The following is a 144,179-nucleotide window of genomic DNA, read 5'->3' as shown; positions in this document are numbered from 1 at the left end:
TATTTCCCTCCCAATAAAATGGGTGCCTAAAATATGAGAGGTTGACCCCTTGAAGAAATTTATTTTCCAAATTTAAACAGCCCAAAATTGGGCACCACAAGGAGGGAGGTAGACCACATCAATAGTTTTTTTTTAACAAATTTTAAACTCCTCCAATGGGTGGTAGTCATGGGTTGGCTCATGTAGGAATAAGTTATAAAGTGTTTGTTCTTTAAATGAAAATTAAGACTTCCAAACTTAGCACCAAAACTAATCTAATTTCTGCATAAAACTCCATGGAATATTTGAGTGATATCACCTTGGTTTGACCTTTGACATCAATGACAATAATTTTCCAACAATATCCCTCTTTTTAATTGATGACAACCTCTCATAGAAAATATTGGAATACAATAAAACAACCTTTTCCCCCTGGTTGGAATGCCTTTTCCTTGAAATTGGAATATTCACTCTTGTTATATGAGAGGAAGTTAAGGTAGTAGAACAAATTCCTACACTAACCTTGAGAGGTGGGTTATGCAAACTTTTAATATCTTTATAACAATTCCAAAAACTTAACAAAAAAAAAATTAAATAGCATGCATACCATAACACAATGATCTACAAGGGGAAAACCCTTTCAAGAGAAAAGCCCCACACTCCAAAACTCGTCTAATATATAATTTAGAATTCAACAACAGACTAAAGTATACTTGTAGTGTAAGCTTCTCACAAGAGTATCACCAATGAAGATCCAGAGGCAACTCAACAACTATCAGACTCTCAGAATACATCACAATACTCAACCATAATACAATGCCCTCATAAAATACGGTTGCCTTCTAGAACAAACAAATCACACAAAATATCCACTGTTAGATCTATGACATATTGATAAATGAACAATATTTACAATGGTAAATATTACATGAAATGTGAATTTCCCCCTTGCAACCCCTCACACTCATCTATCAACAGTAACCTTATATAATTGCAAGGTTGAGATACCATTTTCTTAACATTCTACTCCTCCCCCTTTGATGTCAATGGCAAAGTATTTTTGGGGTCAAAAGATGACACAATGAATAGCTCGCCCTAAACACATGCTTATTGTAGATAACTTAGTAACTAGATGGGAGTGATACCACTCCCAATTTCTCTATCGAGTACTCAAAAGTCTCTTTTGGAAGAACCTTTGTGAACATGTCCCCAATTTTTTCATTTGTAGCAATATATTCCAACTTTGCTTGGTGATCGACCACTCATTCCCTTAAGAAGTGGTGTTTGATGGTTATATGCTTTGTTTTGGAGTGCATGATTGAAATCTTTGTTTTGTACATTACACTCATATTATCACAAAATATAGATATAGGATGGTCATATTCTACTTTTACATATGTCAATGTTTGCTTCATCCATAAAACCTGAGTGCAATAAGATACTGCTACAATGTACTCCACCTTTGCAATGGATACAGAAATTGACACTTATCTCTTACTCAACCAAGAGACAATAATATCTCATAGAAAGAAAGCACTGCCTCTTGTATTCTTTCTATCATCAACACTAGTGGACCAATCTATATCTATATATGTTGTTAAGGTGAAATCTCCAACTTATGGATACCATAATAAAAAATCTAGTGTACCTTTCATATATTTGAATATCCTTTTATTGCTTGCACATGAGTTTCTTTAGGTCCAACCTAAAACCTTACTACAATACCATCTGCCTACATAATGTTAGGTCTTGAAGTTGTCACATACAATAGGCTTCAAACCATTGACCTATATCTAGTGTCTAATTTGTCTTGGGTGATTCATCATCCCCACTTCGTTTATATGTTGTTACCACGGGTGTGCTAGCGAGATTGCAATCCTCCATTCCAAACTTCTTTAATATTTCCTTAATATGCTTGGTTTCTTTTTGTATCTCTATAACAAAGTCTTGGCACATATCGTGACTGCTTCTCCCAAAAATAATATCATCCATGTACACTACAACTATCAATTTAAATTCACATATCATTTTGACATAAAGGTTGTTATCTGTAACTCCCTTCTTGAATGCTTATTGTTGTAGGTATTTATCTAGCCTTGCATATGATGCTTCAAGAGCTTGTTTTTGTCCGCATAGTACTTTCTTCAATGTGCACATGTAATTGTTATCTTCTAACAACAAGAAACCTTATAGTTATTCCATGTAACCTCTCCCTCTATAATTTCATCAAGGAAGCCAAACTTCACATCCATTTGTTAAAATTTAAAATCCTTGAAGCTAGGTAGAGCTAAAAAAATCATTATTACCTCCATATGAGAAATGGAGGAAAATATTTCTTTGATATCAATTCCTTCAACTTGAGCATACCCCTTGCAAAATAATCTAGTCTTCTTTCTCACAATTTGTTCATTGTCATTTAACTTATTCTTGAAAAACCACTTGGTTCTAATCACATTCTTATCCTTGGGTCTTGGGACAAGTTCCTAAGTTTCATTCTCCTCAATTTGATCGGATTCCTCTTCCACGGATTTTATGTAATGCTTGTCCTTGCTTGCTTTTTCAAATTTCTTTGGTTTTATTTTGGAGAGCGAGAACAAATTAACATGTTTTGTTGCGTTGGTAAATCTCCTTCTTATCTGAATCTTGGTATCTTTGTCCCCAATAATCAAATATTTTAGATGATTCTTTTGTACAAATATAGATGGATTTTGGAATGGTGCTCTTGATGGTGTCTTTTGGTCCATTTTCTCAACTGTCTTTCTCCGTTTCTTCCTCTGTTTTCTCTTCTTTGCAAAATTCTTCATTTTGAGGAACATCTTCTTATACTTATTCTTCAAAACATCTTCCCGCATATATTTCCACATTTTAACTTTCAATAACCTTGTGCAACCTCTTATTATAGCACTTGTACACATTACTTTTTATGGAGTAGCCTAACAATATTCCTTGATCAACTCTAGAATCAAACTTTCCTAGATCTTCTTCATCTCTCCTTATATAGCATGTACTTCCAATTTTTTTTAAATACCTCACTATTGCGGGCCTTTTTTTTCCATAACTCATGTGATATTTTTTTATTGTTTACTTTCATTTGTCCATAATTCATAGTATATAAAATTGTATGAACCACATTTCTCCAAAAGGTCTAAGATAACTTTGACTCCTTTAATGCATTGGCTCTAGCCATTTCTTGGACTATTCTATTCTTCTTACCGCAACTCCATTTTGTTGTGGATTCCTTGTAATTGGAAATTTTCTTCTTATCCCATGTGTTTCACAAAATTTCTTCAATTTCATTTAAGTAAAGTCTCCACCTCTATCTAATCTAGGACAATTTATCTTTGAGCCCAATTCATTCTCCATTGAGACTTTGAATACCTTAATCTTGTCAAGAGCTTTAGTTCTTTCTTTCAAAAAATGTGACGAAAGTCGTTCTACAATAGTCATCAATTAATAACATGAAATACCTTTCTCCTTACATGCTTCTTGTTTTTTTTGGACCATGAAGAATTGTATTTATAAGCTCCAAGAATTTTGATGTAGTTTTGATGTAGAATGTTCATTTGGTTTGAAACTTACTCTAGCCCACTTCCCAAGCTAACATTGCCTATAGGTAATATTTGTGGGCTTTGAAATATTTGGTATGTCTCTCACAAATTTCTTATGGCTAATCATGATAAGATTGTCAAAGTTTAGGTGCCCCATTCTCCTATGCCATAACTAGCTTTCATATTCTTGACTCATACTTGACATTTTTCATTTATTTTTTTCATGAAGGATGTAGATATTATTCATTGTTTAATATGGATCTACTATCAACTTCCCATCCTTCTTGATTTCACATCTTTTTGAATGAAATGCGAGAGTGTGCCATTCATTAAATATTATTCATTGTTTAATATGGATCTTCCATCACTTCCCATCCTTCTTGATTTCACATCCTTTAGAATGAAATATGAGAGTGTGCCATTGATGACACAATTGACTCACACTTAAGATATTTTGCTTCAACCCTTAAACACAGAAAACATTCTCAATTTTTTCTTTTCCCTTATCCAGACTAAGAGTATCTTTTCCATCTATATTTGTCTTAGTATTTTCCTTCGAATTTCATTATCCTTTCATATAATTATTTAAAATTAAAAAAATTACTCATACCACCTATCATATGCCTTCAACAACCACTATCAACATACCATTGATATCATTTATTTCATGCATTTAATATTTTTTGAATGTACATGGATCTTTCTTTGTTTTCTTGCTCTTGCTTCTTCTCCCAAATCTTGGTTGATTCATCCTTCTTTCTATCATTAACACCCTCCTTGTTTTGTATTAGGGACTCAACAAAAGTACTGCTACAAAATCATGCTCTATGTCCAAAATTGTTCCACTTGTAGCATATAATGTTATAATCCATTAGAGGAGAAAAATAAATTATAGTTCCTTTTGGAGAGTCTAGTATTATTCTTTGTACAAATTTTGCAATCTACTACCTTGTGACCAAAATGATTGCATGAAAACAATAGCCATAAAAGCAATGATGGAACCTGATTACACATGGTTGTCTTTGATAAAATGATTTTTTGAGGTCATGCTTATTTACCTTTGGAAATGGGTTGTTCTTTTGTTGGACTTTGTTCTCCTCCTTCTCGTTGCCTTCTTTTTCGGTGGAACTCTTGAGAGCCTCAATGTAGCTTTTTGGCTTTTCCTCACTCACCTTTGTGGTAGATCCATAGCATTAGAACTTGTAGCCTCGTTTGTCTTCTTTTGATTTTCATCAAAACCAAGACCAATTTTAATAAACGACGACCTTTGTGAATTGAAGATATCATCCAATATTTTGGTACTTTTGTCAAGCCTCAAGCTTCAATTTTCTCTTCAATAGAATTCTCCAACTCATTTCATAAAGAAATGATTTCAAGCTCTACTTTTTCACAATCAAATTCCTTTGCCTTAATTTGATCTCTTATAACCTTCTCGATCTCTTTTGCCTCTTCTATTTACAATTTCATATCTATAATCATTTTATTTGATTTTTCAAGACTTGATTTTTGTTTTTCTTAAGCTTCAATGTCCTCTTCATTTCATGGTTTTTATTTTAAAATTATTTTCTCAAGCTTCTCGTTCTCTCAGTAAGAATAATGGAGTTCTTCCTCAAGATATAATTCCTCTTCGTCTTCATTGTGCACCTCCTTTAAATCTTTTTATTCTTTCTTTTTGTCTCTATCATCCTTTGTCTTGTTTCTATTTTTGTTATGAGTATTTCTTCTCTATCATTTCTCCCCTTCAATTAGATATAATATTTTATTGAATAAAGACTTTTTTGTATTTGTGAAGATTCTTCTTTCTTGATCTTATGTACTCTTTTAGATCTTATTTCAAGTGGTTAGGTTATATCCAAAGGAATCCAATCTGATACTAATTGAAAAGCACTTGGTTATACTGAGAGGGGGAGGGGGGGGTTGAATCAATATAATAACATTTTTTTTTTTAAACTTAATTAATCGCAATAGCAATACTTAAAAACTTAATCATCCACAACAGTAACACATATGCAAGATGTAGCTATTAGGAATACTTAAATGTTTTATGTTGAAATTCTTGCAAGACAAAACCATGCAAAACATTACTTGTATTAGAAACTTCTTACAATCTTTATGGGCACCGACCAACTGAAGACACCAATCCCCAAAATTGAGCACTAACTCAACAAGAGACACCAATCTCCTTGAATTCAAGTCACCAACCTCCAAAAGAGTAATATGATAATTATTTGACCTTCTTCTTTATAAATCAGCTAAATACTTCACCAATTTTTTCCTTGAGATATGCTTAATATATCTCTTAGATTTGCCCCAAGAACTTTATAAATTTTCTTTAAAATGCTTCTCAGAATCTTCTTGTGATCTTCAACAACTTTTCCTCATAAATTAGCTATAATATCTCTCATTAATGTGGTCTAATAACTCTCACGAATTTGCTCAAATACAGTTTCATATTTTCTCTTTTTTATTAATGATATTAAATGAATACTTGTTTGAAATATCTCATAGCATCTTCTATTTATATTTAGTAATGCACCCATTCATCAAATGATGTAACCCACCAAATGAGGTCAGCTTGTGTAGCAAAATTTATTTTATTTTTCTCCCAATAAAATGGGCATCTAAACTAGGAGAGGTTGGCTCCTTTAAGAAATTTAATTTCAAATTTTAAATTGCCCAAAATTGGGCATCATGAGGAGGGAGGTCGATCACATTAATAGAAAATAATATGAAAAATTTGAACTCCAACAAGTGTCAACTCATGTAGGAATAAATAAAAAATATTTATGTAGTTTAAATACAAATTAAGACTTTTAAACCAAGTACTGAAACTGATTTGATTTTTGTAGAAAACTCCATTGAATATATGAGTGATATTGCCTTGGTTTGACTTTGTCATTGAAAAATGGGCTTACTCAAGCTTTGGGACCAATATGCCACCTTGGGCATTCGGTGGATAGTTTGGTGTTGTCTTCCAATCACGAGAAAAAATAAATGCATGGTATATTTAATTAATATGTTGAAGGTAAACTATATTTTCTCTTTGATTTCTTGAAAAAATTAATAGAATAGGCCTCCTCGTTCATCTTTTCAACATAGAAATGGTTAACTATCCACTTGTAAATTTTATTATTGAGTTGTTTTTCTTAAATCGAGCATGTCTTAATGTTTTCTATAATGCAATAAAGTATTAGGTTTCATCCCAAGGTCTATGAGAGTATCTTCGATATTTATAGCATCTTCTACAATGTGTCTTGATGCTAGGTGATTATTTTTCATGTTTTTAGACTTTGTTAGATAATATTATTATTAGTTTGATTTATCTTTTATTCCACTTCTTTCCTAATGTTCAATATCTCTTTTCTCTCATATCCGATCACTCACCATTCTATTTAATTATCACCTATATTTATTTTGTCTATCTTTTTCTATCTTCCACTTTCTTCTTCCCTCCTTTCGAGCTATCAAAACTCATTTAGGTTTTAGTTTCATCCCCTTTTTATATATGTGCTTTCTATTTTTTATTTTAGGCCTCTTTAAACTAACATCAATTTATTTTATATATGTTTTGTTGGTGTAAATAAATATTCATCTTGGATATTATTACACTTACTTAAGTTTACTTAGGAAATGCATTTTCATAGTAGTTTGGGTATGAGACACTTGGGTGTTTGTGCCACATTGGGATAGTGTGTGTAGGAGAAATTCCACCTTTTATGGTGTTGATCTTGTTGTTACACTCCACTCTTGATGTTACACTCCACATTCAGTGGGTGATCCACCTCATGTGGACTATTATATTATTTCTCCTACCTACCCACACCTATTTCCTACCTACCCTTATTTCTTATTGAGCCACATGTCATGTTTGTGTGCTCACATATCCCTAGCCTTGCCTATATAAGCAGGCTCATCTACATTGTATGTAACTATGTAATTATGTTATTGATCATTTTCTATTGATGAGAATACAGTTTATTCTTGTCCTATATTGTGTCTCTATTTTGTACATTTCATTGAGCTCTTGATCTTGGCAAAATCTCACATGTTTCTTGTCTATTGTCCACTTCCTCTTTCTCCCTCAAAACCCTAGTTAGCATTGTTCACATTTTCCTTTTATTTTCCCCCAAACCCAAAATAATTATTCCCCAAACCAAAATTTTATCCTTCCCATTTTATTCATCTTTCCATCTATTCCATCCATCTCAAGTCTTGTATCCATTCACATAGTTTTTCTATCTCCCAACTTGATCTTTGACCAAATTTCCTTGTTTACATTTTCCACAACACACAATTTTCTTTAATTTAACATTGAATTAATTAGATATATTACATAGTTTTAAATTTTAATATTTACCATTTATATTTCCTTGGTAGATTTGTGCTTAAAATCCCATGAGGGGATTGACTGGGGCAACTTCCCCATTAACTATTTTGTTTTGCATGGTTTCTCTTAGCAATAGAATTAAAAAGTGATATACAATAATATGAATACAAAATTAAAATATAAAAGTACAACAAAAAATAAAGACACATATATACATGGTTCACCTGATATGAGTTATTTCCACAAAAAATAAAAAATAAAATAAACAATCATTCCCTTTTATTTATCCATCAAAAGAAGGGGATACCATCTACACACATTCACTGCAACTTCTTCTTCTCTCTATTGTAGTCTCCACACACCATACAATAAAATATGCAACCATAATACCATGCCATCATAAAAGAGGGTTGTCTTATATGACAAGAAATTCCAACATAATCTCTACTATATATTTTGTGACCTAATGATGAACAGTCTCGATTTACGATGTAAAAATAACATTTTAAGATTTAAAAATGTATCTAAAATTTGACTTTGGGGCATTTTCCCCAAACCCCCATATGAGGGTAAACCCCCCTTCACTTCTCTTAAAGTGAAATGGGATCCAAATGTGACTATGAAAACACCCAAAAATTAGATATTTAATAAGATCAGGCACAATTACCAACAATCTCCCACTTAGATATTGTTTAGGAAGATACTTTAGCTCCATATTAATGATCTCTGACTTGGAGACTAATTATAGCAACTACACCTACTCGAGCATGCTCCAACTTTAGACTTGGAAGTTTCAAATTTGCATCATCATCTTTGAAGGCCAACTAAAAATTGAGTAAGAAATCATTTTATCTCGATTCACTGTCTTTATCAACACATATCTTTTGTGGATTTAACTATCCTTCTTCCAAATTTGATCTTATAAAATAGTACTTCACACACACACACACACACATATAGTCTTAGAACGAAGAGTTGGGTTCTTTACAAGATGAATAACACTCCAACTATCACTATACAACTTGTTATTCTCATGCTTCTTTCCCAACTCCCCCATAAAAATCTAAATCAACCTACTTCAATCTTAGTAAAAAGTTCCTTAATTGAAGAATCATCATCCCCTTTTCACTCATGTGTCCAAACCTACGGTACCACGATGTTATATTTACTCTTGTGGAATCCAAGGCAATAGAAAAATTTAAATTATGAGTACATAAATATAATGTATCAACCTTTTCTCTTTTTGCTATTATCAATGATCCTTTAGTGTTCTTCCATGAATTCTTTGTTAATGTAACTATAAACCTTCACTTCCCAATTGTCCTACTAAAATTATATTTATTCTCAGATCAAGAACATGCCTCACCTCTTTCAGCAACCATTAGTTTTCATTTTGTAATTTTATTTGTATCTTACTATTTCCAACAACTTTACATGGTTCATCATTACCCAAATGAACCTCTTCAAAATCACCTTGAACATAGTAGATATAAAATATTTCCTACTGGGTGTGGCATGAAATGAAGCCCTCGAGTCTAACATCCAAGAATTAGTAATATTATCTAATGAAGGGATTAAATCATCTTGCAACACATCACTTGCTACATTTTCTTCCTTATTATTTTCTTGTTGTCCATCTCCTTGTCTTCCTTTTCAAGTGTCCCTTCTTCCCACAATGCCCAAGTTTACGCTTACATAACTTAACTAACTGACAATTGTGTTAGCTCATTTAAATTATTAGCAACATAACTACCTTTTGACATATTCATATTAAATAAATATTTCATAAGAAACACCTCATTGGAAGTTCATGTTTTTTCATATAGTTTAGTCAATTCCTTCTTTAGATCCATTATTGTTGTTTCTTTGGATATATTGAAAGCCACGAATGCTTCCAAGCACAACTGTATTGTTCCTAGTGCCTTGCTATAAAAAATCTCCAATTCTTCATTTGTCGTGTTCTAAAACTTCTTTGATTTTTCACCCAATGATAAGAAAAGATCCTTTTGGTATTAATAGTCCTCCATTTGCATCTTCAAGGGCTAGTAATTTTGGCTATTAAACTTCTTGACCCTAAATTTGCCTTCTTTCGTCCTTACTCTCACTTGAACTAGGAACCTTCCTTTTGAGTTTACCAACCAAATAACTGTACAACCATGGTACTATTTGTTAAGAATAGAATCTCAAAGTAATATATGCAACAATATGAATGCAAAATTAAAACAAAAAAACACAAAACATAGAGTCACAAATATACACAATTCACCTAATATGGGCTACATCCATTAAGAAACAACCAATCCTTTTTATTTATCCAGTAAAATAAAGGGATACAGCCTATAACACACATGTTGCAACTTCCTCTTCTTTCTATCATAGTCTCCACAAACCATACAATACAATACACAATTATAATATAATGTCTTCGTAACATAGAGTTATCTTCTAGGGTAAGATAATCCAACATAACCTCTATTGTAAGATATATGTCTTGATAATGAATGGTGCAAATTTATCACATAAAAATAACATTTAAAATTTTAAAAATTGTATAAACCCCTTCACTCCCCTCATAATGAGATGGGCTCCAAATGTGGATATGAAAACACTTAAAAATATGCCTTTAACAAGATCAAAATCCTTTACCAATAATCTCACACTTGGAGATTGATCAAGAAGATAATCAAGCTTCATACAAATGATTTCCTCTTTGAACTTGGTGTTTGTAGGTGAAATATAGAGAAACATAGATGAAATATCTTGGAGTACCAAGAGGGAAGTATGATAGAAATGTCAATGAAAATATATTTATAAAATTTTATCCATTATTTACATATTAATCTGGGTCGCTCTAAGACCAAGCTATAGTCTAGGGTGTATGATAAGGGATAGACTATAGTTTTGGGCATATGAAGAGGACCATGTTGTAGTCCAAGGCATATCAAGAGGATAGGGCTGTAATCTTCAGCGTTGACCTACCAAATAGCTTGATCTTTGCATATCTTTTAGCCATAATTTGAATGAAAACTTCCTAATAGTCTATATAATTCATATTTGTGGTGAACAACACTTTGTATTAGATATATTCTTCTTAATTTTTATTTTAATTCGCCTTCAACTATATATATATATATATATTTTTTTTTTTATTTATTTTTTTTATTGGTAAGTGCTATCAATAGAGGATAACTCCCTTACATTCGATTCAACAAAATACATAGACAACATAAGTAAACTAGCCATTATTCAACTACTTATTCCAAATAGTGGAAAATCACAGACAATCTCTCTCCAATGTCCACCACTTGCACCGCAGCAGCTGCATTGAGACAGTTATCTAGAGAGTGCAGAAGTCTCTTGAAAGGCCCCCAGTCATGGTTCCTGACACCCACTCGGAACACCTCCCATGCTTCTGCTATGAAATCCTTCTTCCTCTCCCGCTTGGCCCTTGCTTCCTTGGCTTCCTCATCCTCAGAGTCTGAACTCTCATCCTGCGATTCCAAAATATATTGGTCAAGGTTGAAATAGCAATCAAGGATGCTTGTCCATCCACCCAAGTCCAATCCAAAATGGCACTAACAACCGCCTACCCATCAACCAATCTCACAAAACCATCGATCATTTGGATGCAAACTTCCTTAGGGTCCAGGATATCTACAATTGGACACAGTACCACCTCATATATAAACCCATCACGCCATCCAAAATGCCCCTCACCAATCTCTATATTCCATCCCATGTTCGCTCGTCCGAATGGAAGAGCCTCTGACACTGCTGCTAAAACGACTCATCCTCGCACAAGCAACTCAATCTGAAATGATGCACCATTCTCTCAGCCACACCCCACAACATGTAACAAAGCCCAATCTAGCAAGATATTTATAATCTAACCTTATGAGACTAAACCGATTATGGCAAGAATCCCGAAGAAGACTCCAAAATCTTGCAATTTCCAGTTTGCAGGATTCTCATATTTGTCGAATAGAGAGTTTTGTCTAGAAAAAAGATAAAAAATCTACTTCCCCATGCAGATGTGCAGGGCTATCTACAACCCAAAGCCAACCTCGGTTTCCAAGCAAACCTAATCTTTTGCCACAGTTTCTCATTTGTCACTGCTTTTCTCGTTTGATGATGCCTATTTTGTCCTCCTATTAATCTACCAAGGCCAGACTGGATTCAAATCAAGATTTGAAATCCAGACAAGTACATTCGCTCTATCAGGCTCTATTCGATACCTTTTTTCTTTTTTTTGCATGAGCCATCGTAATCGTCCTTTAGAATCTGTTTTAGATCTTCTTTTGGGATTGCTCTAAAAATCTGCTCGTCTTTGTCCCTTATTTAGATATTCCCATATTTTCCATGTGATCAGCCTTATTTGCCTCTTGATATATATGGCTAACCTTGTAATTAGGAATCTTTTCTAGAAAATTCAAAATATCCTTCTAGATCCTTTGTCTCTTCCAGTTGGGTGTAGATTCATTTTTGATAGCATTAATTAGTATCTGGGAATTTCCTTCTATCAATACCAAATTTAACACCATATCAGAGCATTGTTTTAGTCCCCTTACAAGTTCCATAGCCTCCGCTTCGTTGTTGGTAGCAACTCCTAGATGTCCACACATACAAAATATCATCTTACCCGATTCATATCTAACAATACATCCATATCCAGCAATGCTCGGATTTTCTTTTGCGGCCCTGTCGAAGTTTAGCTTGAGCCATCCCTCCCTTGGAGCCTTCCATGCAACCCGAGATCTTTTTACCTCCTTGTAAATGATATTTATATTAGGAAGTTTCAGAGTTCCCCAATCTTTTTATATTTTCTTGTCCCATTCCGAAAGGTATTCTATTTTCTTGCCATATGCCTTTGTATTGGCTACTTCACTTATTCCCATCTTAATTTTATCAATAATCTTTTCTACGGGTAGCTCTTTTTCTTCAAAAATTCTTTGATTATGTTCTTTCCAAATTTGCTAAATTAGCATGGATGGGGCAATCCTCCACAAAGACCCCCACATTGACTTCTTATAAAGCCTCGACCATCTTTTGAAATAATTTTCTAGACAATCATCCATTACGGAGGACCATTCCAAACTTTGACATAGCTAGTTCCAACATTTTTTTTGCAAAAGGACAATCATATAGCAAATGGCTCTTAGTTTCCTCGTTTTGTTTGCAAAGTACACATACCAATGGCCCACAAATGTCGTAAGTGTTCAACCTCTCACCTATTAGAATTCTTCCATGTAGTACAATCCATAAGAAGGCTCCTGCCCTAGGGGCAACCATCTTATCCCAACAAAGATGAGTTGGCCATTCTTTATCCTCACCTTCCAAACATTGAATATGATATCCCAATTTGACCGAATATTCACCAGATTGTGCAACACACCATACAATTTTATTTGGCACCTGTCGCATGATGATTCTTCTACTCCTTAAAATTTCTTCCAATCTCCTCCGATCATCACTTGCTATATTCACCCACTGAATCAGGATCCACTCATAGATGCCACTGCCTGGGTAAGATTCCTTGACATAATCTGCTACAAACTCTCTGCATACTGCCCATGCCTCCATCATCCAATCAGACTGACTAAATATACTACTTAAACTTTCATGTCCATCCCAGGAATCGAACCAAAATTTTGCATGTTTCCCATCTCCTATTTTCCAAGTTAAGTGATCCACGATAATATATATTTGCATTCCCTCATAAACTTCCATACCACATATCCACCATAAAAGTTGTTACTTGTGAGAATTTTGTTGGGATCGTCATTGTCCAAATACATTTTTTGCCTAATTTTACACCAAATTTTATTGGGGGATCTATACATCTTCCATATGAGTTTCGCCCCCATAGCTAGGTTCTTCCTTTCCATACATCTCAACCTCGCCCCCCTGATTGATTTTGCTTTGCACACCAAATCCCAGTTGCAAAGCAAAATTTTCTTTATTTGTTTGGCTCCTTCCCATAGAAATTTCTCGAAGAAGCTTTCCAAATCCTGTAATGCCTTGCTGGATAGTTTGAATACTGACATGGCATATATGGGCATTTCCACCAAAACATATTTGATAAGTTGTATTCTTCCAGGTAACAAGAGCCATTTGTGTTTCCACAGTTCCATTTTTTGCCTACATCTTGAAATTAGATCTTCCCATAATTCTGTTCTAGCAGCACTAGAGAATAAAGGGACCCCGCGATATTTAGCCGACAACTTACCAACCTGTCACCCCAACAATTTTGATATTCTCCTCCGAGTCACCATCTTTGTATTAGAAAGAATGGTAATGTCCTCTTCTCGTTAATGTATTGCCCAACTGATGATGCATACAGATCTAGCACTTCCTTAATAACCAATGTCTCCCTGACGGTGGCCTCACCGAACAACATCATATCATTTGTGAACTGGGAGTGTGTAACAGGTTTCAACTGATCGTGAACTAATATCCCTTTTCATATTGCCTCCTCTCTTAGTTTAGCTATATGTCTGCTCAAGGATTTGACCATGAGAACAAACAGGAAAGTTAATATTGGATCATCCTGAAAAACCCATATAGTGCACCATTAATTGGTATAGAAAAATGAGGGGAGCATATCCATAGTTCAATCATTCTAATATAGTTATTCTCAAAACCCATTCTTTCCAATATGCCAAACAAAAAATCCCACCGCACCTTGTCATATGCTTTAGAAATATCAAGCTTTACAATCATTTCCTTTTTCCTATCCATGACAATGGAGTGAATGGTTTCAGATGCAAGTATAATGCTATTTGCTATCTCTCTCCTTGGAATGAAGCCATTTTGCTTTGGCGAAATTAGCTTCGACAATATTTTCTTTAATCTATTAGCAATGGCCTTGGTTATTATCTTCTATACCATGTTGCATAAAGCTATGGGTCTGAAATCTTCAAAGGACTTTGAGATATCCTTCTTAGGTATGATAGTTATTACAGTGTTATTTATTTCCTTGACAAATTTCCCCTTTGTTCTTACCTGCTCAATAATTTTGCATAGATCTGATTTGATGAATTCCCAACAGTTTTGATAAAATCTTGCTGGGAAGCCATTCAACCCTGGTGCTTTATCCAGATTGAGGCCAAACACCATAGTCCTAACCTCATCCTCCATAAAGGGTGCCATTAACATCAGATTATCTTCTTGTGTGATCAACCTGGGGATATCTTCCAACATCTGCTCTCTGAGATCTTCGTCAATCCTATCAATCGAATTCAATATTTTCTCAAAGTATGTCGCAACTGCCTGTCCAATGGTTTCTCTGTCTTCTAAACAAGTACCTTGTCTAGCATCAATTTCACCGATAAGATTTTGTGCCCTCCTTGCTTTAACTGTGGCATGAAAAAATTTCGTATTTTTGTCTCCTTCAGTGATCCACAACTCTCTGGCCTTATCTCTCCAATAGATCTCTTCTCTGGCTAATACTTCTGACAATATTTCTTTTAGCTCCTTCTCCTTACTAAAGTCTTCCGTGTTCATGCCTCAACAAAATTTTTTATGTTTAGGGCCTCCAATTTTGCTTCTATTAATTCTTTTTCCAAAAAAATGTTCTTAAAGACTACCTTGTTCCACACTCAAGTTGATCCTTAATGAAAGAAATCTTTTTTAAAAAACAGTAACTAGGCGTACCTCTAACATTGCTGCATTGATTCCACCATTCTTCTAATCGCTCCTTTAACGGATTGTCTCTCCACCACATGTTCTGGAACTTGAAATAACCACTCCAACGATGGATTAATCCACCTATGTCCAACTATACCGGGTAATGATTTGGGATACTAAAAGATAGTGTTTTCGATGTGATCTGGATCCCTTCCTGCATCCAGTAGTTTCCAATCAAGAATCTATCCAATCAGTCCAAAATGCTAGAGAATCCTTTCCTTCTATTGGTCTAGGTGAACCATCCTTCTGATGGTTTGCAGTCAATTGCCTCTATTTTCTGCACAAAATCCCTGAAATCTAACATGTCTTCTGTAATTTTGTTTGCTCCACCATTCTGAGATCAAGTATTGCATTGAAATCACCACCCTTTTTTTTTATTGCCTCTTACTAACAATTCTTTATATATCTCTTCCCATGCGGTCCTTTTTTCCTGGGATTGAGTGGGCCTTCAACTATATTTAAACTCAATATAAATATATTTTATTTTTTTACTCTAGCTTATGCTCTTCACCTTGATAGGTGTCCATATAGAAAAATGAAAAGAATACCACTCTAAACATCTCCTAACTTTTATTTGTCTTTATAATACATAGGACTAGGCTATAACCCTGGGACCTAATCATACTTTTCGATATATTATTAGGTTATATAGAGGTCCTTCGATCAATATTTGTTGAAATTTGGCATAGAGCCCCCCTTCATTGTTTTGAGTCCATTTCCAATTCTAACCACTCTTTATAAGGGTGTCTCAACCATTTTTTAGTTATTTCCATTTCCTAGGTAACTACGCGTTTATTAATTTTTGTTATCTTATTTATTTTGTCTCTTATCTATAGGTAGTCTTGGCTCTAAATGTGTCTAAATAGGTTCAAATGTGATGATCCGATGCATATTTCAATGTCCTTTATCTGATCTTAATTACCCATATACTTATGAAAGATAATATTACTTCTTATCTTCCACTTTCATTTATGCACAAGACTTCATTCTAGAGTGTTAAAATTGAATCTATATTTGAATGTTGATCAAAGAGCAATAATTTCTCAACATTAACTAGAGATATTTTTCCAACAAACATCTATACTATCATAGATCTAATTGCACATGGTGAGAATTAAAATATGGATTGAATAGAGATAAGCACGATTTTTTTCATGAATTTAAACACTTACTAATAACATGACTCACCTTTAGTAACTGTTCACATTGAACTTCATCCTTAAATGAATTGACTACATGTGGAGGATGACACCATTTATTGATGTATACATTCCCACATTGATTTAGCTGACTAAGTTTTTATGTTTGAGGGTGATTTGTTAGCTTCAACGTAATGTCAATATTCTCTAAAGTCACACTCTTTTGATTGCAACTGTCCAAAATGATATGCTCCATTGTTCTCTTCCTCATAGCTATGAATATAAGATGTACGCAACTTCTTTTATAGGAGGAAGGTGGGGCTGGGAGGAGGATGTGTGGGTGAAAAAGGGGAGATAGTTTATATTGCAATGATGATGGACTAGGGATCAACCTCCATATTTTATTTCTCGTTATCCATCAAAGGAGGTGTGGTTACTGTTAACATTGGGTTCTAACTTAACCAATAATGCTTATTTAAGGTGGCATACTTCATTTGAGTGTCACCTACCCTTATAGATGTAACTTGTGAATGAGAATGATAAATCAAATTCCAATTTTTGTGATGTATATTCTGGTTTTTATTCCCAACATTGATAAAAAAACTGTAACATCAACAAGGCAACTATTTAAAGGGGTGTGAGTGTCTTAAGGAGATTTTTTTAATGAATTATTTAGCTACCATTCATGTGGATCTTCAATTTATAATTCACTAGACAACAAATTGAATTGTTGGAATTAGACATCTTAGACAAAAAATAGTTACTTCAAGAATTCTAGCATTTAGGCGATTCTAGAATTGAAAGTAAGCAAAACATTAAACAACAGAGATAAATTATACACAATCTAGAGAACAATGTTTGAATAATTTAACCAAACATCTTGATGATTTAACATATACATAAATTTGTCTCTAAGAAGTGATGTAAGTTCTGACACTCTTAATATTATAATAATTAGCAAATTCTTTAGAAGAGAGAAGAAGCTATCGCAACTTGCTCTCTATTCCATACTATGTAGATTTCAATGTATGCTTGGGTGAAGAGAAGACGGAAAACATTTCTATGTAGAATTGAAAGTCAATATAGAAGAATACCTAACTTATCTCAAGAATCTTAAAAGCTACATGAGAAGTGTCTCTTTTCATGAAGTGGAGAGGATTACTTTAAGAAGAATACCTAACTCATCTCAAGAATCTTAAAAGCTACATGGGAAGTGTCTCTTTTCAAGAAGTGCAGAGGATTCTTTACAAAGTGTAACTCATTAAAGCATAGTAGTTTTTTTTTCACTTTTTTGTATTGAGAATTAATTTTATTATTTTATACACATGAATTCTTTTGTAACATTTCTTTAGAAATTATTACAACTTACATAAAGAAATATAGTGCATCTTACACAACGACTCTATTTATTTATTGAAAATTGATTGTTTTTTATTAAACCAATAAATATAATATATCTTATGCAACAACTCTATCTAGTTGTTGAAATTTGAATAAAAACCTTGATTATTGAACCAAAGTCTTGTTTCAACTAACTATACATTTTACTAGGCTATACCGAGTGAAGAAATTGAGAAATACAACTTCAGAGATCCCAAGAACACCTGCAAGCAAAATACTTGTCGCAAGAGTGTTGGCATATGGACACTCTAATGAGACATTGTATGTGATTGAAGGTTTTGTCATTGATGGCAACCTTGCAATCCTATGGCACCAGCAAGACATCATACCGACAAAGCATTACACAGGCAAGACCATGCACCGACATCAACATATCACTCTACACCGGCACTAGCACCGACACAAAAGAAAACATGTATATCGACATAGAGGGCGACAGGATTTTTGTTATGTAATATTTTGTTTATTATTGTAAGTCAACTTGGCAAATTGTAAAATGACTCTTGTATATAAAGGAGATCATTGTAGACATTCAAGGAAGTAATGTAGCGAGCTTAAAGAAAATTATTAGGCAGACCTAATGTGTGAACTATAGGTCAAGGGTATATGTAAAGAACATAGCAAGAACCGGTACTGAATCTGGCATTGGAGATGCTATTGTAAAGCAGTACAAGTCATTGGATTAGTATAATCCTTATTGTAAGTCAGTGTGACTTCCCATTGAGCAGTGAGCTCTAGGCAGTTGGCCTTCCTGCATGTGCAGGCCCCTATTGTAAGTAATATTCTCTTATTGGCCAGTGAGTGAATATTGTGGGTCACAAATCCCACCGAGGTTTTTCCCACACCAGGTTTCCTCGTTAAACATCTTGTGTTATGGTGTGCTTTTCATGTGGATATTTCAGATTCTGTTTATTGCATTAATTTTTGCATACTAGTACATTGTTATTTTATGCTCTGCATGTTTTAACTTAAGAAATTCTTATTACTAGTTAGATACTGATTCACCCCCCTCTCAGTATCTGTGGCAATTCTAACAATTGGTATTAGAGATTGGTCCTCTATTTTCAGAAGCCTAACAACTTGAGGAAGATCTTGACACTGGTAAAGATGGAAAATCTGATGAAACAACTTGAAGGAGCTCTTACAGACTATGATGCAGAGAAGTTGAAAAATATCAAATTAGAAGATGATTTAAGAGTAGCTTAGGATATCATTCAGGTACTTCAAGAAAATCTTACTGTTGTAAGAAATAAGAGAAGAGAACTTTGTGAAAAATTGCAAAATGAGAATGATGAAAAGGAATCACTTAATGATATGATAAGCAAGCTGAAACAAGAGAACATGACAACAAAAAATGAAATGGAGGATATGACTATGAGATTTTACAAAGAGATTGAGGATAGGAAGAAGAATGAAGAAGAATTGACCAGAAGATTAAGTGATGTAGCAAATGAGAACACAAGACTTAGCTATGAAAATGACATGTTGAAGATAGATCTGATGCATACTCAGAATGACTCAAATGAATTGATGAGACAAAAAGAAATCTTGGAAAGGGAACTGGAAACTACAAATCAACATAAAGAAAAATTCAAGAAAAGCTCAGAGGAACTTGGTACCTTATTGAAGAATCAAAAACCTAAAGGTGACACTTCTGGAATTGGCTTTGAAGTTGGTGAAAGCTCTGGTACTGCAAATACTCAGGATCACAACAAACCGGTAAGACAACCTAATACTTATAAATTCAATGGAAAATGCTTTAACTGTAATAAGTATGGTCATAGGGCAAATGAATGTAGATCTAGGAATTATCAGAATATCAATATACCCACTGGTCAATGTTCAAAATGCAACAAAGTTGGTCATAACTCTGAAAACTGCAGAATGAATGTGAGATGTTATGTTTGTGGAAGATTTGGACATTTATCTAATCAATGCAAAACACAAACCGACATAGGTTATGGGAAAGCTATTCAGAAAAATAATGTAACTTGTTATGCATGTAACAAGATTGGGCATATTGCTAAATTCTGTAGAAGTAAAAGTACACCGGTAGACAACAAAAGTGCTAGTTTGAAAGGTAGAGAAAAAGTTGAAGAGGTTAAGCAAGAATTATCAAAGCAATGGATTAGAAAAGCTGATCTAAATATTGGGAATACTCCTCCACCGGTAGAACCAAAAAATGCTTCACCGGCAGGACAAAGCAGTGCTCCACCAGCAGGAAGTTCTTCATCTAATTGAAGAAAATTTCCTTGAGGGTTTGGCAATCTAATGACACATGTGCTATTATTCCCTCGGTTAGAGATAAGAAGTTGAAAATTACTTATTACCGGCAGACAATGTTAAGTGAATACTTAACCAACATGCAATTAATGTGGTAGATGGCAAAAAGACATTATAAAAATAAGGTTTTGGCTCCATTTCATTTCACCGTGATTTCAAATTTTCAGAGAGCGCGAAAATTCTGAGCTAAGGTATTCCGAGCAAGAAGAAAGCACACCCCAAGAAATCATCCATCCAAGACAAAAAAAGGTATTTAATCATGGCATCCACCTCTGCAATTGAATACATAGCAAACCCTACTGTTGTGGAAGTAATTAAAAGACCTAGGCCCGTATTTCAGTTAGTCCCCGAAATAGCAAAGAAGGATGATACCTTAGGTGCATTTTCTCAAATCCCTAAAGGTGTTGTATATGCTGAAGACCCTAGAATGTACATCCACTGCAACATTGAAGAGTTAGGAGATGAAGAAATCAAAACCATGTATAAAACCGAGATATGTGATGATACCGACAATGTTAAAGCTGAACACAAGGTTATTGAAACCCTAGGATTCACAGAAATCCTTAGCATTCCTGAATTTCCAAAGGATGTGATTAGGATAGTGTTAAGCAGAGTTCATGGAGAATTTTTCTAGTTAGATGCAATCCATAAGATCACTAAGGAAGCTGTAAAAGCTGTCACAGGGTTACCGACCACCAGTAAGAGACCAGATAAAAACAAGAAAGTTTCCAATGACCTAGTTATAGACCCAACAGGTGCAACATTCGATAAGAGATCTCTAAGGGTTAATGACGTAAAAGATATCAATGTGAGATTCATAAGTATGATATTAGGTTACAAAGCCACTCATGCTAATAGACTTAACTCAGTTTCAAGTTTATGCATCAAGAGTGCTTATGATATGGTAACAGACAATGCAAAAATTGACATCTGTGAATGGCTAAAAGATGAACTAATAGACAACCTTGGAAAGATAAAGAAGGATAAGAAAGGAACCTTCAGATTTGGAAATCTGTTAGTATGCCTAATGCTTCACATAACAAAATAGGTTCTCGGTATAGGATATAAAGAACTAGGATATGACATACCGGTAGGAAAACAATTGACAGAATTGTTCAATACCATGGGTGAGAACAAGGAGAACAATATTCATGACTTTTTCCAAGCATTGAAAACCAAAATGAAGAAAAGAATAAGGTTATCTCAGAAAATAGTAGACAAATACAAAGATGATATATGCTTTGTTATTAAGAAAGATGAAATCTAGATGGAAGCAGTCATCCCAAGGACAATTTGGGTAACCGAAATGGGCTATGAGACAGATGATCACATAGTTGAAACTTATGCTAAAACACTTCTAGAAGCCCCCAAAGGACCTAAGGAAGAAGTATTTGGTAGTGCTGAGACCATAGAAAGCCAAATACAATCTAAGAAAAGAGTAAAGAAGGTTGAGGCATTTGTGAGGAAAGGATCCAGACAAGCAAAGACCATTAAGGAAGATGTACTAAAGAAAACCGACATAACAGAAGATGAGTTGGCAGCTCCACAACCTAAAGCTCATCTATCACCAGTAGGTACTTCTTCTGAAGGTGACATGCCAACAACTTTTAAAAGAGTTGTTAGGAAAAGAGATCCCTCACCAGCAACCACTCCTTCACCTAGAAGGACAAGGCAGAAGCAACAAGCAGTGAGATCTTCGGTTAGAAAGGTCACACCGAAGAAGAAGCTAACACCAAAGAAAAAGAAATGGACAAAAACTGACTTGGCACCTTTAGACATATTGTTAAATGAAATCACAGAGGAAGGAAAATTGAAAAACATAGAGAAAATTTATGACACTCTATCTGCTGATGAGAAAGGGCAAGTTGAGGAAAGTGTAATACTGCATATGGACATGTACAAGAAGTTTTTGATGGAAGTAGTCAATGAAATTCCTAATGATTTGTACAAAAGACTTGAGGCCAGAAGGCAAGCAGTGATTGAATTAGATAAGAAAATAAAAATAGAAAAACTACTTGTTGTATATCCGGTAAACTCTCCCAAGGAAATTGATGATTTGATTGCTTAGGCAAACCGATTAGTATTCTCTACTGCACACCGACATATTTCACTGATGGCAGGAAGAGTTACTGAAGTAACAGAGGAAATAGAAGATGGTTGGGATATATTCCTAGTTGACAAGGAAAAACAGGAAGAATACAGGAACCCTAAGCCTATAAAGGTATATCAGAAGGACAGGGACAAGGGGAAAGGCAAAGTTGGTGGACCACCGAGCATAAAGGTTAAAGACAACCTACCCCCACCTGTGAAAATTACAACCACTGAAGACCAACTAGCAACAGAAAGTATGGATGTAGAGGATAGCAATCCTAATTCTGAAGTCCTATACATTGTAAATGTTGATACCCAAAAGATCAACATAATAGTTGATAAAGATAAAACTGACAAGTCAGATATGGCTAATGAGCCTCCGATAACAGGAGAAATAGAGAAACCGGCTGAGGATACAAAGAAAAAGGTAGAATCCGAGGCACAGACAGAGACAACACAACATACAGAGAAACCAACAGAGCTAAAGGCTCCGGAACAGGTTCACAAGGAAACAGTGCCACCGGTAAGTAGTGAAGCAGGAAAACCAGTGCTAAAAGAAATGTAGACACAAACTGACCTGCCAGAGGTCAATACAAGCATGGTTACTTCCACCGGCACTCAAATTGTTGGATCATCATCAACATTCAAGTCAACAAATGTGACTAAGGTATTATTAGATTCCATAAAGAAAATAACTAACTGCAGTTCATAGGCTTATAAAACAATAGATGATTCAATACCAATTTTGAAGATAGTTGCTCCTAACTGTAACATAGATAATATAGATTCTTTAGGACAATTGGACACGTTATGTAAATATATTTCTGGAAATATTGAGAAAATAAAGGAAGAATCAGTAAAGGACAAGGAAGAAAATGAGAAACAAAAATTCTTTAATGAAGAAATAAAGAAGTGTAACAGAGACTTTGACACACTTCTACCGGAACTATGTAGTTTGTTAAAAGAATATAAAAATCTGTATAAAGATACATGTAAAACAAACTTTTTGACTGTAGATATTGACAAGAAAATAAGCAGGATGAGATAAATAAGCTTGCAGACAATTTTGTCAACTCACCGGATTCATTATTAGTTTTTGAAGAGAAGATAGCAAATTTTGAGGAAGAATTGCTCAAATTGGAAAGAGAAAAAGAAAGAATAATAAACAAGGCAAAACACTTGAGATCTAAACTGAGTCTAAGATTGGACTATTTAGCATCTCTGCGGAAGGAAATCTCAGAGGCATTAGCACAGGGAAGCAAAACACCGGCAGAACATTTGCTGTACTGTGAAGAGGACTGAAACAACAATAAAAGATAGTAAAAAGTTTATGGATAGTATAAACTTAATTTTGGGAGATCTTTTTCAGATAATAACTAACCAGCTACAGGGTTGAGGATATGGATAGATATAACTACAAACTCTACTAACATCTTGACAACTTTTGTCATTGATGCCAAAGGGGGAGTAGTAGGATGAGAAAGTTCAAAGACAGGAATCATATGCTCAGGGGGAGCCCTCATATTTTTGGTAAACTTTTTGGTCTACACGTTTTGGACACTTTTTGAAATTTCTCATGAGTGTTGCCATTAATGCCAAAGGGGGAGATTGTTGGCATATGGACACTCCAATGAGACATTGTATGTGATTGAAGGTTTTGTCATTGATGGCAACCTTGCAATCCTATGACACCGACAAGACATCATACCGGCAAAGCATTACATAGGCAAGACCGTGCACCGACATCAACAGATCACTCTAAACCGGCACCGACACAGAAGAAAACATGTATACCGGCATAGAGGCCGACAAGATTTTTGTTATGTAATATTTTGTTTATTATTGTAAGCCGACTTGGCAAATTGTAAAATGACTCTTGTATATAAAGGAGATCATTGTAGACATTCAAAGAAGTAATGTAGCGAGCTTAAAGAAAATTATTAGGCAGACCTAATGTGCGAATTATAGGTCGAGGGTATATGTAAAGAACAGAGCAAGAACCAGTACTGAATCTGGCATTGAAGATGCTATTGTAAAGCAGTACAAGTCATTAGATTAGTATAATCCTTATTGTAAGTCAGTGTGACTTCCCATTGAGTAGTGAGCTCTAGGCAGTTGGCCTTCCTGCATGTGCAGGCCCCTATTGTAAGTAATATTCTCTTATTGGCCAGTGAGTGAATATTGTGGGTCACAAATCCCACAGAGGTTTTTCCCACACCGGGTTTCCTCGTTAAACATCTTGTGTTATGGTGTGCTTTTCATGTGGATATTTTGGATTTTGTTTATTGCATTAATTCTTGTATACCGGTACACTGTTATTTTATGCTTTGCATGTTTTAACTTAAGAAATTCTTATTACCGGTTAGATACTGATTCACCCCCCCTCTTAGTATTTGTGGGAATCTTAACAAAGAGAAGAATGAAGGCAAAAAAACAATAATGGTTTTGAAGAAAAAGATTATCATTTAGAGAGGGAATTAAAAAGGAAATACAATACAATCCTTATAAAAGGAAATTAGCAACCCTAAAGGTGTGCAACCCTAAAGAAACCCTAAAGGGATAATGTGTATTTAATAATCATAATAATTATTAAATACCTACAATATTATTAAATGCCCAAGTTTAGCTTAAGCGTATAGGATAATAGACTAATAGTTAAATAATTAATTATTAACTAATGCATGATAACTCTAACACCCCCGCTTAATATGAACTTAGGGAGCATCTAAAAAACTAAATGCATGAAGCAAAAATGCAACTACACGATGAAGGCAAATTTGGGTCTCGACAACAAAGCTTGATGAGGTACCCAAGTACAAAAGATCTCTGTAAAGCGGAGAAATAGAGAAAACCTCATGGGAAAAAACTCTACTCCAAAAATAGATGAAAGCTAGTGAAGGACTGAAGAAGCCTCCAAACTAGAGAATGTTCGAGAAAATAAGAACAAAGGATGAATATGAAGGATACCATTGAAGCATGAAGATGCAAACACTGTTGAAGAATAATTGTTGATCTGAAGAACCTCCACTGAAATAGAAGATGATCAGGTAGAGAAGACTGTAATCTGCATGAATGCCCTCAAATAACACTACTCGAATCAAATGGCAAACAAAGACAAACAAAGACAAACAACTGAACTCGAAGATGCAGATGGCAAAAACACCAAAGTCTGAAGAGCTAATCAATCGAAGATGGAAGGTTGCCTTCAAAAATAAGAATGAAAGAATGTCCATATGGTAAATGACCCATCTCATCGAAATGCATAGGGAACCAGCCACTGCATCCGCCTAGTACATAGGAACAAATACTGAATACATAGCTCACTCCAACGAACCATGGAAGCATTAGAACCAACAACCAACAAGAGAACCCCCCCATAATGATGACAAGGGAGAGATGACAGGTACACTGAAACTAAATGCCAAGAAAAAACTGCATGACGAAGAACTAGGAACATTGAGAATGCAACAGAAAGTACAAACACATATAAAGGCTAGTGTTGTGGAAGGAACACTCACTTGACACACATCATGAGGCTAATATCGTGGAAGGAACACTCACATGACAAAGGTAGATGACAAACAAAGGCAAACATCAACCCCCCCATGACACTTTATAATGGAGTGCGAGTACAATAAGACACAAGATGTGCAAGATCCCAAGCATGCAAGACATAGTGACACTTTATCTCAATGCGTTTGCAAAAAAAAGAAATGTTTACAAAATGATGTATACAATGCTCAAAAAAGACAAAAGGCTGGAAATACAGAAATAATAACCAAAGATGAGTCATCCCACACAAAGAAAAGGATCCTAAGAGCTGAAACATCCAAGATATTCACCAAAGTGCATAAATACAAAACACTGAATAAAATGAACCTGAAGCAGAATTTGGAAAGAAGACCCATACCACTGGAAAGTGCACAAAACTAGATTTTCAACGATATATCGTGTGCCAAAAACGAAGTCCAGATGCTCAAGATATGCCTCCCAGAGTGTAAAAAAGAACGTTTGGCTTTGACATCAAAAAAATACATCAAAACAACAAAAACAAAAGATCAAACCTCCAGATCTGAAGAGAGCTTGGAAAGAGATTTTTGATGCCTATTCATTTTCCAAAATCCGACTCCATTTGCCCAAGTTATGACAAAAAAATGACCCCTAGGTCAAATAGGCCTTTAAGAAAAAAAAAACCCCTCCATGCTGGTGGCAAGGAGATGGTGACAGGGCTGAGTGGCGACAGAGTGGTGGCCGGGCGACGCAGTTTTCCAGGTGGTGGATTTTTCCGGGTGACGGAGCGGCGGGGCCGCTGTGGAGGCTGGCGGTTTACAGACCATCGGGTGTTTACAGACCTCGACGGTAACCGCCAAGGCTCTCTGTGGCAGTCTTGGAGACTGCCAGCGGCTCCAAGGCCGTTGCGGTTAGAGAATTGGCCTGGACAAGCTGTTAAACTGCCCTAACACATTTTTAAAATATTTTTTTGATTTTTTTTCTCGAAAATTGTGTCCAATAAGGGTAATGGGGTTTTTTGGGTGTTTTGAGCTCAACGGTGAAGTCCATTTGAGCCCAAAATGCCCAAAAACAAAGAAGCAATCCATATCCAAATAAAAACTTTGAAAAAACTTAAAACCCTGGCCTCCAAAAAATCTTCTGAAAAATTAGGAACAAGTAGTAGCAGATGTAGGCTCTGATACCATAAAGAAGTTGAGAAATACAACTTCAAAGATCCCAAGAGCACATGCAAACAAAATACTCGTCACAAGAGAAGAATAGAGACAGAAAAACAATCACGACTCTGAAGAAAAAGATTATCATTCAGAGAGGGAATTAAAAATGAAATACAATACAATCTTTATAAAAGGAAATTAACAACCCTAAAGGTGCAACCTTAAAGAAATCCTAAAGGGATAATGTGTATTTAATAATCAGAATAATTATTAAATACCTAAATATTATTAAATGCCTAAATTTAGCTTAAACGTAGAGGATAATAGACTAATAATTAAATAAATAATTATAAATTAATGCATGATAACTCTAACACTGAGTAATATAGATAAATAGTCACTACAACAACATATCCATACTCAAAATCCATAAGATGAAAAGCTCCAAATTTTTTTATAAGAATGCCGTAAATTCAAAAAAGGCAAAACATGTCGACTTCACCTTAAATCCATAATGTTTTCGGAATCAATACTCCTCACCCACCTCAAAAAAAAAACCTAAAAAATTTGAAAAATTCCTTTCATCCTTGATATTTTATGTATTTATTTTGTTCTCTCCTTCTCCTTCTCCTCCTCAACCAGAGAAAAAAAACAATTAGTTCATTTCCAAGGTCTCTTTCTCCCCGAAGCAAATTAAGAGTAAGCTTATAACCCTCAAATAGTGTCCATGAACGAGCTTTTAAGGACCAGCCTTTAAATGTTAATTTTACACTAATCCCTTTTCGCCATTTTTCTCTGCATTTTAATTAATATTTACAAGGGAGGTTTCCTCTGCTGTTTGGCGGGTAGGGGGCTCAATTTACGCGGTGGACCGCTGAAGTCCACCTGCTGCTGCTAACAGCATATCAACCATTTACTTGGGTAAGAGCAGGTTCCGAGTTCGAATCTCAGGGAGAAACGCGCGTTTTTCCCATTCCAATGGCCAAGAGTGATGACTCTTCCGATGACTCCAAGAGCAAAGAGGCAAGAAATCCCTTCTCTTCATTTTTTTCATTCCCGCTCATGTTTATTTTGCTACAAGGCTACTGATCTTATTGATTTGGGTTCTCCATTAGGGTTAATTTAATTAATTTTTTAAAATCCAAAGCTTTTGGAGAATTCGCAGCTTAGTTAATACGCTTATTTTGTCTCGAAAGTCCAAATTGTCGCGAGAACTAGTAAATCAGTATATATGTTTTTGCTTCAGTTCAGGTTTGAGTTAGTCGAGCTATTAAATCATAATGCTTTTTACTGGAGTAGAGTGTACTTCTTGCTCTTTTCTTTTTTATGGTTTTTTAATTTTTGTTTATATAATGTGGCACATGTTATGTTCCATTGAGGCAAAGCTATGCAATCTTGGTTTCTCCCTCTCCATGAGATTACTCGTTTCAAATTCTACACTTCAGTACACGCAAGTTTTCTACGTGGGCTGGGGTTTGAAAATGTTTGAAGCCATGCTCTTGTTTTCTTTATTAATTGCTTTGTTGAGCATGAAAAATACTCTTGTTAATTTGTATTCACCAAGGCAGAGTTAGGAAACCTTGATTTTCTCTTTCCCGAAGATCCCTGTGGCGAATTGCCGAGCTTAACACGCTCACTCACTCAAGGGTTCTATGACTTAGCTTGTTCAAAATTGAGCCTTATGCATTGTAAGACCTCATCATCACTATTAGATCACAGTCACTATTAGATCACAGCCATGTTCAGATTTTCGTTTTTCTTGTTAAATGCTTTACATTCTGAATATTTTTGTTTTGTTCCCTCTTTACTCGCCTTTTGAAAAAAATTGTAGGGTACTCATTGGGTTCCCAAACGTAAGCATCAACTGGCACAAACATCAGAATCCTCATGACAACAAAAATCAAAGGTGGTAACACAACTTTTGCGAACTAATTCACTTACATCCATCATGGCACATAATAAAGAAACAAGAGGAAGAAAATATTGATAATAAAAAAATAAAATAGGAATCACATCAGAAACCAAGAAGAGACCCAAAGAAGCGAATAAACAGGAAATCAAAGATCCAAAAATATTTAAACCATGGTGTATTAAGTACGAGATTACTCAATAAAGTCGCAGGACAATTTGAGAAAATTGAAATTGTGGCAGCATGAGGGGACAATTATTATGTTCTATACATGTTTGTTGAATGGTATGTGTTATATTTAATGAGGAAATAATGAAGAGCTGCATATAAAAAGATTTAAAGATGCCTTTGGTGACTAGTTTTATATGATGTTCAAACTTTGCATGCAATTTATCATCATTTATGTTTGCAATTCTTACTGTCAAATGTTTATTGCCATGTAATATGTATAATTGAGTTGTTCTGTTCGTAATAATCGTCTCATTGTTGTAAAAGAACACATTCAGCTCCTATGCATGTCATCACCACCCACTTCGCATTCAGTTGTCTGTCACCTTGATTTTCTTCTCATATTCCCATATCATGGCTATTGATTTAGATATGTAAGTTGCCATACCCATGGATATAAAATATTTGGAAGGAAAATTATTGTACCAACATTTTGTGCCCATATATAGTTGCAAAACTCTAGAGTCAGTCAGTTTTTAGAAATAATCTTGTTTATCTATCTTTATATAGAAAATCCCATAAATTTACAATTTATAGTTTTCATTTAGACTCTAAGGGAATCATTTATTGTGTAAATGAAGTTTGCCACTTGATAGATGTTCTTAGACCAATATATCAACTAAAGACATGATTTTTCCACGGTCCATATCAATTAAAGACATGATTTTAACACGGTCCATGTAATGTATTAAAGATCTTCTGGAAAAAAAACTGTGTATAATTTTTTTTCATGACATTTCTGATCACACTTTGTGATCCAGCCTCAGGAAGAGGATAAAAATAATACAAAATTGCAGAACCAGCTCCTTATAAAGAGAGCTAGAGGCTTGACATTGGAAAAACAAGAAATATGGATAAAGTATGAAAATATAATACAACAAAAGAATAACAAAATAAAATAAGTAGATAAATATTTAAAAATAATGTGGGAGGTGATTTAAGGAAAAATAGTAAGAAAAACCAATAACAAAAAATAGATAATATTGAAATAAAAAATCAAGATTAAGACGATGTGATTGTTATTTGATTTTATTACTTTTTTATTTTAATATTATTCTATTTTTTGTTATTGTTTTTTCCTTACCATTATTTCTTAAATCACCTCCCGCATTATTTTTATTTATTTATTTGCTGATTTTCTCCTGTTATTCTTTTGTTGTATTATATTTTCAGACTTTATCTTCACTGTTTTTTGGTCTGAATTGTTTCTCAATACTGCTCCTTTTTTTTTTTTCCATTTCAAGTTCTTATCTCTTGTTTTAAGGAGCTGGTTCTGCCATTTTATATCATTTTTATCTTCTTCTTGATGATGGATCATGGAGTGTGATTAGAAATGTTGATACAAAAAAACTATACACAGATTTTATTAATAAGATTTTTAATCCATCATATTCAGTTTTCGTTAGGTCTAGAAGTTAATTGCAAGTGGCACATAAACTAAAATGTAGATGTCCATCTCTTGCCTCTATTCTTACATAGATTGGTTACTTAGCAATTTACTTGTTATATCCCTTTTTGGGATTTACCTGAATTTAGTTCTGACAAAGTAATTCCAACTTAAGGTGAGAATCATATCATCTTACCAATATAACTTTATAATAAAATTACATAACTTTATAATAAAATTACATAACTTTATAATAAAATTACCGATTATAATGCCCTTTATGAGATATTCCTGGTTTAGGGCCTGCAAATAATATTAATCACTAGAAACTGACATTAGAAACATTAAGTATCAAGAATCCATGATAGCAGCTAAATCCATTTAAGCATTATTCATATCTAAATCAATACACCCTAATATCATTACTATTTGTTTCAAGGCATATTCCTTATAGTCAACCATATTAGGAATTAATTGGAAATGCTTGGAAACAGCAATCTCAAGAATGGTTGTTCTTGTATTGTGAGAGCACGGAAGGATTTCTGGTCCATCCCATCCCTTAGTCCATCTTGGAGGCTGGCCATCCTCCTCGACCAACTACATGAGCACGAAATGGATTTATGGTCCGTTCCATCTCTTGGCACACGAGCATGGTATGATTTTTTGTCCATCCATCTCGGGGTGGTGTACTTGATAAGATGCATGAAGGATTTCTGGTCCTTCAACTCTTGTAAATTTGGAAGGCTGGCCATCCTTCGTATTTGTAAGGCATAGATTGCTGAAGGAATTTGCTAGATTATTCTTAATTAAATAATAGATTTTTCATCAAAAGGCTGCAATACTTAATTTCTGAAATGTATACATATACATATACATACATATACATATGTATATATAGATATATGTAGTTATGTACATACATACATATGTATATATCTATATATGTGCATACATGAATATGTATATACATATGTATGTACATATACATATATATACATATGTATGTACATATACATATGTATGTACATATATATATATATATACATGAATATGTATATACATATGTATGTACATATATGTACATACATAAATATGTATATAATATATGTACATACATAAATATGTATATACATATGTATGTACGTATATATATTTAGGCAAACACACACATATATATTTAGGCAAACACACACACGTGCACATATAAATCACTACGTAAAGGATAGCTCCCTTCCATTGATCACCAAAAACATTACATAGTTCAGTTACCAAGAGTATGCAACAGAATATGAATGGCTTCAATAACTTCTTGAAGCCTTTCGATCTGATTCGGAGAAAATACGTCCTTATTGAAGTGCACTACATAAGCATATGTTTACGTTTTATTGTTTTCCAGAGCTGCCTGCATTATATTAACTATTTCATTGAATTCATCACTTTCATCCAGTGCCTCGATGCAGATTGCATCTCTTTCCTTGTTCGGATTGTTTCACGTCACTTGGTTGTAGTGGAGGTGTTCGTATCTAGCAAGTTGCCATCCAGTTCACTCAACCCATCCCATGCTGTTTTGACATTTGAAATTATGGATTGGCAGTTCTGATCTATGGCATGGTTTGAGAGATAGTTCGCCTCCTTATTTGCCTCTAGATATATATCATATATGCCTTATCGGGACATCCATTCCTTCCAGTTTCTCGTGTATCCCATTCAGCCACGTCTGATTTCCAACTCGGAGCTTGATTAGATATAACTGCTCTAATCACATTGAGAGAGTCACCTTCGATGTCAATATTCAGAAGCTTCTTCTCCTTGCATAGTTTCATACCACATAGAAGAGCCACAAACTCTGCATCATTGTTGGTGCCATGGGGTAATTTGACTGATCCCCCCAAATTAATTCTCCTCTGTCATTTCTGATGATAAAACCAACACCCGATTGTCCAAGGTTGCCCTTGGATGCACCATCGAAATTCAATTTCAATCTGCCTTTTGGCGAAAGTGTCCCCTTAGCCTCTAACCGTGCATTATTGTTCTGGATGTTATCCCATTTTGGAGGTATCAAATGGGGCCATGACTTTGCTAACTGATCATCCTAGGAAGTGCATTTATTATGTTTCCTTTCTGCCACTTTAACATTGATATGCTCACATATCGCTACTTCAATTTTATTTAAGATTGTGAGCAGAGATGATTCTTTATCATTGAAAATGCGTTTGTTCCTCTCTCTCCATATATGCCATATTATCATTGCAGGGTTGGCTATCCACAAGCCCCCCCCAAACCGATTCCTTATGTATCAACAGCCAGCTTGAAAAAATATCAAATAGCTTCAAACTCGCACTGAACAAACAAATGATCTACATTCTCCTCCTTCCTGCGGCACAGTGAGTACTTGAAAGGCCCCATGAATCCCAACCTCTGCAATCTCTCCCTTGTTAAAATTTTATTTTGTACTGCCAACCAGGCAGAAGCACCGGCCTTTGGAAGAGTGTACGAATTCCAACATAGCTCTTGCTGCCTCGAGCATTTGTCCATGTCCTGTATTGAAAGTTCATACCCAAGTTTTGGAGAGTAATTGCCAGACTTGGCCGTGCATCAAATGATTTGGTCTTCATCCCTTCCAACTACGATGTGATGTTTCTCCAATTCACTCATCAAGATCTTTTTGCTTGAGTGGTCAATTATCCGGAAATCTTTCCATCTAAACTCCATCCCTTTATCATTTTGATCGATCACCATAAAATCAGAAATCAATTCCCCATACTCCTGGGTATTTGTTTCCCTTGCTCTAGCCGATTCCGGAATCTCTGACAGAGGTTTATAACCATTCCATGAATCCGTCCAAAAGGCCGCCTTCCTTCCATTACTGATTTCCTCGAAATGTGGTCTGTTATCAGATCTCTGCATTTTCAATTTGCTCTTTGTTGTTTGGAAACACCTTTCTTGGTCAAATGAGCAGCTCTGTTAGTGTTAAAGTTTTTTCTGAAGTCAACAAAGCAAGTGAAGGGATCTTCTTTGTCATCACGCTAAGCATAGGATAAAATAATTACACAATATGATGGTGTCTTATTGTGATGTAACGTTAATATGAGTCTTGTGTTTGTGATGCATTCAATTGTTTGAGTTGGAGTTGTAACACAAATTTAGGCTATTCTGTACGTTAAGATATGAGACTATTGTGACACTTTGGGAGTTTGCAAATCAATTGTGAGAAAGCGTTCATGTATGGTTCCCATTGTGAGCAACAACTCTGTCTCTATGCAGAAATGTGAAAGAAAGCATCATAAGAGACATCAGTTGCTGCAATAGAACTGTAATAAACCATAGTCTTTTTTTGAGTCCTATTCTGAAAATCACTTCCCCTAAAAAAAAAATGTCACGCGATGTAGAATTTTCTTTCTCATGTCGTGTCTTGCTATCATGCTTTGCATGTCGATTCTCGTGACAAACCAAAATAACATTTTTTATTTGGATATATGCCAGGATGTGATTGTTTGGACTTTGTATGTGTTTGTGATGTTTGACATATTTGAAGGGACATATTTAAGCAGGTGACTGTTTGTATTTCTATTACAATCAATAGGCAACAATAAAATGAAAACTGCAATACTTCTTTTGTTTATAAATTTGTAATTAATGTCTTAGGGTTGGGCCAAAATTTATTTTAAATGACGATGATGTAGTGTTTGATTATGTAAATTTTCTTGTTTGCAAGATTTAAGCAATCCATATTGTTGTTACTCTGTATAAAACATGCCTAATCCATGCCTAATCTTTTTTCAGTAATTGTTAATTAAGTTTGGTATATTAATGTTGTTTGATACATTGTGGTCTCTCTGGTAGTAGTTCATACACCTGTTTGAAGAATTCGACAATCTTTTCAAACATTAGGGTTATTTACAAAAAATAAGATGTTGAAAATTATTATATAATCTACCATGTGTATAGAGCTAGTATGTCTTATCCTTTCGAAACTTGCATTTGTCAAGCAGTCCTATTCAAAGAGATATTGGACCAATACATATTTCAATATTACACGCTTTTACTTAATCCACTACATCTAGCATGGCAATAAAAACTTTGATGAAAAGAACAATACTTGGCATATTGTATTTTAATAATAAATGTGTATGCAAGAGGAATTTCCAACAAAAAGTGCTACTTATCGCTATCATTGTGAATAAGGAAGGATTGAACAAGCTTCTTGGGTTTGAAAATGAAGATATTATCTTCCTCTCGCCATCAAATTTTCAAGACTGAGTGTTTCTCCATCATAAATTTGAATTTGCAAAATTTATATATTGAGAAGATGTGACTAGTATAATGCTTTACTTGACTAGGTTCTGGTGATATGAAAATGTGGGCTCTCTAATTGTGGCCTTAGGCCATGAGATGATATGTGGATAATTAATCTACAACCAAGGTTTTATGGGTGCACAATTGTGAGGGTGTACAAGGTAAGGGTACGGAACTCTCAGAGTGGAGTTCCAAAACTTGGGTAAGCATGTTCAAGGGCACAGCTATTTAAGAAAAATAATAATTTTTTAAGTGCATTAAAATTATATGAAGTTTAACTTTGGTAATTAACACTTAATGCACAAAAATATGTAATATATATTTAAACATAATAACACATTTAGCATTATTAAACTATAGATTTATCTATCCTAACTCAAATTTACATACATCATATATAAAAAGTCAGATTACATGTAAGCTGCAACATGACTTTGTTAGGGTTTATAAGCCCTTATATAATACTTGATTTTACTTTTTAGACTCCATTTTAAACGGTTTTTATACCTAGGGCATGGTGAGTTGGAAATACACCTTGGATTTGGGTCTGGTATATGATTAGGTGTGTCTCAGGAGATTACATGTATTTATGTGGTGCATACGGGGTGTGGCTGAAATTTAACTTCATTCATGCACAACGTAGCTTTGTCTATGACTATTGCAAATAATGCTGCTGTTCAAGAAGGGAAATAATGCTTGGAGAGTACACAATTGGGACTTTTTAAGGTCTCTGACTTTCTATGCATTGAAGATTTGAGCTTTGTAGCAATAGTTTGACTTGATAAGATGATTGAACAAAAGGATCAGATTGATCTAATTTCCTTGTTCTCCTGTTAGAGGTTTTCCAGAATCCAGGACACTGTCTTATTTAACTATTTGGGCAAGGCAAAATAGGTCAACAACCTAGTGTATTTCACGGTTTAATTTCACCAGCAATACAATATGTTACTTCCCTATCTTGAATCTGGTTTTCACTGTTTGATGTAAAATATATTCTGTTTAAGTCATAAGCTTGATTTTGCTCATTTGATGGACATCCATGGCATGATTTACACATATTTAAAGAACATTTTTAAAGTTTTTAGATTCTATTTGTTTTATAGACATAATGCTCAACTTTTTTAAAAAGAAAATTCAAAACCATCTTATATATATTTGATTTCCAGGAAGTCAATTGCATGGCAGAGAGACTAAGAATTAGGTCAGGAAAGAAGCCATCTTACAATGAAGCAGATGAAATGGAAGATGATGCAGATTGGAAAGAACAAGAAGAAGCAATGGGACACGATACAAAGCAGCCCACAAAAATAATTAGATCGGATGCTGTAATCATTTTTTCATCTAATTTCTGTTTAATTTGATGCCCGTAATTAGTACTTATATGTCTGATGTGCATTGTTTGTCTTTTACGCAGAGTGATGATTCTTGCTATGCCTGTGGAGGCAGTGGAAAGCTTCTCTGCTGTGATACATGCACTGCTGTGTACCATCTTAAGTGTTTGACTCCACCTCTGAAACTTGTGCCTCGTGGAAATTGGAGCTGCCCTCAGTGTGTAAGTTTCCAATCTTCGGTATCTATTCTCTTTTTTTTGATACAAATTAGAAATCCTATTCACATTTGAATATCTTTGACACTTAATTTTGTAATTTTAACAGGTCAATCCCCTTCAGGAACTTGATAAAATATTAGATTGTCAAATGAGACCTGTAAATGATGGCAATGATGAAGGGGAGTCTTCAACTAAAAAATTAGTCAAGCAATATTTAGTAAAGTGGAAGTCAATGTCTTATCTTCACTGCTCATGGTAATATGGCACAATTATTGATTTATATTTTATCCTAAATTACAAGTTGCACATTCATGCTGAGTACAGGAAGTCCAGTACATACTCGTTACAAAAAGATACTTATATACAATTTCTGGTTTTATGTAATTCTTCTTCCTGTTCTGTTTATATATGATCCTCATTTTGTGTTACGCTAACATGATCACTTTATCTCTCCGTCTGTGTCAACTTTCATTTTTGTGTTATTAGTGTGGGATGAGGTTAAGACCTCTAATATGTTTCTGATTTTTAATTTGTTACCATGAAAACGTTCAAGGTTTCTTAACAATCATGCATGTGACTTGGTCATCTGCAGGGTTCCCTATGAGGAGTTTCAGAAATCTTTCAAGGAAATTCCACGCATCAAGACAAGGATGAATAATTTTAATCGGCAAATGGATTCTATGAAATTTTCAGAAGATGATTGGGTTCCAATTCGGCCTGAGTGGACAACTGTGGATAGAATCATTAGTAGCAGGTGATTCCTGTCTTATTGCATATTGAAATGGCTATCATAAAAGCTCACAGCAAACAAAGGTCATTAGTTGGGTTTTCTTGTTTACATCAAATTTTAACCTCTTGGAGCATATTTTAGTTGAGTGTTTGATTGTTAACCTGGTGAGTTGTTGATATTAGATATTATATTTTCCAATGTTACTTAAGCAAATGCAATTTTTTGATTTGTTTAATCTGTCTTAACCATGAAATATGCTCAACCCATGTGAAATTTAATATGATCTAATGAACGCTTATAATATCGCATTTGCATTCTGTCAAAGATTATGAATGATTTTGCATGGCATGTTTCCTTAATATTGGTGTTATGGTACATGTTTTGTAATATCAGGCTTGTTTCCTTAATAGTGGTGTTATGGTACATGTTTTGTAATATCAGGCTTGTTTCCTTAATCTTGGTGTTATGGTACATGTTTTGTAATATTAGACAGTTGTTTGTGAGGATTTATTTTGGTGGTAGAAATTTCTGAACATAAAGATGGTCATCCATATAACTCAAAATATCTTAGATGCAGATAGATTTGGGCAACTTGTTATTGCCTGTTAACTAATCATGGAGTGAAACACTAAGTGCTTTCTGCTATTAAATTTTTTCTCAGACTTACTGGTGAATTGCGGGAATATTTGGTCAAATGGAAAGAGCTTCAATATGATGAATGTACATGGGAAGTTGAGGAAGATATTTCTGCTTTTCGTGCTGAAATTGAAAGGTTCAATTCAATAAAGGCTAGAGGACAAGTCAAAATGGCTCGAAAACGGAAGGGTTCAGCTTCAGATGGAAAAGAAGCAAAGCGTCGTCGAAAAGATTTCGAACAGTATGATCAAACTCCAGATTTTCTCACAGGAGGTATTTGAAGGATATTTACTGTAAGTGTCTTTATTTTTGAAATTTTGTGTTGTGCATAAATTTTTATTGGAAATATATATTGGCAGGTACATTACACCCATATCAGCTTGAGGGATTAAATTTTTTACGGTTTGCATGGCTCAAGGAGACACATGTTATTCTTGCAGATGAAATGGGACTTGGTATTATTTTTGTGAAGTAATTCCTTTAATCTGATTGCAAATCGCATTTGAGATAGTTTATATTGATTGCTGAAATGATTTGGTGGTGGCAGGCAAAACTGTACAGAGCATCTCGTTTTTGGCATCTCTCATTGAAGAGGATGTGACTTATCCTCATTTGGTTGTGGCACCTCTTTCTACATTGCGAAACTGGGAGCGTGAATTTGCAACCTGGGCTCCACAAATGAATGTTGTATGTTGGACAACTACCTGGTTAATTCTTTAGCTGTAATTTTTCTTTATTAGAGTACACAAGTGCAGTGATGCTTATGCCTGTACAAGTGTTATAATTATACGTTGACAGCTATTTACTTTCACAGGTGATGTATGTGGGGTCTGCTCCAGCTCGTAGTATGATCAGACAGTATGAATTTTATCATTCTAAGAAAGGCAAACTGTCAAAGAAGCATAAGGGAAGAAAGAAGTCAGCTTCTACTTCAAATCAATCTAAACAAGAAAGGATAAAATTTGATGTTCTTTTGACATCATATGAAATGATAAACTTTGATACTGCAGTTTTAAAACCGATCAAATGGGAGTGCATGGTAAATATTTAATTCCTATAAATGTGACTTTTTGATTGGTTGATTTCAGTTTCATGAATTTTTTTGTGTAACAAAGGTTTCCTCTTAATGTTAATTTATGTGATCTTAGGCACACTGTCCTTGTCAAGAAAATATATGCTTTCTTAAGGGTGGGTTTTAAAGGCAAGTTGAATTGCAGATAGTTGATGAAGGTCACAGGCTTAAGAACAAAGATTCAAAGCTTTTTCAGACATTGACACAGTATTCTGCGAAGCATAGGGTTTTGTTAACAGGCACTCCACTTCAGGTTGGCAGAATCTTCAAAGTCCATCTTTCTAATTTTAAAACAATGTTATAGCCGGGAAAGGTCCTATGATTAATGGTTTGGGTATGAAATGTTTACTAGACCAAGCAACCTTTTTAAATTTTTACAGAATTTGGACTGCTTAAACTCTCTTTTCAATATAAAACTCCAGAAATTTAATAATGGAATCAATAAATGAACTTAGTTGAAAGCATAGTCATTGATGAAGGTTGTGATCTCTTTTTGCTATTTCAGAAGTTTCTCAATCTGGACTCAGTTCTCATTTTATGAAATTGTTTCTTCTTTTAGTGATTTTGTCTGCATCAAATAGATGTTGAGGTTCCATCTTACAATAGCAAGTGCTATGAAAAAATTCTGTTTGATAGTAATAACTGCTATGGCTACTGGTAGTTATTCCCTAAGTCACCGCATTCGGCGAATTTGATCCATGAGATTCGAAATTCAACGAACTTTAAAAAACCCCTAAAAAATTCGTTTAAGTTTGTCTTAAATTCGTACGGTAGATGGGTTAGGTTTTTTAATAAAAAATGTATTTTAAAAACCGTAAGCTTCCTTCATGGGTCTATTTATTCACAAATGTCCAACACGACCAAGCAACGTCTTGCAAATCTGAACGGAGGTGACACCCTGCAAGTTCGATGCTAAAAACCCAATGCCCTACAATTCCGACGCGAATAACCCGACGTCCTTCAAGTTTGGTGTGACCCAGCAAGTTTGATGTCGTCACAAGTCGCGTGAATAGAATTTCATTGTTTAAGTTTTTATTTAGGTTTTTATGTTCATTTAAAGTACTTTTTCCTTTACGTTTTTCTTCTGTTATTTTAATTCTATTAACATTTAAAAGATATGTTCTCACAACTTCTATTTTTAATTTAAAAAGACTTAGATGTCAATAATATTATTTATGTTAAATTTTTATAAAAAATTAATATTTAACTATAATAAATTTAAATTTAGCATCTTTCTTCTTTAAAAAATAATAGTTAAACTAATTTAATGGTTTATTGGATATATTATTTATATAAGCCGAATTTAATTTGAATTTTATACATTTCGAATTTTTCCCTTGTTGAACTTCATTCGAATTTCAAAGCTGTTGAACTTCGAATTCAAATTCGAACCTGGTGACTTAGGTTATTCCCAACGAACATTAAGCATATGCGTTCTTTACAGCTATGTAAGGAAGTAAAGTTACAATATTATGACATTGGTAAATATCAACAATGGTTTCAAACAGCTATGAATGCAAATAACAGCAAGAGAATGACATGGCTACATGATTACACAATTTGAAATTGGTTCACCTAAAAGGCTAAATATGTGCTCTTCACAGCTATGCAAGGAAGTAAAGTTACAATATTATGACATTGGTAAGTAGCAGCAATGATCAAACAGCTATGAATGCAAATAACAGCGATAGAATGACGTGGCTACATGATTACACAACTTGAAATTGGTTCATCTAAATTTGAGTATAAGGTTTCTCTCAAAGGTGCAACGTCTGATGAGAACTTCTAAAAATAATGGCTAAACTTTATTAGAATAAATGCAACAGCATTATTCTAACCTAGTTTATTTGGTGCTCAACCATATACTAAATGCAACCATGAATTTCTTATGTTGCCATTAGCATCATGTTCTATTCCATCAATGTCATGTGCATTATAAAAGTCATCTGAGATGTCCTTTGAAGCTTAAACTTGAAAATGCATTAATAATTTTAATTCTCAACTGTTTCCCTATTTGATTTTTATCAATCTTTCTGGGCGGCATTTTTTCATTTGGTGATTCCTGTTTCTCCAGTTTTTTATCTTTACTCTCCAATCATGTTCATTGATTGACATGTGTTGGATGTGACCTTTTGTTGGTGTCTGTTGGTTGTGTTACACTGTTTCACATTGTGTCTATTTGTAGGCAATATACCTTGTATCATCTTTGTTTTATTTTTGTCTTTTTTTTGATCAATGGTTTCTCAATTTCAATACAATGGACTAAGTATGCAAGTTCCAGCATTTCATATGCTCCGTTTGCCAATGTAATAGGGTTTGTTTGCTACATCTAGTGTCTTCAGAGTATTCATCCACATATAAGATAACCCTCTTCAATCATATTCATTTTCTGAGTCAAGTCCACCATTGGAACTAGACTGATTGTCACTGATAATTTTATCTTTCAGTTTGTCCATGGTCACCCTGCTGTTCCAATTTTTATTGCTATGGTTTTGTGCTCCCACTCATTAATGGATTTTACTTAATTCTGTGGATGCCCCTACCCTTGCACATACCATACCCAACTTATTCTAATCTTGATACAGCAGGAGACATAAGGGCACAATCCTTTCTCAGTTCTGCTAATTTTAATCTGGAATATGTGGTTAGTAATGGTGGTCTTCCCAACTTTTTCTATACTTTTTCAGGATTAATATTTGCTCCACAGTCAAAGAATTGGACAGAAACATGTTTAGAATTTTTATAGCTCTACTTTTGGAACATCTTTTTCCAACAGCAGCATGTCCCAACATTCTGTTGGGTGTAATATTTCCTTTGGTGGTTCATTTGTATGTATCTATGCTGATTGTCGTGAGCAATCTGCTAAAAGTTTACCATTACTTGACCATAGTGCCATTGATCAAAGATACTAATTGATGTATTGAACTCATTTCTTCCTTTATTCCTTGTTTTTATTGTTACTTTCTATTGTGTGGTTGTCCTGTCCTACATTTTGTTGGTGGTGTGGTGTCCTTATTGTTACTTTCTATTCAACTTTGTGCACATTGAATTGGTCCAAGTGCTCTTTGTGTTTTTATGTTTCCTTCCATTGACTATCGTTTCCAAATTTTTCTTGGCAATTAATGTCTCTTCTATGTGTTGCTTTAGCTTGATCTGTGGAGGTAACATAATGATCTTTGATTCTAAAACAAGAATTTGACAGATGTTAATATCTATGTGGCAGTTTTTTTCCACAACTAAGAAAATTTCCTTGTCTCTCTTACTTCTGCTTAGTTGTTTTACTCTTCAGTGTACTATGATACTATCACATCTCAAACTTGAAACTAATCTCCACAAACAGGGACTTAAGCTAACCTTGTACTGCTATTTTGGGCTTATCAATGATGACATTTATTCAGCCTAAGTGTTCATTACAGCTATGCAGAGAAGTTACAACAATATGAAAGCTGTAAATAGTAAAAATGATCATTATCAAATAATTGTGAATGCAAATAATACTAAATAGCAATAGAATGATATAGCTTTATGATTGCATAACTTGAAATGAGTTCATCCTAAATATGAGCATAAAGTTATCTTATAAGGTGCAATATTTGATGATACATTCTGAAAATATTATCCTAAGCTTAATTAGAAAGTGTGCAGCAGCACAATCATATTTAGCCAACTTGGAGTTAAACTATTATGTGAAATGCGCCTAAAAGATGCACCCAAGCACCTCTTATGCTTCCTACACTAATCTATGTGAGAGTTCCATTTTTTGAAATATAGGCTGCAATCATAATCCCTATATCATAGATTTGGGTGACAAGTAGTGAAAATAATATTTGTAAGGGTCGTAGAGCTATATGATTACAAAAAATAACATAACCTTACTGCTTAAAAATAGATTTGATTGGTTGACAATTAGGATTGTCAGAGTGGTGAGTGCTGTAAATGATGTTCAATTTACATTCAATATGCAAGTTATATTCTTTTAACTAATTTTAATATTGCCTTAATGTATATATCTGACTATCTTCTTGTTTGTGGCAGGTGAGAGGAGCATTTAATATTTTCTATGTCCTATCTCATGAATGCCACTCAATGCAAGTATGTAACAAATGGGGCACGGTCAAGCAATGGCTTAATTGGTCATGACCGATCAAGACATTACTTGATCGTGCCTCTTTGTTTATACTAAACAAATGCATGTTCAATGTTAATGCCAATCGGTGTGGGAGTAGTATTACAACCGATGTCTATCGGTGTTGGCTTAATGCTAACAGCCGATAGTTATCGGTGTGTTAGCCTTAACAACCGATAACTATCGGTGTAGACTAACACACCGATAACTATCGGTGACCTTCGTTATATTGCCACCCGATATATCATATGCAACCCGATATATTATATTCAGCTCGATATATATTAATTGGTGTTTTCATTAATCATTTATTTATCATTATTTATGTTAATCGATATACATCTAAATACAAGATTTATTAGATCGATGAACATAACCAAAATACATAGTATGATTATCAATAGGTTGTTTATATGCAAATGTAGAATGGCTATCAAAGAGGAATTAATTGCTTGAAGGTTTTATCATAGTTTTCGATATGATAAATGATTGAATGAGAGACATCATTTTATCTCTCATTCAATCATTTATCTTACCGAAGCTATCATGCGTTAACACTCCCTCTTAGCTAGGTAAGATGAATGTAGACAATATATTCAAGCATCACAATTCAATTGATAGTAATCATTTTAGACATTCATGGGAAATCATACCACCTAATCATATGGTATGAAGTATCACCTAAACACGTGATACTAAAGTTCATCACATCAATCTTGTGATTTACAGGATATCACCTAAGCATGTGATATCAGTATTGCCTACACACGCAATACTTAAGGATAATCATATGAGAAAGATTAATTTCTCACCTTATCCAAGTTGTGATATGTGCACTAACACTTTATACAAATGTTTTATCACAACACAATCATGGCACATCCATGACACACCAGAGATCCAACATGATAACTGGTTTGGACATTACAAGATCGTCACCTTATAATGTCCCCATACAAGTGTTCACTATCTTGAGAGATCGTCACCTCTTAGATGTGAACCCAGGGGATAGAATCCAAAAATTGTCCTAACATGACAAAGAGGTTTACACATTAAACATCTTATAGGTATGCAAAGATAGATTACAAAGCAAATTACCTTTCTATCATACCTAAGCCTTTTCTAAAGTGATCAACCTTTACTCTGGAAAGGGGTTTGGTCAGAATGTCTGCAGTTTGATCTCCTGTACAAACATATTCCAGTTGGATTGCATTCCTTTCTACCATATCTCGCACATAGTGGTATGGAATCTCAATATGCTTGGATCTGTCATGAAATCTTGGGTTTACTGAAAGTTTTATGCAGCTCTGGTTGTCACAGTGTATAACAATGGGTTTCATAGGTTCTCCAAACAACCCCACAAGCAACTTCCTAAGCCATACTGCCTCTCGGGCAGCCATAGAAGCTGCAATGTATTCTGCCTCGGTGGAACTTTGAGCTACAGAAGACTGCTTCCTGCTGATCCAAGATATCATAGTTGAATCTAGACTGAAGCAACACCCTGAAGTGTTTTTCCTGTCTGTCACACTTCCAGCTCAATCTGAATCTGTAAATCCATGTAGGTCTATATCAACCTTCTTGTATTTGAGACCAAGGTTTAGAGTACCTTGTAGGTACCTCATAATGTGTTTCACTGCAACCAGGTGTATCTCCTTCGGTTCACACATAAACTGACTTAAAGCATTAACTGCATAACAGATATCTGGTTTTGTATTTACCAGGTACATCAGGGACCCAATCATCTGTCTGTATTGAGTAGGATCAGTGGGTTGTGACTCTGTTGCTGCTTCTTTAAGTTTATGTAAGTTGGTTTCTATAGGAGAGGTCATGGGTCTACAATTTAGCATTCTGAATCTCTTCAAAATATCCAAGGTGTACTTTCCTTGGTTTAGTATAATGTTGTCAGAATTCTGCCATACTTCCAATCCTAGGAAGTAATGAAGGAGTCCTAAGTCCTTCATATCAAATTCTTTGGATAGATCATTCTTGCATTGATCTATAAGATGATCATTTCCTGTGATTAATAAGTCATCAACATATAAAATCAACATTAGCATATCACCTTTATTTCTTTTGTAGTAGAGATTAGGATCTGCCTCATTTTTAGAGAAGCCTAGTCCTGAGAGATAGGTGTCAATTCTTTCATACCAGGCCCCGGGAGCCTGTTTAAGCCCATAGAGAGCTTTCTTGAGTCTGCACACATGAGACTCTGCATCATAAATTTCAAACCCTTCAGGTTGCTCTCGGTAGACTTCTTCTGAGATCTCACCATTTAGAAATGTTGTCTTAACATCCATTTGGTGTACCTTCCATCCTTTTGCTGCTGCAATGGCTAATACAACTCTTACTGATGTATACCTGGCAACAGGTGCAAAGGTTTCTTCATAGTCTATTCCCTCCCTTTGTGAGAAGCCTCTCACTACAAATCTGGCCTTGTGTTTTTCAATACTGCCGTCTGCAGCATGTTTGATTTTGAATAACCATTTAGATGAAACTACAGATTTCTTGGTTGGCCTAGGAACAATCTCCCAAACATCATTTTTCATAATGGATTGATACTCTTTAGACATGGCTTCCTTCCATACTTGATGTTCAAGTGCATCTGATACATTGTTTGGTTCAGCGTTAGAGAGGTCATTCATAAGGGCAACATAGCTAGTGAATTTATTAGGCCTTTTGCTTTCTCTGAAGGTTCCTAAGGGAGCAACAAACTTCTGAGCTTCTTCTACAGTTTTGGTGGCCCATAGTGGTCTTTTCTTGAGGTTTTCTCTAGGTGGACTTAGAGTTTCACTCATAGTTTCCTCAGGATTCTCCCTCTGAAGCTCAGGAGTAGGATCTCTATCTAAGCTAGGGTTGGGAATATAGACTTCAGGATCTAGAGAGCTTTGGGCTCTTTTGAAGGCTAGGTTTTCTTCAAATGTCACATCCCTACTTAGTTCAATATTCTTTTGACCAGGTATATATATCCTGTAGGCTTTGGAGGTTTGACTGTATCCTACAAAGATTCCCCTTTTTCCAAAGGGCTCTAATTTTAATCTTTTCTCCTTAGGTACATGAATATAGACAGGGCATCCAAAAATCCTAAGGTGGCTTCTATCTAGTTTTGATTTAGTAAAGACTTCCTCAGGAGTCTTGTCTTCAAGATGAGAGTGAGGACATCTGTTTTGAATATATACTGCAGTGCTAGTTGCTTCTGCCCAAAGATTGATATTTAGATTCTAATCAAGAATCATAGCTTTGGCAGCTTCAAGGATTGTCCTATTTTTCCTTTTTGCTATCCCATTTTGTTGAGGGTTGTAAGGTATTGTTAACTCCCTCTTAATCCCTGAATTTTTACAAAACTCTTTAAATAATTCTAATGTGTATTCCCCCCCATTATCAGTTCTTAGGGTTTTAATTTTGTTTCCTGAGTAGTTCTCTGTTAGTGATTTGAATTCTTTAAACCTATTAAGGATCTCTTCTGATTTTTTACATTTCATAAAGTAGATCCAGGTTTTCCTAGAGTAGTCATCAACAAATATTACATAATACAGAAATCCCCCCAATGAATTTACAGACATAGGTCCACATACGTGAGAATGAACTAACTCTAAAATTTTACTTGTTTTCCTAGTACTACTCTAAAAAGCACCCTTAGTATTTTTACCTAGGGCACATCCTGTGCATGCCCCTGAATGATATTGCTTTAGCTTAGGTAGACCTGTGACAAGGTCTCCCATTGATGATAAAGCTCTAAAATTTAGGTGGCCTAGTCTTCTATGCCATATTTCATTGGCATCTGTAGTTTCATGAATTAGGGCTAAGTTGGGCTCTGTGCATAGCTCATATAAGTAGCCTTGTCTTTGACCAATTGTATTAGCTTCCTTGATAAATGAGTTCTTTGGCCAAGCCAACACTTTGTTGTCCATGAAGGTCACTCTGTATCCATTGTCCTCCATTGTTGATAGTGAGACAAGATTCCTCTTAATGCCTGGAACATATAGCACTCCTCTAAGTTGTAATGATACACCTGACTTTAGTTTGATGGTGCAGTTTCCAACTCCTTTGACAGGGTGTGTGGAGTCATCTCTGATGGTTACCTCTTCATCATTCTCCTCTTTCATGTAGTCTAGTACTTCTCTGAATCCTGTGATGTGTCTGGATGAGTCACTGTCGATCACCCAGGAGTTCACTTTGTTTGATGCTTGATTTGTGAGTGGTGAATAGAGTACATACTTCTCGGAGTCCTCTTCCCTTTTCAATTTTCCTGTTTTGGCAAATGTGGCTTGTTTAGCTCTTTCTGGACATTTGGCAACATAGTGCCCAAATTTGTCACATCTGTAACACTGAATTTGAGAGAGGTCCTTCTTGAAAGAGTTCTTGCTGTGACGACCTTTTCTCTTCCTGAATTGCTTCTTCTTGCCCTTTCTGTCTGAGTTCATAGTTAGAACTTGAAGATCTTCATCTATATTCTTTTGTTTGATTCCTTTCTTATTTTGCCTTGATTCCTCTTGGAGACAGTCAGCCTTTAGCCTATCGAATTTTGGAAAGTTATCCCTTGCATTGATGCCTTGGACGAATGTTTCCCAGATACTAGGCAACCCATCTAAAGCAATGAGGGTTAATTCTTTGCTTTGGATCTCATATCCAAGGGTTGCTAGTTCATCCCTTAAGGTAGATATCCACATGAAGTAGGCATTAATTGATTCTCCTTTTATCATGGTTATATGATTTATCTCTCTTTTTAGAGCCAAGGTTCTACTGGCATTGGATATCTCAAAAGCGTCTTCAAGTGCGTTGAACATGTTGAAGGCTGTTTCGTGTTTCTTTATAATGGGCATAATATTGTTCCTTACCCCATCAACTATTATTTTGATAGCCTTATCATTTCCTTCTCTCCAAATTGCTTGATCAGGTTCAGTCTCAGGTTCTTTAGTTTCATTCTTTACAAATGATTCAACTTTGTTATCTTTTAGAATCATTTAAATTCTGAATTTCCATGGGGAGAAGTCGTCACCTCCTGCAAGTCTGTCTTCAAATTTGATAGCACTAGCCATTGATAGGATTGTGATGTTGAATATATACTTGATTTGAATTTTACGTAAAATTCAACAGCCTTAGGTTCGATTTAATTATAGCTCTGATACCATGTAAGCGATGTTCAATTTACATTCAATATGCAATTTATATTCTATTAACTAATTTTAATATTGCCTTAATGTATATACTTGACTATCTTCTTGTTTGTGGCAGGTGAGAGGAGCCTTTAATATTTTCTATGTCCTATCTCATGAATGCCACTCAATATAAGTATGTAACAAATGGGGCAAGGTCAGGCAATGCCTTAATCGGTCATGACCGATCAAGACATTACTTGATCGTGCCTCTTTGTTTATACTAAACAAATGCATGTTCAACGTTAATGCCAATCGGTGTGGGAGTAGTATTACAATCGATGTCTATCGGTGTTGGCTTAATGCTAACAGCCGATAGTTATCGGTGTGTTAGCCTTAACAACCGATAACTATCGGTGTAGACTAACACACCGATAACAATCGGTGACCTTTGTTATATTGCCACCTGATATATTATATGCAACCCGATATATTATCTAAATACAAGATTTATTAGATCGATGAACATAACCAAAATACATAGTATGATTATCAATAGGTTGTTTATATGCAAATGTAGAATGGCTATCAAAGAGGAATTAATTGTTTGAAGGTTTTATCATAGTTTTCGATATGATAAATGATTGAATGAGAGACTTCATTTTATCTCTCATTCAATCATTTATCTTACCGAAGCTATCATGCGTTAACAAGAGCAATCCCATCATTCAAACAAGAACTTGGTTTCTATCCATCATCTTATTCCCCAAAAGAATTCTGTGTAAGGATATGTATACATTGTCAAATCATATTCTAGATGAGTGATTCTTGCAGGGTTGCTCTGTGAAAAATATTGTCGGGAGATGTATTGAAATTTTTCTTGTCTCGAATGATCACATTCCAGATGTGTATTTTGCATTTGAAATGGCAGAACTAGACTTGGGATCATAGCCTAGTGAGAAAATCTAAAGTTGTGGTAATTTAAATAAACCATAGTCAAGTTGCTAGCTATAGGGCCTGTAATAGGTGGGGAAAAATTGAGAAGATCTAAAGTAGTAGTAATTTAAAGTTTTAAATAGATACGATAATCTGCTTCACTCAACAAGACATTTGCAATTCATGGTGTAATTACCAGTATGATGATCGAGCATAATGTAGGGCAACAAGATGTGTTTGATAGTGCAACACAGCTTTACCTATCACATTATGGTGCTCACCAAAAATTCTAGAGTGAGCACCTGTCCATCATCTTATATGTAGAAGGGGATGTAGCAGGAGTTGCAGCCTGTATGTGAAGAGAATGATGTTGTGCTAGAAGAACTAAATCTCCACAGGAAAGGAAGAGATGTAATGTCCTCTTTTGGGATTTGCTCTTGATAGATTCTCTGATTTGAGATATATGTTTCTAGATTGTAAACATCCTCCGAGACCTTCGGATTGATTTCTCACAATTAGTGGAGAATGGGTAAAAATCACAAATAATTTTCCCAAACAAAATCTTCAATCTTCAACATGTTGTTGACTCCTCGTAGACCATTGTTGACCTTGTGGTAATGCTGATTGTTCAAATCACAATCAATAATCTGCAAGGCTTAGGTGAGGCTGAAATAAAAACCACAACCAATATTCCAAAGTCTTCCAAGTGGGTCCCATTCACTTTTGTGGAGCTGCTGCTTAAAAAACACATCAATAATTGGAAATCTCCAAAACCTTTTCTTATTGCTGCAATCTCTGTTTGACGATCCTTTTCTGAATTATTATTGTGTGTGTGGGGTTCACAAAGCACTGTGGCAAGTTATTCTAATACTAATAAATCTGAATTACTGTTGAAATCTTTTTTCTTAAATTTTGATATCTCTGTCAGATAAAAGACTCCTCACGTGGTATTCCTTCCATGCGTTGACCCCCAACTCCCATTTCCTTCCCTATTCTGAACAGCTTGCAATTTAAAGACAATTATTTATATTTCTTTATTTGCAATGTCTGATTTTGTAATGAACGTATGTCATTGGAAATGATTAAATAATAACTGATAAAGATTATAGAAATCTTCTGATATGTCAATAATGTACTATGAACTTGATTGTATTGCTATTCCTGAACATGTCTTTAATGCATGCGATGACTGATAATACAACTCTGCTTGTAGAGATTGGATTCCTCTCTCTCATATAGTATTCTTTTATTATTCCAGATTTGCTATCTACCTCTTCCTCTTTTCATTATTTAATTGTTTAGTTTTTCTAAGTGTCAAACTCTTATTGTTTTGACTTGTAAGAAGTATTCGATCTGAGTTCAGGTTCTGAGTTCTGAGTTATAATCTTGTTTTTCCTTTTTGTATCCAATTTGAGATCATTCCAGACTTATTCCTCCCTTTGACCCACGCATGCTTACCTTTATTGTAAAGGAAAAGGCACGCTCATTGGGGAAGACGTGACTTAGTCTTGAGTCACGTCCTCCCAATATTAAACGGTATCTCTTTACCCAATAAGAAATCGTGGCATTCATAATCAGTTCATTGGGTGTTAATGATATTATTTAATCTATTAGTTATTAACACATTCTTCTTTATTATATGTATTTAACAATACATATTAAATATTCAATATTATTATTTAATTAATATTATATTGCTTAATTGATTCAATCCATATTATATTGCTGATAGAAATAAATGGATGATTAATCAATACTAAACAAGTGTTTTTTTTTTATCGGTAATGGGCCGAAGCCAATGAGGTGTACATACGTTACCCCCTTGTGGGATTTGAACTTGTGACCTCCCTTTCAAGAACACAAGCTTTCCACCACTAGGCCAACTCAGGCTGTACAATACTAAATAAGTGTATTAATATTTAATTATATTTTAATTTATTTTTTATTTTTTATTCTTTGGTATTTTAATTTTATTATTTTTTTTGCTGGGTTTTAATTTTATTATTATTATTAAATTATATTTTAAAGTGGGGACATTACAAGAGACGAGGAGATTGGCTAGTTTGAGAAAACAAAGAATATATGCGAGGAGAAACATTTGTGGAGATGGTACCAAAATATGTGTTTATAACTTTATTTACAAGTGTGCTCAAGGAATATGCTTTATTGGTCAACTCAGAAATAAATTAAGCATTCATGTGGTTAGAAAGGGTCCAAAAATACAGATTGCAACATTCAGAATGTGAGCCACAGGTGTAGAAGAAAACTAAGAAAAGTCACCACTATAACAGTGAACATAATCTCTAAAAGTTAAGTAATAATACAATGAAATTATAAAAGAGGGGATTGAGCAGAGATAATTATTTATGTTTTCCTACATGGAAGTATGAATCAATGATTCAGCAACCTTGAGGACGAAACCACTCAAAGACCAGATATTCAAAATAAACTTTATACTTTCAAAATAATATTACAAATTTGAAATCTGAATTATATACCAAAATTATAAACTAATATTTGTCATTAATAATGCAAGCTCTGTTGTGAGTATGAGATTTATTTTAAGCAAAATTAAGGAAAATTCTAGAATGAGACATTACAAGTAGGATGAATCAACAAACAAACTAGTGTAATAAAGAGATACATTTTGAGGTGGACGATTGAGTTTTACTAAGGTTTCAACCATTCAAATGCATCTCTCAATCAACAGAAAGACAACAAGCTTACACTTCAACTCTATGCTCAGGTTCATCCAGTATTTCACATATCTAATTTGAAGAAGTTCATGTTAGACAAAATTCCAATTCAAATTGGAAATTCACAAACAAAAAGAGGAAGGAAATATAATCCTAGAAATAGCAGCAGTAATTGATAAAAGGAGCCATGTCACAGAATACTTCATTGATGGAAGAGCTTGACAGTGAAAGAGGCTACTTGAGGATGAGATTTTTTTTTGCAAGAACATCTGCGGCTGCTAAGTGTTGAGGGTTATGCATTTCCAAAGGTGAGGTACTGTAACACCCCTACTCATGAAATTTTAAGTGTGTGTTTGTTTATGAGGTGGTCGGCTCATGGCATTCATAACCTCTCACTAGTCTTCAAGTAGATTCTAGAATTTCTATTTATGTTGAGTCAGCCTAATTTGGGCTTGGGGGTTCTCCCAATATAAATATTTTTACAAATAGCATGTAAGGTAGTTATGAGGATGATCACTTGTGGAATTCTATTGTTTGATTAATCGCATCCGCAGTTTGTTCCCTCAAATTTCCCATGTTCTTATAATTTAGTTAAGATTATTTTTGTGAACTGCCTAAATGTACACCTTGGATCTGTTCTGTCCTGCTCTTTCTTCCGTTTGGTCTGAAATTGCTACTGCTTTCTCTGGTATTTGTTTTACAATGGGTAAATGTAGTATTGTTTTCCTTTTAGTCTAGGAGACATAAGTGAAATAGAAATTAGGAATGACAATTACAGCAATGGGGGAGGAGGCAGCTTCCAATTAGCTGCAAGCTGATATTTCAATGTCAGCTTTTGTAAACAAATCAGTGACATGTCAAATTATTTATCTTTCTCTTGAGTCAACATGCTTGCAACTCTACATGCTCAAGAAGGTTTAGTAACTTAGGAATGGTAACAAACTTTCTATAACATCCATTAAATAACATTGAAATGCAATAGTCTGAATCATAGTTCCCAGACTCGGACTTGAAGAGTACTTGGCAAGCCCAAAATCTTTGACTCTGCAAAAACTTTCAACTCAAAAATTACTAAAATTTCTTTAAACAGCACAATTTTTTGGCAAAATTCAATTACAAAATGTATCAATGAGTCTTAAGAACCATGAGGAATTGTTTTCTATTAAATTTGATTCTTCAATACATATGCATTACAAAATCGCTAAGTTACCGATTTGGATACGGGTACAGATTCGGGTACGGATTTGTGGATTCGACAATTTTTTTTTTTTGGGTATGGGTACAGATACGTTCGTATATATATATATTTTAATATATATATTTTAATTATATATGTATATATACATATATTATATATATTTTCAAACATCAAAATGATATATATGTTTTGATGTATTTCATGCATCAGAAGGGGCGAAATTAGGGTTTAGATGTTAAAAAAATATTGAAAAAGGTGTTTTTTTATTGTTTTTTGTGTTTTTATGACCTGTGGGCCCCGTCTTTGGTTCTCCTATGGGCCTTGGTTCCAGCCCATTTTGCCAAGAACCAGTATCTTAGCAAAATCGCATTAGCATGCAAAGCCAGATAGTGGATACAATGGCTAGTTGCTAACTGATAACTAATGTTTTAGCTGTAGTTCGTGCTTGTTTCCATTATCATCAAAATACACTGAAAAGTATGATATCAACACAGGAAAAAACTTTGAAATAGACTATATAGTTTCTTATCAACATTTCAGACATCATTTTCCCAACTTTAGTGGACCATAGTATACTTTTGTAAACTTTGTTGATTTGTATGATTTCGTTAGGCAAAAAAATGCATACTTTATATATTTTTGAGTTGCTTTGGTGCAGTGAATGAGAGATTGCCAACTTTATGGTGATGTCAGCATAATCTATCTAATACTTTATTCTTTAATAACTGATGAACACATTCCAGGCTGCCAACTATGTGTATCTTTCCATTTGTGTTAATGTTTTCCCTGTTTTTAGATCACCATCTATCTGAGTGCCACTTACATTTTAGTGTTTTTTGTCACCGCTTCAGAATAACTTGGATGAGCTCTTCATGCTTATGCACTTTCTGGATGCTGGGAAGGTTAGTGAACGCTGGATTTGCCATGGCTGAACGTTCTTGTAGGAACAATGATCTTTTAGGCTATCGTACCTTCCACTCTTCTCACCTTGACATTTTTGCAGTTTGGCAGTTTGGAAGAATTTCAACACGAATTTAAAGATATTAGTCAGGAGGAACAAGTTGGGAGGTTGCATAAGATGTTAGCACCACATCTCCTTCGAAGTATGTCTAATATCTGTATCTTGTTTTACATTTCTCTATCTCTTCAACACATTTTCCTTGCATGCCTATAAAACATATTTTTATGAAGGGAACACAATTTTTTGCACAAAGTGAGTCAATGTTTACTTTTGAACTGATTAAAATGCATATTTTGAAAGCTTTACATATTTTACAAGAGAGATTTGCTAGTAGTAATTACATGTTATTCGTTACTAGTCTGAAAATGAATTAAATTATTATTTCATTTTCGCTAGTAATGTCAGGTTGACAAAGTAAATCCTTGTAGAGAAACATACCACACGTGAATAATTGCTTTATGAATTCTATGATCCATTAGTAAGTAATGAAAGTACCCATTGCAAGCAGATTGTGTCTAGTAATGTGTATTGAATATTAGTTTGTTGTGAAAACAATGTGTGTAATGCTTGGATGAATACCCAACTGCTGGGATCGGGCAGGCTTTCAGACATAAGTATGAAGTCCATTGGTACTATCTGAAACATGTATCTGGACCATTATTTATTCTTTTTTCTCTGAGGTATTGGGTCTGACTTTAGATCATTCTTAAGGAAATTTAATGTTATGGTACATTTGCTAATTGAGTTAATTGCCATTTTTATGCATTGAAAAAACATTCTTGCAATATGAAGGGCCAAGTTAGCATTCTTGTGTAATAAATTAATAATCCTTTTGTTTATTGTGTTGGCTTCCTTATTAGCATTGACGTTATGGATTATGAGTTTCCATGTTTGGCTAAAACTTCAATCGTTCTTGATGTTATTTCCATGGTGTTCAGTTTTTAATGCTTCCCCTTGATCACTCTTTGCATAGTTGTTTTCCCCAAGCCAAGATTATTGTTTTTGCAATTCACGTGCAATATTCTGTACTATGCAAGTTTTTGGTCAGTGTGGAGTTTTCTTCTATCTGGTTATGACAGTGATCTACAATGTTCTGTGGTACTAGTTTAGACTAATCTCCTCGATGCTCCATTGTACAATCTAGCGCACAAGCACAGGTTAAGTACATGCATCAATTTGTCTTTGGGTCTGGTGGGTTCTTGTTGAATGGAGCTTGTTCTTCATGACATTGGTAGGTAAGAAGGTTTAGCAAGTATAAGTGCTACCTAGGGTTTAAGTAGTGTTTACTTTATTTTGCTATTGTGGTACTCGACTAGCTGATTCTGGTTTTTTCTTTTAATTAACATTAAATGAAATAACTAAATATTCAAGCTAAGTAAACTGACATGAGTCAAGATTGAGCAAGAAATTGGAAATGAAAGGGTATGAGGTTAGAGAAGTGTATCTGAATTCGAGGTTTAGAGCTGATCTGATAGTAGAAGAAGGCTGAAGGTACTGGAGGAGCAGCTGAGATGTGTTCTGGATATTTGCAGAGGTCCTGGAAACTGGATCAGACAGAGGCAGCTTACTAAACATGCTTGTAACCATTCTTAGATGGTAGTGTCCTTGGCTTGTGAGGCTTCAAAACTTTCTAGATCTGTTTGCCAAAATTAGCTAAGTTGCTGGTTTGGGTACGGGTGTGAAAAGGGGAATTGGAACCTGGTATGGCAGTATGACAAATTCTTTTTCCTTAGGTACAGGTACAGGAATACGTGTGTGTGTTCAAAATTCTAAATTATTAGAACAATGATATACTCATAAATCTATAATTGCAAATAAATATAATATTTAAATGCTTCATATTCATAATTTGCAAAAATGATAATACTCAAGTCTCAAAATGTCATTACACAATGAAAATTCAAATTACAATCAATATTTAATATTCATATTCTTCTTCATCAAAACCATCAAGGTGAACATTTGATTCAATCTAAATCAGCACAGTAAGGGGTTAGATCCCAATTCTTTGTACTGGGATCCCTATTTAGGGAGAGTGTTTCTGGACCAAATCCTTTGCCTTTTTTGCACCCAAATGGTTGCACTTGAATGAGTGGAAGGAGTATATACTCCAATTCTGCTTAGCTGAAGAAGAATTTGCTACCTGTTGAGTTTGCATACAACATTTAGTATTAATTTTATTAAAGGAATTAAAACTTATAAGTTAAAATATAAATTATAACAATATATTATTTTAAAATATAATTTATAGCTAATAGCATGGTAGCATCAAATGAAAAATGAGAAAAATAAAAAAATAAAAAAAATCCATACCTAGGAGGGAATTTTCATTTCGTGAGGCTGCAAGAAAATGGAGCCTTGACCATGCAGATACTACCACACTTCAACATTTTTCCTTCATTCTTATATATCTTTCTAAATGCAGCTTTATAGCCAACAACAGCCTCCTCATCTCTATATTGTGACACCTTGCTTGGCAATGAAAGTACCTCTTTGCTATAATACTTTGGTGACAAAGAAAATGCTAAGCGATGTAAGGATGGTCATCTTGTTCCAACAGTCAACAGTAATCTTTTGCACAATTTTGGAAGATGTTTTTGTTGGCTCATGTTCCTTGGCCTCTATTTTTGCTTCTTTTTTTTCCACAATGGAGTCTATGCCATCATAAATTTCACCCAAACATGGGTAATCATTATCAGCATACCTAATTTCGCTCTTGATGGGCGTAGTGAAATTCAAAACATATTCCCCACGAGCCTGCTTGTCATCATCTAGGATTGATTCTTTTACTTTTTGCACTCTTTTGGTGCTTGATTGCCTCCATACACTAAAGCTATTGATGACCATAGAGCTCAAGGCCTCTTGTGCTTTCAAAAATCGTCTTAAGACAATAGTGTGAGACACAAATCGTGTTTCAACAACTTAACATGGTATAAAAAATACATATAACATATCAACAATAAAAAATAAAAATTAGAAGTTAAAGAGTATTAAATAATGAGTTTTTAATTACCTTCAACAACTCCAACTTGGAGAAGATCCTGAATGGCTTGTGACATATGATGATTAGTCACAAACATTTGAAGCTCCTTCGCTATTTTGTGTAGACTTGTTTGACCCATTCAATTTGTGTGCCAATCTTTTGCAATATCAAATTCAGTGAGTGGACGACTATACGTAGCCTACACTATAGACCTAGATGCCTTGCGATTTTTAGCATTGTTCGTTATGACTAGGACAACATTTTCAGGCCCCACCATTTGAATGGATTCTATGAGGATATTTACAATGAAACTTGCATCTTTTACTTGCCCCTCACAATCCACTCTCAAAAACATCGCCCCTTTAGGGAACATTGCTGTAGCATTGATAATTGGCTTTATTTTGCAATCTTTCCATCCATCAAAATTGGTGGAAAAAAATTGGTGGAAACATCTATTTCAGGCCATGTATCCTTGATTATTTTCAATGTTTTTGCTAAAGTTTTCTCCTTCGCCAATAAGGTGGTTCACACTTTTCATACTTAAGACTAACATAATTAGTAGGTCTATTGCAAAGGGTATTCAACATATCTCACCAATAAGGTGATCTAACAATGTTGAAAGGAATCTCATTCCCATACATGCAATGAGCAAAGCTTTGATTTGCAACCTCTCTCACTTCATTTTTGAAAGTGTTGTGTGATGGGCCTCTTTTTTGTGAAACCGAAACATTATCTTCTTTAGAAGATGGTGGCATTGGCTTGAAAGGATGTGGGCTAGCTGGTTGTGTGAAGCTACTAGAAGGTTTCCGTCAGCTTTTCTTGGCAAGTGGATGTGCTCTATTACTTCTCATGTCGACATTCCCTTGTTCTTTATAATAGAATAACATCTTTAGTTATTTAATGGTCAATATTGTACGATATTGTAAATATTAGGAGTTTCTAATTTTGTTTCAATTGTTGATTGTTTCTTTATGGAAACATTGATCTTGTAACTCTATAAATGATCTTTCAATCATTCATTTAATTCATTCAATTTTTATCAATTACCTGTGTAATATGGTATCAAAGCTCGGGCAATAATTTTTTTTCGAAAAGATTTTTATCATTCTAAATTTTTTTGTGAAATTTTTTTCAAATCAATATTCAGTAATCTTTTCAAAACCTGCCTAGGGTTTTCCGTTTTTTCAAATGTGTCAGCCGCGCGATTTTTTTTTCACGCCCGTTCTACTCTGCGTAATTTTTCACGCCCGCTTCTGCCCTTTGTGCGATCTTGTGTTGGCTGTTTTGATCGTGGTGGGCATTTTTTTCTCCTGCTCGCAACCTCCATTCTTGCTTTGCAACATGATATGTGCATGTTCATTCTATTCACGACGCGTCTTTCTGTTTTGTGTCGGATTTGTAGGGTTTTGTGTTCCGTTTTTGGCCCGACTTGTTTTTGTTTTGCATCGGATCTGCAGGGTTTCGTGTTCTAAAATCACACTCTTAAGGGTTTCTGCGACTTGGGTCTGTATTTCCCATGAGTTTGGTCTACATCCGTGATGGTATTTTTACCTCTTTGCTGCTCGCAAACGTCATTTCTCTTCTGCAATATCTTTTTCAGAAGCTCGCGGCTAGGGTTTTGTTTTATTGGTGGATTCTTATCACTATTTTTTTACAAAATCGTTTGGTTCTCACCTCATTTTTGCTACCTCTGGTTAAATACGAACCCTCAATTTGTTTTTCTAGCGGCTAAGGTTTTTCAAAAAATCATTCTCAGAAAACTATTTTCTATGTTTTTCGAAGCCTCTTATGGGTCTCTATCAGAATTTTTTGGGTCATTAGAAATTCATATATTGGGATCCATGCTTGGAAATTCACAATTCCGCCTCAAAATCAGTGCAATCTTTCTGCCTCAGTTTTGTTCTTTACGCGTTTCATTTATGCGATGACTATCTCCTACCTCAATATTCGCGCCATCATTCGGTCAATCAGCTTTGACATTGGTTTTCAGTGATAGCATCTCTAATGAATATTCTGCTTGAGGGGAGTCAGAAATTCAACGATAGAAACTACAATACCTGGAAGTAGCGCATGCTCACAATTTTTGAGTATCGTGTCATCTATCGGTTGGTCCTTGGAAAGGTCTCCCGTCCCATTGCAACCGGTCTTGATCAGACAAAGTTTGATGAACAAAATCATGAAGCTGTCATGCTCATCAAGCTCTCAGTGACCGACGATCAGCTTCCTCAGATACCTTCTGGCAAAATAGCTGCCAAGATATGGGAGCATCTCAAGACGTTGCATGAGACGTTTGATAAGAGTTGGGCCTTCTTTCTGAAAAATATGCTGTTCTCTATTTTCATGGATGAGCGCAAATCCCTTCAAGAGCATCTCAATCAGATCAAAGACATCGGTGATGAGTTAGAAGCCATCGATCGGAATATGGAAGAGGACATGGTTGTTATCACCTTGACGAGTTTGCCAAAGTCCTACGAGCATTTTGTTGAAACACTCAACATCACCTCAACTGGTGTTGATCTGAAGTTTGCTGATCTTTGCACAAAACTTTTGCTGCAGGATCGGTGGAGGTAGCATTTTGGCAACAGTACCAACTCATCCTCTATAGAACAAGCATTCGCAGCCAAATCCTTTCATAAGGGTAAAGGCAAATCTCAGTCTTCTCAGTAGAAGAACTTTGCTCTGTCATCCGAAGGCTCGAAGAAGAAATATTTTCAATGCAATTACTACCATAAATTTGGTCATATGAAACTTGAGTGCCGTAAACGCTTGGCTGCACAGGCCAAGCAAAGTGGTTCACAACCTAAAGCAAATGTAGTGGAGCACGCTGAGCAGAGCGAGTTTGCCTTTTATGCCTTCATGGCTAAAAGACTTGCAGACCATGTAAAATCCTTTGCCTGGTATATAGATGCAGGTGCCTCACGCCACTTCACTCATCGTCGGGATTGGTTCACTGATTTTTAGCCTTACTCAGATTCAGTTGTTTTTGAAGGAGGGGAAGAGTACACCGTTGTCAAAAAGTGCAATGTGCAGATTCAGTTTGGAGGGAGGAAATTGATTTTCCTCAACATGTATTATGTTCTAGGAATGGAACTCAACCTTCTCTCAGTTAGTCAAATTTTGAGACATTCTCCTTGGCTCGATGTGACCTTTAGTTCACATCAATGCATTATCATTGATTGGGAGACTCAGTCTACTGTTGCCTTGGGTCTTGAGGATCATGGTCTATTCAGACTAGTTGATTCCGAAGATTCTCAAGAGCTTGCCATGGTAGCCAAGCGTTCCTTTGTTAGTACACTCTGGCATCAGCGTTATGGGCACTTAAATGTGCACTATCTTTCTCAACTTGTTTGGGAAGATCTTGTCATTGGATTGCCAGAGATCCAGACACAAAACCTCGGAGTTTGTGGAGCATGTTAGGTTGGAAAGCAGCATCGGACTCCGTTCTTGGATGGCGACTCCTAGAGAGCTTCTAAGGTACTACAACTTGTCCATGTCGATATCTGTAGACCTATGGCTACTCCTTCTGTTACTGGGTCCAGGTATTTTTTACTTATTGTTGATGATTTCAGTAAAAAATGTGGGTGTATTTTCTTCATTAGAAATCAGATGTTTCAAAAGTTCAAAGCACTAGTAGAAAAAGAGTTTGGTCTACATATTGTTACTCTTCGGTCTAATAATGGGGCCGAATTCTGTTCTTCTGCCTTCTCCCACTTCTGTGAACAACATGGCATCGAGCGCCAACTCACTACACTTTACACCCCTTTGCAAAATGGTGTCGTTGAGCGGAGAAACCGCATTATTATCGAAATGGCCCAGTCTATGCTTGAACACAAGAGTGTTTCGAAGAAGTTTTGGGCTGAAGCATTTAACACTATAGTCTATCTTTTGAATCGGTCTCCTATTGTGGCTGTGAAGAATAGGACTCGGGAAGAGGCTTGGTTAGGCCGCAAGCCCAGAATCAATCATTTGAAAGTTTTTGGCTCCACTGCTTTTGTTTGGATCCCTGATGCTAAACGCACCAAGCTGGATGCCAAGAGCTAGAAACTCATGCTCACCGGCTACAGTGATACTCACAAAGCCTACCACATCGAGACAAATCGTCTCATCTTCAGTCGTGATTTAGTTTACGATGAGGAACGAGGGCCATTTTAACTCTCCCCTCTAGTTGTGGATTTAGAGGACCAACCATTGAAGGCTTCAGACTTGGGTGCCCGTCTTCCATTAGGTCCACCTAATGGGAGGGCTCCAGCTGTTCCTATTCTTGCACCTACACTGGTTCCTTCTCTTGCAGGATCACCTAGACACGTAGTTGGTCCACTTGACTTTCCTCAGGATTCATCCAATCTTTTGTTTGATGGACCTGATCCTGTTGCACCTCCTACATCTGATGTTGGCACTTTTACTCTCCGGCCTAAATGGTGGGCTAAGACAGTTGCTGATCTTCATGATGATGGGCTCGTCTAGGGTAGAATTGCTCAGAAGAAGAGCAAACAACCTGATTATGTCAATTTTGCTCTAATGGCCAACATTTACAGTGTGTATGAACCTCAAACATACATAGAGGCGAAAGGGATACCTGAGTGGGAACAAGCTATGGCAACTGAGCACCACAACTTGCTAAAAAATAACACTTGGGTTTTGTCAGATCTTCTTCCAGGGAAGAAACCCATTGGATCCAAATGGGTCTATAAGGTCAAATACAAGGCTGATGGTACTTTGGATAAGTATAAGACTCGTCTCGTTGCCAAAGGCTTCTTTCAACGTGAAGGAATTGATTACGAGGAGACCTTTGCTCCGACAACAAAGATGAGCACCATCTGATTAGTCCTAGTCATGCAGCTCAGTGTGGCTAGAAGTTCCATCAGATGGATGTCAAGAGTGCCTTCTTGAATGAGTTACAGGAAGAGGTCTACATGATGCAACCTCCTAGATTCAAGGTTGCCGGAAAAGAACATTAGTTGCTCAAACTGGTGAAAGCACTCTATGGCCTGAAACAGGCTCCTCGGGCATGGTACATGAAAATTGATAAGTACCTCACAGATCAGGGTTTCCAGAGGAGTCCCCACTCAAATCTGTATGTCAAGACTGCTGGCAATGATATCATTATTCTGATTATTTATGTTGATGATCTGATCATCACTGGCATTTCAACATCTTTGATTTAGGGAATCAAGCAGAATTCATGCCAGTCTTTTGACATGACTGACCTTGGGCTTCTGCACTACTGCATAGGTGTTGAGGTTTGGCAGCAGTCTCATGGCATCTTCATCTCTCAGTCCAAATATGCTAGGGCTTTGCTAGACAAGTTCTGAATGAAGGACTGCAAACCTGCATCTACACCTATGGAGAAAGGCCCGAAGTTGTCGGCCAAATCTGGTTCTTCAATTGAGAATGAGTTTGATTTCAGGCAACTAGTGGGAAGTTTAATATATCTCACCTCCACTAGACCTGATCTGAGCTATGCAGTGAGTTACATATCCCGCTTCATGACAACTCCTACATCAGATCATTGGGTTTCAGCGAGGTAGATCTTGCGCTATGTCAAGTGCACTTCAGACTTTGTTATCCTTTATGGATGGACCAAAGATCCCAGACTCATCGATTTCATAAGTTCGGATTGGGCAAGCTCTGTTGATGACAAAAAGTCCACATCCGGGTATGTCTTCAGTTTGGGCGCAGGTTGAAGATGGATCCGTGGATTTGCAGTATGTTCTTAACGAGGACCAAACTGCAGATTTTCTCACCAAGTCCCTACATCCGGATAAATTTGTTAAGTTTAGGGGGCTCCTTGGTGTAGTAGACATATTCACCATTAAGGGAGGGTATTAGAATAATATCTTTAGTTATTTATTTAATGGTCAATATTGTATGATATTGTAAATATCAGGAGTTTCTAATTTTGTTTCAGTTGTTGGTTGTTTCTTTATGGAAACATCGATCTTGTAACTCTATAAATAATCTTTCAACCATTCATTTAATTCATTCAATTTTTACCAATTAACTATGTAATACTTAAATATAAGCCAATATTAGTTCCTTTGCCAACCCTTTTTTATTTGTCCTCGAACAAACTTTTATTCCTTGTAAGGGGATGCCGCATAAGTGAGAGTTCACTAAAAAATATGAGCTCTTATACTCTTTTGCACAATGTTTGCACCGCCAAAGAGAACCCCCACAATTAGTAATTTGTTGAATCATTGTTTTATATCACTGAAGAGGTGATGCTGCATTAAATTTAAAGGAATGTAATGTCCCCATTATGAGATAGGATTCAATAATAGATAATAATAATCAATTATAACATTAAATAATTAAATATAATATAATATAATTAAAATTTAATTAAGTTAATACATGGTCAAGGGCATGGAATGGAGAGTTGTGACTATAAAAAATGAGATATAAGAGGGAGAAGAGATCATTTGAAAGGGGATAAGGAGGAGGTAAGAAAGGAATGAAGCATGGGAATCAAGGAAGGATTAATGGAGGAAGAAAGGAATGGGAAGTAGATAAGGTTGGGTCTCTTTCAAAGGGCAAGAATTATGAAGGGTTGTACTATTTCAAAGGGTGGAAATTGTGATAGGTCGTGTTTCTTGCCAAGGGGCAGGAATGATGAAGAGATGTGACCTCTCCCTCACATGGGAGGATATAAAGTGGAGAAGGTTCATTTGAGGAAGAGGGAAGGGAGATCAATTTGGAGAATAATATATTATTCTCAAAGGTAGCAATGAAAAGTGGCGACTCAATTGTTATGAAAGGTGGTGCCTCAAATCCTATGAAAGGTGGTGACTCTTCCCCCAATAAAGTTTAAAGGGGAGAACATTCCAAGCATTCAAGGACCACTCACTCACTCATCTATCATCGATTCAAGAATCATTTAGTCATCAACTCACCAATACCTCAAATCATCCAATCAAAGGAATTCATTGAATCAATCAATTAATCATACAAGTATCATCAAAGGTTTCTGATTTAATAGTCATCAACACTCCAGCTGGTATGAATTTATGTGCATAGTATAAAGTGCTGTAATGAAATATGTTATTACTGCATTCTTATAATTTATGATGCAATGCTTTACGAATTATATATATACCAGTAAATAGAAATCTGGTGAATTATATTCTGTAGTTGACTTACTGTATGTCAAATATATTTCTGCTCATGTTCTCAATGTCAAACAGTATATCTGCATACATTCTGAGTATTTCCAGCCATGATAGAGAGAAAGGATTGCAAGTAGGGGGACAGTGTTGGGGTTACCTTCTAGGCATGCCACCTCATGTTATAAGACCGGGGAGTCCCATGAGGCCAAAGGGGTACAAAGGGTGCCGCCTTTGGGCCTATGAAGGATAGACTTTCTGGGCACCCTATTGTGATGGCCCTCATGCTTTCTATCATGGTGAATGAATGCGTTAATCATGAGACATAGGATAGGGGTGACAAGGTTAAGGAAAACGGTGATAGGATACCTCACTAGGCATTCCCTCATATGGTATGGGCCACATGAGGCCAAGGGGGAATGAGATCCGCCCTTGGGCCTAGGGTAGAGGGTCTCTAGGGCACCCTATCTAGTCACCCTCTTCTATGCTCTCTGTGATTGGACTCCATAATTGGTGTTTCCTACTTAATAGATCTATTTAATGAAATATTATTATTGTATATTTTCTAACTTACTTGTTGGGGTTCACTTTAAGTAACAGGTATCTCTAACCCCTATCCCACTTCAATTGGGGCAGAATTTCTAATTTGGGGACATTACAAAGAACTCTCTTCATTTTGACTTTGAGCAACCAAACTAGAACTTCCAGCTATTTTGTATAAACCTAAAATGAAAAACAGTACAAATTAACAAAATTACAATTCAAAAATTAAAAGAAAAATGGCATTATAACCCCCCTATTATTCATTAAAAGTTAAAAAATTAATTCAAAAGTTACTATTTTTAAAAAAAATTGAAATTAATTTTTTTTGAAAAATATTGAAAACTTGAAAAAATGAAAGATTTACTCACTTTTGATGGTTGAATCTTCCTTGTGCAATGACTCCTAAGCTCTTGGTGTATGTCTTACTCCTTCGTAGTCCTCACCTTCGAACAAAAATAAAGCAACCTTCAAACCAAACAATGATAGCTTGGAGGAAAAAAATGCTCTTTTTGGTTTTTTGTCAAATGACTCGCAAACACCAAATAGAAAGCACTTTAGGGCGAATGCATTCATTGAGGAGAGTGTGGAAGAAAAAATCTATTATTTTCGTAAAAAAATCAGCTTGAATGGATGTCCTAGGTTGTGGGTTTGCTTGGGTATGCCCAAGGTACTTACTGGGCATTCTGATATGCTGTGGGTCCTTTTGTGAGGGATCCACAGTGTACTGGGATGCCTAGCCAATACCCTGGATGTATGCGGACAGGTACTGGTATTGGATCGGGAGCCATACTGTATTTGTACGTGTACACGGGCTCAAATATGGGTACGGGGATGCGGTGGAATTTGGTGTGTTGATTAACGAGGAGTCCTCAACGAAGCCTTTGTGTGGTATGTTTCAACAGAAGTAAATGTCAGAGATTTTGGTGTGTGATTCATAAAGTGCAGTTGTAATATAGTGATGTGTGCTAATTGTATTGAAGTTGCCCTAGAAGGTTGCCAATTTAGGAAAATGCATGTATTGCTTGTGTATGGCGGAAGAAGGGTGGTGGAAAGAAACTCAAAGTTGTTGCTAGGATTGTTAATGGAACTACAACTATGTATCTTCAATAGAATTGTTGCAATGAATTGGTTTGCAAGTGGAAAACTTAGTATGAGAATGGTAGAGGAGTGCGAGAGGAATGCAATTGGACACAAGTACTATTAAACAAACAACTAAAATAAAACATCAAACAATAGATTCAACAAAGAATTGAAATTTATTAATTCATAATTGATATGGCTATTGGGCAACTGTGACGAAGCCATTAAAAATGTTGTAGCTATGATGAACCTGAAAAATAAATTGAATGAATGATTCAATAATCGGATAATCTATTCAACAATATAAAAGCGTATATAAAGAGATTACAAGGTCGACGTTCTAAATTAAGAACAAGTCGTTTAAAGTGAACTACTAAAAAGCTAAACGCTAAATAAAGCTTAAAAGCTAATTAACTAAAAAGAAAAAGCTAAATGCTAAATAAAGCTTAAAAGCTAATTAACTAAAAAGCTAAATGACCATTAAACAAGGAACTAAATATAGGTGACTAAAATATAATTAAATATTCTTATAGAACCCACCAAGATGCTATGACTATGACGGAGCCATTGAAATAAAAGTGCTATGACTATGATGGAGCCACTGAAATAAAAATGCTATGATTGTGGTGGAACCACTGAAATAAAATTGCTATAGTTGTGACAAAGCCACCAAAATAGAACGTATAGTTATGAATGCTTCATTTTCTCAGCAAATGATGTTCCCAAATGACTACAGCAAGTCAATGGGACTTAAAAGTACACTCAGTTACAATATAGAAGTACTAGGGTACAAAGACCTAGGTTATGAAAAGTATCTAAACACTAATCAGAAAAGAACCTTGGAGGTGGTTTCATTTTCAGTAATATTGGCCTTTCTCCTACCATGATATTTGTGAGTTTGTCCAATATAATCCATTGTAAAGGGTCAAAGAACACATTCCTATTCTGTACAAATTTTAAAAGGACGAATTTCTGAATCTTGGGTTAATGTTACTACACCTTAATCCCGGTCATTTTTGTTAAATGTGCTCAATGTATCCTTTTTCAGCTAATTTGCAATGCTGCAATAACTCTAGCAATTTACGATGCATCACTTTTTCTACTCAACACTGTCAAATGCTGCTATTTTTTTTTCAAACACAATGATGCCAACAAAATGATATTTAGATTTTGAAGCAACTTGCAAACTGTTTTTGCTGCCTTTCCAAGAGGAAGAAAATCTAAACTCATAAAAGTAGTGAACACCTCTGCTGTACCTTTTAGGGCCACAAGGAAACAAGTTTATTATTTTCTGCCCTCCTTGGCTGGTTATTTTATATCCATGCTTTGATCCTAAAATTATAGTTGAGTGGGATGTACTTCATTATGCCATTCCATCTATATCTCACGATTCTTTCACTAGATTTCTAATGACCTTGCTGCTATAAGCTGCAAAAGAATTATCTTTGCTATTCAGAGCAATTACATTGAATACAAAATTTTGTTTGTTTCTTCAGAAGAATCTCTTCCTTTACAAATGTTGACAAACCCTCTCTTATCATTATCACTAGGAAGCTTTCTTGTGGCACAAGTTCCTTTGTAAATAGCCTTTATAGGGTTGACCTGTCCAGAGTCGCTTGCCAAGCTTGTCTGTATAGTTTCCTTTCCATCCACTGCAAAACTAGTAATCATAAGGGCAAACTCGTTTGCTGTATTGAATGAGTATACATCATTTTTTGATCTTTTGTAAAATCCATTAGAGCTCTCTTGTGACAGATTTACATTGAATGCAGTAAGCAGATAGTGTTGCCATATCAGTGGATCTTAGCCTGGCCATATTCACAAGCTCTTATCCACTGCTATGTTGTATTTATCAAAACTGCACCTAGCATAATGTCCACTGACATAAGTGGTTGAAGGCTGTAGGCTACCATGAACTATTGTTCATTTCAACTTGGAATGTCTGCTTTTATGTACAGTAGTTTCCGATCACAACAGTTTTGCTTAGTCTTTGGAAACTTCTTGTGAACTTAGTAATGATAACAATACTTCCAGGGCAGAGAACTGTTGTTTTAAATTCATCTTGCTTTTATTGTACTTATTTTGAAAGCATATTCCAAAAATGTTTCTGTATAATTCGTGACTACAATTGATTCATGCAACTTCAGTTTACAGTTTAGTTCTGGCCTTTACATCTACTTCTTGTCATCAAGCTATTGACTTTCAAACTTCTTGCATCATTGCTCCACACAGTTTGAGTACCCTTGGAAGGTTGAGATGATAATTTTATTTCCTTGAATATCCAATCAGTGAGAGTAATGCCATTATTGTCTGTTTTCTCTTTGAAATAAATGTTGAACTTGTTATGGATGAGTTCATATTCAACATGAAAAAGAACATTATTTTGCAGAAATCAATGAACTGTTTCTTTCAAATGAATTTATGTTCGCATGGCCTGTAGTTTTGTTGAATATCTGCAACTATGCCATACATGATGCCTATGCCTATAGTTATTAGTCTCGCCATATCCTCTGACCACTTGTTTGAGGTTATCAGTATGGGATCTTGCTATTGTCATCACATCAAACCAACTTGCCTCCAAAAATTGTGTTTTCCGTCCAATAGGTCCTTGTTTCTTTTGAGTTTAGCTCAACTGCTGTCTCTGAACTTGCTTCAAATTTATCTTGTCTAGCATTGAGGTTTATGCTTCTTGACAATTGTATGTTATGAAGTTTAAGATCAGAGTGGATAAATCACTGGCATAAGCACTAATTTGCTGTGTTATATGGACCCTATGTGTGAAAACATCTTCCAAATTTGCTGTAAGTATGAAGCACCGTGTGCTTGTCTCAACAAATCCCTAGCATTCCTACTTTAGTTACAATATATTATACATATTATCGAACTATTAAAGAGACATAAAGATTAGGAATTTATCTATTCAAGGATAAATTAATACATAATGAGTGAAATGGAACCCATGAGGTATTGAGATAGGCTCTAGGGGACTGGAGAACCCAAACAAAGCTTTAGATGCTCCAGAGTTTATCTGTGAGTTCATATTGTTTTTGAATGTATACACCCTATGAATGAACTCTGAGTGATATATGCCATGATTTGCATCGATAACAAATTTTGGTTTTACTGGGTGTTTTGTGCTTTAATTCTGACATTCTATCCTATGTCTTGGGAGAATCTTGATTGCTTTTCTAATCATGTTGTCATCAATGGTCTACTTTGCACAATCTCTTTAAACAAAATTTTGAAAGTTGAGACTTATCTATGACATCAATGAACTGGATCATGTGTGGAACCTGCTAGTGATTAATATGTAACATGATTTTTTGCAGGAGTAAAGAAAGATGTGATGAAGGATTTACCGCCCAAAAAAGAACTCATTCTACGTGTTGAATTGAGTTCCATGCAGAAAGAATACTATAAGGCCATTCTTACTCGTAACTATCATATACTTTCCCGCCGTGGTGGCCCACAGGTCTGTGCCATGCATTCTTAAGTTTCTCATGATTTGTGTATGATGAGTTTATTATGATCTAATATGATTTTATGATTTAGATTTCCCTCAATAATGTAGTAATGGAACTTCGGAAGATTTGTGCACATCCTTACATGTTAGAAGGAGTGGAGCCACAAATTAGCAATGCACATGAAGCTTACAGGTCTTCTCTTCAGAAATAACCCTGTTTTTTGAAATGATTCTCCTTTCATCAAAGAAGAGTGCAAGATTTCTAATGGTGAAGCTGTTTCGCTACTCATGGATTGTCATTTAAGGTTCTTAATTTGTTCTATTGTGTTGCAGGCAGTTGTTGGAGGCTTCTGGTAAACTATATTTATTAGACAAAATGATGGTTAAACTCAAAGAACAAGGGCATAGAGTGCTGATTTATTCACAATTTCAGCACATGCTAGACATATTAGAAGATTATTTGAGTTATAAGGTATTTGTTTGAGTCTCTTATGCTAATGCTTTTCTTAATTAAGGAACTTTTGATGCAATTATCATTGTTCAGTGGTCTTGTAATTTTGAGATTTGGAGTTATGGCTTGCCTATATTTTCTTATGTCTTTATATTTGATTGAAGAAATGGAGCTATGAACGAATTGATGGAAGAGTAAATGGGGTAGAGAGACAAATAAGAATTGATCGGTTTAATGCACCCAATTCTGCAAGATTCTGTTTTATTCTTTCAACACGAGCTGGGGGACTGGGGATTAACCTAGCAACTGCAGATACTGTTATAATATACGACAGGTAAGTCTAGTTGTAATACGTGGACAGTGGGAATACTGATATCATTCCATTGTGATTGTTTCAATAATATTAGGCTTCTTGATTTTCTAATGACTTTTCACATGTTCATTTTTCAAACTATATGCAGTGATTGGAATCCACATGCAGACTTGCAAGCAATGGCTAGGGCTCACCGCCTGGGACAAATAAATAAGGTCTACTTTATTGATTTTGCCTTGTACTATCAAATGTTAAGCTCTATCTACCTATTCAAATTTATATTCACTTTTGATTAAAGACTCAAATGAATTGGGATGATCACACTTGACAGGTGATGATTTTTAGGCTTGTTAATAGAGGAACCATTGATGAGCGAATGATGCAGTTAACCAAGAAGAAAATGATTCTTGAGCACCTTGTGGTTGGACGTTTGAAAACCCAAGTTCTTAATCAGGTATTTAGGAGCAAAACTAATATACGTGTCATGTATGTCTCTACTTTTTAATGACATTAATGCACTTGCAATTAAGTTAATAAGAACGAGGCCTTTTCACAACAATATGATTTTCATATTCCTAATGGCTTACTCCTTTTAGGAAGAGCTGGATGACATCTTACGTTATGGAGCAAAAGAACTGTTCGCTGATGAAAATGATGAGTCTGGGAAGGCAAGGCAAATTCACTATGATGATGCAGCTATAGACAGGTAGAATTCCTGGCATTCACATCATAACTATGAATAATGCAATTAGATTTAAGGCTCAATACAATTGTTTCTGATTTTTGGGTTACATGTTTTTTTGGAAGATTGCTTGACCGGTCCCTAGTTGTAAGTGAGGAGGCCGTGGCAGATGAAGAAGAAGAGAATGGTTTTCTAAAGGCTTTTAAGGTAATGTGTTCTAGCATTTGAGTGAGTATCTATGATCCTGTCATTTCCCCGTTATCTTTGTTTCTTGCTTGTGAGATGTGGTTTTTTCTATACTGTATGTTAACATATATGACGTTGTTTTACTTTCCTTTGTTATTTTGCTTATAAGCTGCTATACCGATTGTTCAACTTTAACCTGTAAAAGCTTAAATGACCTAAATGGAAACCCTATTAATAGATGGGCATAGAAGTGACAAAAGTAACAAATGGGGGATTGGAATAATGGAATGTCTTTCAACCATACATATTGGGTAGTTTCAATAACTTCCGTACTATAATGGGGTCTCACCAGAACCACTTTTGGCTTATTTGGACCTTCTATTTTGGTGGTTGAACTTATCAAAGCCTGATAATTAAATCTTAGAGAGACCCATGTGAATAGATGGCCACATGAATGATAGAACAAACGTATGGGGGATTGGATGTCAATCAACCAAATAAAATTTTGGTGAAGTGTTTGAACATTTTCATTATCTTTTGCATTAAAATGGAATCCAAGCAGAACCACTTTTTAGGTATTTCAAGAAGCACTGAATGAAATATATGTAATGAAATCTTTGGATTCAGTTTTGTAGCAAATCTATTGGTTATAGTTCTATGAATATGTTGCAGCAAAGGCCTTGTGTTCTATTGCTCTGCAGATGAGCATATTCTTTTGATTTTTTAAAGATGTCTTTTTTTAACAAGTGCCCCATAAACTTTTTAATGTGACTGGTGACGCTGGCATGACACACCCCCCGCCTCCACGTGAAATGATTTGGACCCGGAGCTAAGAACCGGTGAGGTCACAAACAGGGGACCACATTCCCATATAACAATGCCAAGGTTCAAACCCACAAGCACATTGGATCAGCAAAGGCACACGCTTGCAGTCACAATGGCCCAGTGGGGGTTTGAACTTTGGTGGTCACAACAAAAACACCGCCACTTGACCAACACACAATGGGAAGAACCCCCAATGTTTCTAAAGATGTCTTGAGAAGCATGTTGTAGCAAGATTAATTTTGCATGAACGTACACTAGTATCTTTTTGTGCTATTACAGTAAGAAATTTGGATGCGCAAAAGATATAAAGGAAAATGTTTTTCTATTTTATTGAAGGAGTAACAGAAATTTGTAGAAATCCAAAGGATGTTCATAGTCCTTAAGATATTTAATATTACATATTTGTAAAGTATGAAAGCAAAATTTGACATTTACTCTAAACTCTTATTATATGAGTTGGCCTGGATATTTTAATCTTATACAAGTTAATGTCTTTGTTAAGTATTCCTGGCAAAATGAATCTTAGGTTAGTATAAATAACTTATCCAAAATATGTAACATAAAATCAAAGAAGCAGCATACTCCAACTTTTATATCAAACTGGCCATGGTTGGTTGTGCTAGGGTAGTTTAATTTCATGCTTTTGGCTTTCAGAACTGGACGCTTCCTGTATCCTATTTTCTTTACAGCCAAAATGTCACAAATGTCTCATGTTCTAAGACAGTGGCATTCAATTGACTAACATATTGCCAATGTTCAGATTCAGCTATATTTTTTGCTAAGGTTGGCTCAAATTTTCTTATCATGTCAGATCAGATATTCTTCTAGGAAAATGCAAATTTACTTTATGTAATCTTGTTCAGGGTAATCATATCCTGTTTTGATGTATCTTTTTTTAAATTCTTTCTATAGAAAAATTTCATATGATAAATAACAAATTCTGCTTATGCAAAACTGGATTCGAAGACAAGCTTGTATTCTCTTATGATCATAATTGGAGATTCATGCACACCCAATATTTTTATTTATATGAGAAAATATTACGTGCATGGAATTCTTGATATCTGCTGCTCTTTCTCAGTTATAAACACCTCAAAAATCTTTAAAATGTCTTTAGTTGATGGACCTATAAACTTAAGATCTACTGTTTGAAGGGAAAATGTACCCTTACAACATAAAGTTTTGACTGAAAATGGTAAAGTATGGCTATCCCATATATGTCATAACTTGCACGAAAATTTTCCATTGGGACAGGCAGACTGATTTAGACAGGGCGTTGCTAGGCAAAAGGTTTATGTTTGAGCCCCAGTATGCTTAGAGCTCCAGTGTGTATGAGGAGAGGCAAGCACCCATCCTCCTGGAGTTTGTCTACTCCCCTATCAATACAAATGAGACAGCTGAAGTATCAAAATTTTCAGTGTACTGATCAAGAATGTTTTCCCAACGCAAAAATAATTGAATGTAAGCTAGGGGTCAAAATCTTGGAAACAGAATATACTGTACTCAGGGCAACACTTTTCTTACTGAGGACATCCCAAAATCCTACTGTCTCATGTCTTAAGTTGCTTTTTTTGAGATTGGTTCTTGAATCTGCATCTGTCAGCCTTGACTTATCTGAACAGACTTTTCTTTTTTTAAAGAAAGCAAAACTGTTTGTTGCTTCATTCATTCATCTTTCAGCAACACAACTTTAAACAGATGGGTCCCATTGTTCCATGATCCATCTAATTGCGACTTCCACATGCTCATTTTCTTTGCTAGAATTTTTTTCTGATCAGAAGTGCAGATACAGTTGATGTGCCTTGTGATATCTATTTTTTTTTTTAAATGTACGCAGTTCACCAATTAACTGCACAAGGTGGGTGAATGTACAAAACCTGGATCTAAAAATTTATGCAATTCTAATTTTAACCTAAGAGTGGTTTCTTTACATTTCAGTGGGACATTTTTATTTTGCATGTTTAGAGAACTGTTATTATTGTGAAATAAGGTTATTTAAAGATGATTTTTAGTTCCCAGCCTAGACACTATACCAAGTTCACCTGCCAGATTTCCTTATGCGAACAAGGTGGCTTTTTCACTTTAGCTACCTTACACATCATTCAAATTTGTCATCCTGTGTTTTGAGTCTTGATCTCATTACCAAGCGTGAGATTGAACCAAGCCTTGTCAATTTTCTTACACCAGGAGCACATTTGTTGTAGAATATCATGTTCTTTTTGTAATTATTATCATAATGATAATAAAACTCTTATTTCCGAGGTGCACAGGATTAGTAACTTACATCAATTGTGCTTGAAATTATTGTTTATTATTTTCATATTTTGGGCTTAAGGTTTCTTCAGAACATAAATTAATTGCTGTCATTTGTGTACAAACTTTGTAGGTAGCAAATTTTGAGTATATAGATAAAGAGGAAGCTGAAGCAGCTAGGGCTGAAGAGGCAAGGAAACAAGCTGAAGCAGATCGCAAATTTGCAGAAGTAACTGCGGCTGAACGAGCCAAGTACTGGGACGATTTGCTGAAAGACAAGTATGTGGAACAGAAGGTTGAGACATTCACAGAACTTGGAAAAGGAAAGCGCAGTCGGAAACAAGTACTTGATCAACCTTTCTTGTATGGATGTCATATTGTTTAGTAGTAGAATATCTAGTTCCTTATTTTTAAAATCATGATAATGTGTCTGTCATCCTCTACATGAATGGATTTATTCCTCACATTAATTTTCATTGAAGTTAGTGCTGGTGTTTAAATTCTTTGATGCATTTAGTTTGATGGTATGTTCTCTTTTTTGTCCCCGAGTGCTAAAACTGTTTGTTGCAGAAAATAGGGGATAAAGGAACTGGTTTGATGGGGGAGCTTAGTCTGTTCAATTTAACACTTGGGGTTTGCTAGTAGTATGCTATATTTATTAGTTATTGCATTAATTATTAGAGGTTCTGGTTCTTTAAACAACTCTTTGTCTTCAAAAGGTAGAGAACCTGAAAAGTTGCTAAGCATAGCTCTGTATTTTCAGATGGAAGTTCATTCTGATTATGTGGGAAACTAAAATGCCCCATTTATTGTCTGCTGGCCTGCATTGGTGATCGTTTTTCCGAACATGAAGTGCCCTCACTAGTGTGTGCCAAATGGCTCTCTCAATTTTTAGAAGAAATAATTTCCTTTCTATGGGAACAACCATAGTTGGCAGACTCAGACTAGGGCAAAAACTTCAGACCCAAAAATTTGTTTTGGCAACTTAAAAAACTGGTTAAATTTTGTTGGTGTTGGAAATAAGCCACACCCGGACCGACGATGGACTGGTCCAAGAGGGGCCAGTAGCTCAGTGGTAGAGCACTCCAGCAGTGTATGGAAGGTCCTAAGTTCGAGTCCTAGCTGGTCCATCTCTCAACATGGTATCAGAGCCAAGTCCAGGCTAGGAACCCCAAGCACACGAGAGGTGTGGCTTAAGGGGGGGTGTTGGTGTTGGAAATAAGCCACACCCGGACCAACGATGGACTGGTCCAAGAGGGGCCAGTAGCTCAGTGGTAGAGCACTCCAGCAGCGTATGGAAGGTCCTAGGTTCGAGTCCTAGCTGGTCCATGTCTCAACAAATTTCTTTAGAAACACAATTTTTTACTTCAATGACATGATGTATCCAATGAGTCCATATCTGAGTACAAAAGTGTTTTCTATTAAATTCGATTAATTTGAATACAAATTGAGTACAAAATCATATCATCATGTGTTATCCTAATGGCTGATACGATAGATACCTCACAACTATTATAAGTTTATGATTGCCTTTGAAAATCATCATCATGATTCATAAATTGTAATGCAACATTTTACATCTTCCTTTTCCCCAATCTAGTGAAAACTTGGGGAGAGGTTGAGATCCTAATCCTTGGAGTCTGTTGTGGTTCCTTGCTTGGCATAGATGGTTGTGCTTGTGGATTTGGATCAACCTCCATCCTGCTAGTAGATGGCAATTGCTCCTCTTCAGCCTCATCGATGTCATCCAATCCTCTATCTTCTGCTGCACCCACATCCTCCAATGCTTGCTTCTCAAAATCAAGAATATCATCTTCAGTAAATTATGGGGGTTGCTCATCCCACTTTGTTCAATTGCTACAAAGATCAATCTCATCCAAATTAATTGGCTCCTTAGATTTTTCCTCTATCCTTCTTAGGTGAAGCTGAAGGTTATATTGCACAAAGACAAGGTCATTGAGATGCAGCTATTTTGTTCCTCTTCTTTGTGTGGATGGCCTCAAATTAACTTCAATTGCACTCACAGCTGGATGCACTACAACGTTAACACCAAATACAAATACAAATACAAAAAAGATTAAAGTTACAAATTTATAATGAAAGACAAATTAAAAATTAAAATATTCAATTTGAATTTAAAATCAAAGTTTTGAGGTTACCTTCATGATCTCTATAGCTCTTTGTGCAATAACATTGTCGAGACTACGCTTGCAATCCTCTCTCCTTCAGACTTATTTGAATATCTGAATATGATGAGTCTAGCATTGCTTGACTCACAAATATCAGTTTCAAAGAAGTCAATAAACCAATAATGCTTTGCAACATTAGGAAAATCATTACATACCTTATGGCACTCAATTGCACCGCCTCTTTCTTTTGGGTGTGATCTCTCACCATATTAAGAGCCCAAGGGGTGATTATAGATAAACTTTGTTATGCTCCTTGCATCATCTACAACTAGTGTCACCCAATCAAGTTTGCCTATGTCCTCCAAAAGAAGGTCTAGGCCATGTGTTGTGCAAGGGGTAGAAAAGAGTGACCAATGCTTGTCTTGGAGAACTCTCCCAATTGCCACATATGTTGATGCATTGTCAGTTATGATTTGTATGACATTCTCTATGCCCACCTGCATGACAACTTCCTTCAACATAAGACTCAATGTTTTGCATTATTTTACCTTTTTAGAGTCATCAATCGATTTCAAAAAATTCACCTCACCATTTGAAGCTACCGAAAAATTAATAATGATGCAGATTTTTTTTTGTTTGTTCACTCATTTAAAAGAATAGTGCAGCCATATTTTTGTCATTGCTTCTTTTGTTCTTCCACTATTAGCTTTGCCTCTTCAGTTCCATCCATGAGCAACCTAAAGTACAAAGTGAAAGTACAATTTTTTTTTAAAGAGTGTCGAGTAAACTTTTTAACATGATCGGTGATGTTGGCATGATACACCTTTGGTACCACGTGAAACGCTTTTGACCTGGAGCTATGAATTGGTGAGGTCACAAACGGGAGACCTCATTCGCATTGAATAGTACTGAGGTTCAAACCTGTGAGCACATTTGATCAGCAAAGGCACAAGCTTGCGATTAGAATGGCCCAGCGGGGGTTTGAACCTTAGTGGTCACAACACCACCACCACTTAATCAACACATTATGTGAAGAACCCAAAAGTACAAAATTTTAAATCCACATAAATTACTATAAATTAATCGACATAAATTTAATGTAAAATTCAACATAAATTAACTATAAATTAGTAAAAATTACCAACCTTCCATGTAAGTCTTTACAAGAAGGTGCCTTGTAGCGTTGTTTTGCAATTGCCAATACAGTTACCAAATTCTCTCAATAAGGATTGCTCACCACAATGAAAGTGTTAAGGCCTTGAAAAATATCGCATTTTCAAGTCCAAAAGGGTCAAATTGTCATGTTACATAAACCCTAAACCATCTGTGTCTTCAAATTTGTTTAGGACTTATATTTTGTCATTGATTGTTGTTAGCCGATTCTCGATCCTTTAAGTTATGACTTGAGCCCATGAGCATCATATTTTGATTAGCTCCTTCTCCTATAACTTTATCCTTTTACAGACAATCTTTCGTAAGTTTACCAATTAATATGTTAAGTTATGCACTTGTGCACATGCCAATTAAAAAGGCTTAAGTCATTAGCTTCCTTGCACCTCCGCAAGCTGCTTAGCTTGATTTTTTTAGCCCTCGCGGGTGAATGGGAAACCCCCTTACTTTCTAGCCATCAAGTCTTTACTTTGTTGTTTAGCACCCCACAAGTTGCTTACTATTTAATTTTTAGCCCTTGTGGGTGGGCCTGAGACCATTTCCCTAATTGCAAGTGGGACCGTTTGTTGTTAGCTATTACGCTTCTGATGACCCTATAGGTGTTAAGTCGCCACCATCTAGGTTGTTGTGGGCCACCAGGCAAAAGGAAAATATTACCGCTAGGGTAACTGTTGAGTGCTCCTTGTAGTCTTGCGAGAGTTAACTAGTAGTCTTCTAAACCGTTGCGGGATTGCGGGAAGAAGGTAAATGTTAGCGGCTCGATAAGTGTTATAATGACTTGCTTTCAACGATTGAGATCTTAAAATAGAGATCCAACGTTTCCTTGTGCTGGGAGACTTGGTGGGACTCGAGATACCTTGTGGACTTGTGGGCAAGGCTTAGTGGCAATGAAGTGTTGGCTCATGTGGAAAGCTAGAGGTTGATGTGGTCTTTTCCCACTCTCCTAGCTAAATTCAAGCATTGTTAGTGATGGTCAATTGAGTCTCAACCATTTGATTAAAATGATTGACGACTCAAATTTAAACTTGTAAAACGGCTACTCACCGAGTTATGGTTTGTGTGAGCAAGTTAATGGTGGAGATGACTGATGTATTTGCCAGTAATTGTGAATAAATGCCCTCTCTTTGTAATAAATTTGTCACTTGTGCCTTCAAAGAAGGAGATTCAAGCATTTTGAAAGCGATAAGGCGATTTTTTTCGGCAAACAATATGGTTTTCTAAAGCGATATCAAGTAAGTTCTAAAAGCTTTATCCTCGGTGTTCTCAAGTTTTGCAAATCTATTTTAGTGAAGTAGTTTGTTTTAGCATCCCATTTATGTTGAAAGCCCCAAAATGCATAACCTAGTACAAACCCTAAAATTCAAGATGAGTTAGGCTAGCCAAACCTCTTCCCCTGCTGAGAAGAATAGAATGCTGCAACAAGATATACTGGACCTCCTTCTAGGGTCAAATATGAAAACATCCACTCATCCCAACTTATTTGAAGATACTTGTAAGCAATATTGGGATGCATGGATCCCCTTCTCTAGATGGAATTTGTTCACACATTTCTATTGTAAGAGATTCAAGGTAGTACCCATTTCAAATGTCTGCATCTATGACTTGGGGAAACTGATTGTACCCAATGTTTTTATGGATGTCGACTTTTTGAGGGTTTTGGCAAAGGCATATGATGAAAATTTTAGGGTTATTAGGAGAAGGGATGGTGGGCCGCTAGTGACTATCTCCAAACATAGAATTGTTGATGCATTCATGCTAAACAAGGTTGCCAATAAGGCCATTGACTTCGATAGTTTTAAGGGAACCCCAAGATATGGGGAGGTTCCATAATATAGGTTGAAGGGAATCAAGAATAAGGTTGTTCCTATTCCACCAAATGAGAGGGTGTTGTTCCTGATTATTACATTTGTGAGCTACTTCGTCAAGACATACTATGCTCTTTGCCAAGTTCTGGGAGAAGATAGTGAACAAAGAATGCCAATTGAATTTGTGTTTATGGCTGTGGAAATTGAGAACTTTATGCCAAATGTAGAGTTTGACTTTGTAACATATCTCTGGTGAGATACACAAAGGGTAAATAAGGATAAAGAGGAATGACAAGATAATCAATTTCAGAATCAATTCCCTACTTTGCCACTTTTTTTTGCATGAAGGTAGGGGTGATTGTGACAAGGCTTTGCAGGTGACTACAACATATGAGAACAATAGGAGAATGCCTGTCCAATGCTGGACATATGTCTGGGATAAACATTGCATCAATGCAGATTTTCTTGTGTTGCACAATTGTTTTGTTATTAAAATAATAGGTTTTCTTGGGGCAGATATGTATAGGCTGCCTCTTTAGATTGTTATGATGTTAAGGCCCAAGGAGAGGAAGCCAGACTTGAAGATCAATCACAACTAGGTTGATTGGTACCTGCACGTGGACCACATTGTTTTTAGATTATATGGGTGCCCAGTTTCACCACATGTTTTGCCCAAGTTTGTGCCTCCAAGAAGGGCATTTTTTGAATACATGTGGCAAATGAGTGAAGTTAATGGAGAGCATTTGGAAGGACAGAAGAAAGGCACATTCTTGCCTTATTGCATGGTTTTTTGTGATTTTACATCAAGCAGGGAAGGGTCGGATACTATTTACTTCATCCTAAAAGGATATAATTTGCAAGTTGGAGTGACAAGAAACTTTGATCCTGAGGGATTTATACATTAGTTTAGGATGCAAATCAAAAGAGGAGCATACAAGCATCAAATGCATGTTAATGAAGATGTAATTAGAAATTGTCAGAATTTGGATCAAGTGTATCAGAGAAGAAGGTGGGAGATAATCCAGAAGGGAGAGGATGAAAGAAAGAATATTAATTCTGATTGTCCAGGTATTTGTCCTGAAATCACTAATCCTATTGAAAGCATCAATTTAATTATCAAATTTTTGAAAACTTGTGTCGAAAGGCTCCAATGGTGGAGGATAAACCCTCTCATAGACCACCTCCAGTTGTGCAAGCACCTAAGTTAACTGGTGTAAAAATAATTGGACTTGATATAGAGTTTGCACAAGCTCCTCCTCCAAGCCCACCATCATAACAACAAGAAGCCAAGAGAAAGAGGATAGAGTATCCACAATTGGTTGATTAGTCCTTAGCTGAAGGGGAAGAAGATACCGAGGTGTAGAAGAAAGCACAAGGCTAGTAGGTGAAGAGGAAGAAGTTAATGTTGAAGTTTTCTTGTCATTGATGTCAAATGGTTCAGATTGATGGAGAATTACTCTAAGTAATGCTGAGCTTTGTTGCTGCTGATTATTCATCAGATCTCAATTTGACCTGCTTAATCTGCCTACTTGCTTGTTCTCCTGCTTGAGCTACGTATTAGCTTGTTTGGTTATGTTTGCAGCTTGTTGTTTTTTCTTTACGCCAAATCAGATTTTATGCCAAGTCAGCTCCCTTGCCATGTCGCCATGAGAATATGTCTATGGCATTAATTTTTTTTTTCTTTAAAAACAGGATATGTCAGTTTGTGGGAGCTTAACGACTGAAGTCATGGGCCATACACAAGACGTATTTGGTATAATTAAGTGTAGTAGTGGTAATTCGGAATTTATTCCCTGTCAACCGTGTGATTTCTACGTAAAGGAAAGATGTTTTAGTCAGAGCTTTCAAAATTTGAATTATGCTTTCGCTGGCAGAAATAAAATTATACGAACTCAGTTTTTTTTTGGGTGGGGTGTCGGTTGGCTGCCATGATGCATCGGAAGCACTTTATTTGGCAAGAGCACGATAGTTTAATTTGAACCGCAAATATATTCTAGCGGAAAAGAAGTTTAGCTATATTTTTTTGTATAATCATGGATTCCGTTTTAAAAATTTTGCGGTTCACTCAGCAATGAAATTGATTTATGTTTTGCTTGCAGAGTTTGTGGAGTTAAATGTGAAAGGGAGTGACAACGAATTTTGTGTGTTCAGAAATTTAATGCAGAATCAAAGTCGAAAAACTTTGCTGTGAAGGACAACGATTTAAAAAAATATATAATGCCTAATGTGGTGGCTGGAGCCTTAATTTTTTTCTTGAACTGGGCACATTAAGTATCGTGGGTTATATGCATGAAATATGATGCAAATTTATGAAGGCTGCCGTTTTCTTTCCGGTCCTTGGTGTTTGGATGTGAAAAAGAAGTTATGGCAGTGAACACATGAATTGTGGATGTAAGGAGAAATAAAGAAATTTAGCAAATTCTTTGTGGTGAGTCGCTTTGGTTGAATTGGAAGATTTTGTTTTAAAAATCGTGGAAGTAATTAGTAACGCAAGTGGTGGTGGCATGTAAATAAAAACCTTGAAGGCAATCTTTTGGAACTCATTTTGAAAACGTCTTTGGTGTGTGCTGTTCAAAGTGACTGAGTTTCTTTTAAGGTGAAATCGTTGTATGTTTTGATGGTGCTATACACAGAAGTGAGTGTGCGTGTGCGTGCGAAGTTTGATGTGAGGAGCTGAAGATTTTCTTTTTTAAATAAAATAACTATTTCAGATACTGGATTATATGCAGGTTCCAGTTTTTACTAACAGTTTTGATACTGATTTCTCCCTGTGTGCATTTGGTTAAGAGGCAAAGGCAGTGTGATTAGTGAATGATATTTTTGTATATACTTGATTGCTGATAGAAGGTTCTGTGTAAGTTTTCAGCAGGCATTTTTAATTTAAAGCATTGAAAAGGCTTATATGTGGTGCTGTGGTTGATAAAAAGTGGGAAGAATCTGTTTTGGTGTGCATTTTGCAGAACAGAGCAGTGTGAACTCTTTTCAGAAAGGATTGAATGTTGTGTATACAGAGCGAGCAGCTGAGTGATTAATAAAGCTCTTCTTAGCAATCATAATCAGTTTGAATTAAAAGTGTTTTGTTAGATTGAAGTTTGTGCTTCAGTCTTTGAGAGGTTGTTTCTTTGAAAGTGTTGGTGCCCTTTGTGAGTTGAAGCTCACTTTTGTAAGTTTGGGTTGGTGCCCATTTATTTGGAATTAATAAGAGCTCAATTGTGCCGTGGTTTTTTACCTGAAAGGGTTTTCCACGTGAAATTTTTTGGGTTCTTGTCTATGTGCTTTGCCTGCATTTCCATATTTATATTTTCAAGTGGCTTCATAATTTGTTCGAAGTTTTCAAATTCTCCAATACTGATTCACCCCACCCTCCCTCCCCACTCCTCTCAGTATTGGCTGTGTGTCTTTCAGTCAATCAGCTCATGCCCTCACCTCCAAGAGAGATAGAAGCCACCAAAGTGCTTGCTGACAGGATAGAGATGCATAGGGAGGCAAGGCCTGATGATTCATATGATGTATAAGCCTTGGCCTATGCCCAATTTATTGTTGATGATGAATTCTTCAAGAGTCTTAAGTTGAAAGGGCTATGGCTTAAAATGAAGGGAACGGAATATTTGGAGAAATTAGAAACAACTAAGATAGGGGCTGACCTCTCAAAACATGATGAGATAGCTACCTCAACAATGAAAAAGGTAAATTTTGATGAAATAAACATTACTCCTGAGGAGAGAAGAAAAATGGTAGAGGAAAGTTCTGTTCTTCTCCTCCCAAATTGGGATATTACTTTTGCACAGGCCCTAGATGTAATTAGGAGCTGGAAAATCAAGGTTTTGCAAATGAGATAGAAGCAGAGAAAGGAATAAGGGGGTCAGGATTCAACCCCAAAACTGAAACCTTGGCAATGTGGGCCATTGCCCTCGACACTTGGAAGCCAAGAGTTGCAGAGGTAACACAAGAAATGGGGGGGAGGGGGGGGACTTTAATGGTGAGGACGTTATCAGATACATCTGCTGCAGAGGCAACAACATTAGCAGTGCACACTACTATGTTTAGTCAAGCTGCAACAAAGAGCTTGTAGGAGGAAAATGACAAACTAAAGTAGGACATAATTAGTATTCAGGCTGCCAACAATGAGCTATATGCAGAAAATGTAAGGTTGAAATAGGCTCCAGTTGCAGGAACAGACCCCTCAACTGTGGTAGTATACAAGCCATCTTCCCTACCCCTCCATCTACAGACATTCAACAATATAAGGAGCAGGTAGTAGGCAGAATTGAGGATTTGGAAGAAGATATACAAAAGGCTAGAAGGGAGAGTAAAATGAAAAATTTGGCTACCTTGGAGGATATCCTCCAATATAGAGTTAAAAAGATAATCAATAAATTGGAAGATATTCATAATAAATATCAGGCATTATGTCTAGCTTTACAACAATGGAAGGAAAAGTTTCCAAAGTCTAAGCCCATTTTTGATAGGTGGTCACATAAAAGGGCCACGTTGTCTATGTTGTGCCAAATCACTCAGTACAAGCCAGATGCTCCACAAGCTTTGAGGCCAACAGAGAAGATGACTAAATTGGTCGTCAATGAATTTGGATATGTACAACAGGCTAAGAAACAGATTAAGTCAAAAATTGACTTTTTACTTCACATCATTGGATAGTTCTAGACATCCTTGATGCTAATCAACAAATAAAGGACTATAATGAGTGGAGATCAGCATTTGATTTATTAGTACCTTTCATTCTTTCATTTGTTGATTTAGGTGATAAGGTTGATCATCAAATGTTTAATATCATCTTGGATAGGGTTATTGTCTTAGAGCATGGATTTGACAGTCTCATTATGGAGGCTAAGGCTACACTAGATAGCAAGTGGCAAGAACATTTGGCCAACACTCAACAAATTCAAGCATTCAAGTGGCCAAGATGAGGTTGTCTACATTCAGTGGCAGGAGAAGTATTGCAAGCAACTTGATTTTTTGTCACAATCAGCTTTTTGGCATTTTTGATCAAGTCCCCTCAAAATTTTTGAAGTTGCAGTTGGAAAGAGTAAAAGCGAATTCAATTTGCATTTCAATTTGTCATCAGCAGGACTACTTTTGCCATAATATTTAGCCACAGATTTCCTCAGCTTTTTTGAGATGAAGTAAAGTTAATGCAAAGATTTGATCTGCATTTCAATCGATCTTCAAAAAGGGGTTGTAAATGCCACATCATTGGAACAGGGTTTTGATGAGTTGCAGTTGCTTCCAGGTTGATCAAATCTGTTCTGGATCAACCTGTAGACACGTTAGGTGAATCATCAACATAAATAACTTCCCAACTACCATTAGCAGCGAGCAAGGAATGTTTTTGTCTCTTCTGCACTCTCTAAAGTATTTGTCTTTTTGAAAAGTTAAGTGGTTACCTACCAAAATATCAAATTGTAAATGGCCTTAAGCTTGTTGCTCCCCTAATGTCATAAAAGGGAATTCCAGGCCATTTGGTAGGGGTTCAATGTCTGAGTCTTGTACAGGGCTTTTTCTCAGGTTATAGTAAAAAAAAAGTTTTGTATTGTTATATGCCATATTGCATGGAAAACTATTTATCATAAGGGTTTGGGTAGAATTTTATGGATCTCAAAGAATTGTAGATAGACCATATATTAAGGTATCATTACAAGTTGGTGTTATTGGGAACTCTATGATAAATATTCATTTATCATCTATATGTTCTATACTTCTAAATGTTGACTCTGTAACCCTAGATAGGTACCCGTCTGATTTCTTGGCCCTAAATCAGAAAAGAATCACAATTTTAAAATGAAAAATCCATTTCACATTCAGTGTTTCTCTTTATTTTAGATAGGTTATCTGCTTTTAAGACCAATGAATGAGTTAATGCTGGAATTGAGCCACAATTTTTGAATTTACTGTAAAAGTTGGATTTGAAGAAGTGAGAGCTTTCTGCTGTTAACAATACCATATTTGTGAAGTGAAATATCTTTTAGTTATTGTATGGGATCACTCTCCCCAGTCTTGCAGAACCTAAAGTGCAGAGAAGACAATTTTAAATTGCTCTTATTTGTTGGCCACTGACTTAAAGCCTTTAAGCATGAGAAATTGGCAAACCTCTAGAAGGATTTAGATAATCAGTTGGAACAACCAACTAAAAGAAAGGTTGTTGAAGTACCGAAAATTTACTCATCTTATCTACTTGTTGATGCAGCTCCTTGTTCCACCCTATACCTTCCAATGATGGTTCTACTCCAAGTATGTTTTTGGGCACACAAAATCTATGTGGCATGCATATAGGCGCTCTACTTGAAGTGAATACCAATGTGTTTTGTATGTGTTGACCACAAAGGGAGCCCACTACATCTTAAAATGTTGTTTCTTAATTTGTTTTTGCTTGAGGACTGTGACCACTGGCACTAGCTATAGATGTTGCTATGGCTGCCTTTGTTTTCTCTCTTTGTAGTTTTTTCTCTTTTGCCAATGCAAGGTGTGCATTCATTTCACATTTGATCTCTTTAGTGGTGTTGTTAGAGGGCTTGGCATCACAATGAGTAATGCTTGCAAGATGGTATTTGAGATGATTATGCATCCATGATGTAGCTTTCCGCATCTAATGCAAATTACTATCTTTGGTGTAGGTCTTTTTCGTACACCATATTTCCAAGTAGGGTCTGTTGAAGAAAAACTCCATTGCCAAGAACCCAACCTGCAATGTAACCTTCTCAAAGAGAAACAAATATTTCACTAGAAGACGAATTGATCTGAGATGATAAACTATGTACATAAGCCTTGCTAATAAAGGCAAAAGCGGTAGGTAGGAGATCACATGATATGGACATGTGTCTCAATCAGATGTGAGAGTAGGTATGGTAGGTAGAAGCCAACTACCTAGCTACAAATATTACTGCACTTTAGAAATATCAAATGATAAATGCCTAAGTAAACTTAAGCATGAGTAAAATAGGATAAATAACTATTTACTCCAACAGGTTCTCTAGCTATTGATCGATGAGTGTCTATAACCAGTGTCACTTGGGCCGAGCTTGAGCTAGATTTAGAGGCCTCTCTATTTGCCTTTGCATCTAACAGTTAACCTACAAGTGCAAAGTGAATATACAACATTTTAATTTATTAAATACAAAAAAGATAGCATAAATTAGCATGGGTTTAGCCTAAAACTTATATAAATCAACTTAAATAAATTTAAATCAACATAAATTTAATATAACCTAATCATTTTATTTCCAAAATAGAGTTAAAATCAGAAAAATATTTTTGGTGTATTAAAAAAACAGCGAATTCCTAAAAAGAATCAGCATAAATGGAAAAAAAATGGAGATACTGATAAATCCACTTTTTTTGGAAGTAAAACTCGAAATTCTACTAGGTTCTAGGAAATTATGAGTTTTTTATAGCCTATATGCTTGATTTTAGCTGTTAAAATGAATCTAAATGCTTGAAAAAGAAACATAAAAAAATTTACTAAACTGCCTTTGAAATCCTTCCAAATAGCTCAAATTTGCTCTTGAAATGCTGTGTGAGGAATAGTGAGGGTGTTGATGGATTCATAAGCAAAAAATGTGTTTTTGAAGCATTTTGGGCACGTCTTACATTTTGAAAAGCACCCTGTGAGTTTTTCTCAGACTCACCAAGTTTCTAGCAAATACTTGCCAAGTTTCTAGAATGGCGATTGCTCGCCAGAAACTTGGCAAGTTTTGCTCACAAGTTAACCAGTGAGTAACTCGCCAGCAATAAAACTCAGCAAGTATTTTCGGAGTGTGCCAACTTTGGGAACAACCATGGCCAGAACCTCGTAAAAAATGAAAAACCATAGAGATTCAAGTGTAAAAATTGATTTGGGAGTATAAATCCCTCCTTGTTATATTCAAATTCTATTTGGTCATGCAATTGAAGTATTTTGTTCTGCATCTTGTCTGTAAGTTTCCAAGTAATCACTTTTCTTTGAGCAAAATTTATTTGACAATTACTTTCAAAAGGGAAAAATAAGATTTTTGTCTAGTTGTGCCTGAACAGATCTGTGTAGATATCCAATTTGACACTATCAGTGTATCCCTTTTGAGGGAAATTATTTTTTCCAATTCTGAAGGAAATAATAAAGAACAGATGAATTTAAAGCTATCATAAGATGATTCAATTGTAAATGTGTTGGGTTCCTTATACGAAGAAAACAATCCATTTCACTTGTCTTCTTCAGCTTGTGGCTACGGAAGAGGATGATCTGGCTGGATTGGAAGATGTTAGTTCAGATGACGATGAAGAGGATCAGGAAGCTGACTGGATGGAAGCAGAGCCACCTGTTTCAGGGAAAGGTCCGGCAGATCCTTCTGCAAGAAAGCCTCAGTCTTCAAGAAAGCGAACAAGGGGTTGTAAACTTGAGCCTTTTTTTTGGCTGAACTGCTTGATGTATATATTATAAGCCATTGATTTGGTTTTTAGGGGATAATATTATCTGACACATTGGCATTTTAAAAACTGGTGGATACAGGAGACCCACCACCTCTTATGGAACGTGACGGAAAATCATTTAGAGTTCTTGGATTCAGTCAAAATCAACGCACTACTTTTGTCCAGATATTAATGAGGTTGAGCTCTGTACCATTAACCTTTTTATTTGATATGCTGAATATGATTTTGTGGACTAGGTCTACAGTTTTGGTTTACTATCAGCCTTTCAACCGATTCTCAGTTACTTCCACGTGTTCTTTCTCATTCTGTAATAGGTCCTGTAACTTATTTTTTTATTTTTAAATGTAGGTTTGGTCTGGGTAATTATGATTGGAGTGAGTTTATTCCTCGAATGAAGCAGAAAACTCCGGAGGAGATTAAGGAGTATGTATCTCGATAATATTTTAATAAATTTCAAATTATTTCATATATTTCAAATTGTATACTTGCTGTCTAATAAACTTTCAAATTGCTTATCTTGATATGTTTATAAGTTCACAACGTAAAATTCATTATTAACCATTTGTTGTTACCAAGAAATGCATTCAGCTACCCTTACCTTTGGTGCAATCTAATGATATAGATCAACTCTGCTTCATGTTAGCTTCTCTGGGTGTAATGCAAACTAGTTTGCATATTCTAGAAATGTTTGTATGATTGTATTATGATTTTCATGCTAAACTTTTCTTGAGAACTCAAGAATGTTTATTCTATACTATGTCTTAACGAAAGCATTTGTTTTGCTCTGCTTTTTACATCTTGAAACAGAAGTGAGTAATGAAAGAATTTTTAGTTTCTTCTAATTGGTATCCTTTTTAACAGATATGCAACTCTATTTCTATCTCATATTTCTGAGGAGATAACTGAATCCTCAACATTTTCCGGTATTTTTTTTTTTCAAACTTGTACTTGATATTGATTTCTAACCTTGTTTTGCATCTTTTTGTTTGAAATCTGAAAAGGTTTGATTGGTTTGGATTGAACTTGTGATAATAGATGGTGTACCAAAAGAAGGTCTACGGATACAAGATGTTCTTGTTCGTCTTGCACTTTTGCACCTCATAGGAGACAAGGTGTGTGTTCTTGTTTGTTTCTTTTTCATTTGTACCTTCTTTGGTATTACTGTTTTGCTACTTTATCTACTTTCATTTTTCAACTTAGCTGGTTTCTTGGAAGGTGACTGCATGACTTGAATCCAATGCATGCATTTTGAGAACGATTGCTTTATAATTTACTGATGAAGGGTTCATTATGCAAATGTCTAGGTAACATTCTTGTCAGAGAATCCAGGTGTGCCGTTGTTTTCCAATGACATTTACAGTAAATTTCCTGGCTTAAAGAAAGAAAGATATTGGAAGGAGGAACATGATTGCAGACTGTTACAGGCTATTTTAAAGTACGCACGAACTGTGGCTTCTAATAAATCTTGGATGCAGGTTGATAATGAAAATGGTTTGATTCTCTCTTGCATTTTGCAGGCACGGATTTGGTAGATGGCAGGCAATTGCAGAGGATTATGATCTTCGTTTTCAGGAAGTTATTAGAATGGAGTTACAGTTACCATTAGTGAATTCATCTGCTCTGGGGGCTTCAATAAAAACAGATGCAGGAGTGCCTCCTGCTGCAGTAAACAAAGATCCCCAGTTACAGGAGTATGGGGTAGAGGGTCATGTCAAGCCACTTTCTGGAGTTATTTCTGCTAATGTTGCAAGTGAAATTAGGCAAGAGACTGCAGCATCAGCAATTGAAAAAGGGAACCAACTAAATCAATCTGGTTTGATTTCTTCAGAAAATTCAAGAGAGGTGCAAAGGAGGCTTGTTGAGTTTATAAGAAAGAGAGTATCGCTTTTAGAAAAAGCTCTTAATATAGAGTACTATAAGGAATTAATTGTGAGTATTACCTGTTTTCTTCACTGTTTTTCTCTTAGGCCTTCACTGGTGATGTGATCAAGAGGCAAAATTAGCTTTGCATGACATGAAGCACTTGTTGTTTTTATGCTCCTATGTTCGATTTCTTAAATAATAAAATAACAAATTTGAATTAGAAATGTCATGTTTTCTTGTTTGCGATCTTTGTTTTCATTGCATCATTTATGATCTGCTACGACTTTGTGTTCCTTTTACAGCATTGCATGCATTTAAGTAGTACAAACTTATTATTGTGATTACATGACGATCATTGTGGTACATGTGGTTGATGGAAATTTATTACATGTTTTTTCACACTGAAATCCCATTTGGCTTCTCAAAGCCTGGTCTGGTCCTTCATATTTCAGAGAGTTTTGTGGCCACTTCTAGTTAGTTGGCTCATAGGCAGTTTTAGCCATTTCAGGTTGTTGAATGTTAGTTCTGGCATTTCTTGGAGACAGAAAAGTAAATATAATGTGATGAAATTCCATAATATGGAATGTGCAACTAGTAAGTAGTTTGTGTTGGAATTAGCCAAGATCTAAATGTGTGAATTAATAGTCCTCCACAAGTGAGCAATGAAGCACAATACTATGTCTATTATATACAAAATGAAGACTGCGTAAAATGTGTGTAGAAACCTTGCTTATGTAGGCAAGGATGAGGAGGTGAGAAGGTAGGAGACAATGATTGACTACCCCTCCAAATGTGCAACACTTATGAGCTCACTTGACGAGTGTGTGACCAAGTGGCAAGTATGGATACAATAGGTGTCTCAAGCGATGAGGATATGTATCAAGCTATGAAGTCTCAACTACTAGGCCAATCTTAGGCTAAGTGTGAATAGGTCAATCTTAGTGAGGTGATTAGCTAACTAGTTGTATAATGACACTATTTACAATAACAAGTACCCTTAAATGCAACTTAGGGAGTAATGTATGTAAGATGATGAGTCCCAACTACTAGGCCATGTTAGATACTCGTACAAATTTCTCATAAAGCGGAGAAAGGAAGAAAACCCAATGGGAACAAAAATCCTCTCCAAAAGAGAAATGATGCAAATGCAGTGAAATGTACAAGTGAAAGAATAGATGAGATAGGACCCAAGATGACCCCCAAGGACTACTTCTAATACAATGTACAAGAATGTTCTCCCCATAGGAGAGAAGAGAGAAGGTTTATGTGACCCCTCTAGAAAGTAACGATGAAAGAACTCCATGCAAAAATATGCTTCCTCTCAAAACTGAGATGAGAAGAGAAACTATGCAACCTACCCTCAAAATAATGCTTTTAGTGTTGGTAGATGCTCAACACTGGATGTTGTAGATGATCCACGATTGCTGAACAACATTTCTCCCCTTGGGAAGAATCAACACCACAAATATGTGCAAGATGACTTCCCATTCCGGATAGAAATGGGTTGCAAGTAACATGTAGGTCTTTGAATTCTGCACATGATCCATAGACTGAGATAATGCCCATGATATCTTCTAATCTGCTCAAAGATATCCAAGCCATTGCTAGATTTTGACAAATTTGGTATGATGGATCGGGTATCATAGAAGATTCAAGAACAGGGAACATTTATGTATGGTGACAACTGGACCAATGTGAATCTGATATTTTTGAAGACGATGACAACATAGATGATGACTGAGTTGGGATATGTCAATTCATCAATATTTGCACAATTTGTCACAATAGAAGTTGATGTAGATGAGACAAGCAAGATTCTAAGATGGGTTGATGCAACTTCATCAAAGCTGACATCAAAATGAAGACGAATGCCCTCAATAGTGTGATCCAATCGGCAATGCAAATTCTACAAACAAAGATGAAATGTCTAGTAGATATGCATGCCAATGTGGTGGATTTGGGAAGACAATAGGAATGTCATGATGTAAAGAATCACTGGAACTCATGGATGAGCCAACATTGGATTTCGATGTAGCATCAAGTGATGTGGAAGATGAGATCCGAATGCAAGCCATGCGACTATATTGTTCATAACCAAATGAAGATGATGTCTCACAAGATGTCTTAGTGAGATGGTTACATATAAGATTCGAAATGAACATAACAATAAAAGGCGGACTACCAAGTGAAAGAGACAATTCTAAAAACAGTGAGAGGCGTGGCTTGATTTGACCGCCTTTAAGGGCAGCAGATTGACATCAAATGTACCACGACAAAGATTTATTGTTATTGAGGAGCACATGTGCACGAAGGTATGAAGGTTGCCTAGCGTGTGTGAAAAATTCAAGGCAAAGGCCGTTGGTTGGCAGTGTATATGTTGTGCTACCAACAATGAAAGCTTTTTCCACCATTCAAAAAACAAACTTCAATATAATCCAACACTAATGTGGTTGTCATGGCAATATCTTCTAGACGCAATATGTCAAATGGCAGGGTAAGGCCATAGATGAAACTATACACACACCAATGAACACCTTCTGCGTAGATCTATGACAAGCTTTTGATCTCAGCAATGTCAAAATCCTCGAATGTGGTAGTATGGATAACTAATGCAAATGGTGTGCCCTTGGGGCCATTGGGCTAGAGAGGCCGTGGGCAATGTGTTGGTAGGTCGACAAATAAATATTGGACAATGTGCATGTGAGGCATCAAATATTGGATGCCTTAGAGGAGATTTTGACATGTCTTCTCTTGCAACTGAAAGCTTTACATCAAAATATGTTGAATCCCTCTAGAGATTTTTCAACAGGTTGAGGTTGTTAAAGGGGGCTTGCAGTTGGAGATATGTGGCTTGCTTGGCGTTTTTGATGTGGAGGGAAGATGTGCTTGCACTGCAAAGGTGACTTCTGTGGTGATCAATGCACCATCGTATGAGGTCGAAATATATTGTATAGATGCACTAGTGACGTAGAAAATGTTGCTAGTGGTGCACGTGTACCTCTCAATGCTACGGTAGAATGTTGAAATGCAAAAAATAGAAACCCTTTGCCCTCTATTGCCTAGTGAGAGAAGAAAATATGCCGTGCCAATTTTAATCCTTGTATAGTTGTGTAATAAAGGCCAAAGAGTGGCCACTTGCTGGAGAAACAAAGAAACATGACTCGGGACTCGGACCCGACTCGACGAGGCCTACTCGTCTCGGGACTCGGAGTCGAAAGTCGGCACAGACTCGACTAGACTCGACAAAGTGAAAAACTCAAGAAATTTAGAGATTTTTAAGGATTTCAAACTTGTTTCATGCACCCTTTATAAAATACACCTTAAAGACACAATAACATCATCAAATAGAAGCTAATTTGATTACATACACAAGTATACATCAATCACATAAGCATAATCGCAAATTGTAGTTGAAGGAAATAACAAACATAGATATATAACTATTGTCAAATGTATACAATATTACAAAACTCATGGAATAAAAAATCCATGTCATCATATAATCAAATCAAAATGTTCCATACAAATACCAAAAGTAAAAATAACTACAAGCCTATGGCTCAGAAGAGCTTGCATCCCCAGGCCTCGGCCCCCTACAAAGGCGTCTAAGGTAGGGCCTGGAACTCGGCAGCTATAGCCTCTCCTCGTGACACCATGCCACCCTCACCAACATCAGGAATATTTGTGTCACTGTCTACCTTTGGCTCTGTTGTGCCTCTCTCTGCTTGTGCTCTCTGCTCCTTTGCCATGGCTATGGCCTCAGCCTCTGCATCTGCCTGGTCCATCCAATCAATGTCATCGTCACTAAAGATAGGTTTTGTCTCAGTGGCCCACTCAGCTTCAGGATCAACCTCAGCTAGAATGATAGGGGAGTTGTCAGCTGATGCATTCCTTTTCATTCTGAGGCAGAGGTTGTAGTGAGCAAAGACAAGATCATTCATCCTCTCCACAGATAATCTATTGCGCCTCTTGGAATGTATGTGCTCAAACATACTCCAATTGCGCTCACAACCAGATGCGTTGCATGGTTGGGTCAAAATGCGAATGGCCAACTTCTGAAGATTTGGTGTCTTTGGGCCAAAAAAGCTCCACCAATTATCTGAATTTGAAGCGAGAAAAATAAAAAGAGTCATTGGACTCTCATTTAACAATATATAATAAAATTAAAATTATGCCTTAGAATGTATTTTAAATTTTTATTTGGCATCATAGATGTCCTACTTTCTTTGTAGATAGTACGAGAGAAATTCTCCCCTTGAGCATTGCAAAGCAACTATATCTCTTGTATAAGTTCGGTCTAAGAACAACCATAAGGGGCCATCCTCTCCATGACTGAGTACAACCCTCTAAGAACCTTCTCATCAGCCTTGAAAGTAAGGCTGAAATGGAATGTCGGATTTAGATAATATGCTACTGCATGGATGGGCCTGTGAAGCTGGTTATGCCATCTCCTATCAATAATTTCCCAAATGGGACAATACCTGCTCTCATCTCCTGAATAGACGGATTTGATGGCCTCCTTGGCCCTATCCATGCCCTCATATTTGTAGCCCATTGTGGGCTTTTCTCCATCCGCAACTCACAGGAGAACCGCCAAGGGCTTAACAAACTGCAAAATTGCAAATATTGTGTAATTTAGAAAAATGAGCAAATAAGAGAAAATGATGAATAAATTATAAAACAAAAACTTAAATTGTAGAATTTATAAAAAATTTACCTTCACAATCTCATTACAAGGACTCCAAAAGCCTCCCTCATAAAAAATGCAACCTGCCATATCTGTCCCTGCAGGGGTAGTAGCATAGGAAGAGGAAGACCACTCCTCACCAACAACAATACGTCTCAAGGTCACCTTACACCGAAGCATGGACTGTAATGTAATGAAGTTAGTGCCAAATCTGGTGATTCCAAGATGAGCTAACTCCCTCTGCTTTGTGTATTGTCTCATAAGAGCTAACACCCATGAATGTTTATATATAAATTTGCAAATATTTCTCGTCCTTTCCACACATCTCTTAACTCATGGGAGTTTTCCAATATCCTCCAACATGAGGTCAATGCAATGGGCGACACATGGAGTCCAAACTATAGATGGGTGCCTCTCCATCAAAAGTTTACTTGCAGCAACATAATTTGTTGCATTGTAATTAATGAATTTACAAAATAGTAATTAATTTGCAAACAAAATTAGTTTGTAATCAAAAGTTTACCTGCAACAACATAATTTGCTCTATTGTCGATGACTACCTACACCACGTTCTCCTCACCCACCTCATCGATCACCTCCTCAATTTTTTCACACAGGAATGTGGCATTTTTGCAATGTGCGGAGGCATCAATGGACTTGATGAAAACAGTGCCCCCTGAAATAAAAAATAAAGCAAGATCAATGATCATTTAATAAATCATTAAATGAAAAATAATAAATTAATGACTAAATGAAATTAAAATTAATCAATCACCTGCGGAAGAAACAAGAAAATTAAGGAGAGTTCTATTTCTCCTATCCGTCCAACCATCAGTCATGATTGTGCAACCTTTAGTACTCCATATTTGGCGTTGATCAGCTAATTCCCTCTTCACATCATGCACTAATTCAGTCAAAATTGATCCCCTTAAATCAGATTTAGAAGGGGCTTTGAACCTCGCCCCGTATATGGTAAGGGCATCAACCATTTCTTACCAATAAGGAGACCTGTCACAAATAAATTAAATGAGATAAGTATTTACTATGTACGAGAAAAAAACAAACAAAGAATCAAACTATAAATATTAAAACAATCAAACATAAGATATTCGCCTAGTTGCAAAGAATGGAACACTGTTGTAGACCTAAAACCTACCAACTGCCATTTTAGCGGCATCATGGACCTCCTTGTTCAAACCCATGCCCTCAAGCGACTGTTGGGACCTAGGAATAGAGCGAGGCTCAAAGAAGGAATCCAACCTAGATTTTCGAATTCTAGGTCCAATGCTAACACTCCCACTACCACTGGCAGTGCAAGGAACCTGAGCACTAGCACTGCCACCTGTAGAAGCAGAAGTGCTAGCAGTAGCACGGTGAGGGGGACAATATGGAGGCATGGAAGAAGGCCCTCCAACACAACCTAAAGCTGTTCCACTTCCAATGGCCGCACAATCTTCCTTTTGCTTCTTTGCCGTTTCCTTTTTGTTTTCAAGTGCTTCAACCATTACATAGCACTCGCGTGTAGCCTCAATAGTTGCTTTTACGCATTGCTCGACATCATGGCCACGTACACCAGCAATATGGTATTTCAATCTATAAATGCCTCCATGGAATATTGTTTTGCAAAACATACACTTTGTCTGCCCTTTTTTTTGCCCAAGAAAATCTTCATGAAACTTCCAAGCAGGGTCCTTTCTATGTGGGGGTCTAGAAGAAGACATTGTATGATAGTTTTGTAAAAATTGAGGCAAACAAGAAAGTGAAGGTTGCTGCAATAAGATATTACAAATACAAAAAAAAAATAATATTTGAGAATTTGTGCATTCATTCTCATTGTACTTTTAAAAAAAAAAAACTAAGGTAGGGTTTGTAAAATTTATTAATAAGAAATGTAGGGTTTGATCAAAATTTCAAACCCTACTTTTAAAAAAAAAAAAATTTACAAACCCTACATACAACCATACATACAAAAGATTTTGGAAAAAAATGTAAAACTTTCAAATGAAATGAATAGAAAATGAAATTTTTGCTTACAAGAAATAAAGAAAACTCAAAAAATCAAACTTACCTCTTACAAAAAGCTCGTAATGAGCTGCAAACTCTTCTTTTCCAACTCTTGATGCACCAAATCAAAGTACAATGCAGCCCCGATGTGATGAATGGATGAATCTTGAGCTTCCTCCTTGCTGGTTTTTCTTCAGTGAACCCTTATTTCTCTTCACAACTCACTTTTCTTCTCCTATTTTGCCAAATGAAGGAAATGAAGTTCAGTTTTAGGGGCATAGCATAATAAACCAAAAAAAAACATCATAAAAAAACCTTTTAAATTGTGTTTTTTCTTTTACTTTCATTATGCCCAACGTCGGCCGAGTCCAGTCGTCGAGACTCGTGATTTTGGGCGATTTTGCCGAGTTGGCGATTTTGGCGATTTTGACCCTTTGGACTCGTCCGAGTCCGAGCGTGGCAAACTCGGGGAGGGCAACTCGACTCGGGAATCGCCCAAAATCGGCGATTTTGGGCGATTCCCGTTTCTCTGGGAGAAAGCCTCACGTAGTGCAGATTATTGTGGACACCAATCTCTTCAAAAACACCGAAGCATCAGAATCCAAAGCAACAAAGGAAGCAACTCCTCTAGGTATGAAATCCTCAACAAAAATCTCCAAAAGAAGAGAAAAACTTATAATTAGGCTGATGAAGGCCACAAATTTCTTGCAAATAGGCCGAAATGACCATAAATGCCTGCACAATGACTGCTCCTACAAATAGGTCAATAGGCTAACATCTTACAAAATAGGCCGAATAGACTAAGATTTTTGCAAAACATGGGTAGAGGGTAGATGGCAGATTGGCCATCTGCTAATTTTTTCTTCAAGCTTTTACAACTTTTTTGTACAATGGCGAAAAATTTGCAGAAATTGAGAATTTACCAAAATTGATGAAACGAAAGGTATTTCTTTGTTTTTGACCCTTCCAGATGCAATGATAGTGTCCGTTTGGCTCCATGATGCTTCTATGATAGGGCTATGTATGGGAGTCACAATACGGGAAGGAATGTGCTAGCATGGCTTTGATACCATATTGGAATTAGCCAAAATCTGAAAGCACAAATTGGTAACCTTCCACAAGTGAACAATGAAGCACATTAGTATTTCGATTAATATAAACTGAAGAGTGTGCAAAATGTACATAGAAGCCTTGTATATATAGGTAAGGTACAGGAGGTGAAAAGATAAGAATGAAACTTTGACTATCCCTCCAAAGGTGCAATAGTTGTGAGCTCATTTGGGAATAAACATAATAATAAAAGGCAGACTACCAAGTGAAATGAACCATGTCAAAGATTTGTTGTTGTTGAGGAGTACATGTGCATGGAAGTATGAAAGTTGCATAGGGTGTGTGAAAAAAATTTAAGGCAAAGGTTGTTGGCAAGGAGTGTGTGTTGTGCTACCAACAATGAAAACTTTTTACACATCGGAAAAACAAACTTCAATACAATCCATCACCAATGTGGTAGTTGTGGCAATACATTCTAGCTGCAATATATCAAATTACAGGGTGAAGGCCTTAGATGGAACTATATACACCCCAATGAACACCTTCTGCCCAGATCTCTGACAAGCTTTTGATCTCAGCAATATCAAAACCCTCGAATGTGGCTGTATGGATAGATTATGCAAATGGTGTTCTGTTGGGGCAGAGAGGCCGTGGATTATGTGTTGGAAGGCTGACAAATAAATGGGACAATGTGCATGTGAAAGTGCTGAAGGTGGGACGCCACAAAGAAGATTTTAATATGTCTTCACTTGCAATAGAAACTTTCGCAACAAAACATGTTGAATCCCTCCAGAGATATTTGAGTAGTTTGAGGCTATTAAAGTGGGGCCGCAACTGGAGATATGTGGCTTCCTAGGTGTTGTTGACTCGGAGGGAAGAGGTGCTTGACATAGATGATGTATGGGTGATCAATGCACTGCTGTATGAGGTCAAAATGTATGGTGCAGAAGCATCAGCAATGTAGAATATGTTGCTAATGTCACAGGGGTACCTCTCTGTGCTATTGCAGAATGTTGAAATGCCAAAACAGAAGCCCTTTGCACTTTGTTGCCTGATGAGAGCAAAAAATATGCCACTCTGATTTTAAACCTTCTACAGTTGTGTAAAGGCCAAAGAGTGGCCACTTGCTGGAGAAAGCCTCATATAGTGTAGATTATTGTGGATGCCGATCTCTTCAAGAACACCAAAGCATCAAAATCTAATCCAACAAAGGAAGTGGCTCTTGTAGAAATGAGATCCTCAACGAAAATCTCCGAAAGGAGACAAAAACCTGCAAACAGGTTGATGAAGACCACAAATTTCTTGCAAATAGGCTGAAATAGCCAAAAATGGCTACATAATGACTGCCCTGACTGCCCTTGCAAATAGTTCGATAGGCCAAAATCTTACAAAATAGACCGAATAGGCCAAAATTCTTGCAAAACACAAATGTTCACCTGAAATGGGTAGAGGGTAGATGGTAAATTGGCCATTTGCTATTTATTTTTTTCAAAGTTTTACAACTTTTCCATACACCAACAAAAAAATTGCAAAAGTTGTATATTATCGAAATTGTTGAAACGAAAGGTATTTCTTTGTTCGAGCCATCCATATGCATTGATAGTGTTCGTTTGGCTCCATGACTCTGATGATAAGGCTATGTGCGAGATTCATGATATAGGAAGGGATCTACTAGCATGGCTTTGATACCATGTTGTAATTAGCTAGTATCTAGAAGCTCAAATTGATAAACCTTCCGCAAGTGAGCAACGAAGCACAATATTATGTCTATCATATACAAAATGAAGAGTGTATAAAGTGTATATAGAAGCCTTGCTTATATATACAATGATGATGGGATGAGAAGGTAGGAAACAATGATTAACTACCCCTCCAAATGTGCAACACTTGTGAGTTCAGCTGACAAGTGTGTGAGCAAGTGGCAAGCATGCATGTAATAGGTGTCTCAAGTGATGAGGATACATGTCTCAATGCTATCAAGTGAGACAAAAACATAAAATGACATAAGTAAACTTAAGCTAAATGTGAAGAGGTCAATTCTAGAAAGGTGATTAGCAAACTAGTTGTATAATGATTCTATTTACACTAACAGTTTATATATTAACATCACAAAAATAACAACCACAAGCTAGATATTACCTACAAGGCATGACACCAAAACCTCAGGATGTTAGTATTCCGGAGAGAGAATTTGTTAATCCGTCAACCTAGAAACTGTGTACCAAAACCAATTCTCAGATTGGCAAAGCTTTTGGTGTGGGGAAATGACTCATAAACCACCTCTTTCTCTCAATTGTCTTCCATGAAGCATATGTGCCGCACATAATTTGAAGTGCTAATGTGGAATGAATCCCATATGCCACTATAGTAAATAATCGTGTAATTGACAAGCATCACATAGATAACAATTACAAGCCAAAGATAGCATGACACCAAAGCTCCAGGTGATGTTTGTACTGAAAAAGGCAGGATGCTTAAACATTCTTTAGGACAATACCCTAAAGTCTGCTTCCAGAGAGAACTTACTGAGCGCAGAAATAGGTGATTTTAGCTTGTAAAGTTGTTATAAGGGACTGTATATGGTGGGAGTCAGTTTTCGGAAAATAGGCTGAATAGATTTCAGGTAGTGCATATATGTTCCAAGAAACATTCTTCATACTTATTTTGTTCTCTAATCACCTAAAAAATTGGAACAATAGTTTGACTTGTAGTTACAGTCGTCTAACTTCATAAAAATTAGTCTATAGTATATACATACATTTTGGTTATTCCCATGAAGATTTAGGGTGTGGGGGCATTTCAATTTAACCTTTTCTCTCAGATGACAAGTGTAGAATATGATTATTATTTTTTTAATTCCTTCGTGCTATGCTTGATTCAGACCTCAAGCACTTGTCACCATACACTTGATCATAACCATAGTGGAAAAACTCGGACTCGCCACAGACTCGGCAAACCAAAAATTTGGACTCGGACTCGGACTCGTGAAAGACTCGGCAAGGACTCGGCAAAAAAAAAAAACCGTAGTTTTACAAAAAAACATAAAAAAATTAATGCATATAGAGAACATAAGAGCCATAATTGAAACATTACACATGTCACATACTCATAGTTTCAAACTTTCAACTCTAAAATGTATAATACCAAGATTTCTTCAATGCTAATTATGCTTTTATATGAAGCCTAATCAGACTCAGAGGTTAAATTTTCCCTACTTCCATCAGCGCAATTTCCCCCTATATTTTTCGACGGGGGTTTGGGGGCAGCGCTCCCAAGTTGGGGTCAAGGGGCATCGCCCCTTGCGCGATACAAGGCGGGGTGGAGGGGCAGCGCCCCGTGAGGCCAAAAATACTTTTATTATTTTATAAAGGTGTCGGGTGTTATTTTTCCTTTATTTTTCACTCCCTCAGTTATGCCAAATGAAGGCAAATTTTTTTAAAAAAAACTCAATTTTAAAGCTTGCATGACTTTTTTTCTGGGTTGCGCAAGTCCATTTGAAAGACTCGCGAGTCCATGCAAAAGACTTGCGTGAGTCCTTGCAAAAGACTCGTGAGTCTTTCAGATGGACTCACCAGGACTCGCCTCGCGAGTCCTTGGCGAGTCAACTCGTGGCTCCCATGGACTCGCGAGTCCGTGGCGAGTCCACGAGTTTTAAAACTATGAATCATAACTATCTTTTAATCTCATGTCTCATTGATGCCTATTGTCCACAAGGACCTTTCACTTATTACATTAGTTAGAGTTGCCGGAAACTCTTTTGTCCCTCCCTAGGAACGCATATCCCCATATCCGTTCCCGTGGCGAGTCCACGAGTTTTAAAACTATGAATCATAACTATCTTTTAATCTCATGTCTCATTGATGCCTATTGTCCACAAGGACCTTTCACTTATTACATTAGTTAGAGTTGCCGGAAACTCCTTTGTCCCTCCCTAGGAATGCGTATCCCCATATCCGTTCCCATTTCCAAAATGGATACGTATCTGATACAGCCCGGATACACGTTGAATATTGTACCCATGCATGCCCAAAAATCCTTGATTTCCAACCATGCTAGACACTAATGTGATTTGAGTTTTTAAAAAAATTTGATGTATATCTTCCTAAATTTAATTTTCAAAAACTTTTCATGCATTTAAAAAAAATTATTGATATTAACAAAACCTACACCAAATGAGAAAGACGAATGAAATGTTTTTCTATTTCAGTGACCCATTTTTTGGGTTATCTTCCAATGCAACTCTACTATTTTTGCACATTGTAAAATGTCAATTCAACTTATCATTATTTATGTAGCAATTATGTGTCTATACTCTATATTGCTTTTGAAGTAATGAAAATCTCCTCGAATAACTTAGAAAACTATGCTAAATATGTGTATGTGTTTTTTATGAATGACATATCCAGCCGTATCCATATTGGGGGTCTTAAAAAATAGCCGTATCCGTATCCGTATCCGTATCCAATACCGTGTCCGTGTCCATGCAACTTTGACATTAATTATATGACGAGGTAATATGACTCATAGCATACCAGTACCCCATAAGCAGTGTTAATTCCAGAGTGGAGGATGTGAACACATAAACCTGGGGGCTTCGACCCCAAAGGTATTTGTAAGGATTAATAAAGGTTATTTTGCAAGCAATACCTCATGAAACTACGTCCACAATTATTATCAATGTAGGATAGTGCAACTATATACCTAGCACATTTCTTTCTATTGCGCTTATAACTTTATATGCAGTTGACTCGTCATTAATAATTCTTCAAATGATTATGTTTCTCAGGATATTCATATATTGCTTGGTATGATTCAAGAATGTTTCTTGATTATGCCTTGAAGTTCCTGTATGTAATATATCGTATTAGTCTTCAAGGCATATGACCGTATTTTGTTAGTAATCTTTGAAACTTGTGTGTTTTTTTTTTCGCTTCTTTGTACCCCAACTTTCAACATATCCTTTTTGTAGGCTGTCAATTCAGCATTTCTTTGACAAGCATGATTTGCAGTTGCACACAGTAGAGAGCTGACTTTGAAATGATTATTAGATTACAAAATTGTTTTGTTGGTTATTCCAGGCATCACATAAGGAATCTGAGACTGAATTTGAAGAACCGGAGCAAGAACCTCTGCTAGCAGATGTTCCAAGCCCTGTGAATCAACAACAGACAGAGATGCCTAGTTCCAATTCGCCTCTCCTGTTGCCAATAGGTTAGTAGTAATCAAGATACTTTCATCGATTTTTTGATTTATTTGATGTTTAATCTTGGAAGTAGTAGGAGGTGTCCATTTATGGGGAAATTTTAACCGTCCATTTGTATTTATGCCTAAAACTAACTTGTAACTCTTAGGTCCAGAAGAGGTGTTAAGATTTGCATCAGACAATGAGCCAAATCGGTTGGAAATAGCTCGACTTTACAATGAGGTCCATTTCCTAACTATATAATCTAATGCTCGATCTTGCTTTTGCCAATTATAACTAGTATGGCTAATAAAAATCCAGCTCTTAACATGATGTATATATTATCTCTATTCTACAATTTCTTTTTCTGAACTATAGTTTTAAGTGCAGATGTGTAAGGTGATTAATGATAATGAGCAAGAATCAATTCAAACATATACTGGGAACAAGTCAGCGGGACTTCGTTTAAGAAGAAATCTTCGTCCTCTTGACAACTTCTGTGAAGAGGTTCGAAAGATTCTCAAAGGCCAACAGATAACTACAGATGTTCCAGGTTTGAATCAATTGTCACCACCTTCCGAAATTGGTGATGATGCTGATGCTCGATCAGATGATCCTGAGCATGATCCTGGTCCCGGGATTGAGGTCAATTCTGATAGCAAGCAACAGTTTACTCATGTGAAGGGGTCGCCAAAGAAATCTGGTGTTCCTGCCCAGACAACATCTCCAGTGCCATCAGCCGTGTCCGTTCTTAGTCAGGGCTCTCAAACTGGACAAGAGAAGAAAGATAAAGGCTCGCTGCTAACCTCTCCAAAAACAGAAAATCAAGATCCGGGAGTCATTGTCCTTGATGACTGAGCACTGGGAGCACCTGTCAGCATTCATTCATCTATTGTAGAACATTTAATCTAGCCGGCTAGCTTCAATACCGTTCATGCGCTTCTTTTTTGTCCTTAAACCTTTTGAGCCATCTAATCACAAATTTTGAGCTTGGGTTTGCAACAAAACTTTATCAAGACTTTGTCAATTGATTCTTAACTATCCATTTTTTCTTCCTGTATAAAGCATTATAGAAACTGTCACGCTTCTAGCTGATGATTTAAGTTAGTTCATTAAGCATTCTTAATATTATATAATGGCACGTGCCTGGTGAATAGAAAGGTGTTGCCAATCCATTTTAACGTATTATGTGCTCATCTGAGTATGAATGAAAATTATTGTTTCAGGAGAATTTTTTTCCTTAATAAATTTCATATTTGGACAAATTATTTGTGGATCAAGTTATTTTGACCAGTATTTATTTGATTTCTCCCTCCTCTGTTACGGTCAAAGAATCATAATGTAAACATTGTAAAGTATTCAAATGACAGTTGAAGGATTATTTTGTATGATCAGTCAAGTGAGATGTCTGTATATGCGGTTATTTTTTATATTTTCAGTTTGTCCATTAGCTTTGTGATATATTGATAAAATGATGAGCTTTAAACGTTTCCCAAACCAAATTGGTCTGTTTCACCTGTCAAGTGTATAGACGATGTAATTTGTCCTTATCCTCTACGAAATAAAATTCTCAGAGCTGTATTCATTTTTATTAACCTTCACTGATTGAAGTTACAAATCAGATAGAACTTTTAGCATTCATGAGGTTAAAAGTAGTTTATGGGACAACCAACCTTGATGCAACTATCTTTTGCATTTCAGTTCATTTCTTATTCAAGGAGATGATAAGCATTCCCATCTTCTCAATTATCTTTACACTGAAACAGCAGTCATTAAGTTGCCATACTTGTCTCTAATATCCTTGAAAGCATCTTATTCTAAAATAAAGCGTTTTTCTGATTCCACTATCCTGATATTGTAAAATATACATATCCTTTCTTTACATTCTAAAATATTGAATGAAATAATGAATAACTATAAACAAAATAAAATTGAGAGAAATTTTAACGTCCCCTAGGCCAAAGATCTTTTGCAAGAGCTATAAAAGTCATGTTTTGACCAATTTGTTAAGGTCCACTTTACTATTCTGTTTGGTTCAATATATGCATCCATTGTCTCATTTTTAACTATCTAATCTGATGCCCTTGCTCTTTGACTCAATCTTCTGATTTAATTGCAGTCCAGTTTTCAACCAACTCATTTCAAACCTCCTGTACTGCGAAACAGGTTATTAATTATTATTTAATAGATATCCATATCAATAATGTTTACCGAGTAAAAAACATTAGCTAGTACTGATCAAAAGATATAATTCATTTATAGATTATTATTACTTTTATACACAACTTTTATGAAAAGTGGGTAATTCTATCATGATAAAAAATTTAATTAAAGACATTGAAATTATTTTACATCTTTTAAACTAAAAAAATATAAAATTTAATATTATACGTAAATAGATAAGTAGTAATTTATAATTGTTTTATAAATACTGGTAAAAATCAGTTTAATTCAAAATGTAAAATGTGTGAGTGCAGGATTTATCCTTATCATATGAAATATCATGTCTAGAGGCATATGCCATTGTAAAGGATAATATAAAAAATTGGAAGTGGTTTGGACTTGCATAGCTAGTGTTTTTAACTATAAATAGTGTGGAGTAGCCAATCTTTTCTTAATATTAAGAATATTGAGAGGATATATCAATATATTATACATGATATATTTTTGATTAATTATTTGTATCATTAGTATCATTAGAATTATATTCGTATTGAAGTTATTCTTAATCTTTATTATAGGTAAATACTTGTGTTATTTAAAAAAGTGTTAAATATTCTTTTCAAAAAAAAACTCTTTTAATGTTTTAATAAATTTTGATAAATTCTTTTGATAGCATGTATCTCTATTGAATCTATATGTTTAGTTAACCTATTTTGTAAAGAACAATTGAAAGAGGGAAAAAGTATTGTATTATTTTGTAAAGATACTAAATTTTTGTATTGTATGGTGAGGGAAAAAGTTTTATATTATATAAATTTGATTATTAATTTAAATTACGATGAAGGTAGTTAGAGAATTTTCTTCATAAAAATAATAAATATGAATTTTGTATGTGAAAATATCGATTATCATATTCATCAAGTATCCAATTTTAATGTATTATAATCATAAATCTCATATTGTTTATAAAGTTTATTAAAATGTAAATTTTTCATTGTAAAAAATATTGAATGGGATCATTAAATTTGTAAATACATGAACGTGAGTTGTTTCAAAGGATTTGCATGGTGTTAAAAAAATTCACATCTTATTTTAGTTTGTTAACAAAATATTTTCTCTCTCCTTTAGAGCTAAGCTCTTCCTTGAATTTTCGACGATGTTGAACTTGCATGGGAAAAGAGGGGAGATAGTATCACATCATTTAGTTGCATAGCTTTTAAAAAAAAAAATTCTATTAACTAAAATGTTATTAAAAGACACCATTTTACAAAACATTGACCAACTACAAAGGCCAATGGGTTCCAATTCATGCTTCCAAGGGGAGAGTTCAACCCCTTGAGGTAAGTTACCTAAAGGTGGCAATTAAGGGAAAGGCTATGCCACTTCAATTTTGAGGATGTGTATTTATAGGGAATGGGATCCCAATTCACGTTTCCAAGGGAAGAGTTCAACCCTTGAGGAAAACTACCTAAAGGTGACAATTAAGGGAAAGGCTGACTTTTTGTTCCATAACTGAGAACTGATTCTCATCATGTTAGATATGAGACGAGTAGATGGCTAGTCCCTAAGGAAGAGGGATGAAAGAAGTACTATTTTTCGCAACAAAGGGCTGGTGAAAACCAAATGATTTCATGTTTGAGTGTGCAACATATGAGGATATTCGTACACAATATGAAAACAATTTGAAGATGAGTAGTCTAAATGAACTATTTGAGGAGGCAAGACTTCACAAAACTATGAGTTTCTCGATCAAGATCCTCAACATAAGAGGTAACATTGAAAGGAACTTGAAAATTGTTAACAATGATACTCTTGGTCCCATAGACTAATGGTCTTGTGGACGTCATAAAAACTTCTCCATTCATTCATTCAAGGATTGCATCATTGTGTAGGCATGCTTCCTTTTAGACCGTCATGTGAGTGGGTAGATAGTTAGGCCAATACAAGCAATTATTTACCATATGAGCTATAGGGTGTTGAAATAGGGGATTTGGCTTTCTTGACCATGTGACTTTTTTAAATAGATGGCAAGGATTTTTTACTATGAGCACTTGAAGTACATTGTTCAATGAACAATTTTCATATTGGCAAAAAGAAGGTAAGATCTACCATTAATGCTATGCAATGTTTTACAACCTTTTAGGAAAGTCTTATGATCTATAATTCAATAGTTGAGGGGTTGTCCTAAGCATAGTCTTTACCCTATGTTTTTGGAGCTTGATAAATCAAGATTGTATTTTGGATACAATAAAGATGGGCTTTGGTATTTTTCATATGAAGATAAAAAAATTAGAGTACATTTCAGATTGATGTCCACATTGATGTTGACATAATTATTACTAAATCATGAAGACAATTTTCAAGGCCCATGTTTGTGGCACAACAAATTTTTAAACTAGAAAAAAGTATGAAGGTAATATAAATAATCAAATCTTTGAGGCCCTTACAAGGTACTCAATATCATATAGCAAAAGTAATAACAACAATTATGATATTTGTCAATATCATTGTCCCTTATAGCCTTATAAAGAGTATCAATGCTTTTTAAAATTTTATTCATTTTTGTACAATTTTTTTTTTGTTACTTGTGTAATCAAAGTTTTCAACTTCTTTCATTCTCCTTATCTTTTACTATATTAAAATCACTTTTGACAATTTGATGCACATTCTTGCAATGAGTCTTTATTATCTAGTTATAAATATTGATCCTCTAAATCAAATATAGGCAAGCACTAAACAGATGCTAAAATGTACATTTTTAATAATCACCCAAACTACCATTGAATGAGGAGAAAATACCCCATCTACTACCTTCCATTCATACCCCTTCTAATGGAGAGTGTAAATTTAAATATGATAGATTAGTAAATCCCAATTCAGAGTATTGAAATTAGACTTATCTTCATAGTGAAGCATGAGTTTAGCATCCTTTCTTTTCCTTATGTGCATTTTAATAATAACTCTTATATCATGTGCTTCTATCTTCGTAACATTCTCTATAACAATCTTCATTGATTTTTAATATCATGGAATTTGAGTGCATCTTGAGTTAAGAAAGCATCTTAAAGAGATTGATGATTTTCTCATCCTTACTCTCTTCCCAATTCAAATTCTAAAGAAGAATTTAAAGTGTTCTTTTTTAGCTTCCTCATGAACATGAACACCATGTTTATAGAGGTAGGAAAAAATTTTCTTCACAAATAATAGGTTTTAATTCTTGATGAATATTCCATTTTCAAATTAATCTTTTTTTTTTAATCTAATTTTTCAATTTCATCCTCTTTGTATCATTCTCGATCATTGATGGATTTATTATAAGCCTCTCTACTACAACCCAATTAAATAAACAATTTTATTGTTATCTATTGAAATGATGAATTTAATCAACATTATAGAAAGGCTTTCTGGACATTATTAAAATTTAAAAATATTTAAAAATATCTCTTTTTTTCCCTTTCTTGAGATGTTGATTTTTACATATATTTATCAAAATCCAAGTTTTTGGGAGATGTAAAGTGATTTTAGACAAGTCATTTGTTGATCCTTGGCAAGGTTAGCATGCATTCTTCATAATGTCTATTATCATTCAATTCGTGTTCTTTTGGCCTAGGAGCCAATTGTTTCGAGGATAAATTTCAATATTGTCATTATTATGTGAACAAGGAGCTACTAAAAAATGTGAAACGCCTTCAACTTGGCTGACATATTTTTTTTAGACCTAATAGATTTTTTATTGGAAATCAACAACAAATATTTGCTAAGATGTCCATGTATCTTACAAAATAAAGCAACAAGTCCTAAACCATACAACCTACAAACAATTTTCTTGGTTTTATAACAAAATTCACAGACATTCAAAATATATTCTATTGGCTTCAACAAAATCAAATATATAGTACCTTAACAACTTTACCAATGGGTTTAATTTCTTAAGCTAAAAAGACTAAATAGAAAGGAAGATTGCACATCTCAATCTTGTAAGGGCTTGTATAGCCTTAATTTTATGAGATTGAGGGAACATAATAGAACTAACCATATTACAAAAATATCTACTAATCAGACATTTAAACATGTTAAGATTTTAAAAAATGAAACAAATCTTTATTAAACATAATTTTTAACCCCTTTTAGTATTATTAAACATAATCTTTCATAAATTCTTATTTTTGTCTTTCACACATTCACAATCAACTCATTAAAGAAACTAATTTTCACAACCTCAAAAACATCCAAACAAATGAAAACATACCATTCTTCTTCCTTATAATTTTGTTCTCATCTATAGATTTCTTCATCCCATTATTATATGTGAAGCAAAGAATTTTAGAGCATCTAACAAGTGTTTTTCATGACATTGAGGCCTCTTTCCCTTCTAGTTGTAGCAATATGTAATGCTACTCTTGTTTGAAATAGTTTGGTCTCCTTTGACTAACTTCTTGAAATCTTTATCCCTTCTTCACTCTTTCCTTCCACTTTCTAGCTATTAGACATTGTAGAAAAAAAAATCACCAAAGATGAAAAAGCTTCGTAATTCTTACCACTATCAGATCATTTTGTAATCCCTTCTTCTCAACCTTATGAGCTCCATAATTCCTACCATTATCAAATATGTTTCATAATCCCTTCTTCTCATCCTCATTTACTATAGATCTTAAATTCATATGATACATATACATTTTAAGCAAAATTTGAAAAAAATAACCCACTTAATATTTTAGAACATTTAAAACACTTTTTTATCTTTACCTTACACCATAAACCTATACAATTTTTTTAACATGAATACCAAGACAAACATATAAAAAAAAACCAATAAACATAAAAGGAAAGTAAAATTCAAAAGAAGATACATTAGAATTCACACTATTAGCAAGGAAAAACAAAGAAGAGAATCTCTCGTGGAAGGCAATACTTTATCCTCTCTCACAACCAAAGCTTCCCCTTATAGTAATATATTGACTAAAAAATATTCTAAACATAAAATTAAGAAATTTTTTTCATAAAGAGTTGTAAAATATAATATATTTAATTTTTTATTATAAATATTTTTTTCTCTTTCATAAAAGATAATTTTATATGATCATTAAAATGAAAAAAAATATGTTTTAAGAAACTTTAAATCAAATTATAAATAGTAATAATGGTAATAGAAATAATATTTTAAACATTTCATCTAATTTGTATTAAATAGAAAAATTATTTAATTTATAATGAAGTTAATTTTTAAAAGTTAAAAAAGACAATAATTTTTCCCAAATTTTTAGATGACTAGTTACTTGAAGTGTGAGTGAATTTAATGCCTAATTTGTTGGCTATCCTATTCACTAATACTTACATTTCTTAGATGTGTAATGATTAGTTCCAAGTACTTCAACTTTAATTATTATTAATAAATATACATATTTGAGTATTGCTTTAATAAATGTGCATATTTGAGTATTGTTTTCTCTTTCTTTTTTCTAGTTCACTTAAACAATATTTTTTGGTTGAATGGTTCAAAATGGGTCTATAAGGGATCAATTCTTGTTGAGTGCAAGGCTCTAACATCATAAGAGATGAGGTCGGGATCGTGCCCTAGGCAAATTTGACGGAATGGATACCCCTCAGTCCTTGACTCTTAGTCGAAGAGGTTTCAACCTACAGGCTCATGCTCACATGCCCTGCTAGACTGCTATGCTCATGATTAGAACCTCCATAAAAAAATATGGAATCCCATATCCACTTGATTTTATAAGAAATATTTTTATGATCTTTCTATAATTAAAAAAAACATAAAAAATGTTGTTCAACTCTCTTCTTAATTTCTATTTGTTTAGGTGATCTAAGTTTCTCGCTCTAACAATCTAATTTATATTTGATCAACTCAATGATAAAAAATTACTTAAAAATTTGATAAACATTTACACTTATACATTCCTAATTTCTAATTGTTTAAGTGATCAAACTTTCTCCCTCCTTACAATCTACTTTGTTATTGACCAACCCAATGATAAAAAAATGCTTATGGTACACATTTAAACTTCATACATTCAATAATATCTTATAATATCTTATCAATTAATTAGGTGGCCTACATTTTTAGTAAGATATTTCAAAGTTTTATTGTAGTGTTTTTAATTGCCTTAAAGCACCTTGATAAAGATTTAAGCTTCGTCTTAAACACGTTATCTTAAAGTTTATCCTTTTTTATTATAAGTGCAATAAAATTTAGTTTTTATTTTAATAAAGGTAGATATTTTTTAATAAAATATTTATTTTATAAATGTTATGAATCAATGTAAATGTATCAATTGATATGGTTGAAGATTATTGCTTACATGATTTACTTTAAAAATATTTATTTATAAAAATTATAATTTAATATTGTAATTATTTTGATTAAAAAAGTTTAAAATAAATATTTTATAGATAAGATCATTGATGTTTATTTCATTTTAAAAATAAACATTTATTTTACTTATAGCATTTATGAAGAAAAATAATTCTTATTGAAATATAAGAATTTTAATTGTTGATATATTTATCATGATTTATAGATAGATTAAAATAGAATATTTATTTTATTTTATAAAAAAGAAGGTAGTCAATGATAAATATATTTTATATTGATTTTTAAATATTATTTGAGAGTGAGATAGTTTACTTACTGTTCTATATAATCATTTTGTATGTGATTTAAAAATTGGTTAAATAAATATTTCTTAGGCAAAGGAGGTAAAAGATGGTCTTGTTCCTCGTATACATGCCCCTTTTTGCCTTGGCAAAATAAGGGCCCCCTCATTTTTTTCATAAACTTTTTTTGCTTTGGTTTGTATTTGTTTAGTCCTTAAGTCTTATAAATTTTGCTTGTCTTGAGTCTTTTTGTTCTTTTTTTTTTAAATTTTCTTTACTTATATGCAAATATGAGGATATTTGAATCCTTAACGTTTGTTTGTTTTAATGACAACTCTTTGGTTTTCTAATAGATAGAGTTCATCATTAGTTTATAAAGTTTCCCTTACTAGTATATCCAAATGTTTATTGCAAGAGGTAAGCCTAAACTTGAATGTTGATGTTTGACACGCTTTATTCCTAAATCCCAATCTACCACTTGACTCTACATTTATGGTTATCTTTTGCATGTGAGAGTTTGTACAAAATAATCAACATCTATTTATTTGAGAATTTTGTGGATTTGAGTTTTATTTTTTAGGTCTTGAATTGCTAATTGTGTTTGATTTCTCATGCTCCATATTGCATTTCAAGGAGATTTTCATGTATATTGGCATTTTTATATAAAAACATTATTCGTGTGTCATGTGATAATGTTCTTGTGTGTTTGGAAGTCTTACTTTGTTGTTCTTTAATTATTTAAGGTAGGGTTTACGTGCCCTTCTTGTTATTTATGATTTCATTCTTTTCCATTTTTATTTTGCAAGTTTTGATGTTGTATTTTGGTTTTTGCTCTACTTTGTCTAGATTTTAAGTATCGAGTTTTGCTTGTTTGTGGTTTTGATTTTATTTTCATTCATATGGTCATTTGATTGACCATTTGTGTAATTGCGTTTAGTTTATTTTTGTGTCTTAGTCATGTTTATAAAATTTAGTATGTTTGTTCAAGGATATACAGAAACCCTAAGTTGGACATTTATTTTCAAATTTCAAATGTTAAGTTTAAGTTAGGTGTTTTCAAAATTTTAGGGTTTTTATTCCCTTGTCGTGCACTTTTGTCATTGGAGTTTGGTAAGCTCATTTTTTTGAGGTTGAGCTTGCGAGGTTTGACTTAATAGTTTGTTCAATATATATTGGTGGCTAATTGACTTTTTAGAGTGCATAATTTAGAGTTGGAGGTTTCCTGATTTTCCTAAGTTGATATCTAATAAACCCATACATTGAATCTCAATTTTTTGTGTTTTTAGGATTTTTTTTCTTTTCGAGTTAGAATGGTGGTTGACTTGTTGTATGTCACAAATTAAAAAATTGAAATGTTTAACTATTGATTTTTGTAAGAGTTGTTCTTAAATTCCACTCCTTAATGGTTTCTTAGTCATTGCTTTGATGTCAAGCCTACATTTACTTTGTCGAGGTATCAAAATTTCACATATCTTGATTATTGTTATGTACTCATTATGTTAGTTCTGTAAAACCTTATACATTGCATGTTTAGAAAGTTTTATACATTTGGGAAGCTTTTTGAATCTTCCATAAATTGTGTTAAGGTATGAGGTTCTCCAAAACCTTAACATATCCTAGGGTTTTTTTATCTTATCTTATGTTATTGGTATTTTGATTTGACACTTACTTTCATGCAATTTCATTACTTAAGCACCTTATAAACCTTGATTTTAAAACATATAAATTATTATATTATTTATTGAGCCATCTAGTGGAATTTTGGTGTGCTTGTAATATTCATGAAATAAAATCCTCTAGCCAAGCAGAGGAAGCATGAGTATAATGGTTATCATCCCCCATCCAAAAATTTATTTCCTTGGCTAGAGATAGTAGATTTTGACCTTGGACAAGTCAATGCCCAATAAGTTATCAATTGAAGTAGTTAGGAGGGTGATAGGACAATAAATGCTCAAGTTGTTACTCATAGTGGGTTGGTACAAGCTACAAATTTTCCTATTTCTCTATAATCCTTGGAGTTGCTTCTAACATGTGCACAATAGTATGACCTAGACAAAAAATATTTTTGGTATTGCACACCATACTATTCTTAACATAACTTGTGAATCAAATGAAGATACTTTTGGAGTTCCTATCTACTAGAAGTATGACAAATTTGACATGCAAGAAGCCCTAAAGTACTATTAGAGGAGTAATCCCATAATAGTAAAATTTGTAAATGATAATTATTTGATTACAACAAATTATGTCACTGAGATGTATAAATCATTCATAGAAGTGAGTTTAAGTAGAATATTCATGACATAATCAATTTGTTGAATTAAATCCATATGCCATTTCATTTTGTCTATCATTAGCTATAATAAGATAGATTGGGAAACTCTTGTTAGCAACAACCTACACAACTAGTTGATTGAAATTAAATAAATAAATAGGTTTTGTATAACTTCCCACCTTGCCTGATTGGAAATAACAAGAGCACTATTTCCAAGTCTCAGCAAGGTGGGAAATTTAGATCTTTGAGAAAATAGGGTATATAAATGCTACCCACAACTATAGTTTAAAGAAAGATTGAAATACTATAGTAGAGTCAATATTCCTTTTCATATTCTCTCCTTAGGAGTATAACAATGAATATAAAAAGAGTCCATTAATAGAAGCTACGCTGACAACTACTGAGTTTGGGAGTTGATATATCCAATTCTAAATATTCACGTATATATGGTTAGGAAGCTTTCACAAAGCTATTAAAAACATTTCTAGGTACCTTAATGACAAGTTGGTACTCCTAGAGATTTATAAGCAAGTGGTGGAGTTCCAAAAGTTGATTGTTGAAACATAAAAAACAAGCTTTCAATTCCCTATATCTATCGAATCATGTACACCTACTTATCCATCCATCATGCAAGGGTAGCTAATGATAGAATAACATTATTCATTATGGATGTATATCAACTCATGGGAAATTTCGATCCAATTAGGAAGGTTATCCCTTTAATAGGGAATTTATATTGGTATCAACCAAATCTAGAGGACTACTAGGCCATCTTCTAGATGAATACAAGGTCATAAAAAGAGAGTACTACAAGATAACAATAGTTGAAGTGAGGAATTGATATCTTGCTATGGTCCCCGAGAGTGTATAGGAGGATGACCTATTGTTTGACCCTTGTGATTATGAAAAGAGTATCTTTGATTTTATTTTTTATAAGACTAGTTAGTTGATTGATGGGAACACTTCTACATAAGCAAAAATAAAATAAGTGCTAGCGAGAACAAGAGAAAGCATTGAAAATATCTAATCCATGCATAAAGTAGCCAAGATACAAACTCCTAAGAAGGTGGATCCCTCTAAGAAATAAACTATAGAAGAAAGGGAGTCATCAAGGGAAGAAACATAAGAAGAAAACCCTAGTATAGCATGACATTCTAAGGTTAAAGGTATAACACATGAGGAGACACAATAAAATGGTGTCTTAGAGGATGTACTTGAAGAGAGAAGAGCAAGAACCTATTCATGTGATAGATAAATATGACGAGAAAGAAGAGTTTGAGAATCAATTTCGCTTAGTGAGAAAACCCATATCAAGGAAAATTACAAAGGTGGAAGAGCAAGGAGCTACCATAGTCCTTTCTATTGCATAAAAGCTAGCCTCCCCTCATTCTACTTCAAGTCTTTCGCCACCACCCTCATACCTATGTGTTTCTAAGTCATAGTAGGAATCACAAGTACAAGGTGATCCATAGGGCCCTACCATAGGAAAAAAATGAGAAGTTGATAAAGAAAAGCAAGGTGAACCAAAAGACTGGAAGAAAAAAAAATTAGCAAACCACTAATACTAAAGATACCTTCAAAAAGCTACCAAATTGTAATGGTCAAGCTCTCCTTGATTAACCCCCTTGATAAACCAATTTTATGATATTTTGGCTATATATGTTGATTTTGATGCAAACACATTCGTTTTAGTGCTCAAAGTCAAAATGCTCCTAAGGTGTTTGCTCCTTGTAATGTAGATTATCTAAGATGATTCTTAGATGTTCTTGGATATTCTTGGATGATGTTTAATGCACAAATGAGTATATTTAAATGACATGCAATAATGAATAGTCATGTAAAAAGTGTACCAAATTAGTGGTCAATGATTAATATGAGAGGGTGAGAATCAACAATTAGAAATTTAAAAATTTGGTTTTGGGTCAATCTTAAAATATTTGGGACCAGTCTTGAGCAAAATAGGATTGGTCGTAGACAAAAGACCTAAGTCTCAAGATCGAGAATGAATACATAAAATTTTAGACTAATAATGTGATGAATGTGTACAAATAGATACAACTATAACTAAGATCAAATTTATAAAAATGTATGAAAACGAAAGTAAATAAAAATAAATAGAAATTGAAAACAGAAACAAACTAACTTGTCACTATATAAACATATTGTGACATTTCATTATTAAGATGAAATTTTCCATAAATATACAAATTTCACCATCACAATAACTAAAAAGGTATTTACCCCTAATAAAATAAAGCAACACTACAACTTCAAAATATCCATGTATAAACGTGTCTTTCACCGGCCCCCATTAACGATGGACGAGTGACAGAGAACGAATAAAGACCAGGGTAGAACAACAACATAGGCAACAGTGAAGCAGGGTTCAAATTAGGGTTTTCACATGAAGCAACGATATTTTTGAAGCCACTGTTTTCAAGTAAGTGCCTTCTATGCATTCTCTATAAGTTTTCTCGCATTCGACCTTATTTTTGAATCAAAATAAAGCATGAATCAAACAGGCACAAAAATAGAATTCCTACATTGAATGTAACAGTCAATTGAATCAGCATTAAGGCCAAGAAAATGAAATGGGGTAATTGGTGTATGTGAAGTAGGGAAGCAACTATGACTCTGGCCACCCAAGTTGTGTGTATAAGATTTTTTAAGTCTTTTCGTTTGAAAGTTCTCCAACCGGGAAAGGTTGCGGAAGGCCAAACAAAAGTTGGAAGAAGACAACGAGGTTATCGTAGAAGATCTAAAAATCTGCAGAATATTGTGGATATCACACAAACCCTAAAGCAGAGCAATCGTCAACTTAAATGGGCATGATGCACTTGGCAGGAAATGCAGTAGTAATAAATATGGTATAAATCAATGAATTACAAACTGCACTTGAAAATATTGAAATGAAATAGAACAATTTAAATTAGTTAGATGAGGCAATGGCATCGAAGAGGTAGTGAAAGAATAATCATGTTTAAACAAAGAGGAATAATTAGAAATGTAGTATATGAGACATGATAAAGAGAAAAATATGACGAGTTGGTAGATATAATCGTCAAAGGTTTGAAAAGTTATAGGTGAAGTGAAGACAAAAGCAACAGATTTATTAAAGTACATGGGTACCAAGAAGCAGAGGTTTTTTTAGAGGCTCACAATTCTACTTAGATCAAGGCCTTATGCAAATACAATTAGAAGAGAAAAATGGGGAATGGGAGAAAGTGAAGGTAGAAATAAATGAATGCAATGGAGCATGGCCCACATTATTGAACAGCTGACCTGGAGCAAATAGGGGGTTGGAAGTTCTAGGATCTTCCAACATTTATAAGATGGAACTGTAAAGAACAAGGTTATCCTTGGAGAAGAGTATCTCAGTTCTGCCCCTTAGCCAATGATAAGGATATAAGTACTAGTAGTTCTCACAAAAAGATAAGCATGGTGTGTACAGTACTCGTTAATTTGAAGAATACATGGAGACGTCAATACAGAATGATGCGGTAGAAAATAACAAAGGATATATGGAATAATAGTATGAGTGAGAGAAAGTTAGAGTAGACGTGTAATGAATTAATAATAGAATGATAAGATGCAAATGCACAGTATATATTGATTAAAAGTAATGTAGTTACATGATACTTTTCGCCACAATGCTCCTCCTCTTTCAAGAAGCATGACCTAGGTTGTGAAGATCCATACTGTCTTTGTTTCAGTCCAACAAACAAAGTAAGGTAGTTCCTGTGAGTGATTTCAATGCAAGGGCAACATGTAAGCAAGCCAATCCAATATTCTAAGAAACAACAATGACAAAAACACAAATTCTCTATGGCTAGAGGAGGAAGAAAATTTACATTGTATTAGTAATGAGACTCTCAAAAGATGAGGCAAATGATTACTACACATTTTGAAAGGTCTATGTTAACTTGATTATTTGCTATGGAAGGAAGTAAACTTTGAATAGAGAAATAGGTAACAACATGCTTTTGAAATTCTGGAAAGTATCCCAATGAGTGTGCCAATTTTGGCTTATCCTAATTTTGACAGAAAGTTCCATATGCATGTGGGTGCATCCAATTAAGCGAGTGGGTGTACTTTTGTTGTAAGGTGTTCTTAAATGAGACCATCCACTATATTTTGCTAGTAGATAACTTCTAAATGTGAACTAAATTATAATACAGTGAAGAGGGACGCCTTGGGTCTACATAAAAATTCAGGCATTATTGCTGGCAAATTCATTTTTTTCTTTCTGTATTGTTAGGCTTTGATGTACTTAGCTAAAAACATGTTATGTTCTTAATAGTGGTAATTTGGTAAGGATCTAAAAAGCTATGTTACTGCCAATCATTTATTCTGAATTAAAAAGTGAACTGATGGAGAGATATAGCGATGACTATCCAAAATCTTGGTTATGACTTATGTGGGTTTTGTATCCATCTAAATGGTAATAGTGTTGCTGAATATTTATCTATAGGAAGTTACTTGCCTAAAATTACTCTTGCAAAATGTTGAAGGATCATTGTATAATATGAGAGTGTTATTGTGTGTAGCTTCAGGAGAATAGAGTTCTATTTCTTCGTTGTGTTCGTCAGCAATTAGCTGTAGTTTTGCGTCTTTTTCCTTTACCGTCTCTGATCTGTATGTGAGCTGGCAGCAGTTACTTCTTCATGGATTTCTTCCGTTTCAAGTTCATCATTTCCATGTGTTCGAGGCTTCTCTTGGTGTCGGTTGTGTAACTGACAATTCATTTGATGCTTGATCTTCCATCTTCCTCCTTCGAGAGTTATATCTGGACTTGTTATTCTATTTTGTGAGTTTGATAGATGCCGAAGTGTGTGAAGTTCGAGACATTCAATATTCTATGTTTTTCTGATCTTCCGTGATAGAGTTCTGGATGTTGCTGATCATCATATGCTGCTTTTATCTTCAGTCAGTCTGATTCTACTTTTGTATTTCAGAAGTTGAATGAAGTCTCAGTAAAAGATATTAGTATTCATGTTCAATCATGGTTATCGTTAGATGATTGATTGTTCATTTTGAGAGCTATGTATTCAGTTTGAGCATTCAATAAATAATTTCTTTGTGTGGCTGGGTTTTTCACCCTCAGGGGGAGGGTTTTCCCAGGATAATTATTGTGTATCTTGTTCTTATAAATTTTTTTAGTTGCTGTCATTTTTTTTAGCTTTCTGGTTCTACTTTAACATGGTATTGGAGCGGGTCTAAAGAAAAGATCCAGAATTAGATCGTTTAGTTTTGAAATATTCTTTGCTTTATATTTGCTTGTGTATTTCAAGTTTCAACAATGGTGAATGGACTCAAAGTTGAAGATAGATTGGATGGTGCAGCTAATTATACTTCATGGAAGTTTAGAGTCCTCATTGTGCTTGAAGAGAATAATCTTCTCAACTACGTGAAGCCTGTTGTAGATGAACCTTCTGATGATTCTGAGAAAGCACAGTGGAGAAAGATCAACTTCTTGGCAAGAAAGATACTGATTGATTCTGTTAAGGATCATCTGGTACCTATTATATCCAAGTTGGATTCAGCTAAAGAGATGTTCGAGTGTCTTCAAAGTTTGTATGAATTCAACAGTACTAGTAGAGCTCTAGCATTGAGACGTCAACTCTTTCATATCAAAATGGCTAGAGGTGAATCTGTTGTTTCTTTCTTTATGAAGATTACAGAATTGAAGGATCAACTCAATGCTATTGGAGATTCTATTGAGGATAAAGACCTGGTTATGCTGGCCATGAATGGCCTTCCTCACTCTTGAGAATCTTTCATTCAAGGTATTAGTGGAAGAAATGAGCTACCCAAGTTTGATCGATTGAGAGCTGATTGCATTCAAGAGGAATGCAGATTGGAGGCAAGAGGAGTTGGATGCAAATCTCATCATGAAAAAGATCATGTTCCTGCTGCCCATACGTGTAAAAGAAAAGGAAGGAAAGGAAACTTCAAAAGGAACAGAGATAGAAATTTTGATTCAGCTTCTGAATCTAAGAGAAGAAAGGACCTCTCTAGAGTACAATGCTTCAGATGTGACAAGTTTTGTCGTTTTGCTAGAAAATGTCCTTTAACACCCAAACAACAAGCTGCAACAACAAATGTCGAAAATGTTCCTCCTCATAGAGAGTCTATTGAAAATTCAGAGGGGTTCTTATTTATTTCTGCTCTCTCCAGTAATATTCCTACTGACAGTGATACATGGCTTATTGATAGTGGAGCCTCCCGCCATATTATTGGTTATCGTGAACACCTCTCCAACTTGAAGGAAAAAGATTCTCATCTCTAAGTTATCATTGGTGATGATGCATGTTATTCTGTGAAGGGTGCTGGTTCTACTTCCTTTCAGTTGGATTCTGGTATTCCTCTTCTTCTGAGCGATGTTCTCTTTGTTCCTAGTATTAAGAGGAATTTGATTTCTATTTCAGTGTTAGAAGACAAGGGTTATTAGGTTGCTTTTGCTGATGGAAAAGTTCTTGCATGGAAGAAGAACACTAGCATTTAGTCAACTCGTGAGATTGGTGTTCGTCATGACAGTCTTTACAAGCTTTCAGCCCGTCCTATCCAAGCATTAGCTCATGATTCTACAAGTTCAAGTGAGCCGTGGCATAAAAGATTTGGTCACCTAAATTTCAGAGCTTTGTCTTCAATGGAGAAGGTAGTTGTTGGTCTTCCAAAGCTGAATCAAAACCATGAAGGTGTCTGCAAGGGATGTGCTCTAGGTAAGAATGTTAAGAGTACTTTGCATAGTAGTGAAAATAGAGCAAAGTATATTCTAGAGTTAATTCACTCTGATTTGTGTGGCCCTATGTCAGTTGCTTCCCTTAGTGGTTTTTGGTATTATGTTACCTTCATTGATGACTTTTCTCGTAAGTGTTGGATTTATTTTCTTAAGTCTAAAGAATCTGATGAAGTGCTGTCTAGATTTAAAGAATTTAAAGCACTTGTTGAAAATTTATCTAACAAGAAGATAAAGGTTCTAAGATTTGATAATGGGGGAGAATATGTTTCTGGTTTATTTCATAACTTTTGTGTTGAAGCTGAGATTAAGAGGGAGTTCTGTGTCCCTTATAATCCTCAACAAAATTGTGTAGCTGAAAGAAAGAGCAAGACAATTATTGAGGCAGCGAAGGCTATGATCCACGATCAAAGTCTTTAAACTTTTTTTATGGGCAGAGGCTTGCAGGACAACAGTATATACATTCAAAATTGTAGTCCTCATCAAATCCTAGACAACATGACTCCAAAAGAAGCTTTTTCAGGTATCAAACTAGACATTAGTCAACTCAGAATTTTTGGATGTCTTGTCTATATTCATGTTCCAAAAGAGAAGAGAACTAAGTTAGAACCTTCAGGAAAGAAAGGCATCTTTGTTGGTTATAGTGAATCTTCAAAAGCATATAGAATCTACATTCTAGGTCAAAAGCAAATTGAAATCAGCAGGGATGTCTCTTTTGATGAAGATGTAGCTTGCAAGAAATCCAAAGAGTCTAACATGGAATTTGATAGAGAAGACTTTGAGCCTCCTCAAGACATAGATATGGCTGATCCGGATTCACCTTCAAAGATTCAGAGGGAGAATACAGTTTTAGAAGACTGCTAATCCTGCTGATCCAATTGATTCTATAGATACTTCTGCAGGTCCCAATAATATTTCAGCTAATAAGAAAAGACCATTGTGGGCTCGGCACACTATGGAAGAGGCTGAAAAATATGCAGCCCCTCGTGGCACCTTCAGAGATAGTAAAAGGCCTCATAAGTTTGCAAGATATGTAGCTTTGATGAGTCACTTTATAGCATCCAAGCCTTCTAATTTTGAAGAAGCTTCAAATCAGCAAGTGTGGAAGGATGCCATGATGGAGGAGTATCAATCCATTATCAAAAATAATGTGTGGGATATTGTTCCTAGGCCCAAAGGTAAATCTGTTGTTTCTTCTAAGTGGCTGTTCAAAATTAAACATGCAGCTGATGGGAGTGTAGAAAAATGTAAAGCTAGATTTGTAGCTAGAGATTTTTCACAAAAGGAAGGCATAGACTATGAAGAGACTTTTGCACCTGTAGCACGCTACACTTCTATCAGAACTATTATTGCTATTGTAGCTGTTAAAGGGTGGAAATTGCATCAGATGGATGTAAGGACAACATTCTTGAATGGTGTAATTGAAAAATAATTTTTTATTGAGCAGCCAGATGGATTTGTGACCCATGAGAAAGAATCACATGTATGCAGATTGAAAAAGGCCTTGTATGGTCTTAAGCAAGCTCCACGTGCTTGGTATGAAATAATTGATCAGTATTTGTTGAGCTTGGGTTTTCTCAAAAAATGATGCAGATCCAAATATCTACTTCAAGGTAATTGATGATAAAGCCTTAATTTTATTTCTATATGTTGATGATTTACTTCTTATTGGAGAGGATGATCTCATTGCTAGATGTAAGAAAGAGTTAGCTTCTGAATTTGAGATGAAAGATCTTGGTTTGATGCATTATTTTCTTGGTTTAGAAGTGTGGCAAAGATCAAATGAAGTCATATTGAGTCAATGGAAATATGCCATTGATCTTTTGAAAAAAATTGGTATGTTAGATTGCAAGTCTATGGCAACTCCCATGGAAGCAAATCTGAAAAAGTTACATGAGGTTGTAGCTAGTTCAGACTTAGTTGATCCTACTATGTATAGACAATTGATTGGATCTTTGATGTATTTAGTTAATACTAGGCCTGACATATGTTATGCTGTTAACACTCCCAGTTAGTTTATGAGTGAGCCTAGACAGATTCATTTTGTTGCAGCTAAACATATATTGAGATATGTGCGTGGTACAATGGGATATGGTCTGAAATATACTTCTTGTGGAGGTCTGAAATTGCAAGGTTTTTCTGATTCAGACTGGGCAGGATGTGTACCTGACAGGAAGAACACTTCCGGTTGTTGTTTTAGTTTAGGTTCAACTATGATTTCCTGGTGCAGCAGGAAGCAATCATGCGTGGCCCAAAGTATTGCAGAAGCTGAATATGTTGCAGCTGCTACAACAGCTAGAGAAGCAGTATGGCTTCACAAATTTCTTGCAGGATTGTTTGGACAGCCTTTGGAATCTACAGTGATTTATTATGATAACCAAAGCTGTATGAAGCTTTCAGTTGATCCTTTTTTTCATAATAGAACCAAGCATGTGGAAATAAAATATCATTACTTGAGAGATATGGTTCAAAGGAAAGCAGTGGAGCTCAAGTATATTTGCATTGAAGAGCAAACGACGGATATTCTCACCAAGCCACTTCCTAGAGTGAAGTTTTGTTATTTTCGTGACAAGCTTGGTATAGTGGAGAATGATGCTCTTGTTGAGAGGGTATCTCAACTGTAATGAATCTTTTACATGTTGTTAATGAGTTCTTCTCTGTGAGGGAGAAGTTCGAGGTGTAATCCCTTGTAATGCATTTTTCTCTGTGAGAGAGAAATTTGAGGTGAAAGCCCTTGATGCTCTTTCCATTTATGGGGGTAGCTATAGTGGATGTCATGTTGAGAGACTCCATGACAACATCACATTGAGTGACTCTGTGATGAGAGTTTGTGTTTATTTCACTCATGGGAGTAGCCATGGTGAACATCATGTTGAGAGAATCCATGATGCTATCACGTTGAGAGAATCCGTGATTATTTTTTGTTTTATCTATTCATATGAGTGTAGTCTTTGTGTTTGTCATGTTGAGAGACTCCATGACTTGGAAAATTAGTAAATGATGTCTCCTTTGCTAAGAGGGAGTGTTATTGTGTGTGTAGCTTCAGGAGAATAGAGTTCTATTTCTTCGTTGTGTTCGTCAGCAATTAGCTGTAGTTTTGTGTCTTCTTCCTTTACCGTTGCCAATCTGTATTTGAGCTGGCAGCAGTTACTTCTTCGTGGATTTCTTCCGTTTCAAGTTCATCATTTCTGTGTGTTCGAGGCTTCTCTTGGTGTCGGTTGTGTAACTGACAATTCATTTGATGCTTGATCTTCCATCTTCCTCCTTCGAGAGTTATATCTGGACGTGTTATTTTATTTTGTGAGTTTGATAGATGCCGAAGTGTGTGAAGTTCGAGACATTCAATATTCTTATGTTTTGCTGATCTTCCGTGATAGAGTTCTGGATGTTGCTGATCATTATATGCTGCTGTTATCTTCAGTCAGTCTGATTCTACTTTTGTATTTCAGAAGTTGAACGAAGTCTCAGTAAAAGATATTAGTATTCATGTTCAGTCATGGTTATCGTTAGATAATTGACTGTTCATTTTGAGAGCTATGTATTCAGTTTGAGCATTCAATAAATAATTTCTTTGTGTGGCTGGGTTTTCCACCCTCAGGTGGAGGGTTTTCCCAGGATAATTATTGTGTATCTTGTTCTCATAAATTTTTTTAGTTGCTGTCATTTTTTTTTTAGCTTTCTGGTTCTACTTTAACAGAGAGAAGATCAAATGCTAAGGTGATGTGTTTGAAGAAGTATAGGATATCTTATGGGAGGCACATGAAGGAAAATCAGGTGGTGAAGTAATTTTATGAGGCATAGCTCATGAGATTCCCTTGGCTGGTTTGTAGTGGGGAATAATCAAATCAGTATTATTTAGAATTGGTAAAATCCCAGGACACATGTAAAAGAATAAGAAAAGAAAATGTCCAGCCTTAACAATCAGTACCACAATAAGAGTTGCTTGTAAAAAATGAATTGAATTTTATTGAGCCTATAAACATTTTTTTGTAGAAGAGTCTATACCAATACTTACCTAGAGCAGATACAAAAAGGTTTAATTAAACGGGTTTAAGCTAAGTCGTCACTCGACAAAATTGATAAGAGTACAACATGTTTTATGCATGAACATGATGTGTCAAGATTTTCTTATTGTAATACCTTCTCAATGATATTGATAAAATGGTCACAACTCACAATAATGCAATTTGAGGTAAAATACCACTCAAAATTCTTTTAAATACTACCTTAACTGTTGTCTGTGTTCATACTTTATACAACCATGCACTCTTTGTATTATCAGTTCTGGGCAACAAGATTCCTTAAGGAGCTCTTACTTGCCTTTCACTATGCTCGAGTGAGGATAAATGGCAAGTCCAATTTTACTTAGCCTTTTTTAATTTGAATTCTAAGGTTGCAGATTGAGCTTATTATTTATCAAGATTATTGATTCAAATTACTTTAAAACATAATTATAATTATATGATAGATTTATACATTAAGGATTGCTCGACAATTGATCTTTTCTACTCATATTTCAATAGCTTTCTTTTCTGTGTTTTGAACAGAGATCTCCACTATCGGTGATCTTAACTGTACTATGATCTTACCCCTGGGAACTATTTCAGCAGAGTTTACTTTGGGTTTATATTTTATTGTGTTTTATTCGTTTTCTTCCACATGCTAGTGTTATTAGATAACCTATGGTGTTCAATGATTTAATTTATTATTCATGAACATTTTAGAGTTAACAAGTTTGTGTTCCAAACTTGTATCTCTTCTGCCTTGTTACTTGCCCTTATGCAAGTAGTATAATGAATCAACATAGTCTACACGATTGTGTCACAATCCCATAGCCCATTTTCTCTGTCTTTTCTCCAATTTTCCATCCAGATTCCCTTTTAAATGGAAGAGAGATGGAGCCAAGGGTGCATATCTTGCTCTACATTTCCCCAAAACATTTCCATGGAGGTGCTAACTCCTTTTTATCCTCATCTATTTTGTTGATTTGATAGTTTGACAATTATTGCTATCTCAGTGTGTATTTTCCCTGGGATGTTGTAGAAGGGGTTTGAGAAAATTTTCTAGATTTTTGGCCTAGATCGTGGGAACATCCCAAGATGCCCCATAAATGGCCCAAAATAATTTGACTGAGTATTTAATTTCTGAAACTTCAGTGGAACCGTGTCAGGATATTTCCTGTCTGTTTATATTTTGAAATTGCATCTCGGGGAATAAGGGGGTCTAGGAGTTGTGTGCATCCTTGAAGAAAGGTTCATCTAAACCTCGCAAATCTTCATTTGTAGCACTTGTTAATTTGGTGAAGGGAAAAATATTTGTGGGGAATTTACAAAGCCCTAGTTAGAGGCAGTATAAAAATAAGAATGCACTTCCTATCTTTGATTATCTACTATTTTAGAGGGGTATAATTTTCTCAAAAATTGATTTAAGGATTAGATACCATTAAATTCGCTATATGGAAAAGGATTTGTCCAAACTTGCTTTCACTGCTAGTGGAGGACACTTTAGTTTCGGGTGTGATGCCTTTTCTGTTCACAAATGTTCTGTTTACGTTCACAATGATAGTGATCAATCTCTTAAGATAGACAGCAATACATTCGCTATATCGACAAGGATTTGTCCAAACTTGCTTTCACTGCAAGTGGAGGACACTTAGTTTCAGGTGTGATGCTTTTTCTGTTCACAAATGCTCTGTTACGTTCACAAAGACAGTGATAATGCTGGTTAGCTGTAAAAGTTTAGTGACATAGATCACACATCTTGTTAATTTTAAGATACTGCTGCTGTTTGATAACAATTAAAAATACTTGCCAAAATAGAAACATGTATAAGTTCTAGGTCTACAATTTCTGAATTTTGTAAAACCCACTGAAACACTACTTTTTACTAGATTTGTCTTTTTAGCATTCCACTGCATCGTTAATGCTGAACACGTTACCTTTCTGAAAACAAATTTTCTGATATCATACTCTAATATGCTGATATGCTAGATTTTAAGAAACCATTTTTTGGTGAAGAGTCATAACATTTTATAAGAAAGAAAGAAAGAAAATTATGTTATGGGCTACAAATGATCAAAAATAGATCAATGGGACTGGAAGAGGACATTCAGTTATAAGAGAAAATTCAATAGTTATAATAGAAAATTGCTGGAACATATTCTTTGTTGCAGAAACTATTTATGATAGGAAATTGCCAGAATTTATGCTCTGCTGCAGTAACTAAGTAGTTATAACTTAGTATATAGTCTAGGGAGATTTGGCCTTTGACCTCATTGTTTCTTGTTTTTATGATATACTACTTCTAAAACACAGATCCCATCCTCAGATGGGAATGCAATCATTGATGAATTGGTGACTAATAACCTCCAGGGGAATTCTTCCATGGATCTCAAATTTATTCTAGTCTTTTGTTTAGCTTGGATATGAAACTATTATAGAAATTACAAGAGAATTTCTGCCAAAGTCAGTCATATTGCTAAATTTTGAAGTACAATAAAAGGAAATTATCTCTTCTTTTATCCTTCGGAAAATCAGTATTTAGTTCGATTTAGACATGGACTTCTTTCTGGAGGCATCCCATTTTTTATTGTTTTCTTCAATGCAAAATTGAACTGCGTCAAAAAAAGGTATTGCCACATCCAAGCGAACCAATAATGCTGCAAACTATTTTTATGCTTATGAGGCTGAGTTTTTTGTTTTGACTAATGTTTGAACTAGAAGGAAAGCTTATCACCCTTAGGCATTTTTATTTTAGTTAGGATTGTTAACAGCACAGCTAGTGTATTTACACAAAAATGCTTACATTTCTGCACTGTGTTGGATGCTTGCTTTTCAGTGTGAATTTGAACTCTATCCCTGCACAGTGTTGAATATTATGAAGAATTTTGAGAACAGTGGACAAACTAGGAAACCTGCTTTTGTTCAAAATTCAGTCCAAAATGCCTCTCAAGTGGGGGGTCCAAACTGGGTAATTATATTTGGCGGGGCTATAGTGAGTATCTTGTCAGTTAAGCTTGGGCGTAAATTGAGGGAGGCCATTGGAACCAACTGGAAGAGGGATGACGTGAAAACGCTAAATGAGCCAGGTATCTAATATCAATTTTTTTCTGGCTTGAGCTTTCCCTATCTTCTTTGAAGCGCTACTTGACTTTTTTTATTATCATGCTTACAGACAGAAAGTCTGATACACAAGGAACTTTGGGAGTTAATCCATTGCACTCAAGGCTATGTTGCTATAGGCTGGATGGGGTGGTTCGAAATCATTATGTTTCAGGTATGCCAATTTATCCATGTTTTATTTTTCATTTCTTATCTACATATACTCAGCCAATATGTTACCACTTTGTAGCTGCAGTAAATAAGCATGATTTCAAATATTTAAGTCTGCAGTAAGCTTACAACATGGACAAGCCTAAATTCCTATTTGTTTTGGATGTAATATGCCAATCCAATTAACTTAAACTCTTTAAAATACAAGCTTCTAGACTTTATTGGCACTAGTGAGCTGCTGGCTCACTTATTTTGTGCTGCATTTCTAAAAGCTTTACTTTGTACTTTTGAATTTTGTTCACTGACTTTAACTCATTTTATTTGTTTGGTTTTGTTGTCATTTGGAAATTATCACAAGCACCATGAAAATGTGAACATAGTGAACAGAAACAAGCTGCCTGTTTTTTAGATAAGTTAGTGGGGGTTCTATAGGCCCCCCTGCCAAGAAAAGAAATCCTAGTACAATAAAATACCAAATGCATAAAAGCTCAATACAGGGACCTAGATTCCACTAACAAAGCCTTCTACATGTCAAAATCTTCAACTCTTGTCTAACAAACACTCTAAAACCCCATTCGAACAGTTTCTTGAAGCCGTGCTAAGTAGCATAACATATTTTATGATTATCCTCTTTTTACTGTAGAGGAGCTTTCTATAAATTTAAATTTTCTACTACCAGCAGAATTTCAGCCTTCTGCTTTCAAGAGATTTATCTAAATTAGCATCTTCAATCATTTCCCTATTTCTAGATCCCTCCCACAACATTAATACTTTCAGTTTCAGCTGTGGATTTTGGATGCCCTCCTCTTTGTCCTTTTGTAAAGGTTTCATGAGTTTTCTTTGCTCAAAAGAGGTTGTTTTATACCAGCTATACTGCTTGATTATCATGACTCTCCTCTAAAGCATCGTCATCCCCTACAAGTGCTCCCTTATTTTTGATTTTCAATGCTCCACCCAACTGTCCCACAACATCCTTACTAATTGCTTCATCTGTATTGAAGGGAGGCCGCTCTCTTCTCATAGAAAATCTTGTGACTCATCCAGCCACTAAGATGCCTTACCTGATCTTAGCCCTTTTCCTGGGAATATCCCACCCAAGTGCCCGATCTCATGGTGTTTCGAGCATTTGAAAGCATGATTGTCATAATCCAACAGTTGCTTCTAGATTGTATCCCCTATTTTCAACCAAATTTGTTTTGGGAGACCCAAGGAGAGATCCATCTCTACCAAGATTGCAGCATAAATTGTCTGGGTACATGCAATAGTATCTAGAGATACTGAAATAAATCTCCCTAAAGAGTTGCAAATGGAGCTAGTGATGAGGAAAGCTAAAAATGTATCGGCAGATTTGGTACCCAAACCCATACTAGCAATACCTTAAAATTTTCCACAAAATGGTTTAACTACAAAAACTAGGGTTTTATGCATAGGGTGGTTGTTTCCCTGACCATGGATCTTTTCCTAGTATATTCTCTTTATCAGATCTAGAATCACACAATAGTTACTGGGACATGCAGCGGTACTGGTGCTGGTACAGGGATGGGGACATTAATCAAATTAGGGTATGCAAGTAAATGAATTAGGAGATGGCCATGTGATGTAGGAGCATCCGAGGCTTGCGCAATCTTGCACACCCAAAAAGATTTCTTCTTTCAATATTGGTTTTCTATGTTTTCCTATTGGTTGTGTTTGCACTTTGCAGGTTTTCTTCTTTTGTTTCTTTTCTGATCTCTTTGTGATGGGCATAACTGGGGCTTCTTGAATCAACTTGGAGTCTTAATGCTGGTTGTGGATTCTTATTTAGTCTTGTTTGGCTGTCTTATAGTCACATGGTGGCAAAATATTCTATTTCTTGCTAGGTGGTATCTAAAATAACTCGACTGCTGGGTGGTTACTGTAGCCGTGGATACTGTAGTGACCATTACTTTCATATTTAATATTTGCTATGTTGGATGGTCACCGGCAGTCACTTTTCCACCTGCTGGGCATCTAGAAATCTTTCACTGTTATAACTATTTATAGCACTTCCTGGCAGTTAGGGTACACTTGCCATAATCTTATTAAGGTTGTTGCAAGGGGCAGTACTATTATTTAAGGCTTCCCATGCTTCGGGGTGACATCACTATTTTGAGATCATGGACAGTTCAACGCTGCAGTGGGTTGCATCCATCCATATACTAGACAAAAATAGTTTGAGGGTATATTTCAAAATAAGGAAATTGAGAAAAACTGCTACCTTAGTTGGGTGATCAGAAAATAAGTTGAAGAAAATCAGTGTATGGGAATGAGGCATACCCTTGGATTTGGAATGCTTTCCAAGTTAATGTTTATGCTTGTAATTGAGAGGTTTTTGATTTTATTTTTTCTTTTGCTATGTAATTGTTGCCAGGCTATATGCTTGTGAGCTGATGTGTTGATAAGGGTGCATTAGCTGTCCTTCATTGGATTAGACTGCAGATAGGATGGAAGGTTCAAGTCAAAAGTGTTACAGCCCACATAATTAGTGATGGTGCATGGTCCATATGAAAGAGGTTTGAATTTCCTGTGTGAGCTTGTGAATCAAACTCTATTACCAATGCTTTATTTGCGTCACGATTGATGCTGATTGAACATTACATACTCTATTTGAATTTGCTCAATAAATTTGTGATACATTTTTTATAGTCAAAGATATTTCTGTTGCTAGTGGCAAGGGTAAACTACAGGTATTAAAGGGCTGAAAACCAAAGAAATTTTGAAAAAGATTGCCTTGTAGAGTTGTGGAGCATTTGTTGTAAATGTTTGTTGTTCTGAATGAAAGGCAAATTTTCATTCCATTTTAGTTTGTCAATTTAAGTTATATATACATCCTCAAAAGATGCACAAGCATTCTGTTTACCATTTATGTTTGTCCATTGGTCTGAGAATGGAAAATTGTGAATTTTATAAGCTTTGTGTCCATCACTGACCAAAGATATGTCTCGTAGGTGCTAAAAAATTTGTTGCCTGTCATAGAATATATCTTGTGAACAAAATGGTTATCCCATACAGACTGAAAGAACACTTTTGATCCAACACTAAAGACCGGTTTTTAGCAAGGTGCTAGAACTTGGGAAATCATTGATTAGTACAAATGCACAGTCGCGACAATTTATGAAAGTAGCAAAGTCTGAAAGGAAGCCTGTTGAGGCTGACTCTCAAGGTTTTGCTGCTATGTGCAAAGGAATATGTAGTCCTTGCTTCTTGTTGGTTGGTTTCTTGTAAGGATTTATTGAAGTAGAAAAATCTGAAAGGAAGTCCATTGAGGCTGACTCTCAAGGCTTGGTTGCAATGTGCAATGAAGTATATAGCCCTTTGTTCCTGTTGGTAGGTTTCTTTTCATAATTTATGGGAGTAGAAAGGCCTAAAAGGTTCCACAGAGTCCAACTCCCAAGGCTTGATTGCAATGTGCAAAGTTTCCATGTAATGCATCATCCTTACGAAACACTGGTATATTCTAATCTCACTAACAATTACAATCATTTTTTTTAAAACACATTGTAATAACATGTGATTATTGTAATGGGATCTCTAATTATGGGAGAGTAAGAGGGAGGTGGCAGCTATAGCGTGTATCTCTAATCCTTGTATCTTTGCTTCTTGTCATGGGGGTGTAATGCTTTTTGATTTTAGAACATAGGGCAATCAACATGGTCTAAAGCTCAGATACCGGTTCTCCCCTATTTTGGCTGGGTCCTGGTCCTGGTCCGTGCCCGGTCCTGGTCCTGGTCCGGTTCGCTCTGGGTCCCACCCGGGTCCTGCCCAGGCGGCTGGGTTCCCCATGCAGGACCCACAGGGAACCCAGCCGCCTGGGCAGGACCTGGGTGGGACCCAGAGCGAACCCAGGAGGACCTGGGTGAACCCAAGCCCGTGGGTTCCCAAAAATGGGGCCCACGGGTTAGCAAGCAATTAAAAACAATAAAAAAACAATATTTTTAATCTTATAATTACATCTACTGAATATTTATTGGCATTGGCAATTATGGATTTATGATTTATGATTTATCTGTTATCATTTATGTATCATTGTATGGGAAAGTTACATTGTATGTTTGATGTTTCATATTTGTATGTTTGAACTATGAACATATATAATTTTGATGTTTGAAGTTTGAACATATATATATATATATTAAAAAAAATTAAAATATATATATATATGTACGGACGAACCCGTACCCGTACCCCAATTTTTTTTTTTTTTGCCGAATCCGTGAATCCGTACCCGAATCCGAACCCGAATCCGAACCGGAACCGGTAACTTAGGTCTAAAGGTGCCAGGGAAAGGGCTCACAATTGGAGGTGGCATGAAGGCTTAAGGGGAAAGAGTGCATAATGGCAACCAGGTGGATGGTATCGAGGGACACCAAATGTGTAGATCTTGTGTGAAGTTACTAGAGGATGCTGAATAGTGCTACGTTAGGTTGGTATGGTTCTTTAGGCAATAGAGTTATATTGGCACTGAAAACCCCAATTGTAGAGCTTATTTCTAGCCATAAATTATTGAATCTAAAAATGAGAGCTATTTCCTGAATGAATGGGCAAGGGATGCATGACAGCCGCTAATATCTGGTAAAGTGAAGTTGTTTTCTTGTGCTCAAGGATTTTTCATAGTGAATTTCCGTCTAAAATAAATAGACGTGATTCTATCTAACAACCTTTCGGCCTAGAAAAGTGCCATACTCTATGCTAAGTCTTGATTTGCTGATTTCAATGCTCTTATTGAGAACTTCCAAACCATTCCAGTTTGGGTAAGAATCTAAGATTACCCAATAGACCTCTTCATTTTTGTATTCCTTTTCCTCTTGAAAGCATACTCAAGTCTTTAGGTAACTTTGTACCCATTTCTGTAGAAACTGAAAATATTTCTCATTCTATGTTTGCATGCATATTAAATTGATATGGATCTATCCGAGGGATTGCTAGCAGAAATATGGTGAAAAGTAGAGAATTCAAAATAGTTAATGGAAATAGCAACTTGTTTATGAAAAATTAACTTTTAGATGCAGGAATTGTTTTGGTATTGGTCATTTGTTTGCTTCTTGTCCAGATAAATTGAGGTCTTCTTTTGAATTCATGGGCTAAACTCTCTAATTTATTTGCTCTCTATATCTTTATGTTATGAAAATGCCTTTAAATTTAAAAAACAACTAGTTTTTATCTCTTTTTCACTACGTAACCCGGGGACGCATCCCTGGGTTAAAATCCCCCGTCCCCGTACCGGGGACGTTTCGGGGACTTGGGGACGGCTAGGGGACGTCCCCCCGCTGTCCCCAATATTGCAAAATTTGTGGGAAATGTCCCGGAAACTTGGGGATGGCAGTGACTCTTGAAGGGGACGTCCCCCCGTCCCCTAACCGTCCCGGGGACGGCGCCGTCCCCCCTTTTCCCAGCACATTTAAAAAACAAAAAAGGACTCAAATGCTCAAAAAAACATGTTTTTATTTTATTATAGGTCTATAAAATTGGATTTTCACTAATATGATGGGTAAACATGTCTGAATCACTTCCAAAAGCACTTAGAAATAATGAGCAGCAGCCTGGTAATAAATTTCACAAACACTTAGAACACAGTAGTGCGTAAAAAAGTGGTTGTAGGTCTGCAATATTGGACTTTTCACAATTATAAAAGGTAAACAGGTCTGAATCATAGCCAAAAGCACTCAGAAATATGAATAACAACTTGGTATAGAATTTCACAAACATCCAAAACTTTGTGGTGCATAAAGAAGCGGTTGTAGGTCATAATAGAAATGGAAGATGATCAAAATATCCTTCAACCAGAGAGAAAAAATCATCTATATGCAAACAAGTGTTGGCATATTGACAATGTATTTTCAATTATGAATGCATATTGAGTATTGACAATGAATTCTGAACAGAAATGTGGTATGTTAAGGTTCTATAATGTACATATACTTGCTTTATCCATGTTTTCATATGAATATAATGTATATATACATGCTTTATCTATTTTTCATATGAACATTTAAAATTTCACTATATATTTTAAATTTTCCCAATATTTTATATAGCCGTCCCCTTTGCCGTCCCCCCGCCGTCCCCAAAATTGGCAAAAAAAAATTGCTGTCCTGGAAACTCGTCCCACCGTCCCCTTCCGTCCCCGTCCCGGAAACTTGGGGCAACATAGCTTTTTCAACATTTTTTAAAAATCCGATTTTTCCTGATTTTTTCCCATTTGAATCCCGATTTTTTCAAAAAGTTATATTTTAGTTTGCCGATTTTTTCCCCAAAATATTTTTGCTGCTATGGTGATACCCTCTTTCCATTCCTGAAAACACACATACAGTCAGTGGAAATAGAAAGAGCATATCAGAAATTTCATGGATGACTATAATGCCATAGTTAAAAATCAATAACACAAACATAGAGCTATACCCATAATATTTAGATTGAATCAGAGGATTTGACCTATCACTAATAACAATTAAATATCAGATAAGTTTTAGGATATTGGGAGGCATTATATTTTGCTATATCACAAGCCATACAAAATCTTGCAACAACTATCAAGTATCAAGAAATGTAGCTGATAGACAGCTTCCTCAGAAATTCCAATGTTTCCTCCATTCCAAAATGTCCAACTAACTTTCCGAAATTTGCTTCCTATAATGACTTTTGGTGCACTTCTTCTAATTTTAGAAAAATGTGTCTAAGGTGGTGGATTAGATTCTTGCAAATAGAAATTTGGAACGTGCTTACATAAAATATACCAGCATAGGACGCAATGCAAAAACTTATAGAACTATATCAACAGCAGGACTTACAATAATCTTATTCTCAGATTAATATAAAATCACAAATGATTTGAAGTTCAGAATACAATGCCCACAGATAATATTGGAGTTCACAACATAAATAGCATCAGCATACTAATTTAATACACGCCAGTATTACTGCTCACAAACAGTTTATCAGTCAGATCAATATATTTAATGTTATACTCAGATCATATTAACTGCATTAAGCGTACTTGAGAGATCGCTGGCCTTTCTGAGAAAAACGACTTCCAGAAGTCCCAGGTCAAATGTCTTCTTTCTGAGGTGCAATAGGGACTCTGATATGCTAATGGAACCCTAGTATTAGGTGCAGCCTGTGGACAGCAATATAGTTACCTTGGAGTGGCGCCAAACTCCTGAAAGATGCCCTCCAACCACAGCAGTGTACTTTCTGTCAAGTCTGACAACTGGATGCTTTTCTTTGTGTCCACAATTTGACTCCTTGCAGTATATCCTTTCTTCCTTTGATAATAAACTCTTACGGAGTGGTGAATGAAGCAGAAACAATATGTAGATTGTTACTGCGCTTATGAACCTGCTGGGCAATAGTGAAGATAACACAATAATATTCTGAGCAGAGCTACTGACAAGGATTTCGTCCTGCTAATGAAGAACTTCCAGGTTTGCATCTGGAAAGGGACATTGCATTCATTTAATGCATTTCCTGTATAAACTCTTCCTCCCTTGAACAGTCAAACATACTCCTATATATGCCCACCTTAAGCTAAGTCAACCACAAAGCAAAACCGACCCAAGGTAATCCGATACAAAGGAATAGGTCGGCCCAGGCGATTTTATTCAAATTAATAATAATATTTTAATAATATTCTCCAATGTTGGTCCCCTAAATAAATAATGATTTCATTTATTATTATTTATATAAAATACTGATGGACAATGTCTCTTAAAATCAGGGACATCACATTATAAACTTCCAATGTCTGATATGCCTTACTATTAAAATTGAGGATTCTCTTACAACTTTGATCCTGAAGCTATCTAATGCCTACATGAACCAAGAAATGAGTCCTACTTTGAGTGATGGAAGATTCTAATATCAACTACTGAATTGGATGTACGCTTCTTATTCATGATATTCAAGTGGAACTATTGTAGATAAGTTGACTGTTTCTGTTGTTGCCCATAGTGGAATTTATTTTGTGACTACAAGAACTACCAAGGTACATATATCATATATGTATGACAGTGTCTTTCCCAAGGTTGCCATACTAACATTGCTTCTATGCTCCAATTATGCCATTTGATTCTAGTTATATGCTAGATATTGCTCAAGCTTGATGATGCCATATGGTAAATGAATGGATATCCATATTATGTGAAACTGCACCAGTGTGTTTTTAAATGAGTTGACTTAAATTTGTAATGGTTTTTGAATCTTTTGAATCTTTGGCATGGTTTTTAAACTTGTGCAGAGGCCTGCATCTGCACATCCAAGGTAGAACTGCATTTTAATATATTGTTCGCTTGCTCTAATTGTGAAATTTGGCTTCAAAAAAGATCGTTTCTCCTTTATGCTGATCATCAAGAGAACAAGGTACCTACTTATGACATTGCTTGGTGTTAAAGCGAAGAAAATTTGGCAGTTGTATCTAGAATTTTGTCATGTTGTTCTACAATGTTAAGTTGTTAACAGTAACACTTCTAGGTCTTGACCCATACACACCATGACACTGCCAGATGAAAGGTGGCCAAGTAAAACATAGCATATATGTGCACTTGAGCAACCTTACAGATAGCTTCATCTCTAAATGGATTGATTGCGTGTAGGAAAGAACACCAATGCATGAATGTATCTTTGAAACTTATCTCAGCCAACCAATGTTATAAGGCTAAGAGTGGGGCATCATGTCTCTTGACCACATTTGATGATATCAATTTCTTGATTATTATTATTGCAATGTGATGGAAAGGCTAAATCTAAAATATGTTCAACTTCTCCATAGCCAAATTGTGAAGGTGATATACCCTATTAGCCACAATGACGGTGTTAGGTTTTGAGTGGATTCTTAATCTCTAATATTCTTTCCTCCATGCTGGAGAAATTGGAGCTGATGCTTGCATCTGGGCCAAGAAAGCTTTCCTATGATGACATATATCATCAAAGTAGATGTTGGATTTTTATGCACTTCACTATTTGGTACACACTTTCTGCTATTGATCATAATAAATTAATTTCTTTCCTACTATTTTAGGCCTGCGGGATTGATGTTGGGGTCCTTTATTTGTGTGCTTTTCACACGATTTGTAACATGAGGTTTTATTAGATTTTGAAATCACTCCTAGATTTACTTATAAATTTTTCTCCAATTTCAGAGTTTACTTTTGGGCATTTCCCAATGTTCACATCTGCAATAATTATTTTTTCTCAGTTTTGGCATAGTGGCAGAAGCTAACTTTGTATTCACACTTTGGCTCATCCAATTTTCAAGTGCCTTGTCATTTGGGGAAGAATGGCCCTCCTAAGAAAGATATTGAATATTTTTAAAATTATAAAGTGCCAACATTGCTTTTTTCCTTGTAAAAAGAACAAGTAATATGAAATCTGTGAGTGCATTGTGCATGTGTGGACACTTAAAAAACTAAGGATTACTAGATTTTGCTTACAAGTTAAAATTTAAACCACTATGAACTATTTTCTTTTAATTTATACCTTAATTAAGGTTTTGGTAAAAATCACAGGGCTGCCCTGAAATGCTTCATGATATAATAGCATACTGTTTAAGACAATTGTATGCTTTCTACATAAACCCTGTTAGGCAAAAGTAATTATAGATTTTATGATGTATAATGTTTGTTTTTATCTATATGCACTATATTTGGAATGAAATATGTTACCTCCTATTTTTTGCATTCATTGATTTTCCTTGCATTGGAATATTCATGCCGAGATATTGTGTGTTTACTTTAGGACAGTCAATTCTCTTAAATTGTTATCTTTTTGCTTTAAGTCCGTCTCGGCCAATGCGTCTTTATGTCTAAAGTGTTCGTATCTTTGAACCTTTTGTTTGAACCCGAAATTTAGCTCAATAGTTCATTGGTTCATTGGTTCATCGAGTCTTTGTGTGTATTATGTCTTAGTTGCAGCAAGTCTAACTAGTGCAGAAAGCTCGTGCGGAGAATGAACTTGAACCTTTGAACCTTTGAACCTTTGTTGGTTCAAGAGTTCAATGGTTCAATGGTTCAGTGGTTCCACATTCAAAATGGAAGCTTTGTAAAAGCGGAGGCCAAAGGAGGGAAATGATCGGCATGGAGGGGAATATTCCAGGAATCTCGGTGATTTATTTGAAAGAATTCTCACTTAAGGAGGTAATCATTTTCTTGCTAAGGGATTGCGCAAAGTGTTTTGTAATAAAAACAGGTGTTAGGAGTGTCATCTCTGCCGTAACTCAACACGAGTGAATGAGTTGTGGTAATCATGAAATTGAGTTTTAAGCCATTTATATCGATTTTTTAAAAAGATTTATATCTTCATGAAGAAGCTAAATTAGGAAAGGTGGAGGTTCGGTGCTGTAGGTAATTTTCACAGGATTAGCAGACACTCAGTTGCATGAAAGGTGAGTTGAAAAACTTTGCCGTCTTTGTCGTTTTCGTGCTTCAAGGAAGAAACTGTTAATTTTAGTTGTAGTAGCCGTAGTGGGTGTTATTGCAGCCTATATTAGTGTTGAAAATGAGACCTGTTCCACCAAAATTAGGGTCAGAATCAGGTCTTAGTTTCTCTCTCCCAAAATTTGGGGAGACGTCCTTAGGATTCTTAGAAAGGGCTAAGAATCCCTCTGGTTCATCCATGATGGAGAAGATTGTGGATAGTGGGTTAATAGAAGCTTTTGTTTTCCCTCCTGCTATACAGTGCCTTGAATTAGTGCTCGAGTGCATGAACAAGTATGACCCCGAACACAGATGTATTAGAAATACAAATGGGGGTGTTCTATTGAATGTAAATAGAGAAACTGTTATGGCTGTTTTTAAAATCCCTGCTAAGGAGCTGTATGAGGATTGGATGATAACCACGTCTTACGGATTTTTCTCAGAAAAGAAATCCCAATATAGAAGTGTTATAGCCAGGAATTGGCTCTTGAAATTTCAGAAGGGAGATTACCCAAGCCCTTAACCAGAGAGCACTTGATCAGGGAGGTAAGGGACATTGTTATTTTGTTGCATAAGGTGAAAGGGAGATTCAGGTCATATTAGATGAGAAGTGATATATAGATTGGGCAGAGCTAATTGCTGAAAGGTTATACGAAGGACTAAGTAATTGCCTCGGGAGTAAAAACTTCTATATGTCCTCATACTTGTTCTATTGTTTGGCGTGTGTCAGACCTTGGCCTGGTTTGTATCATGAGGAGTGGGTTGATGGGATGAAAATTTATGATTATCATCCACACCTTCAGCTATAGAAAGGAGGGTTCATGATGTGTTTACAGGGAGATTAGTCTATGAACTTCAAGGGAATGTTAGCAAATGACTATTTGATGAGGCTATGCAACTAGTGAGCACATATGGAAGTTATTTCATTCACTATCCTCGGTTCACCTACATCAGGGTTGGAGGGTTCGAAGGAGAACCGTTTAAATTACCGAGGTTTGCCCTTGATCGCTTCGTGCTGATTGAACTGTTTAGGCAGCTTGCTCATATTGACAAGAGGACACTAGCAAGACAAGATTCAAGTGTTTCTTTCCTAGTTGAATTGGGTTATTATATTTGCCATACTGTTTCCGATGCGTTGAACCTAGAAGTTGACTTCAAAAAGCTTAACGTTCAACACTATGCAACTCGACCTAATTTTGACAGCAAAGGTTATGCTCAGGCGCATCTAGCTCTCAAAGAGGGTTTCTCTTATATTTCACAACTTGAAGATTTCTGGGAAGATTGCGGAGATGAATTTGAAGTGAGGAGAACATTTTCCAGGTTCACAGTGGATCAGATTATTACCTTTCAACTTAGAATGAATGTAACAGGGGTTGTGGATAATGGTGAGGATTTGATTGTTCCACAGTATGCAGAGAAAGTACAGGGTTCCCCAATCCCTGGGATAGAATGGGATAAGAAAGAGGAGGATCAAATCCAAATGAGAACATTTCCTATTATCTGCAGAATTGAGTAGTGGTTACGAAAGCAGCGACTGGGAAAGCTAGTAATTGAAGATTCTCTTGTTTGAGTTCAAAATGTTGTCTAATAAATCTGTTAAAACTTGTGTTGCAGGTGGCACCAAAGTTAAACTTGAGGTAGATATTGTCATAGGTTTGAAGAAATCTCTTGTTAGCCAGCTTCCAACCCGTGTCACCAGATCAAGAACCAAAAACAAGGGCAAAAAGCTGCCAGAAAGCATAGTAGTGGTTGTTATAGAAGGGTCTCCTGAAGCTCAGAATATAATGGTGGAACAAAACATTGAGATACCCACCATGGAAGTTGGAGATACTGAAAAGCCTGAAAAGGAAGAAGTAAGCATTGAAGGTTCATTGATCTTAGCGAATGTTGGTGCTGAACAATCCCAAGCAAAGAAGGATGCAGATTCCAGTGCTCCTCATTGGTTAGACACTGCTCTTAGTAGCAAAAAGAGAAATGTGGTCCTTGCTTCAATTCCTATTGAAGATATGGTTAGTAAATGTTTGGGCAGAACTCCAAAGTCCAGAACGCAATTGGATTGCTGAAATCACTCGTCCTGTTTCAGATAAAGAGGTGGAAAATCCTTCAACAAGGGATTTTATTGTTGAAAAGATTAATCTAGGTGCTGGATCACAAGTAGGCGATGTACAACATTTGGAAGCCTCCACAAAAGAATAATAAGTAGGACATGGAAGGACGAAAGGGATAAACAGGATCTCAAGGAGACACTGAGGCACATGGTAGAGTACATAGATGCTATTCATAATCCCAATGCCCAACCGATCTCACAGTTGCCCATGTCATTTGATCCTAAGTCACTTGTTAATCATAAACTTTTAGGTCAAATTCAAAAAAGCAAGATGGTGACAGAGATTTTCTAGGAATGGTTGGAAGGGATTACTCAATCTGGCATGGAGTATTTCAAGAATCTGAGTAAGGTGTATGAAAACGCCATAACTGTAATGAGAGAGCTAGAGACAAAAATTGCTAATTCAAAGGAGGAGGAAACCAAGTGGAAGGCTATGGTAGTGCAAATGAATGATGTACAAAAGTATGGCATAATGAAGTTTCTGTCAGAAAAACTAGTGTAGGGCCTGGATGATAATGTCCTCTATGTGTGCAAGAAAAGCATTGAGTGGCATAACTTTGTAGTGGAGCAGGGGTGTGAAGAGTCGGCCAAACTACGGGACGAGTTAGCTCAACTCGTTCTATCCATGCAGAATGACTTGGAATGCATAGGAATTAAGTGTCTGAAGGAAGACGGGAAAACAATAGAAAGTCTTGAAGTTATTACTTAATCCTTCGAAGGAAAGATTAATTATGTTAGGGAAGCGAAAAATCTAACAACAAATGACTTCTCAACTGTGGCAAAGATTGAGTCCCTCCTTTTTCTGTGCATAGAACACTTGGGAAGTCATGCGGATATTGTGGCCCAAGTCCGGCGAGACAAAGAAGTGTAGCGTCAGAGGATTGCTCACATTGGACTTCCAAACTATGCCGTTATACAAGGCTTTTCAGCCGCTCATTTGGATTGGAAACGTGTCACCAGTGCAGTGCAGAATCAGCCCGAGGATCCCGCCCCATAGCTGCAATCTCGGCCGTGGAGGACCTTTGAAATTATTTGTTGATGACTTTTAGGACAGTTTTAGGAATTAGTTTTCTGGTTATGTTTAAAAACTGAATCTTGACTCAGGAGCAGAGTTATGTAACTCTGTGTTTCCCTAAACTGCAGTTAGCCGTTTTGTAGCTATTTATATGTTTTAAAAAGACTGTGAAGGTCCGAGAATTTTTGGCTTTCAGACTTGACATGCTTTATTTTGCAGTTGCATAATGGTTTTAAAAGAAACACTCATTTATCTGTGAATGAATGAAAGTGAATGTTTTGGAGTTTCAAATCTGTGTTTGATGAATGAAATCAAATTTCTGTTGGAGTTCATTTCTGTCAAAATTGTCTCTTGTTTCTTTAAGGAATGTTATGTATTTGTGAAGGGATTAGTCTGAAAGTTTCTTTGAATGATAAGTGTGAAACATAACAAAGTCTGTGAGCTTTGTCATTTTAGAACTATATTTCAAAAAGTGCATTTACAGCATAGTGATGTGTAGATGTGAAAATGCCTTTCGTACTTTCTGGTTAAAAGTATATGTATAGTTTATTTTCTTGTTTTCATTCATTGAAAATCTAAGGGGGAGCTGTACCTCAGAAAATTCAGAGGGAAACTTTCATAAGTTTACCCAACTGTTTGGTTACTGTTTTGTTCTTTAAAGGGGCAATAGAGTTGTGATTTTTTCAGTTTTATCAAAGGACAAATCTGTTAACCAACAAAATAATAAATTTAGTTTTGTCTTTATTATTACAACTAGTACATTGTTTGTTAGCTCCTGAATTTTTTTTCGTTTTTACAACTAGGATCTAGTGCATATAGCTATTTTCCAAATTTTTAGAGCTTTTTAAATATTTTTGAGAATATTATATTTAATTGTATTTTAAATCTTGTTCGACTCAAGTGTGTTAGTATTAAGGCGAGACCTATATGGGAGTCCCGTTTTTGACAAGTGTGGCCAAGGGACATCTGTGAGATTCCCCTAAAGTCCCAGGGATGAGCTGTAGGGACTATATTGTTTCTTTGGCTAGTATCAATCTGCCCACTGTTGGATATGCATCTGCAGCAGTCATTTAATATTTCTTTGCTTGTATTTTAAAATTTCAATAGGGTTTATTGTTGTCATTAAGTTTTTGGGATTCCATTAAAGTTATACAGCACACCATGGATTCATTCCTTTTCTAGAGGTTTTCTCCAGCTTCCACTGAATTTAGCAGTAGCTGCACCTAGATTCTATGTGATTCATATAATATGCTTGCAGGAAACTTACTGCCCTGCCCCCCTCCTCTCTCCCCACTTTTTAAATTATATTGTTAAGAGCATGATATTTTAGAAACCTTAGTCATATGTTTGGTATGTTATAACATATAAATGAATAATAGATAAACACTTAAACAGTCATGTAGTTTTTTATGAATATGCCATAGAAATTGTGATTGAATATTGTATATTCATATGTAGCCACCACTTTCATTCTGTCAGATGAAAAATGTTGCATGGTTATTTCACAATAATAATGTCTTTTTGTAAATTTTGCAGCCCTGAATGCTGAAACATTTATCTACATTTACGAATCAATGTTTTCCATGATTGACTAATTGTTAGATAATTTGTTAATGGTTTTTGTTGTTCAATCACACATTTATCACGTCGATATTTATATCGAGCATATGAAACATGCTGAATTTATTTGTTTTCCTGTATAGTGAGGAAAATATAACGGTGAGTGCTTGTTCTTGAAGGTGGTTCTCATGGGATGGTAGAGATGAAGGTAGGGCCTCAGGATGCTGTCTGCCAATGTGAAAATAAAAGTTCACACACCCTTGCCTTGCTTCAACAGAAGCTATCTGAATTTTCAGTGCCTTGCAACAGTAGAGAAAATATTCCTTTATGGGAGTGTTTAGAGCAACATGATATATCCAATGGTCATTTACAGCAGTCCAACAGCTCAGAATCAGTGTCCACATCAGACACAAGTCCTGATTTGCTTACTAAGCGTGATGTGGCACGTAGATTGAGGCAGCAGGTGAAAAGAAGAGATGACATGATAGTAGAGATGCAAACTCAAATTACCTATCAGCAGCAAACAATAACTAGTCATTTCGTGCATATGGAAAATTTACAGATGCAACTTGATGCTGCAAACAAAGATTTATTTGGAGCAGAAAGGGAAATTCAGCGATTGCGCAAAGCAATTGCTGATCACTGTGCAGGTAACGCAGTGGATATGTCTTGCTCTCCTGGACCAATGACCAATAACCATGTATTGCTAAATCATTCAATAAACAGATCAATGGAAGATGCATATGGTTCTACAGTTGGTGATGCCGATCACTGCAATGGAGAAACTCACAGATTTCAAGAACAGGAACAGGGCCAGAGGTATGATTTGAGAACTTCAGATGTTAAAATATGTAAGATTGGAGAGGGCCTGCAGTGTTTTCCTTCAGACAGAAAGGAAGCGATGGCTACAGATGAATACACCATAGAAAGTGTAAAAGACTTGGAGAGAGAAGTGGCTGAACTCAAGCAATTAGTTAGTGGAAAAAACCATCTTCTAGAGGCATATGAGAGGCAACGCATTGAATTATGCTCTCAGCTCAAAGAGCTTCATCTGAATTTGGGTACCCAAGTTGGAAGTGTATTATAGTTATGAAGCTTTGATGTAACCTCTATCTTATCTGTTGTTTGCAGTGTCATTCTTGTATTTCTTTCCCTGAAGGAGCCTGCATATGTGAAAAATCATTTGCGGGGTCTATTCTTGGCTTAGAAATTGTGTTGTTTTGGTTTCTGTTGTCCAAGTGGTTCTATTTTCACTATCAGTTTTCCTATTTGTCATTAATTTTGGTGGAAAATAGGCAGGTCCCTGCTTTTAACTTAGGAGAAGCTGCAAGATGTTAGATATCTATAATTGCACGTGTTATACAAAACCATGTCAAAAGTTTTGTTTTCGTTCTTCACTCTGATTGTCAGCAAAAGATTGTAATTATGAATTCTTATTTTCAAAGATAACTACCAATCTGTGGGGTAGGAATACCGAGTGTCTCCCACTCCCATTTTATATATAATTCCATCTTTTATCAAGTTCGAAAATACTATATCTAACAGTATTGTTTCACTAGCTTTTGCTCTGTCAATTTTATGAAGATTTAACAACTTAGTGTGAATTTAGCTCTTAAATCTTGTACAATCAAAATAACAATTATAATGTATTTAATCTCATGTTCTAGGCCACCTTACCTTTTGAAATCATTAGACACTTAACGACTTGCTCTTAGTGTTTGACTACGCTCTAATTTGTTCCTTTACGTTATGGACATGCTAGGGATCCTATTGGTTCTCTCATTCTAGTTCCTACTATTAGTCTGTTCTTGATGGTAACCAATCCTTCCCTTGTCAACCTTTGTAATAATATACCCTTACTCTTGGGACAACACAACGAACAAGT

The 144,179-nt window shown here is 35.4% G+C and overlaps 2 protein-coding genes across 3 annotated transcripts; both read left to right on the top strand.

The window, feature by feature from the left end:
• Positions 1-27,756: 27,756 nt before the first annotated feature.
• LOC131055455 (CHD3-type chromatin-remodeling factor PICKLE) lies at positions 27,757-103,408 on the top strand. Its single transcript, XM_057989943.2, has 31 exons — positions 27,757-28,144; positions 36,108-36,266; positions 36,356-36,493; positions 36,597-36,745; positions 37,083-37,244; positions 37,882-38,129; positions 38,216-38,311; positions 38,404-38,543; positions 38,671-38,895; positions 39,074-39,181; positions 53,829-53,879; positions 53,981-54,080; positions 68,977-69,119; positions 69,200-69,303; positions 69,444-69,582; positions 69,726-69,895; positions 70,023-70,089; positions 70,206-70,328; positions 70,471-70,580; positions 70,682-70,763; positions 73,954-74,163; positions 87,131-87,299; positions 87,422-87,518; positions 87,691-87,765; positions 88,204-88,265; positions 88,378-88,454; positions 88,647-88,777; positions 88,860-89,271; positions 102,025-102,157; positions 102,298-102,371; positions 102,519-103,408. Exons 1-31 carry the CDS (start codon positions 28,100-28,102, stop codon positions 102,984-102,986), a joined length of 4,467 nt encoding a protein of 1,488 aa, XP_057845926.2. The 5' UTR covers positions 27,757-28,099; the 3' UTR covers positions 102,987-103,408.
• Positions 103,409-115,440: 12,032 nt separating this feature from the next.
• On the top strand, positions 115,441-143,824 carry LOC131055466 (uncharacterized). 2 transcript variants are annotated; one of them, XM_059216798.1, is made up of 5 exons: positions 115,441-115,618; positions 126,755-127,004; positions 127,091-127,192; positions 142,474-142,757; positions 142,857-143,824. In XM_059216798.1, the coding sequence occupies exons 2-5, from the start codon at positions 126,794-126,796 to the stop codon at positions 143,379-143,381; spliced, it is 1,122 nt and encodes a 373-aa protein (XP_059072781.1). In that variant the 5' UTR covers positions 115,441-115,618; positions 126,755-126,793; the 3' UTR covers positions 143,382-143,824. The 2 variants fall into 2 exon arrangements, with proteins under 2 accessions (XP_059072781.1, XP_057845935.1); XM_057989952.2 differs by having other exon boundaries at positions 115,442-115,618; positions 142,474-143,824.
• Positions 143,825-144,179: the final 355 nt, after the last annotated feature.

The sequence above is a fragment of the Cryptomeria japonica genome, chromosome 2 (assembly GCF_030272615.1).
Source record: "Cryptomeria japonica chromosome 2, Sugi_1.0, whole genome shotgun sequence".
NCBI classification, from domain to species: Eukaryota; Viridiplantae; Streptophyta; class Pinopsida; order Cupressales; family Cupressaceae; genus Cryptomeria; species Cryptomeria japonica.
This window is presented reverse-complemented; position numbering and strand designations above follow the sequence as displayed.

What these genes read in the sequence shown, in the direction of transcription:
- LOC131055455 (XM_057989943.2), top strand. Translation starts at nt 28,100, where the DNA reads ATGGCCAAGAGTGATGACTCTTCCGATGACTCCAAGAGCAAAGAG. An exon ending in AAACCCAAGTTCTTAATCAG is followed by an intron (nt 70,329 to 70,470) that starts GTATTTAGGAGC and finishes TACTCCTTTTAG; the next exon opens with GAAGAGCTGGATGACATCTT. An exon ending in TAGCTCGACTTTACAATGAG is followed by an intron (nt 102,372 to 102,518) that starts GTCCATTTCCTA and finishes TTTTAAGTGCAG; the next exon opens with ATGTGTAAGGTGATTAATGA.
- LOC131055466 (XM_057989952.2), top strand. Translation starts at nt 126,794, where the DNA reads ATGAAGAATTTTGAGAACAGTGGACAAACTAGGAAACCTGCTTTTGTT. An exon ending in GAAAACGCTAAATGAGCCAG is followed by an intron (nt 127,005 to 127,090) that starts GTATCTAATATC and finishes TCATGCTTACAG; the next exon opens with ACAGAAAGTCTGATACACAA. An exon ending in TCGAAATCATTATGTTTCAG is followed by an intron (nt 127,193 to 142,473) that starts GTATGCCAATTT and finishes TTGTTCTTGAAG; the next exon opens with GTGGTTCTCATGGGATGGTA.